The 121,896-nt window shown below is 40.2% G+C and overlaps 1 protein-coding gene across 1 annotated transcript; it reads left to right on the top strand.

The window, feature by feature from the left end:
• Positions 1–5,799: 5,799 nt before the first annotated feature.
• On the top strand, positions 5,800–77,802 carry LOC142160997 (gamma-aminobutyric acid receptor subunit pi-like). The gene is made up of 10 exons (XM_075216186.1): positions 5,800–5,987; positions 17,955–18,043; positions 19,339–19,451; positions 47,488–47,555; positions 57,453–57,670; positions 60,021–60,103; positions 61,673–61,810; positions 68,937–69,089; positions 71,089–71,282; positions 77,361–77,802. Exons 2-10 carry the CDS (start codon positions 17,994–17,996, stop codon positions 77,649–77,651), a joined length of 1,308 nt encoding a protein of 435 aa, XP_075072287.1. The 5' UTR covers positions 5,800–5,987; positions 17,955–17,993; the 3' UTR covers positions 77,652–77,802.
• Positions 77,803–121,896: the final 44,094 nt, after the last annotated feature.

The raw sequence follows: 121,896 nt of genomic DNA, 5'->3' as shown, positions 1-121,896 counted from the left end.
CACGCGAATATGGGGAGAACATACAAAGATAAGACCATGGTCAGGAATTGAACTCATGACCCCAGTGTTGTGAGGCAGAGGTGCTAACCACTTAGCCACCGTGCTGCCCCATTCATTCCTAGATGTCATTCATCTCAACGGGGTTTCCAGCATGTAGAAACTTCATTGAAATAAATGGACTATTGAAATGAATGGGATATAGATTATATATATATATTATATAATATATATATATATATATATATATATATATATATATATATATATATATATATATATATATATATATATATATATTTATTATAAATAAAGCATGTGTGCCCCCATCTAATGACCAGCAACCATGTTGTGTAGACTGGGTTTGTTTGCACTAAAACAGGAGAAGGACCAGGGCTGCCATCAGGGGGGTACAGAGAGTACAGCAGTGTGGGGCCCAACAGCAGAGTGGTGCCCCACCAGCCCTTTGCCCAAACAAATTTACTATAGGAGGGGGCCTTCACAATGAATTAAGGGAGATAGCAGGCGCCATTTCTAGGCAACAGCTGCTCCTGAGATGTGAGAGATGGGAAAAAACCTCTATGCATAATTAAATATGTGGCAGTGGGCCCCCTTGTAGGCAGCATGTCTGCCTCCACTCCCAAAATGTCGGGGACCCACAACTGCCGCCATTTGCTCCAGTCCCAGTCTCCAGGTGCTTGCTCCCGGAGAGAGAGCCGCAACAAGGCAGAGAGGCTCCCTGTAGCAAGAAGATACAGAGAGGTAAGTAAACTACTACAGGGGTTACATGGAACTGGGGATGGGGGTGATTGTAGGGAATGGGGGAAAGGCAAATGTTGTGTTGAGAATAATTTAAAATTGAGGGTGGGGTGAGAGAAGGAAGGAGGGGTGCCCTGTCTGTTCAATTTGTACTGGGCCCCGCAATTTCTGGTGGCAGCCCTGAGAAGGACGACAGGCGTTTGCTTCTCCTGTTTGCTTCTCCTGGCATTATGCTAGACAGGGGAGCAGGATTCCCCTGTCATAGTGTAAGCCAGCATCCATTTAAATAAAACATTCATTCAAAACATAATTACACAGCCATAATCCAATGGAAATTCTTGCATCCTTTAATCTAATGGCATACTTGCAGTTTTTAATCCATTGGGAAATGTCCTTAATTTGTAATTCAAAAGGGAAAGCAACACCAGATCTTCTCCAAAGGTTAATCCATAGGCAAATCTTCTTCTTTTAATCCATAGGAAATTTAGAAAAACAATATCAGATGAAGTGAACTGGAGGAGGACCGCTGCAGAATGAGACTGATCTGAACCTATTGACAATAGTACTATTGGCAATTATGCTGTTTCCTGTTCTAAAGAATCACTCACTAATGCTCACATGGACCATTACAATAGGGAACAGTATTACAGTTTATTAGTGGCTAACCAATTACATTTATATTACTAAATATCACCTCTACCTTGTCAGGTTTTATACCAGAGATCTAAGTAGCCCTGAAAACATGCAATTGAAACATATTAATATAACTCTAAACTCCAATAACATTTTCAGATATGAACCATGAAAATAAAATACACTGTTGAGTGATAATCTGGATGTCCACTGCAGCTCTGTAAAAAGTAACATATGACCATTATTTAAAGTTCCAGCTCCTCGTGGGTACAGTTACTGTGTCATCATTGGCCCAACCCCTGAGTATGAAACCACCAATCCACACAGTGCATTTGTGCAGTTAGTCTGCAAACCTCTTCAGTGAGTCTATGCCTGTTTAGTTAGAGAAGCTCCTCCCGCCTAACTAGCCCACCTGCTTCATTGGGGACTGTTTCCGGTGAAATATTTTCAGGTCCTTTCAGGTTGGAAGGAGTTAATAAAATATCAATCTTTTATTGCAAACAAGTAAAAATATAATAATAATATACTTAGCTTCCATAGTTCTCATAGTAATATGTTTAATCAGCAATTATCCAGGGCCCCTCTCTCTCTCTCTTTCGCTGAATAGACAAATGACTGGCACCATTACAGACGGTCCAGGGCGAGGCACCTTGTGTCGCAGCAAAACCAGCTTTTATAGCGAGGAAACTAAGGGTGCCGGATACAACTAACGTATAAGCTATAAGCATAATTAAGAACTTCTTATTGGTACAGCTATGAGTATTAAACAGTTTCACTTATTCTACGCGGTTGCAATAGCAGTGAAGTTACACGGGACCTTCCAGTACATGCGCAGTTAGCACTGGGACATTGCCTAGCTGATATATGTATATAGACATATCTCGGCTCTGCCTTGGTTACATAGCATTTCATAATACACACAATAAAAGTACAAGAACAATAAAATGGATTTCAGAGACCATTTTGTTTGGCCTGTCACAGGGACCTACTTACTTAAGTATGAAACCCTTCAGTCATTTCAGGTACAATACACAACTTTTCATATATATTAATGTCAAACACCACCCTTACTTGCTCTTTAAAATAGCCCAAAAAAATATCACTTTAATTACAATTATTGGTGAAGGGACGTCATGCAGTGTTCTGAATTGTAAAGTTTTCACACTCTATACAAAGATTTATGAAAACTGATCCTTCTTTAACTAACAACAAGATGATTTGCAAATCACTAAACTTTCCACACCCTTTTCCAGCAGGCATTGCTCATTTAGGTTGTTGAAAATTTGTCCAATGAATACAGAGACCTTTGACGGATATGACGTTTCTGCTACCTCCTGGTAGAAAACATAAGCACATATTGCAGTTGTGTCTTACCTGTCTAGTTGTGGACTGATATTTGCAGTTTGAATATATCAATTAAAATCTAGTAGTCTGAGCCAGGGGCGGATCTAGAAAAATGCTGTACCCGGGGCGATTAAGGGGGGGGGGGGGGATTTAGGCCCCGCCCCTTTCTAGCATCTTAGGCTGCCGAACACAGTCAGAGCAGCCGGGCAGCACACTGTCCCTGCCTGTCACGGCTGGACGGACCTGCACATACTGTGCAGCCGTCGGCAGCAAGTGTCTGCTAGGGGGGGCGATCGCCCCAATCGCCCCCCTGGATCCGCCACTGGTCTGAGCTCTTACATCCCTCCTCCCCTCTCTTTTGACTGCTATAGTACATGACAGGTAACCACTACTTTTAGTTTGTTCACAGTTAACAATTAATCTTTGTTGCAAAATTCCAAAATCCAAATACATAGTGCTGATCATTCTGCCCAGAATGACAATGAGCGATTTATTGAAGTGTTTTAAGATAATCAAGCATTCCCCAAATTGAGAGATAAAAGCAGCATAACAAAGGTAATCTATACTGAAACAATGATGTTTTACCCACAGCTTAGTTCAGTTGCTGCATTCTGATCCTCCTATAAATGTCAGTTGCAGCAGCTTCCAGTGCAATTAGTATAGAGATGAAGTAAGTAAGCAAGCAAATTAAGTTGAAAAAATTCCTTGTTCTCATTTAAAGTGTTGATGTCACACTTTTGATATCACCCACGGGTAGGCTGGGCTAGGGGACAGGGGGGCATCTGATCCCCGATCCGGTCCCATAGTGGGCTACCTTGGGCTGGGTCACCTGCATTTTTATTCCTTTAAAATGTTCCTAATAGGCTGCCGAGTCGAGTCTTGCCCCCTGGGTTAAAATTTGCCAGCCCATCTCTGCTCTCTTTAATTTTCCCCATTGAATTCTGGCAGTTCTATACAACACAGGAAACTGAACCATGTTAGCCTAATTTATTATTGGGTGGCAGTATTTATATTCAAGTCCTATACTAAATTCTAATTGGCTGCCAGATTTCAATGGCGGGGAGGAAATTGAGATGTTATCAGCCAATAAATCACAGAGGCTGACAGAGACTCGGTTGGAACATAGTAATTACATATTAGCCACCATAATATGGGCTCTGTAACATACACTTACCACCAGGCAATATGTTCTGTATTGTACTTTAGATACCAGGCAATGGGCTTTGTATTGTGTAGTACCTACCAGGTAATGGGCTCGGTATTGTACACTAGGCACCAGGGAAGGGTACAATGGGCATGTTAGACACCAGGCAATGGACTCTAATTTCTGTAATCGTTTTAGAAAATGTACTCTATATTGTATACTAGGCACCAGACTAAAGTCCCTGTAACATATAGAGAGAACAGGGTCATTGTGCTGGTATAATGTGTGGGATTATTGTTATGGTATCACAAATATTGTTACTTTTGGTAAATGTTCAAGGTCACTGACAACTTCAAATATCCTTAATTTCCAGTGGCAATATCAGGTTTTAAGCATATCAGTTACATTTGAAAATGTGCTAATTTTTAGTACTGACTTTCAACATAGAACATTTCCTCTTATTCTGCACGTTCCTACCAGATACTCTTATTCGCCACAAGTTTTAAATTCATATTATGCAAAGCGACATATTTAAAATGCTAATTTTTTTAATTAAAATCTGTAAATATGACAGAACGTGAATTGTATTGTTGTATCTGTATATATGGCACAATGTGAATTGTATTGTTGCAAAAACCCCTGAGACTATATAGCATGGCACATTCTTAGATGCGCCACCTCAGTAGCAAAGTACCCTTGGAAATAATGTTAAAATCTTGACAACTATGTAATTTGAAATGTTGGTGTGGTAGGTAATCAATCATCAAGTCCTGCATTTAATACATTATTGCACAAATACTACATACGTTTGAAAATAATGAAATGGGGCAAACGCAGGAATGGGTTATTAAAAAAATAGTCCCCGCAGCCTAGAGTAAGTGTGACGCTGCAGACCAATAGGTATATGTGGGGCTTCAGTGTACAGTTTCTGGGGCTCACCATGCACTAGCCCACCAGGGCTTTTCCTGTGCCCCAATAGAACAAGCTTCCCCTGGGCACATGTGACATAAAGCACAAACATTATTTTGTTATTTAAATATACTGTAGCTCTCAATAGGTAGTAAAAATTCTAAGAAATATTAAGGGGTATGAATCAAAGTGGGTAAAAGGAAGAAAGTACAAGACTATCTTGCATACTGTTCGCAATGACTAGTATTGCATCCTGCAGCACTAGGGCCTTGAGCTTGATTCTGACCAGGGTACAGTCTGTATGGCTGCTCTCCCCAGATTCCTTTCGTTTCCTCTCATGGCTCAAAAACAAACTAGTAGTTTAGCTAACTCATACTTTCCTACTCTCCCGGAATGTCCAAGAATCTCCCGAATTTCGTGGAGTAGGCAACCCCCCGATCATGATGGAGGCAGTGCTTAATGACATGATGGCATCATGGCATCACTATGCCCCCTTTTACCCCCTGTCACATGACTTCTCTTCCAGGATCTCCCGATCTCCCGGGAGCTAACTACTCTCCTTAGTCAGCTAACTACTGACTAAGTTGTGTGTGTAAGTAGAGAAAGTATATAAGTATATTGTAAATATCACTGGGGCTGGAACAGAATGAGTAAATATTTTCTGTCTGTAAGTCACGTGTAATAACTTACTGCAATATAACTCAAAGATAACAATAATAAATTTGTTTGTTTCTAAGGAGGTTCTGAACAGTATACGCTTATAAAATCAAATACATGTAATAATCTAACTTTCATTTGTTGTATCTCTGATTGCAGTCACTGATTTCCTATCTGTATTGTGAAAAGAAGAAAAATAAATATAAAGTATATACACAAAAGTGCATAACAACAGGCCAGCTAGAGAGGTCATCATCCCACCGTAATTATACAGTACCTCCCCTTCACTCAACTTATACTTTCTCAGCTCCTATTGTATTGCAGACTGTTCCCTCTAACATAAGCCTTCCCCCTTATCTACTACAGCTGTAAACCTCCAGAGCACAGAACACATCTAACACACTATCAACATGCTGTGATCCTGACTATCCCTTGCAGACTACAGGAGTGAAGCGCTCCGCAACTTGTTACCACATAAGCTTCTCAGAATTCTTCATTTCCTTGCATATCCCCAGAAAAAGATATGTGCAAAACCAACTTCTAGGTAAGTATACAACTCCAGCTTATTCACAGCAAGGTCTTAGTAGCTCTGCTTAAAGTACAATGTAATCCTTAAAGTACAAACCTGTGTGACAGATCTTTAAAACGTGTGTTTTATATACTGCAAAAAAGATTCTTTTAAAGGAGAACTAGGTCAGTTTAGGATACTAGGCAGAATCAGGGCAGAGTTAAGTAGACTGATTTTATACTACAATATTTTTTGCCACTGATAAGTCTATACATACTAATCTGTTTAAAGAGATGGCAGATGGTTTGCCAAAGTAATGAACTAAAGAACAGGGAGCACAAGGGGAGATAAATTTGTCTAATGCGATGTCTCGCACAAAGTCATGAAATGACAGTAGTTTGTCGTAAACAATTTAAATGAAAATAAAAATGTAGCAGGAACTGACAGCAACTCTCAGACACAATGGATATGTGTGTGTTCTCATCCAGAAAGTTAATCTGTTTGTAGATTTAAAAATTGTTTAAAAGAAATAAATAAATGCTCAATTGCATTAAATTACATTAAACCCAATATATGAATTTTGTATATTTTGTTTTTCACATTTTTTGTTACCTTGTTTAAATTAATACAATTACTGGTAATAAGAATGTATGATTACTTACGAAATGACATTTGTATTCATTGGTGACATTAATTATGATAAATTCCACATTTTCCCTAATTATGAATGTTTTTGGATTGTGAGTTTATTAATTTAGCTAATATCGACGTTGCGCCAAATTTTTATATATAAATCATGTGTATTATAAATGAAGGGCTCATTCACACCTATATGCTGTTAATGTGCTTTTCATCAGCTAACGAACTCCTGATATGAGCATTAAATTAGTACTATTGGTTTGTTATGGGCTCATTTCCACCTACTATTTCTCACGCGGTAATGGGCTCTACTAGTACATTAGATTGTATTGGTAAAAAGAGCACAGGGGACACATGCAAAAAGTGTATTACTAAACCGCACGTTAGTGTTAATGCATTTTTATTCTTTTTCTCAACACATATATGTGAACGAACCATCATAGTTGGATTTGTAAACAATGCAATAAAAACAGTTACATTCTGTCCCTCTGATAGTTTAAGCTTTCCTTGATATATATATATATATATATATATATATATATATATATATATTTATATTTATAATTCAGATGGTTAAGGTGTGTTTACTAATACTATATGCTGAGAAATTGAATCATGTTTTAAAAACAATATCGAGGTTGGAATTTGCCATCATTAGTTAATTATAAATATAGTGAACTCAACTTCTTTTTAAATGTTAAGCATCAAGGGCCTGATTCATTAAGAATCTTAAATGAAGAGGATTCTTATTCCAGTCTCCTGGACAAAACCATGTTACAATGCAAGGGGTGCAAATTAGTTTTCTGTTTTACACATAAGTTAAATACTGCCTGTTTTTTCATGTAGCACACAAATACTTGATAGCTTATTTGTACACTGAGATTTAAAGTTGATATTTGTGTGCTACATGACAAAACAGTCAGTATTTAACTTGTGTGCAAAACAGAACACTCATTTGCACTAGTTTCTAAGCATCTCATGGACAAGTTGACCAAAGAGCCCCGGAAAAAAGAATATTTTGGCCTATTATTAGACTTATCCGCTTCAGATAACTTAAATGTATCAACTCAACTTGACTCTACAATTTGCTTTAGGTTTCCTTGTGTGTTATCCAGGTGTTTATTTTGCGTCAGGCACTGTGGTGTATTGCCCTGGGATATAAAACTGCTGTGCTCTCTATAGTAGATTATATATAAATAAGAGGCAGGCTGAAGATGAAGTGTCTGGTCAGTGTATAGAGATCTCTATTAAAGCAAGATACAATATGTTAATTCTGATTTAGACAGTTTCCTTCTCTCAGTACAACAGTTTTTTCCTTCTCTCAGTAAATCTATTAATTTAATTTACTGCATGAAATAAAAATTGTGACATAAACTAACGTTTTATTAGAAAAGATTCAGTGCGGAGCCTTAGTGAGCAGCTGCTTGCTACGACTGGCTGACTGCCATCCAGATGTGCCCTGCACTGTCAGCATGTTAATTCTCCATTCTAAGTGCTCTTTCATAGACAGTAATGGGAGCAAATTGTACCAAGCAGTCACATATGCTGAATATAAGTAAAATGAATGCTAAATGGCACGGAACTCATGTCCTAGTGCCATTTAGCATATCACATATTTAGCATATTGCATATTAATGTACTACAGTGTTGTAACGCTATAGCATCATCTTGTCTATATGTTGTTTCAACTCCATCGACGGCAGAAAAATGCAGATAAAGTAGGGTTATTATTAAATATACCAATGGTTTTGAGGAGTAGAACAATGATTTGAGAACTGAATCACTGCTGTTGCCATTTTAGTTGTAACTTTTTAGGTACAGTGATAATTCTTATATTTATGTTGGTAAAATCAGGGTATATCATCATTATCATTTATTTATATAGCGCCACTAATTCCGCAGCGCTATACAGAGAACTCATTCACATCAGTCCCTGCCCCATTGGAGCTTACAGTCTAAATTCCTTAACATACACACACAGACACACACACACACACAGAGTCAATTTTTTGATAGTGGCCAATAAACCTACTATTATGTTTTTGGATTGTGGGAGGAAACCGGAGCACCCGGAGGAAACCCACACAAACACGGGGAAAACATACAAACTCCACACAGATAAGGTCATGGTCGGGAATCGAACTCATGACTCCAGTGCTGTGAGGAAGAAGTGCTAACCACTTAGCCATCGTGCTGCCCATGTATACACTATGTGCTGAATATAAGTAATACCTGTGATTTATTGTTCTAGTGTGATTAAAATGCCTTTCAATGAATGAATGAAATGGCTGTGATGTACCTTTGTGAATGAAAAGCCTTGTAGCTGAGGGAAACAGAATTCCAGGGCAGTAATTAGCATATCAATTCTGTACATGTAGGTTGGGAGATTATATGGAGAGGAACTGTAACTCATAGACATAGCAAAGACAGATATAGCAACCAATAGTGAGAGTCACGACAAGAAAATAGTCAGACAGGCCAGGTTGAGTCCAGAATTGGCAGTCATGTAGCATAATTTTAAAACTGAAGCAGTTAGTCAGCCAGGCAGGGGTCAAAAACAGGAGTTAATGGAAACATAAATAGGATTTATGCTCAGTAATTGATAGCACTCAAGACTGAGGAAAAAATGACACAAGGATGGGAAATAGAATAGAACAGACCTAATACCAAAACCACTACTGGAAAAATGAGCTCCCAGCCTCAGTGTGTTATTAGGCTTGTAGTAGCTGTCTGTTTCCTTGGGACCACCCTGGTGTACTCAGATGCTCAGATGACTTGGATAGCATGAGGAACTTATGAGTTACAGCAGGGAGACAGTAGCAACATTCACTGTGATCTATCAATGTGAATGAAATGCTTGTGATGTCCTGGTGTGATTGAAAATCTTTTGATGTACCTAGGAAAATAGTTCAGTACTTTGCAATATTTGACTGCGCTGCTACTGAAAATTATACGTACAAGATAATTAATATGTTAAACAACGGCATTGTATAAGGCACTCAACTGTTCTGAGTCTTCCTAGCAGTGCTTGTGGCTGATTACATTCTTCTTATAAGCCCCAACTCTCTTGTACCCTCTTGCACCTGTGCAGTCATCGGAATCTTAGCGGGCGTGTATATATAAATTAGGTCTGGCATCATTTGGTCATGGCCCTTGTCTCAGGCTCAGACATGGAGTATTTCCTGCCCGTTAGTTGCATGATGCTAGGCAGCAGGTTGATTAGTCAGTCCCATTCTCTGCCAGAGTTTTGTTAAATGAGCCTGAAACCTTGGTACCTGGTACTCCTCTAGTCCAGACTTTTCTCTTTGGGTAGTAGCACATACCATTGCCACTCTAGCTGGATGTAGGGAAGTGGTTTGACGTAATTTGTCCCACTCCTGTATAGTTTTAGCCCATCCAGTTGATCACTGGGTTGTGTGTGTATAACCAAGAGTAACCCAGGATGATTGGGCTCTTTGTAGTATGGAAGGTTCTGACTGAGATCACCTCCTGGTGACTGTAATCGTCACAAATCAGAATGTGTATAATCTTGTGACCTACTGATGTTATGGGTCAACTATCCACAGCTTCTACAGATATTGGTCTGATCTTCAGAACAAAGGGTAGTGCAAGGGGTAAATGTATTAATCTGCGACTTCTGCAACTCACTTGTATTCGGCGCCCTTGACAACTAAATTTAAAATGGCAGTGCTTTTAAGGGCAAAATTTTGCCCGTAAAGACATTGCCGTTTTAAATTTAGCTGTCAAAGTCGTAGAATATCGGCAAGTTGCAGGACTTGCAGATTAATACATTTACCTCCAAATCTATAAAATTCTCCAAGAAGAATTTGGTGTCTATGGAACAAGTCTTTCAGGAGAGGGTGATGGATTGCTTAAATTGCAGAAAGGAATGTGGGGGAAGAATGGCCCCAATGCTCACTAGACCTGCCTGCTGTTCCAGTCAGCATAACCATTTCCCGATGGTTCTGATCTTGCCATTTATTGGCACTCTTTCTTCCAGTGGCCTCAGCGAGTTCTCTCCAAGGGTGAAAAACCTCCCCAGCTGCATAGGCTCTTCGTAATATGAGCTAATAGGAGATGGTGAGTGGCTGTCTCTTTCCGCTGAAGCTGATGCTCCTCAATATGGGTTTCAAGCCAAATGCAAATGGAGATAAATCTCGCCAGGCAGTTGGGAAGATTCCAGCAAATGAGATCGTCTTTAATGGAGTCCACCATTCCTCTCTGAAGGAACCTGTTGTTCCTTCCAGTCTCTGCTGGAGCCCAGAATACAATAGCTTGATCTGGGCCAGTCATTGGCGGTGGGACCCGGAGATCCAAAAATCAGATTTTAGGTGGTCAAAAAAGTCTTGCTATTACCCATCAACAGATCATTCTTCTTTTGGAGTGGTGTGACCCAGGGCATAGTCTAGCTAGTCAGCAGGGAGATGACATGTTCCACTTTGATCCACTCTGTGGGGAACAATGCTGCTTGTAGCTTGAACTGCAGGCTAATTTGGGTCAGAAATTCCCTGAACCCTTCATGGTTGCCATCAAAATGCAACTCTACAGTCATTTTAGGCTCCCGGACAAAAATGGGCACAGCCATTTGTTGCTCCTGGACAAAAATCTGTGATTTTGTTGTCAGGTGAATGAGTTTCCTCACCAACATCTCATGGGGGCATCAGTCCAAAAAAGTGTTGTTCATTGGACTGAAACCGACCTGCTATAACTTCTACTCCTGAACCTAATTTTATCCTTTCTAACTGGATTGTTGGGGACAGTCAAACCTCAAAAAATTTCACAGACAGCTGCAAATTGTCTGTCACAAGCTGAGAGCACAATCTTTGGTGCCAGAGGAACAATGTGTATAAATAATGATTGCAATTATTCAAGGAGACTTAAGCTAGGTACACACTATAGAAATTTCTACCAACTTTTTATGCCGAGTGATTTTACATGCAAACGATGGTCCGATCGCTCGGTCCATGGACTGCATACACACTAGCCTTGTTTAGGATGATAAAGGGAAGAGCGGACGTCGCTTTAGCGACTTTTTACAGCCATGTTGTCGTGAGCAATGACTGTAATTTCGTACTCACTGTTGTGGATCGGTCGGAAGTTTATACACACTACACAGCGGAAACGAGATTGGAACAAAAATATTAAATGGTACGACCAACCAAATGAGGCGACAATCGTCCATTTGGTCAGACTTTCGACCATCGTGTCACTGCACACACTGACCCGACTTTTGAACGAGCGGTCGTATGTCGGCTGATTGAGCCAATTATTGGACGAAAACCATGTAGTGTGTACCCAGCTTTACAATTGAATTACTAGAGTGTGAAGTTGTGTCTTCCATTGATTCATTCTTTAAGGCTTTGGGACTTCTGTACCATTTGGCGACTGACACTTAGACAAATGATGCTGCCTTTCATAGTACATTTTGTGTGAAACTTTATGAAGTTATAATAAAAACAATAGTGCATTAACCTCTTCCAACTACTTTGGAAAATACAATGTAATTAGCCATTAAAATTGACTGCAGACTTAGACAGAAGAAGCTTGACATTTTTTTCAGGATTTTGCCAATTACAATTTTAGGCAAATATAAGGGTAATTTGTAGCAACTTATTTTGATGTTATTGATATTGATATTGTCTTCTTCTTTGGAGGAACTTAGTAACCATTTATGTTGAAACATGGCAAAGTTCTGAGAAATTCTTTGTATATTTTTGTATATTTTTTTAAACAACTAAAGTTCCGTTCTTTTGAAAAATTATTACAAGCTCAGTGTTATACCTGGATCCAGGAAAAGGTCAAGCAATATTAGCTTATATTATATTAGGGCTCAACCCAAGTGCCTAAAAGCCATTAAACATTTTGACAAACCTCCTAAATTACTATATATTTCACTCAATCCCCATCTACCAAGCCCAGGACACAAAACTGACTGCATTCTCAGGTTATCATAAGACAGTCAGGTTACTTTCTGTAACAGCTGGTGACCTACTTATAGAAGACATTTTAAAGTATATATTGAGGCTTGTAGAGTATTTGCTAGAAATAAATCTTCTTCATTTGGTCTGCTTCATCCTTTGCCCATCTCTATAGATTCATGAACTTGTATATGTATGGTTTTTATTGTCGATTGACCTTTATCCAAAAGTTTAACTGTTATTTAGATGGCTGTGTCGTTTCAGTAAACTGCCTTACTTTATAACTATGTCCTACTTTACCTTCTGTTAAACAGTTGACCAATATATTTATAGATCAAGTATTGAAGTATCTTGAAATTTCCATCAGAATAGTGCCTGATTCATTAAGTAAAAAAAACTAGTAAGTTTTTTCCTGGACAAAACCATGTTACAATGCAAGGAGTGCAAGTTACTTCATTATTGTGCACATAAGTTAAATACTGGCTTATTTTTCATGTAACACATAAATACTTGATAGCTTCATATTTTATACTGAAATTTATAGTTGATCTAGGACATACCCAACTTCAACGATCAATCTGTCCACAAATCTTAAGTTTAGCTCCCCCTCCAATACAACAGGGTTTTTCCAGGAGAAAAACGTACTCATTTTTTTGCTTTACTTTCCTTAATGAATCGGGCCCATAGTGTCTGACAGAGGATCCCAATTTATTTTGGAGAGCATTCTGTAAATTATTGGGAATTGATTTGTCATTTTCTTCCTTCTAACACCTTTGAAGCAGTGTCCAGAGATAAATGACTAATCAACCCTACAAATTTGATTATCAATTTGATTATGCCAACATTTTTTTTATGTATGGTAAGTATTCTAAAGCTTGTTAATTTTCCTTGCTCTCTCCTCAAGTTCCATATCCAGCTGTTCTCTTCTCACAAATCTGGAAAGAGGCCCAAACCAACTTAAACCATGTCTCTTCAAAACATGTGGATATTTATCAGAGAGAAGCACTCGAGCTTAAAATAGGGGGTTGTCCACTAAAAACATATGACTTGGCCGCCTCTCATATAAATTAGGTCCTAAATTAATTTTTCTACCCAGAATCCTTAAAGCAACAGGTGTTATAGGTTTTGCTTCCAACCTGGGTGCTGTTGTCTTCTGTATTTAAAGTTCGTGACTTCTCCAGCATAATCTATCCCTTACCTGTGTTAGACATGCAGCCTTGCACTTATTACTGCAAGAGTTGGCTCCTGAGAACATCTTACAAATATTTGTGTTACAAAATGGTTAAAGTATTGAATGATTTTCTGATCTTTTTAATAATTAATGCAGGTATGTTTTACCAGATAGCAAAGGATACACTAGTCAAAGCCATAAGCTTTATTTATATAAATATAATGTGGTTTAATCCAGGTTTCTACAGTAATTGTGAAATTTAGGATAGTCAGACCTAGTATTTTTCTCAGACGGATTTCCTCCTTATCTCGACTCCGGAGCTATTTTGAATCAGCATCCATGGTCAGTCAGGTGTGAAATTAAGTAAATTTGAATAGTTTTGCTTATTTACATCCATGTGATGCTGTATGTTGGGTTACTGCCAATTCATCGAGCCGTACTGAAAGGCCCAGGGCCCAGAATAAATGCTCTTATTTGGGAGTGTGATTTAACAATAATTACTTACAATGGAAGGCACACAGTCATTTTCTTAAACAATATATTCAGCAAAGATTATTTTACTGTGTTAACGTGACATGTTTAAAAAATTTGTATTTATATGGTTTAAAGGCATGCACTGAATAATTAAGGCTCTCAAAAAGTGCAAATTATATGTGCACAATTCAGTATTAAGAGAGTGACTTTTATTACAGGTGAAGTATGATTCTTTCAGACTAGCGGCAGTCTCTTCCATAGTTATACCATGTAGTGGGCAGGGATAGTTTGGCAGGCAGGTGTGGAGCTGCACTATGACATCATAGCCTAGCTCCAGCCTATCTTGGGAGTGTGGAGCTGGGCTATGACATCATAGCCTAGTCTAGTCTATCACAAATATGGACAAGCAGCAGCTGGCAGCTTTAGAGATAAGAAGCTGGCAGCTGTTGTACCTTCATGTTAGCATCCAACGTAAGTGTGGGGAGGCTGCATTGGCAAAAAAGACACTGAATATGTGACAGATGCAAATGCGGAGGGGCTTGGTGATTCACACCATTTGCGGTGATTCCCCTTGCAGAAGGGATCGTGCTATGGTTACTCAAATCACAATATCAAGCCCCGCCTCCGCCCCTTTCTATAGTGAAGTGTGTGGAATCCGGGAGGGGGTCCAGGAGATTCCACAAAATTCACTGTCTTTCAGAAATTCCGTGAGAGTAGGTGGTAAGTGTGTCTGCAGCTCACTATAGGGCTCAATAAAGAGGTAGGGAGATAGGAGACAGAACACCAGGTGAAGACTGGGGGGCGTCCTGCTCCTGAATAGAATCAAATTGACCACCATGTCTGGCTGAAGAGGGAACCTCAGAAATAAAAGGACTGTGTAATTTAGTTGTTCAACCACCATAGAAAAATACATATTCTCGTGAAGACTAGAGTTGAAAAAGAAGGCACTGCAGTCCAATAAATTCACATATATTTAAAATCACTTTTATTAATGACTAAAATAAAATATTTAAATTTCCAAATTCAGTAGCGAAAAACTGAGGTAAAAAATATAGAACAGTGAATAAGATAGAAATTTTCTGCTAATAAAATATTGTTGGGGCCGGCAAAAAGTTGGGGTCTAGGTGTATTCAACTTATACATGTCCACCAATATACTAATGTCCACATGTACAGATTGTAATGTATGCTTGCATCAATAAACATGATACATCATGGGTATACTTCTCACCACTTGGAGTGAGAAGACAGAACTAGAGGAATTGGTTAGCTCCCAAGCTGCCTGCTGGTTAGAGAAGGGCCAAGCAGCGAGGAAGTGCCCTGAATGGGGGCACGGCATATATTGTTTAATGTAAGACAGTGTTTTGCTGCAAAGCTGTTGATAATTACTGCTCATATTTGTACAAAAAGTCTGAGTTTGCCAGTTGGAGGCCATTGTGTGCACCAGACCACCAGACACTGGCCAAAAGCCTGCTCTCTTTCAGCTTGAGCTTCCTGTCACACTATGTGTAGAAATAAAATGCATTACTAGTAAAAACTTAAAAAAAGAGCATAGATATATATATATATATATATATAGTAAGTGCAATCAACACATGCAGTTGCTGCTCTTTTAGCAAGAACAGTTTTAATTCAAGCTATGAGTTTGTGTAGGCACCATCTTAACATCTGCTAAACATATGTACAGTGGTATCAGACAGCTGGTTTGGATGGTATCTGCTTGACAGTCTTTGCTGGCTGTTGCTAGTACCTGATTTTTATATTTTTATATGCTACTTTTTGAGGCTTTTGGTAACAAAAAAGCAATTATTTTTCCAAAGTAAAGGCATCTTTCCTTTAGTTCAAATGAAGGGGGAGGAGTGGAACATTACCATTCTTTATTACATATCTGTTTTATGGGGGGGGGGGGGTGTAGAGGAGGAGTTGGGGTGGAGTGAGGGTGCACACACATGCCAATTAGATTAAATATTATATACTACTAGATGCTTATGTCTTAACTAAGTTGTGAGACTAAGGAGCCAGTGTAGATTCATTATATTCCATATGTCACAATTTTAGGGCTTGTTCACCCATGAGAACTAGAAAATGGGTGACCATGCTTTCCATGTGCTTTTCATGCATTGTTCCTTTATCAATATAAACTATTGTACTGGTAGCGTACATTAAGGAATGAGAAACAGGGCATGCACGTAAATATGATTTTCTATATAAATTGCATCTAAGTGGTGCAACTGGCATGCCATTGAAAATAATGACGTCTGGTCACCCATGCCAAATACGACTCCATGAAAAGTAATAACAAGGATAGCAGATGCAGAAACTTTTTGCCAATTATCGCTGACTTAGAGCACCAAAGGTTCCAGGTAGACTTGCCAATGCTTGTAGAAGATCTGGCCTCTGCCATCCCTGTCATCTCCCTTCCTGGCGCCGGTAGCCTCCTCATCCCATGCCACAGAATGCTCAAGCAGCTAGCACTAAGCAGACATGGAGATTAGTGAAGGCCACAGTTTGGTTTAGTTGAATATCACATTAACAAACGTATTACACATATGTAGCCGGACAATCCCTACACATGGTAGCGTGGGTTGGGGACCTTTTAACGATGAAAGAAACCCCGACAGTAGTTTGCCCAACTTGAACACTCCAAAGATGACATGTCCGACTGAACTATAATTGCGCTTTAAAAAAAAAAGGACGTTTCACAACAGCGACTATGTGAGATCCCGGTACTAGTAAATGATGTCAGTGTAAAACGCGACACTACTATTATTGCTGTTAAGGGGGTATACAAGAAAGCGCCGGCTGTACAATATAGAAGGGTTTCTAAAAAATCATTGTACAGCCGGCACTTTCTTGCATACCCCATTAACAGCAGTAATAGTAGTGTCGCGTTTTACAGTGATGTCATTTACTACTTCCGGGATCTTGCATAGTCACTGTTATAAAACGTCCTTTTTTTTTCAGTCGCAATTATAGTTGGGTCAGTCATGCCGGCTTCGGAGTGTTCAAGTCGGGCATACTACTGACAGGGTTTCTTTCATCATGATAGTGAATACCACCGGGTAGGGTAACCCCTAGGTGGAGCAGGCAGGAACATGTAACAGTTCAAGTTCAACAAGATGAGTTGAAGAATTTGTAATCCAGGGTGACGCATTTTAAATCACACAGTAGGCAATGTAGTAATTAAGTATAGATTATAATGTTTTACTCTGGTCCTCCTTTGATGCTTGAATACATCAAGAGGGCCCTTGACACGTTTGAGGGAGCAGATCACTAATTTTTACAAAGTATTTGCCCTTTAACCATTGAAAACACCACATACAATTAATCAAAAAGGGTGGTGGCTGTTTTGGTGCAGTGCACCTTTATATAATTTGCCCCAAGATGCAGAAAGGCTAGTAGCAGTTGTGCTGGATGTGTAACATACTGGCTGCACATGATCCATTACCACATCTTTACCTATCATGTGTCCAAAGTTGTCATCATCCAACCAAGTGTCTGATTGTCTGAATACACTGTGGGATAAATTTATCAAGCCTTCTAAAAAGAAGTGGAGGCGTTGCCCATAACAACCAATCAGATTATATCTATAATTTTCTAGAATAAGATAGATAAATGAAGAATCTAGTTGAGGTTACATTCATTTTTCTTATGGGAATCTGCAGCTAAGATTAATATTACAGTATATGAATTGTTTCCTTTGTTTTTCCAAATACAATGCAATGTCTTATATCCTATATCACTTGTTAAGATTTAAGCAAGTAGATGCTGAGATGCTGAAGCCTTTCATTTGTCATTGCAGGAAATACTTTTGCCTCTACTTCTATTTCTAATCCTAAAAATGTATTATTTTCACCTGGGAATCAAAGCACTTCTATCAATCTTCTGCAGGTAAACGTACAGTACTTGTCCTTGTGGCATTCCAAAGCCAGAAACAATGTAAGATTGTTTTGCAATAGATATATGGTCACAATTTGCAGTTATTTATGCTATGCAATTGATTTTTTTTGCAGTTTGCTTTATAGATGTACAGTATATGGGGACATTAAAGAGAACGTTACAGGGGAAAAACTGTTCTGGCTAACAATGAATTTTCTAAGATTATCACTGAACATACTTTCCCTATTTTTTTTCCAACAATTGGGGGTAGAAGTACTAAAGCTTCTAAAAAAAAGGAAAAGTGGAGGTGTTGCCCATAGCAACCAGTCAGATTCTAGCTATCATTTTCTAGAATGTACTAGATAAATGATAGCTAGAATCTGATTGGTTGCTATGGGTAACACCTCCACTTTTCCTTTTTTAGAAGCTTAGTAAATCTACCCCTCGAACTTTAGCTCAACAATCTAATTAGACATTCTTTGAAGAAGTCCCTAATTGCCCTTCATTCTTAACTGTGTTGTGAATCATATTGCTGTGTGTTTATTGTATTATCTTGCAGTGCTATATACTGTATTGTTGTATGCTGTCAGGTGAGCACCCTATAAATAAAGGATAGTAATAATAATGATGAACTCAAGCTTTCTACCTAGAAAGATGTTACTAATTGCCCTTTAAGAATCATTGTTGTTGAGTTCAATGCCGTCATCAGGGGTATGGGTCCAACCAGCTCTGGGCCCAAACAGTTCTATTAGGGTAGGGGGTCTTCTGCAGTGAATTAAAAAACATGGAAAGCCCCCTACTAAGCAGCTGCAGCTGAGAGATGTGAGAAATTTCGAGGGTGACCTCCGACCTGAATTGTAATAAGCAGCCCGGATTGACGTCACAGTTTTGCATTTTTAAAGAATTAAGAAAGAAAGGATCTATCCAAAGCTGTTTCTTTAATAATATTAAAGCAAAGCGGGGGTCCAGAAATCATGGACAGGAATCAGGTCGTGGATATGCAACTTCCCTAGGACGGCGGTGTGTTCTGTGACATGCTCAGGCGATAAAAGCAGTTCTATACCTTTTGATAGAAAAAAAGGGATGCATTAGAGCCAAAGCCTCCCCATAGCAGACAGCTATTTCTTTATAAAAATATAAAGTATATTAGAATTTTCTGTATGAACAGATGCCGCCTGCATAATGTAGAAAAATATTTTTTAACGAAAAAGTTTGAATTACTGTAAATCGATTGTTAATATTTCCAAGCAAGCTAGTTGCTGGCAGATTATAAGTTTTATTAATTTTTTCCCCCTTATTTCCACCAGCACCATGTACAGTTCTACTGTTAATGCTGAAGGAAAGGAGGGAGAGATCCTTCCCCCAACAATACAAAAGCTAATGAGAGGATACAACAAATATCTACGCCCCTTCTTTGATAGTGAGTACTGTGATATAAAATACAGAAATGTAGACATAGCAAGTACTGTGACATAATATACAGAAATGTAGACAAAGCATCTAGCGAGTATTGTAATATAATATATAGAAATGTAGACAAAATACCTAGCAAGTACTGTGATATAATATATAGAAATGTAGACATAGCTAGTACGGTGATATAATATATAGAAATGTAGACATAGCGAGTACGGTGATATAATATACAGAAATGTAGACATAGCGAGTACGGTGATATAATATATAGAAATGTAGACATAGCGAGTACAGTTATATAATATACAGAAATGTAGACATAGCGAGTACGGTGATATAATATACAGAAATGTAGACATAGCGAGTACAGTTATATAATATACAGAAATGTAGACATAGCTAGTACGGTGATATAATATATAGAAATGTAGACATAGCGAGTACTGTGATATAATATATAGAAATGTAGACATAGCGAGTATGGTGATATAATATACAGAAAAATAGACATAGGGCCTGATTCATTTAGGAAAGTTAAGTAAAAAAATTGAGTAAGTAATCTCCTGGACAAAACCATGTTACAATGCAAGGAGTGCAAATTAGTTGTCTATTTTGCACATAAGTTAAATACTGACTGTTTTTTTCATGTAGCACACAAATATCCACTTTAATTTTCAGTGTACAAATAAGCTATCAAGTATTTGTGTGCTACATGAAAACAAACTGACAGTATTTATCTTATGTGCAAAATAGACAACTAATTTTCACCCCTTGCATTGTAACATGGTTTTGTCCAGGAGACTACTTACTCAATTTTTTTTTACTTAACTTTCCTTAAAGAATCAGGCCCATAGTGAGTACGGTGATATAATATACAGAAATGTAGACATAACGAGTACTGTGATAAAATATATAGAAATGTATTCATAGCGAATACGGTGATGTAATATACAGAAATATAGACATAGTGAGTATGGTGATGTAATATACAGAAATATAGACATAGTGACTAACGAGTACTGTGATAGAGTGTACAGAAATATAGACATAACGATTAGTGGGGACTGTGATAAAATATTCTGAAATGTAGACATAGCCAGTACCATGATATAATACACAGAAGTGTAGACATAGCGCTGTTGAACAACTGCTGTGAATAATATTATATATATCTATCTATCTAATAATATATATATATATATAAAATATTGATAATTATCAATTATGTAATTCGAAGAAAGACAGCCCATTTAATATTAATAGTGTGATAATTTATTGCAGATTGCATTATTACAATCAGTGAAAAATAATGTGAATAGTGAGTAATGACAACATTTCCCAAAGAAAAAAACATCATGAAACAGTACTTTAACCAAACACCTGAGGACTATAATGAAAAGGACTGAATTGGGAGTTGTTCTGCACTAAGCAATCATGAGTAAAAGTATTAGCATCATCAATAGTATATAGTAATAGTATTCCATATACTCCCTCTTTCTACACTTTGCTACACAGCATATGCCATGGTTTGGGGATTATAGAGAGGAAAACTTATGCTAGTGGCTCTCTAGCATACCTACCAAATTTTCAGTGAAAATGTTTTGTGCAGTCCCAAAAAAGAGGAACTGCGGCCTTAACAGCTATGTTGGTGTTAGACGTCCATCCGGTGCCCGCCATCTGTGCAGTGGAATTTAGACCAGTTGGAGGAGGTAGGAGCAGACACCTGTACAGTGGAATTCAGACCAGTTAGAGGAGGTATTGTGGCCCCGGTACCAAATTGGGTACCGGGGCCACTCCACTACGCAGTCCAGAAAGCTACCTTGGTGCAACGTTTTGGACTAAAAACAATATTGTGAGGTGTGAGGTGTTCAGAATAGACTGGAAATTAGTGGAAATGATTGTTATTGAATGTTATTGAGGTTAATAATAGCGTAGGAGTGTAAAAAAACCAAAAAACTGGATTTTAGTGCTTTTTTAAAAATAAATCAGAACCCAAAACCCTAAATCTGAACCAAAACCTTTCGTCAGGTGTTTTGGCAAAACAAATCAGAACCCAAAACCTCAAGCAAATCAGAACCCAAAACACTAAAAGTGGCCGGTGCACACCCCTATTATGTACTTGGTAAAATGCTAAGACAGTAGGAGACTGAGTCATTAAGGCAAAAAAAGGAGTAAATGTTCTCTGGGACAAACCATGTTTCAATGCAAAGGGTGCGAATTAGTTTATTATTTTGCACATAAGTTAAATACTGGCTGTTTTTTCATCTAGCACACAAATACTTGCTAGCTTTATTATTACACTGAAATTTAAAGTTGATCTAGGACATGTCCTACCCCAACTATAAATCTGTCCCCACATTTTAAATTTACTTCCCCCTCCAATGCAACATGGTTTTACCCAGGTGCAAATGTTTTTCATGCTTTGCTCTCCTTAATGACTCAGGCCCTAGGTGTATAATATGTATAATCTGTGTTTTCACAGTTATGGAAGGGTAATGTATTGGCTTGCGTGATTGTTCATGTAAACTCAGCTCAAAACCAAAAGCATAACTACCATAGTAGCTGGTCCAGAGCTGGGGGAGGGGTGCACCTCCCCCATCAAAGTCCCATGTGTATGTGTTTTTTTTTCACCATTGAGCAGTACATGGGGGCCTTACAAAATATTATTATAAGGCCCACAAATTTATTGCTACTTCCCTGCCCAAAATTTATTTTTTCCAATTAACTAAAGCCCCCTATCAAACTTTATCTGGCCATCTAATTGTCTACCCCAAAACAGCTGACAAACGTCTCTTGCTCAGTACATACTCCTTCGGACATGCATCAAATAATTAGCTCTTTATGCAGATGCATAGAGAGCAAGTGATACATAGTAAAAATGGGTCTAGATCAAAATGATGCTTAAAAAAGGTATAACATCAATCAATTTGCTTTTCCAAAAGAAAGTGTATCATGTTGTTCTGCTGATGAAATGAGACAAAAGATCTACTAAAAATATAGACTTTCCCGTTCAATTTACAGTTAACTAGCACAATTCTAGAGCATATAAAGTGAGTTATCGGTTGGCGGTGTTTATGCAATAGAATATAAAGCACCTGGATATTTTAGGCTGCAAGGGTTGTTTGTTTCTGCAACCATAAAAGCGGATCTGTCATTCCCTCATAAAATCACATAGCTATTACCTAAACAATTATTTAGTTAGTGTTAAGGACAGAAAGGACTTGGAAGTGGCTACCCTTGTGTACTAGACCAGACCAGGGCAGCTTTTAAGCAATCATGGGTTCAGGGTAAAGATTATTATAATGGACCTAATGCCACTTTTCCAAACACAAGGGGTAACCCCAAAGTAGAGTATATCTATACGTTTTCTCAAGAGTCGTACATTACACAAATGACACTGAGGGTTTATTTCATGTTCAAATTTGAGCTTTGGTTGTACTTGGGATCGTTTTAGAACTTGACCCTTTGTAGGTTTTTGGTTAGGACTTAGGTCATGTGCACACACCCATTTTTATGTCTGTCTCTGCTTCATTCCATGCATTTATAGAAGAATGGAAGAGAGGTTTAAACTCATATAGACCAGGAGGTCTTAGGGTAATCCAGATCAAGAATATTAGTATAAAGGGGAAACTCTCTACTGTGATTCAATCAGTTCCTTGTTTTGTAGGGAAGTTGTGAGGCTGATAGAGAATCTCAGATAAGATCTTTTCTATCCAGGTTCCATTGCTATGGAGTCTATTAGTTGAGGTTCCCATACAGTCTTTTCCACGCAAAATCTCTAATTCACAATACTAACAGGACAAGTGGGGATAGGCTCCTGTTTTTGCTTTACTTTATTTTGGACCAAAATGCTCATATGAGGTTTATTTTACATCCTGGGTGAATGTTGGGACACATTGGTGTGCAGATTTTAATTAAAATGATGGAGATTATGTTAAGGGCAAAATTTGAAACACAAGGTTTCTGGCAGTGCAGTAACTGGACATTTTAGTGCCAGAGGCGAGACAGGGAACTGCTGCCACTGTCCTTGGCTCCTCTCAGTCCACTGACAGCCTTGTGATGTGACCCCACTGTAGGGAGAAGAGGACAGAGATTGGACAGTCATGAGCTGGGGACTAGGAGCTATCTTAGGATCTCTGGCGCCGGTCATGTATTCTGTGGTGCTGCCATTTCACTTGTGGCATGCACCACAGTGCAGGCCAGGGAGGCAATTAGCGGGTGGTTCGCTGCGCCCGCTTGGGTTTGTGCCCTGGGTGACAGCACCAACCTGGTTTTGGCCCTGGTTTCTAGGGAGGGACACCCTCCTCAGCTCCTGAATCTCACTGGCTGCCCTGTACTTCCTGGTCAGAGAAGAAGGGAATATCAGCGCTCTTTCCTATGCGGAATTTAATTTTGGGGCCCTGGAATGCTGGAGTGGGGGTCATGGCATTCTTGTGCTTCAAAAACATTTTGGTTGTCCTGGTGAGCCCTTGGCAAATTCCCATACTACAGCTTTATAAAAACAGCTCTGTTGTAGAACATTACATTACAATTCATGTTAAATCTGTTTCCATCCTTTTCTTTCGAATTCTCTACCATCAGCGTTGGAAATTTAATGTCAGTAATGAGAAAACATAAAAAAGGAAATAATTAAAAAAGATTATAAAAGAACAAATTATAGGTAGGATATCTTACAATATCCAGTCTGAGGACATCAATTCATATTGTCATTTACACTGTAAACACATCTGATCCTTACACTGAAAATTTGCGTATACATAATACTGTAGACCTCTGCATCCCTTTTACAGCTAAATACTGACTTATAATAAATTATTATGAACTACTAATAATATTAATGTGATAGCAATTTTGTTTTAAATTTTATAAAAAGGATTAATGTAAATGTGTTATTCTATTTGGGATAAGATTGTGCATTGTGCTATCTATCCTGACCATGGTTTCAGTCGTAAGACGTATGTCACCATATATAACCATCTTTATATCATCTTGACTGATTGTGACTTTACTCACACACGTTTTATTTTGACACATGGAAGTACTGACATTCCAAATGTTTATCACCCTCTCTGAGCAAATTCTTGTTATATACTTTGTTCTCTTTTTCTATTACCACTTATTCCATTCACTTTAGCATTATGGCTGAGTGCACAGGAAGAAGCAAATTTAACCTCAAACAAATTTGATAATTTTAAATAATCAGCTACTGTTATAATAAAGCATTCCAAGATATTGTCCCCTAGAGAGGTCTGCAGAGATAGCGCTAAACTACATCAGACAGTTTGGTATTTATTTTCTATATTTGCTTATTTACACTTCCCTCTGGATATGTGTTCAGATCTCATCAGTCAAAGAAATATATATATTTCAATGAATTATTAACACGTATTTAAATGAAAACACAGCATGAAAACTAGGCATGATAAGTTTTCATATTGAACAATATGGGGGAATGTATCTTGTACAAATCCAGCTCAGCAGTGGTCCACGGTATGACTTCCAAAGTTATTTGCCTAAATGTAAGGCTAGGTGCACACTACAAAACATTTCTCCCAATGCAGAATTTTTAATGATTTTACCAACTGAAAGTCTCAATCAGCATGCTGATTCATGGGTACACACTTATATGATTTACCTTCAGATCTGTGCTCTTCATCTATCATAAACATCTGCTGAAAAGATCGTGACTCTGTAAATTCTATAGAAGTCTGCCTACTCTGCTGGTCGTGAGTGCATACACACTGCAGAAGTTGCCTGACATCATTCCATCGTGTACAGAGATTTTTAGTCTGTTTATCAAATCAAAGGATACAATGTGCTTTGGAACGATAACACATGATCGTGGAAGCGTACACACTAATGCGATATCGGCCAGATAATTGGGTGAAAAACCTGAGGTGTGTACCCAGCCTCACCAAAAGATGATCACACTGTTGTGCTATAGAAAATGCAATGCAAACAGCAAGAAGGCACATCTAGGTTCTTTCAGGATTCCCAATATGAAAACCACTGAGAGAAAGTGTATCAAAGTGGTTTATTATTACACAGGTTAGGGAGCCAATAATTCGTAACACATCCAATACAAGTCAACAGAATATGGCAGTTATAGCAAGAGTTACTCAGGAAGTCATAAATGAAGAGGATGGTCAATGGTAATATAGTTCAAAGAGGCAGTGCTGAGAAATCAGAGAAACCACTGGTTTCAGGACTGCAGGTTACTCGGGAGGCACGAGGCACCAGGTGAGTCACAGGTGTCAGGACTGTAGGTTACTTGGGGGTTTGAGGGTGCGTTACAGGTAATCAGACAGCCAGGAGACTGGATCAGACACAGAGGTGTAACAACTGCAGACACAGGATCTGGATATGCCACAGAGTGTAGGTGCAGGATTGCTAATGGTGCAATGGAATGCAGACACAGTAAACCAGGAGGGTCAAACAAGCCAGGGGTCAAAGCCACATGGTCCACCACGAAATCAGGGAGAAGGCAGAAGAGAAGTAACAACAAAGCCGAGTCTGGGTCATAAGATGAGGTGCAAAATGATGAGCCAAGCAGAAGTCAAAACCAGGAAATCAATTAGGATTCATACACAGGAAAACCAGCAGCACTAATAGCAAAATATGAACTGGCAAAGGCTACTGGGACAGGCAGGCTTTTATAGGACAGGGAATCTACAGGTGCTAAGTATCCTAGAGTAACAAGCTTAGCTCTGGCAGGTAGGAGAGCAGTCCAAGTGCCACAGTGGCCCCTTTGGTGGAATAGTGACACTGCAAGCTGGATGCATATAAATGCAAAAGTCCAACATAGTACTTGGCAGACAGAAGCTGCAGGAGGCAGATTTTGACAGGCTCACTATACCTAAAATACAAATTGCCTTATATAAAAGAGCTACTGATAACATCATACAAGTATTTACTTGTTATATTTGGCAGCTTTTGAGATGTTTGACGTTCTATTTATATTTAATATGTAAGCCAGTTTCTGCAAAAGGAGGCTACAGCTCTCTTGCTGCTGTGTCCTTCAGTGGGATTACGGAGAGATTGTATGCTGTTTGTAAGTAAATATCTTCCCCATCATCAAAACTTATCATAGTCTCCTGAAACTTTAACATATATATTTATAAATGTTACACCTACTTTTACATAAGCCAACATTTACTTTAGGTTTAGTGGAGAAACTTAGAGGAGAATGCCTCTGAAATGTCATATTCCCATCAAATGCCCGACCTTTCTAGTAGCAGAGCCATGATGAGAGGACAAGGAGGTGGGTTTCAGACACATTTAATAAAGATTAAAGCTTAAACATAATACAAAAAATCTTAGGCGCTAAGAATCATGAATTAATAATGTATGGTGATGAACCGCAGCTCCCTTAAAACAGATATCTGGATCTGTCAATTATTAGAAAAAAACAACCACAAACAAATAAAGGGGCGCTGTATCCACCAAATTTAATAAAATGCATTAAACATTAAAATATCGATAACAATATACAATATTTGTAAACATCAATAGACGTCTCATAAAATTAAAATAATCACAATACTCTACTCATAGCTCCCGGGGACCAGAATCCACTGGTAGACAAAGGATAACCGCTGTGGTGATATAAAGCAGTTAGAATCCTTCAGTGCAGTGGAGAAAAACCCCACAATAATCTGGCCAATAGAGAGTAACGTGCTCTCAATTATGCAGCGATAATCACCTGTCAAACAAATCCAATTAAGCACGCAGCAGTAGTGATATAATGAACACTAATCCAATAGTTCTCCTATTTGGATGATTTTATTAGTGCTTGTAGTGTATAGATAGCCGCTAAAGCCAATAAGAACAATGGAAGTCCTTTGATATGAATAATTAGCAAGCGGTTTATACATACGTGGGTTCTCCAGATTTGTATAGATAATCAACAGCCGGGCAAGTTAGACTTTAGCATGCAGATAAACTGCAGCAACAGAAGTGACAGCCTTAAACACAGTGATCCAGCACTTTAAAGGCTCATGCAGACACCACGGAAGCAGTTTTCGAAATCCACTTGTTCCACTTGCTTAATGTCCAGTAAAGTACCCCGGGGCATAAGGATTAAATATCCAAAAGTAGTGAGTAGAAGCAGAAGGTATCCTGACGCGTTTCTCCGTCTTAATCACGGTTTCATCAGATAATCTATAATGTCCTTAGGGAATCCACACACTATTTAATGCTAGTTTGTAAAGCACATGACCAAAACTGGCCAATAGAAACATGATTCCAATTGTTCCCTGTTTAGAGCAGTGTACAGGTGAAACTTCGTAGAGCTTATTATGAACAGACATCAACGGTGTGTCTAATAAACAAATATACATTTCTACAGACTGTGTCAAGTATACAAATGACAATAGCAATCTTGTAAGATTTAATATATAGATACCTAAATACACTTGCATAGAAAACTTTACATAGAATAGATATATGTATTCCATTCAAATCTTGAGCTGTATGACTCCAGTACAGTGATATTATAGCATGACTAAAGCCTAAAAACAATTGTAATTAGTTATTATTTATATATCATATATCGGGTACTAGATCCGATATTAGCAGGGGGAAGGTCTCCCATCCAAAAAATAACCCAGCCTCTTCATGCTTAGCTTCCACTGACTAGTTATCTAGGATCCACCTAAAGCACAGAAGCTGTTATTAAATGGCATGTAATAATGAAAATATATAGCTTAAGTATGCACTAACTATAAAAATAAATATAGATATATATATATAAAGAAAAATCAAACAATTTTGATTATCAATTAATGTAACTTGTAAAAAATGTGTATATGTCTACCTCAGGATGTACGTAAAGCTTAAACATGCCTGGAACCCTTTCTCATCGTGAACAATAAAATGTTTTCCCAAAATTATTATTATCATATTTTTATTGTTTACTTTATGCAAACCAATTGTGTACTCAATGCAACTGATACAGAAGAGAACTAAATCATCCAGCTTTTGACTCTCTGGGATTAATCCAAGGAAGGAATTACACACTCTGGTGATCGACCAGTGTCCCTTGAGTATAGTTCCCCATTGTACTACACCCTCTTCTCCAGACCAAGTGTATCCACTTTCAGGGTATTGGGGACAATTGTAAAACATCAACCCTTAACCAGCACCGCCACATAAGGGCGTCCAATAGCCTCAACCTAAGTTGGTTCCCCCCTGTGTACCCAAAAAGCTTCAGCATGGGAACTGTGGGTGTGACAGGATGGACTGCCTATGCCACCCTGTCTGTTGTGTTGCAGAGGACTGGCTGGGCTTGCCTTGCAACCGTCCCCTTTCTTTCTCCCAAATGCGCCTTCTAACCGCAGTAGGAAGGGCTTTTGCTGCTACCACCACTGGACTCCTTTGCGGCATCCAGAGATGCGTCCTTCTTGGTAAAACTCGCTGCTAGGGTACCTTCTTGCTAGTACATCTGGGCTGGTACCCCTGATCTCTTTCCTTCAGATTTGGGTTGCTGTGGATGGTTCCCGTGGCCTATGACACTAACCAGAGCTTCAGGTAGTGGACAAAGCATTGATACTGGAATGCTGGGTCCCAATCTCAGAACAGCCAGATAACAGATTAGGTTGGTGAAATCTGTGGTCACAGGAATTACAGCAGGTAAGTAGGCGGCAAAGCAGTTGATGTTTATTAGCTTAGGAAGTCCCGAAAAGGACAGTTACAAGCTTACTAGTTTGAGGTACTAGTGATATCCAGAAAGGTACATATGGAATAATACATTTCAGTGTAAAACAGGGCTCTTTAAATACAATTTTGGACACTAGAAGGTAATCCAGCCTCCTGCCCTCTTAACCAATCCAGACTGATTCAGGCAGCCTGCACATAAATCATCCTGGAGGGGTTTAACACCTTTTTTACATTGCTACTAGCAGCGCCACTACATCTTAGGTTTTCTATTGAATGTTTACCATCAGGGTATAACATTTCTATAATTTTGCTTTAAACACAATTTAACATGCAAAATTCACATTCATCTGTGATCACTTGCATAAGGAGTCTACCAGCAAGTATAATTACCTCCTGCTGTTCTCTCAGGCTCAACAGAAGTTCTGGTCACTCAGCGATGAAAAGGACTAATTAGCATGAGAGGATAAGTACATTTGCAATGATATACAGAGGTGCATTGCACTCCTAATTAAAATAAATATCTTCAATAAGTTATTTCTACATGATCCAGCCACAAATTAGCTATTTATAAGTGATCCAGCCAATGTGGGAGATATAAGGATCAGTGCCCAGATGAGCGAGATGTATTTGGAGATGGTATTGGCTGTTGGACTATGACTTTGGAGAAGGAATGGATAGCTGTTGTGGGCTGAATCACTGGAGAAGCCCATAGGTTTTTGCACAAAGTGTGTGCTAGAGAAAAAAGTGGTGGTATCATGGTTGAACGAGCTGCTAGTAATGCAAACAGATGGCTGACCTAACGGGTAACAATCCTGGTTATAGCGCTCAGGTCTACAGGGTTCTCTCTTCAGTGGTCTTGCACTCATTTCAATTGTGATGTTTTATTGTTCAAAGTGATTACAACTTTTTATGTTGCTAGTCTTAGATATTGGTTTATATCCTTTTACTATGGATATTTGTCTAGGTGATATATACCCACATAACAGCAAATAGGTTGTAGTGTAGGCTGATAAGTGTAGCATCGGTGAGGAGTAGTACCTAGCAGTCACCGGGGACACTCTTGGATTTTTGATGCGGGCTAAATAGCCCAGGGTTAATGCTATTACAACAGATGCTTCTATGGAAAAAGCTAATAGGGTTCAGGAGATACTCACCCCCACATACTTCTATAATCTCTTCCTGACAGCTCGGAGAAGCTAAAAAGTAAACTACTTTCATTGCAGTGCTGTCAGTGGAGCTAATTAAACAGCAAAGGTGGCCATTCATACAACCTCATTGACAACTCTACAGTGAGAGAAATTATCATTGCATTGTGAGAACCCCTATCACGTTAAATTACCTAAAGGTACTGTACTTTGGGCTTTCTAACTGTCTCAGTGAGGTTTTATTTTGCCTTCTTATGGATCACCACAGGTGGTACATATAACTTTAACTTAATCCGCTTTTGCCTTCATTTCAACTTTCCCGGCTGAAACTGTGTACACATTGTGATCAAATTACGGAAGTCCATGAACATAACTAGACTTAGACAAATGAATACTTTGTACCTGGATGTATGTGTTCGCACCTTTTTGTTCACTCCCCCAATTTTCAGTTTGATACTTGTTTGATGGGTTGGTGCATCCATGGTTGAGATTTTTGTGTGTGAGGTTGTGAAGGCAGAAAACTCACATGAACATTTTTTTCCTATTGTAGGGCCTGATTCATTAAGGATCTTAAATGAAGAAGATTTTTATTTCAGTCTCCTGGACAAAACCATGTTACAATGCAAGGGGTGCAAATTAGTATTCTGTTTTGCACATAAGTTAAATACTGACTGTTTTTTCATGTAGCACACAAATATCAACTTTAAATCTCAGTGTACAAATTAGCTATCAAGTATTTGTGTGCTACATGAAAAACAGTCAGTATTTAACTTATGTGCAAAACAGAACACTAGTTTGCACCCCTTGCATTGTAACATGGTTTTGTCCAGGAGACTGAAATAAGAATCCTCTTCATTTAAGATCATTAATGAATCAGGCCCGTAGTGCTCATTCAGTCCTTGTTAAGCTATATAATTGGTTAGAGTAAGAGTAACCTTGAAGCTGTTTTTATTCTAAGAGTCATTTCTGTTTTCAGAATTTTGGTAAAAATTTCCATATTTCCAGCTTGGTCTGTGGCTAGGTCGATCACTCAGTACTCCATTCAAAGTAGCTGATAACACCAACTACGAAGTGTCATTAAAATAAAGGTCTTGCATACTGAATAAAGCAATGCCCTGCAATGTCTTCAATTTAGTTCCATCTCTACCTCTAGGGACATAACTACTTTACTTAGTTCCATAACAAAATGATGAACCCCGCCCCTGATAATACACCCAGAAAGACAGAAATGATGAATACAGATAATGCACTTGCCTCATTACAGATGAAAATATTGCAAGGTGTTGTTGATGGATATCTTACCATTTCACCAATTCCAAGCCAGATGGGTGCAGTCAAAAGTTCTGCTGGGTGGGATCTCCTTCAAGATTATACTTCGTTATAGGCCAATTAGAGGCAGAGTTGGTATACTATTCATGTCATGATCTAGAGACTGGATAGGAGCCCAGTGGCAGGGAGGAAGGCTGGCTAACAGGAGATGAGATGGAAGAATGGTCAAACAAACCGGGTTCGGTACACAGAGAGGCGTAGCATTCCAAAGGTTGAGGCAGAAGCGTAGTGGAGGGCAAGCCGAGGTCGGTACATGTGTAGTAGATGCAGGTAGACAGGAACAGCAACAGGAGCAGGAGCTAGATCACAGGCACAGAGCACAATAATCAGGCACTGGAGACAGGAACTGGCCAGGCTTTTTTAGGAAGTCAAGGGGTGGAGCTAAGGCTTGCTGGAAGATCAGGAGATCACTGAAACTGATCTAGAACACTGAATAAAGGGAACAAACTGTCCAGCAGCCAGAATAGCTCAGTCAGCAGAGCAGCAGACCACAGAGGCAGAAGTCCCAGGTTCGAATCCTGACAATTCACTTCCTCTTTATCATTCCTCATCTGCTGTTCCTGTTCTCCTATTTAGTGCCAGTAAGAAAGTTCTCCCACATATATTACCACTTTAAGTAAGCGCTGAGACAATGCCAGCGTTTGCTGCATAGAAAAATGGCACCGCCTACAAGATTTGACTGTGCTCCCAAAAATGGCATTACGGTATCCTGTCAGTATTAAGAGCCATGCCTGGGCCCTGAAATCTCTATGATGCTGAGCTCCAAAGCAGTCACATGGGCCCCTATGCCCATAGTTAAGCCACTCGCCACCTCATTTTAATAGCTCTCACAAAGAACAAAATCACATTTTAGCTATTTAGATAAAACGGCAGACATATTACACAATGAAAAAGTTAAGCAAAAAAAAATGTCCCAGTCCACCCATCACCCAAGGGAAAAATGGCTTATTCACAAGAAATGCCCTTTTGCCATGCAGAGCCATATGCAGCATCACAGAACTAGAGAGGCTGAAAAGCAGTTGCTCAGCATTGCAACACTGAAAAAATGCAGAGCTATTTATTAGTTTAACCTTACTGCAAATTCAAATACCCTCTAGGTTGTAAAATTAACAATATGAGGAGTGCAAATGAGAAAGACAAACCACTGGTATCAACCGGATGCCACTGGGCATTTTGCGGTCCAATTATCTAGTGGTAGGGTAGGGTACAAAATTCCTGGGCACAAGCCTCCCCTGTGGGCCCAATGGTGGAGATTATGTGGGTGTGAATGGGACTTTGGTCCCATCCACAGCCCCATCAGTAACTGAGCAAATCAATAGTGTATTATTTATCCTCGATTTCACTGGACTCAGAAGGCAGATGGAGGGTCAAACGTAGCCGAGAACTGGTACACAAGCGGTCAATGAGGTGCAAAACCAGAAGGCAGGTGGACGATCAAATGGAGCTGGGAACTGGTACACAAGCGGTCAATGAGGTGCAAAACCAGAAGGAAGGTGGATGATCAAACTGAGCCGGGAACTGGTACACAAGCGGTCAATAATGTGCAAAACCAGAAGGCAGGTGAATGATCAAACGGAGCCGGGAACTGGTACACGAACGGTCAGTGAGGTGCAAAACCAGAAGGCAGGTGAATGATCAAACGGAGCCGGGAACTGGTACACAAGCGGTCAATGAGGTGCAAAACCAGAAGGCAGGTGGGTGATGAAATGGAGCCGGGAACTGGTACACAAACGGTCAATGAGGTGTAAAACCAGAAGGCAGGTGGAGGGTCAAATGAAGCCGGGAACTGGTACACAAGCGGTCAATGAGGTGCAAAACTAGAAGGCAGGTGGATGATCAAACGGAGCCGGGAACTAGTACACAAGCGGTCAATGAGGTGCAAAATAGGATGGCAGGTGCAGGGTCAAATGGAGTCGGGAATTGGTACACAAGTGGTCAATGAGTATAAGGGAAGCTCGGGAAGAGATAGCACTGGGAACAGACACCAAGTAGTACACAGGAACTGGGCGCCAGACAGACTGGGTAACTTGTTACTCTGACACTGCTACAATGTCAGAGAGCGTTTAAGTAGTAAGAGGATTTGAATTCCCAGCCTCCTGGCTTGCAGTCACGTGAGGCCAGCACCCAAAAGAGCCAGCTGGCGTGTTGTCATAGGATGTACAGCACTGGAATGCGGGAACAGGTAAGATCCTGCCACAGACCTCACTATCCAATCAGCCATCCCACCCCACACCCACTGTAATTTCTCCACCTAATATTGTTAGTAAGCCCTCATCCTTATTACAGACTAGTTACACATCTATTTACAGTCATTAATTTCCACCTTAACCACTGTAGCTAGTCAAATGAAAACATACACAAGTAACAAAGCTTTGACTTCTAGTTGACTAATATACCTGACATAACTCACTTACATTTTGTCCAGTGGTTGTTGCACTTGTCTGATTCCAAAGTTTTGTGTTATTGTATATTTTAATGCTTTGTGAGTTTTTGTGTCATTGTGTACTTTGATACAAACACTAGTAGAAGACTGCTTTGCATCTAGAAGTTAGTAAGTTTCAGAATGTCTTCTTTATCAGTTATATTCAGTAGGAGCCACCTCTTTTGTTACTCTATCAACAACTCCCTGTGATATAAGAATGCTTTGTAACTTAATCAGGGTATTAGGGATCTGTTAACTATATAGAAACCCAGTAATGTAACTGATTTTTATAACAGTCTAGTACACACACAGAATATGTACTACATCTACATCTTACTACACCAATAGAATCTTGTCAAAGTTCACTTTCAAAACTACACTATGTAATGATTGACAAACATAATGCAAAATATTTTCATGTTCTTAAACACTGAGGGCTAGATTTACTAAGCTGCGGGTTTGAAAAAGCGGAGAGGTTGCCTATGGCAACCATTCAGATTCTAGCTGTCATTTTGTAGAAGGTACAAAATAAATGAAAGCTAGAATCTGATTGGTCGCTATAGGCAACATCCCCACTTTTTCAAACCCGCAGCTTAGTAAGTCTAGCCCTGAGGCTCATTTAGAGCTGAACACAAGCCCCTTTTTTTAACTTAACATACGCATTTTCGTTCTGCCCATGCACACCAAAATGTGTATGCGTACATCCGCATTAAGATTATTAACTTGCTCCTCCTTCCGTTTTAAAATGATTAACTTGCTCGTTCTTATGCCTGGAGAGGCAGAACGGAAGAGGGATGGGTTATGCAAATGTAAGCCAAGTACAGTAAATGAGTGTTCCCATAATTGTGAGATAATTAGAGGTGAAAGTAACCACAAATACAACTGTCAGGAGGTTCTATCTGTTGTGGGTGCCCGACCTCTGGAGCAAAAATATGCAGATAATAATGATCACCAGCATGGACCTTTACAATGTTAACATAAATAAATAAACAAATTCATTAAAAAAATATAGTGTTGCTCCCCCCTTCCTCCCTCAATAGTGATTTGTTGATTTAAGCATTGTGCTCATAGCCTGGGCTGGTTGCTGCAAATACAAGGAAACATACAGAGTGAGGTCCCACCGCAAAAGCCAACATCAGGGTATGACAAGGCTGGCTTGGTCACACTGTGAGAGGGAAACCCGCATCTGAGCAGACTGGGGCTGAAATCCGTGGAGGAACCAATGAGTCCTGTACTGCTACATAGAAAAATACTGTAAAAAATGGAGAATTCAGCTCCGGCTGAGCAGGATGAATTGTATGGTATCAAAATATATTGCAACTTTAACTTACCTAAGATGGAATCTCTCCTGCTTACAAAGTTGGTGCTGTCTTACCTAGGGCAGTGTCTAGTCTTTGCCAGGCAACTCTTCAAGAAAGTAATGGACTTTGCTGTAGTGCACCCCATAAGTAATGACCCCCAGCTTACTCCACTAGCAACATCTGACAATGGAAGGACCGAGTGACCAAAAAATGAGACACAGTCATAAGTCACAAATCACAGTCAAAACTACTTGCCTGCTACTAGGCACAACAAATCTTTATAACACTCCTTGCCATAACCTTCTTGCCTTTTACCGAAATATATACTCAAGTTAATTGTTATTTTGCATTAAGTTAATCTCTGGAGCTACAATAACAAAGTAATTAAAGCTTTAAAATGGAATTTTGAAGTCACAGAAATTTACAGTCAAAGGACATGGCTTTGCGCAGTCATGTATAAGCCATGTTCCTCAAAAGCTATTCTTGTTCTAGTGGGTTCTAAATACACTGTCCATGGTGCTGAAAAAGTATTACGTCAGATATATTCCCTCTTATAAATTCTATTTGATGTATGAGGCTTTCCCGTGACTGTACAATGGCTCAACGTAGGGTGTGGTATGAATTAACAGCACCACCAATGCCGGCAGAGTTTAGAACTGCAAAATAACCCCGAAACAATAATAGCGGCAAGATTCCACTTATTTTGTCCGTTAGGTTTAATGATGTACAAATGGAAAATGCGACTGTCATCCATATCTACATAAAGAAATGACATCATTTCTAATAGGCACATTGGCGCTTTTAAAGCTGTCATGGCCGGACCTGAATGCCTGGATTACATTATACAGGCGGTGGGGCCGGCCATTGCCGCTTTAAAAGCGCCATTTGAGGGAGATTGTTCCATTGGAGGGGGGCAGCTCTGAAGAAAACTTGGATTCGGGAGTGAGATTTGATGATAGAAATGATAGATAGTTGTCCCATCCTAGTTTGAATGATTGTTTTGATTATTATCTTGTGTTGTGAACTGCACATCAAGGCATGTGCTGAGCCTATTTATATACAATATTCATCATAAATAACAGATGATATAACATGCTCTGACAGTCTATGGACGTAACATGGGATACTGGATAAACAAGCAATATCTGCAAAAAGTAACCAACTTTCCTATTGGACACAGATTGTCATTAGCACAATAAAAGGTTAGTGACTGACCCAGTATGTCTGCAGATTATTAATCCTGTACCATTGGTTACAGTAAGAGAAGATGTACAAGAACGCATATGTTGTACTTGTGGTATATTCAGTTCAAGGTGCTTTAGGAGCTTTAAAAATAAAGATCATTGCTCTCTATAGCAAAGTGATTACTGATGTCAGTACACACTATTTCCTGAATGCTTCCTGGACCATAAATGCAATGCATAATAGAATACATGGTTCATCAAATGTGTGTGACGAGAGTATGGCACCAGGTACTGTTAATCAAGTTTGAGCCCACCAGGGACCCCCTTTCATCAGGAAGAATGCCTGTGGCACTTTCCCTGTGTATCCTTAAATGTCACCATGTGGCACTATTGTAAATTCTGGTTGTAAAATATATTGCAAATGTATATGTTTTCATAATGGAATTATAGCCGCAATGGGAACTTTGTGATACTAAGGACTTTCTCAGCGCTTTCTTCAGCAGGAAACACCTACTGCTACTAATGCAAATATTGTTACGTTCAGAGATATTCCCTCAGTCTAGATTGGCACTGGCCTAGCAAGCCAAAGTCTAACAGCCCCCTGGTTTTCTCCAAGAACCGCAGCAAGGCGGGGTGGATTTGGCTACTGGGAGACTGCAGGTTGCAGCCCTTAGTTTGGCCCCTAGACTTGAGGGATAGATAGGACAAATGGCAGCGGTGCAATAAACAAAAAGCAGTACCTTAGAAGAAGCTGGAGTGGATCAGATGGACGGTACAGATGTCAATCTTGCAGGCGGAAGATCTAGAAGGAATAGTCGGTAAGCAAGCCGGGTCTGGAACACAATTCAGATGTCTGACCTTACACAGGGATGATCCAATAAGAATGGTCAGTAGGCAAGCCAGGTCTGGTTCACAATTCAGATGTCTGTCTTGCAGAAGGAAGATCCAAAGAGAATTAACAGCAGGCCATCAGGGTCTGGTACACAGTTCAGATGTCTGACCTTACACAGGGATGATCCAAGGAGAATGGTCAGTAGGCAAGCTGGGTCTGGTACACAGTTCAGATGTCTGTCTTGCAGAAGGAAGATCCAAGGAGAATTAACAGCAGGCAAGCCGGGTCTGGTACACAGGAGGATAATCAGCAGGCAAAAGGACCACAAGGACAGGCAGATCTCACGGGAGTCAGTAGGTAAGTAACCTGTTGCTCTGACTCAGGTTAGCATCAGAGCATTTCTTTTATACAGGAAGAAGGGATTCAAAATCCCCGCCTCTGGGTCATGTGACCAGCCCCGCCATGCACCTGGAACGCTGCGCGGCTGACAGGACAGGACACAGGAGCGAGGAGAGGTAAGTTTCCTTACAAGTATTGGGACATATTGGGTTACTTAATACTGTTGTTATTCAGAGCTCCAGTTGGTCCACCACATCAAATAACCCTGAAAAGATACTACAAATGTAATACAGGCATGAGGCCCCACTTATTTATAACTGCTGTGATTATGCCTATTTGTGGAACAAGATTAGTGCTTATTATACGAGTCCCTTATCTCCAGACTACAAGGAGCCATCACCAGCAGGGTCCAGGACACAGAGAAGCAGGAGCTTGGACTATCAAGCACTGCCAGGAGATAATGACCACCAATAGGGGCAGCCGAGTAGGTTGGCTTCCTTTTGATAACCTAAGCTCAACATCGTGATAACAAGAGGGTGCATAAAAATGGTGCCCGTGAGCAATTGAGAGACTACGATTGCCAGGAATTCCTGGGGATTTCAGTTCCCACAGGACTGTTCAGAAGCAATGTCTGCAAACATGAGTCCGAAGCTCAGAAGGATTTTTGTTGAGCTTTCTAAATCTTTGCTGATCTCTGCTCTTGTGTGTGCCTGGAAACATAGGCTGACATTTGGCTCGATTGTTGCCTTGTTAACATTGAAATATATAGTCATTAGATGATGGCCCTCAAAAAAGTAATTTGCTGAATTTCGCCTAGCACAAATGGATGTAATTGTTAGACATAGTTTTGGGTTCTATTTCTGTGCACACTATGAAAAAATTAAGGTGGTTGTATTCTTTTTAGTCCTTATCTTATCTCTACATAAACCTTATGCAATCCCAATGATGTCACACTTATCCCTAGGCTATGCCCCAAATATATAATATAAAGAAACTAAGTAAAGTCCTAAAACAAGCAAGATACAGGTTATCAGCACTGTCCCTAAAAATATGTATCCAATACCCTTATGTGGCCACTGGGGGTGGACAGTGATCCCCACCTCCTAAATATTTAGAAAGTATGTTTAAGATCCCGTGGCACAAAAAAGTTACTGATATAACTATGTATCTGGACTCAACCAACTGTGAAACACATTTATTAAACATAAATTAAACCAATAATGATGTGCATTTAAGGTTTCTCTTGCAGCCTTCTCAGTATCACACTAATTAATCAGAATGTCCAAATGACAATGTAACAAAATTGCATTGTAAAACATGTAGGGCCTGATTCGGCAAGGAACGCATTGTGAGCGCAATCCGCGTTCAGTATTATCTGTACTTATTTATGCTATGCGTCCTCTCCAATTCAGCAAGGCACGGACCTCAAGATGCATGTACTGTTGAAATCAGGGGCAGGTCTGCCGTGTTCTAGTACAACGGATACAGCAGGATGCATCCAATACTTATGTGGATTATAAATTTGCAAAAGAGCACACAGGAAAATGAAAAAAAAAATGTTGCTTTATTGTTACCTGATAATAAAGTCATTAATGTTAAAATAGAAAAATAAAAAAAATGTTTTTTTTTGTTTTGTTTTTTCCTATGAAATACATTTATTAGAATGTTGTTAATGTCTACTGAACATAAAATAAATTTTTACAGTTGCTTGTGATTGCAAAAACATGGTGTAGCATGCATACGAGACTGTCATCCCTACTCATTGGGACTTAGACTAGCCCCTACGAGATAGGGCAGAAAAACAAGTAACTTTGAGATGCCCAAAGCTTGAATCGGACATGACTGCGTACGCTTGTGTTGGGCATGCCTCTACTGTAAATTCACTACGGCAAAATGCCCCTTACCCGCCAAGTTTGCTCACCAAAATCGTAGGCTGTAGTAAGTATCCTTTGCGCTCACAAATGCATGGAACAGAACTGCGTTCACGGACGTTCTGGGCATGCGCCAAGTGATTTTGCATACAATATCCTCAAAATCGGCAGATTCGTACCTTGATGAATGAGTCCCGTAATGTCTCTGATCAAAAGAAGTTCTCGAGTTCAAGTTCTAGATATTGGTATTCTGCTTTTTTTTTTTGCATCCAATCGTTTGTTTTCAGCATGGAGTGAAAAAATGAGAGTAAAAAGAATATTTTACATTAGACCAATTTAATTTGATCTACGTTTGACAAGTACAAAGAAGATACAAATAAAAATTAACAATGAGTAGTTTTGTACACACAGTAAAAAATCTGAAACATCTGATTACATTGCACTGATCGATTCCAAGTGGTTTATGAGGTTGAACGAAATAACTGATAAGGCACAAATATATAAAACAATGCGTCCCTAATAGAGTGTAAATTCTCTTTTTATTCTTAAATAAACTTACAATAAGCACACAGACAATAAAATGTTTACTGCTCTTTATGTACACTAAAATGTAGACATTCATTTTATTTCAACCAAGTTGTTACTGTTTAACAATGCAATAATTTTGTTGTAGATTGATGCTTTTGTTTTGCTGTACTAGCTGTAAAATTCCTACTAGGCAGCAGCAACATGCAATGTAATTTCCTAATGGACAAAAAATTTGATTATTTCGTTATATAGTACCGTGCCTTTGCCAATAAGGCTTTTAAAGGGCATTTCCAGTTTCAAACTTTCTTTAAATATATTAGATCAAAACATACATATATGGCAATACAACATGTAATGTAACTGTGAGTTTTAGTTTATAAGATGCAGCACTGCCTGGAATCCTGTGGAGTAACTCAGCTTAATTTGGGTGCTCGGGGCAGCAGACTGTCTGACCCACTCGCTCCCACTTTATACATTAACTGATGTAACCAGGCTTCAGGCAGTTTGGTGATGATATCAAAGGCATCAATCTTGTTTAGTGCTGCATTAAGGGTACATATATGCAATGGATGATGGGAGTTTCAGTTTACCGCAATAATCATTGCACACAGTGGGGGTCATTTACGAAGTTCAAAAAACCACTCCAGGGCACTAATGCAGTTTGGGATTCACCATCTGCGTGTGCGGCTAGTTTTTGTTAGGCTGCCGGTCGGATAACGAACTTACAGGACTGATGGAAGAGGTTTTCGCCTGTAGCAGCCACCTTTCCCGTAGAGCTTTATGTGCTCACAGGTACCCGGATGTCCCCAGGACTTAACTCTTAGCGTAGTGTAAGTTTGTTAACAACACCGCAGCGGCAGGCCGGAGGAGGCTGAGTAGATGGTAGCGGATGGTCAGATGTAAGCCGAGGTCAGGGGTCACAAGCAAGTAAAATAGTCAAATAACACGCCAAAGGATCAGGGTCACCAGTACGACAGTAGAATCCAAGAACAGAGCAAAAGGGTCACAACAGGAGGTCCAATAGTAAACGGGCAGAATATCCACAGGAGAACTGGGACAAAGCAGGAACGAGTCCACGCTAAGCCCTCCCTGCCTTAAATACTGATGGTAGCCAATCAGGGCTTTGTCCTGAAATCACCCCAGGCCGTGATAATTAATTAATGGACAGATTAATTAGCCCGCAGGCTTAGAGGCGCGCTGCTCTGTTTTGCCGGGGCGCGATAGATGTCAATTCGGCATCCGGTTGTTGCCCTGGCCGAATACAGGAAGTGACGTCCCGGTCGTCATGGAGATGGCCAGGAGGAGACTGAAGTGAGTCGTGGCGGTGTCCGCGGCCGCCGCGGCTCATAACAGTTTTGAGCAGAGTTGGATAATTGTTTCAGGATCTTTGACCCAGGGTTAGCCAGAGCAATGTACAACATACTTACCTCTGTCTCTAGAAATGTGCTGAGCCGGGTGCACAAACATATTTTTCTGTACAATTCAGAATTATCAATTCCTATACAATCACATAATAATATTACAGAAGCACACATTACTATTGCATTCTTTGTTTTTATAAACTGTTTATTTCAGCATTTTTCATAATACTGCAAAATTAATTGAAAAACACTGAATCTATTTGTAATCTAACAGCAGTGACTCGATACATTAAATGCATTAACACCATCCAGTACCAGTCTGTAACTGAAAAAGGACTGGTGTTATGAAGAGAGCATTGCAGGATCCTCCAGCCTTCGTGCACGGCCCTGCGTAGATTACTGGTACTGTCCCTTGTACAAGACTCTGGGTTTCACCCCAAAGGTTTCTGATGCGCTGTACCATCATGAGTTTAATGGTAAATTGCTCCGTTAAGTCGTCTGCCATCGCTGCGGTAATGATGTTGCTTAATGGAGCAAAAATGTGAATAATGATAAATTGGTCCCTTTGTCTGACAGAAGACAGTTGCAGTGTCTGTACAATGTAGGATAGTTGTAGAATGTTTGGACTTTAAGTCCACGATTACAATATAAATACTTCAATTAGTTAGTGGGCTCAGTGAGTTTTGATTGTTATGTTGTTCTGTATCCATTAGTTTGATATGTGTAAGAATGGTTATTTCCTGTTTGTACAGTCTCACAAGTTGATGTGAATGATGTGTGTTTGGCTGGAAAATTCTGGTGCTAATGTGGAGGGAAAGGGCCATTTTAAACTCAACCCCTTCATGGGTCATATCTAGCCATTGTCCAATTTGCTTACTAAGTATTGTGTCCTTGGAAACAACAGTCTGGCTCAGTGGAGTCAAGTCGACAGAGCATCCAAGGGAGTAAAAAGGTGGTCACATATACCCAGACCAATCTCTCCTGATAAGGTCTTCCAATAAGACTCCTTTATTAGGGGACAGAGGTCACTGGTGAAGCCAATGTGTGCTTGTATGTCTTATGTATACCAGTAGGGTTACTTTCAGGCTAGTTTGTTTTGTTTGATGGTGGATAGCTTCCTGTCTGAATAAACACTTGTTCATTCACAGTGACTATATGTCTGAGCATGTGTTGCTACCCATGTAGAGGAAACCAGAGTTCCTTAGTTCCTCATTAGGAGTCTTTCGTGGTTAGGTGGTCACTTGGTGAAAGATGAGAGGACATTTGCATAGTGGAATCCCAGAACAGTCCTTTTCAAGTACATACACATGTCTGACAAACCAGAACGGCCCAGCCATGCATTGCCTGGGGCGGATGACTGGATCTAACACAATACCATTACCAGGGCCATATGAAGACCACATCAAAGCCCTGTGCAGCTTCAATAGGTCTGACCCGGTGTGCAATTTATAAAAGTTCACAAGATATCACTGTATAATGTTTATAGCGACAGAGGTAGGGATAGGTGTTAGTTACAGAGGATGTTAGGTATGTTATTTGTATGTTGTAACCAACTAAATCTCAATAAAAATACTTTATAATAGTTGTGTGACCAGATTTACCCCCTGTTCTGACCTGTTGCTGCCCATCAGATGTTGATATGAATTGGCATTTTCTTTGGGCCCATACACACTGCAGGCCTAAAACTGGGTTTTATTAGGCATTGAAAATTGCAGTGTGTATGGGCACTTAACAGGAGGCACTGCCATGATGTGAAAAAGGGATTGGAGAGAAGTGTCACAGACTGATAATTTGATAGTGGAAGGAGCATAGTCCTCCCAACAGCACAAAGTAGTGTGCTGATGCTCCTGTACAACTCATGCTGGGATTGTGGAGTCAAATGTATTTCTGTATAATGCAATTTTCATATATTTAACGTATATATTTCTCAATTTTAGTATACTATAACTAGTCATTCAAGGTTAACCTGTTCATTCAAGAATTGAAAGTTAGCCCTAAACATATTATGTTTTCATCATTACTGTTAAAAAAAAAAGTTAATGAGGATCCAGCTGACAGATCCAGCTGCTCTATTCTGTGCTAATGTTCTGTTCTGCTAGAAACAACCAGAGGACGTACTTAACACACGTGGCAAACACAGTCCACACAAGGACACGCAGGGAAGGTCACTCTACTCTATATTATATAGCAGTAGATGCCTTATCTTCAAGTGATACGTTGCCCTCCTGCTAAGGATGTCTTTGAGCAAACTGACATGGCCACATATAGGTGAATTTTTTTCGATTAAATACTTAATGGCATTGGAAGCTGTATTAATGTATTAGATTTATTGATATATTTCAACATATTGAAGTATTTTATATGTAAATAAAGAACCTAATAATTTTTCTAATGTTCTAACTCATAAACACGTAGCAACATTTTATTGGGGCACATATGGGTTTTTGTATGATTATTTTATGCAGAGAAACTTGGTTGTTTTTCATGTAACAATGCATTAGACGGGATGCAGAAAACATGTTTTGTGAATTGTAATTTTATTCTGTTGTTTCGGTGGCGTCAGCTAGTATATACTGCCCAGAGTACATTATACATTGTCATCTTGAGTGAACACACAGCATTTATGCATCCAGTTTCAGACTTTTATACTGGAAATTTTGGCACGTTTGCTGTCCGGCTGGTGCACCTGATAGTATCAGTGGGATGGTCCTAACTCCCAAACCTTTGTTAACATAAGCTGCTTAGTCTCAAACAGCCTACCACGCTCGGCCTTTCATAAAATAGGCTTACATCGCAGTCATTGTGCTCTTTGCATGTAGCCATCACTACTATACTTCGTTAATGAGGACACAATAAACACAGTCGTGGACTAATGAGTGAATCATGGAGACCTCTGTGACATCATTAAGCAGAGATTTTGGAAGCATAAACAAACCAGGGCTCTGCTTTGAATGCAGTAGCTGTGTTTTTTTCGTCCCAGTCCAGCACCGCATGCACCTTTCCCTTAAGCTGGGTAGACACCTATGCAATAATCATGAAAATCACACGATTCACAGCCGTTTGCAAGAGTGTGTACGCTCCCATGATCATATTTTAGTGTACCAAAACACATTGCACCTGTTGATTTAGTTTTCTAAACTTCCTAAAAATCACGATCACTGACCGATGTCGGGCAAATGTGGAAGTGTGTACACACTCACGACCAGCAGTATAAGCAGATATCTGTAGTGTGTACAGAGTCACGATCTTTTCAGCAGATGGTTATGAGAGATGAAGAGCACAGATCTGCAGGTAACTTGTGTAGGTGTGTACACATGAATCGGCATGCTCGTCAGGACTTCCAGTCATTGATAAAATCCTTACAGAACTTGCATCTGCAGTCATTTTCTGTAGTGTACCCAGCTTTACTTGGGGATTTCTACGGACACTCAGACTTATGCTACTGGGCCAATCTGAGCATCTGATTGCAATGGAGCAAGCAGAGGGGCAACTACCAGGAGTCCAGGGGATCCATTACCCCAAGGGGTCCAAGGACACGGGCAACTCTCTCACACCTTACAGCATTATGTAGTGATTTATCATTCACTGTCCTGTGATGTTTTGTAATCTGTTCTTTAAAATTACCTACACTGTATACCAGCATGTAGTTTTATTTACTGTTCTCTGCTACCATACAAACAAGCTGAGGGGGGAATCTTAAAACTGTAGCTATACCAGTGGGAGACGGACTGTGGACCGTACAGCTGCTACACTTGGATGGGCGAGATCTATCTTAATTATTGTTCTGTTTATAGCCGAGGGATGACCGAATGATTTTTCACCTGTGTCTCACTCCACTCGTTAAAGCAACTTTACCAATGCTGTATAACAAAACAAATTGCAGTGGAGTGTTAGATCCTCTATGAAAAACTGGAAGTGCAATGTGATTGGTATAAAACAATTTATTAAAACATTATTATCAGTAATGAGATTTAAAATATGGATAATTCTCAGATTGCATATAAAATCAACAGAACCCTATCTTAAGGAGTATCGATAATAGGTGCACCTATATTGAAGTATGGATATTATCTCCACATTAAGCGGTATCTGTTTCCATTTGAAATATGTTACTGGAAGCTTGCTATATATAACATGCTATGTATCGAATGTAGATCAATATCCAGAATACGGAGAGTCTCTGCACAATAAATGTGTATTTGTATACAATCAAGAAAATCCAAATGAATAGATGCCGTCGGTTAAATAGTCACAGTTGGATAATGACCCACTTTGACCGACTATGCGGAATAAAGTCCGTCTATGATGGTTAAAAATAGCATTCACAGTGGCCTCCTTCATATGAGAACATATATGTTCGTATGGGTGGTATATACCCCGTATAAGGGCAATTGCTTACCCAAACGTGAAGGTCTCAGCCGGCACACTCGGCACACTTGCTCCGGATTCCTTTATCTCCCGCGTGTATGGTCAGAGTGCCAATATTGGATTTCCTCCAAAACGGGTCATGGAAACTTGGTTCCCTTCAAGCTTAGAGGGTTGATGATTTCCGTATAATCAAATGGGCAGTATTGCGAATGAGTTAAATTCAGGATCTTCTTATTGGGAGGGTAAACCTCCAATCTCCAGAGATTAGTACTGTGGATGAGACACCTCCGTATGGTTCCGGTGTGTAGATAGAGCAGCTTCCAATGAACAATCAATTGTCTGAGAATAACTCCAAATAGCAAGAACACACGTCTTACGCGTTTCGTTGTATAGTACAACTTCCTCAGAGATCTGACTTCAATATAGGTGCACCTATTATCGATACTCCTTAAGATAGGGTTCTGTTGATTTTATATGCAATCTGAGAATTATCCATATTTTAAATCTCATTACTGATAATAATGTTTTAATAAATTGTTTTATACCAATCACATTGCACTTCCAGTTTTTCATAGAGGATCTAACACTCCACTGCAATTTGTTTTGTTATATATTGTTGATTCTACGGGGTTACAGACCCCGTGCAGTGGTGTCTTTCTTCCTCTCCATAATTTGTTCCAAATATATCTGGTTTTTATAGATTTTTTCTTTACCAATGCTGTGTCATCTACCTGTTCTCTTAACCCTCATTTTGTTATTGAACAATTCATGGGAGCCAGAGCACTTAGGTTAACTGTTTCATTACTATGTCGGGCATGTCATTGTTAGCTGTGTAATTACAGTACATAGAATTTTAGTGCATATAAATGTAAACAACTTGCATTGAATGTGCTTGGCTGAGTAAATAATGCATTGAAATTCCAGCTTTGCATCTCTTTCAGTCAGCCAAAAAAAAAATCCTCTGCAACGAAGGAAAATAACGCTGCTAGGTTTACCCATCTAACTTCCCTTTCAGTTTATTAATGTTTCTGAACCAAGCTGCTGTAAGCTCTTCAGGGGAAGGTTTTTAATTCTATTATTTTTCCTGTTGTACCCTTTTGTACCTTTCTTTGTTGCTTGTATTTTTAAGGGCTTATACGTATATGTATAACTCATACTTGCCTACTCCCCCAGAATTCCAAGGAGGCTCACGAATTTTGGGGAGTCCTCATGGCTGTGAATGGAGGGGCGGGGCTCAGTCACGTCATTAAGCTCCGCCCCCTCCATTCAATGCCGGCTTTTTATAGGGGGGATTGGGGCTATGGTGACACGACAATGTCACCACGCCCCACGCCCTCCTCCTACCCCATGTCACATGACTTCTTCTGGCATGTATGATGTAACTGCGGTTGCAAGACAAGACATGTTTCTTGGGTGCACTGTCCTAATGCTGCACTATTTATGAGGCAGCAGAGGAATGGTTGCTGGTTTAAAGCCATACATAACGGGGTATCGCACAACAGGGCATAAACGTACGGAACACTCAATACTTGCTGACTTACTGAAGGTCTGCTCACACACTCTGGCATAGAGGAGTACAATTTAATGTGGAACTGTATCTCTTTGTACTGCACCTCTTAATTGCTCACTTAATGAGGAGAAGCAGACAGCTGTTCACCTGCATTGTTCTATGTCTAATTCTCAATGTGATTAACTTCTTACAGATGGGCCTGTGACAGTTGGAATGAGTTTGGATATTGCCAGCATTGATACAATATCAGAAATTAACATGGTAAGAATCTGCACAGTTAAGGTACTTCTTGGAGTAAAGATCTGAAAGTTGTTGAGATTTGTTTGGACTTTTATCTTTTTAGATCAGGGAGCTGTTAAGCTGTCTGTCAAGCGTAAAAAAAAAACAAGAGGCCCATGGATTATTTTTACAAAATAAATTATCTAATATTTTGTACTGTTGCTACATTTTATGCCAACTGCTCTTTTAACCTTTCAGCCCCAGGGTTTGGAGACATTTTTGAAATCGCAAGACTAGACCAATACTTCAAATGCTGATATAGATCAGATTAAGCATTGTGAGGATACTTAGTAGTTCTACAAAGTAAAGGCTACTTACCTACAGCTTGTACACTGGGAAAGCAATATATAGACAAGGAACAGGCAAAGCAAATCAGGGCAGGTAAAACAGATTTAGAAGTTAAGAACAATCAGAGGTTGAGAAAATAAGCAAACAGATGTAATCAGTAACGTACCCAGGTCAAATACCAAGAAGACAGCATTGTTCAGAATCACAGGGCTCAGCAGCTTGACGCAAATGAAACCTTAAATCAGGTACAAAAATGTCAGGAAGGGCTAATTTTACAAACAGAGGCAATATAACTGATTGGCTGCCGGAGTGGCTCAGATGCAAACAATGATGTTTGTCATTACATAATCTGGATACAGAGTTTTCGGCAAATCGTTATTAAGGCTATGCTTTTGAACTGGGAGACTATGTTTTTTCAGGTATGCTCATACTCGTAAAAGTGACCTCAGGGCACTTTAAAAACGGCTTGCCAGGTAATTTGCGTATGAAAGATTTTATTTTAATAAGCAGTGGTGCATCATCCCAGCTTCCCTCTCTACATTGTATCCTTTCCAATGTACCAGATACTGTATTTGTTTCTCAAAGCTCTCTAGAGTCTAGAAGCTCCGATATTCAAATTCTTCTTGTACGACCAGAGATAGTGGTGCAAGACATCTGGATTTAGAGAAGAACCAGTTGAACGCGAATGGCTTGGTCAGAAAAACATGAAATACATTGGGATATACCACTGGATTGACTTGTTGAATAATTTCATAAGATCCAATGTATTTGGGACTGAATTTTACAGGAATCTGAGGGTGATATATTTTGTAGATAACCAATCATTTCCTGGATGGAAAGTTGGAAACTTCTGGTTACTGTTAGGAACCCCTCCAGCCGGCACAACACAACCCGGAGTCTACTCTGCCAGTCAGGTGTTCACTGGAGCCCCTGATGGTGGGGACAGACTGAGCTGCAGACTGACAGAGGGTCGTGAAGTGTGTACCGGCTGGGGAGAACCCAGGCAAGAAGAGTCAGGTCCACGCAGAGGTCAAAGGCCGGCAGCAGGTAACAGTAATGATGAACAAGCTGAGGTCAGAGGTCACAGGCAAAGTAGCAGAACGGGTAAACAAGCCAAGGATCAGGGTCACAGGAAACACAAGCGAAGTCCAATACGAAGCCAAGGGTCATACACGGGAAGTCAAACGTAGATACAGGATACAGGAACTGGAACAAGCAGGTCAGCAGACTGGAGCACAGAAGCTATAACCGGCAATGAGGCAGCAGACCTCATTGCCTTAAATACCCAGCTGAACCAATCACAGGTTGAACACACTCCTGCAGGTTAATAGAGCAGTCACTAATAGAGCCAATCAGGGCTTGCCCCTGGCCTGCACAGTTGCAGGCTAATGCCTGTAATTGCCTCCTATAATCTGCCCCTATTAATTAGCCCACAGGCTGTAGAATCGCTGCGCCCGGCTTCCTCCTATTGCCGGGACGCAGCTCTGAAGCGTCTGCTGGTTGCCCCGGCAACGGCCGGGTTATGGCCGGAAATGACGTCCCGGTCGCCATGGCGACGGCCGGGACGCGGGTAAGTGAGTCGCGGCGGCTGGGCACTGCCGCGGCTCGTAACAGTACCCCCCCCTTGAGGAGGGGTCGAGGGACCCCGACATCCTGGTTTCCTAGGGAATTTTTTGAAGAACTCCTTCAGTTTCTTTGGGGCATGGAGTTGTCTCTGCGGAACCCAAGATCGCTCTTCTAATCCGCGATTCCTCCATTGTATAAGGAAATGCACCTGTCCTTGAACATTTTTAGAATCAAGGACCTTTTGAATCACGAATTTTTGTGGCCCACTGGAACCTCTCCCAGGCACACTTGAAGACTGGGCTTGACCAGGATAAAGCACTGGCTTCAATAGAGAACAATGAAAGGTGTTTGGAATTCTTAACGAGCCTGGAATTTTTAACCTAAATGCAACGGAGTTCACCTGCTTGATGATAAGAAACGGCCCGATGAACTTAGGGCCCAATTTCTTGCAAGGTTGTCTGAGCCTGATATTTTTTGTAGACAGCCAGACTTTCTGGCCAACCTTAAGGGAGCAGGGGGTACGGTGTCGGTCCGAAATTTTTTTTGCAACAAGTGAGGCTTGTTTTAAAGATGAATGTACTTTCTTCCAGACAACTCTGAGATCCCTGGCAGTGGAACGGATCTCCTGGATACCAACGGACTGGAGTGAATACAAAGAGTTAGATCTGGGGTGGAAACCATAATTGCAAAAGAACGGAGAGGTTTTCGTGGATGAGTGACAGGAGTTGTTACAGGCAAATTCTGCCCAGGGCAACAAGGAGGACCAGTTGTCATGGAACTCCGATATGTAGCATCGCAAGAACTTCTCCAAGGACTGGTTAACCCTTTCAGTCTGCCCATTTGACTGAGGGTGGTATGCAGATGATAAACTGACCTTGATTCCCAGGAGGGTACAGAATGATCTCCAGAACTGCGCTATGAACTGGGAACCCCGATCGGAGACGATGTCTGTAGGGAGTCCATGGAGGCGGAAAATGTGTTGAATGAACAAAACTGCCAAATCTCGAGCAGTAGGCAGCCTAGTGAGTGGAATGAAGTGTGCCATCTTGCTGAACCGGTCTACCACGACCCAAATGGTATTGTGTCCCGCAGAGGGTGGCAGATCGACTATAAAGTCCATGGACAGATGTGTCCAAGGTTTACCAGGGGCGGCCAACGGAACTAACTGACCTACCGGGCGAGTCCTGGGAACTTTGTTCCTGGCACAAACTTCACAGGACCGGACGTGACTCTTGACGTCAGCAGACAGAGACGGCCACCATACAGTACGGGAAAGGATTTCCAGTGTTTTGTAGACTCCAGGATGCCCAGCAGTCCGACTGTTGTGTGCCTCAGCAAGGACTGTCTTCCTTAGATGAACTGGGACAAACAAACATCCTGCCGGAGTGTTATCAGGAGCCAACCTCTGGAACCTTTGTAAGGTACAGCTCAAATCTTGAGTTAATCCGGCATGAATCATAGACACAGGAACAATAGGCTCTGAGCAGGTGACCGGAGCATGATGTGCCAGGAAACTTCTAGACAGGGCGTCCGCTTGAATATTTTTGGAACCAGGACGATAGGTGATAATAAAGTTGAACCGAGTGAAGAACAGCGACCACCGAGCCTGTCGGGGGTTCAGACGTTTGGCTGACTGTATATACTGTAAGTTCTTATGATCCGTTATAACGGAGATCTGGTGTGCAGCGCCTTCCAACCAGTGTCGCCATTCCTCAAAGGCCCATTTAATTGCCAGCAATTCTCGGTTTCCCACGTCATAGTTGGTTTCCGCTGATGAGAACTGACGGGAAAAAAAGGCACATGGATGTAAGCGGTGGGTCTGGGGGTCTTTTTGTGACAAGACAGCCCCAGCACCGACGTCAGAAGCATCTACCTCAAGAACAAACGGTACCCTAGGATCCGGATGTCTGAGAACCTGAGCAGACACAAAAGCTTTCTTCAGGGTTTTGAATGCATTTATTGCCTGTTGTGACCAAACAGTTGGATCACCTCCTTTGCGGGTCAAGGTGACAATAGGAGCCACGATATCAGCAAAGCCGCCAATAAACCTCCTGTAGTAATTGGCGAATCCCAGGAATCTCTGGACCGCCTTGAGGTTATTCGGTTGAATCCAATCCAGAATTGCTTGGACCTTGGTTGGGTCCATGGAGAAACCTTCTGAGGAGATTAGATAACCGAGGAAGGATACCTTCTGGACCTCGAACTCGCATTTCTCGAGTTTCGCGTAGAGGTGATGTTCCCGTAATTTCTGTAGGATTTGTCTGACATGACCCTGGTGCGCAGACAACGATTTTGAATATATGAGGATGTCATCAAGGTAAACAACAACAAAGTGTCCCAGGAACTCACGTAACACCTCATTAATCAAATCCTGAAATACGGCAGGAGCATTACTCAGGCCAAACGGCATGACCAGGTATTCGTAATGGCCCGAGAGCGTGTTGAACGCCGTCTTCCACTCATCACCTGCTCTAATACGTATGAGATTATAGGCTCCACGAAGATCAATTTTTGTGAAGATAGTGGCTCCTCTTAATTGATCAAAAAGAACGGAGATGAGGGGAAGGGGGTAGGTGTTCTTAACCGTAATAAGGTTCAGCCCTCGATAGTCGATACAGGGTCTGAGTCCACCGTCCTTCTTGGGTACAAAGAAACACCCTGCTCCTACTGGGGACTTGGATGGCCTGATGAAGCCCTTCTCCAAGTTTTCGTCAATATACTCCTGCATGGATTTGGTCTCTGGACCGGAGAGAGGATACAAGCGTCCCTTGGGTAATTTAGAGCCCGGAATGAGCTCAATGGCACAGTCGAAATTGCGGTGCGGTGGTAGTGTGTCAGCAGCCTTTTTGGAGAAAACATCCCAGTAGCCATGATACTGAGAAGGGAGCTGCTCCGGAATAGACTGAATAATACGTAGAGGTAGTGTCAAGCAAGACTGTGTACAATGGGGGCTCCACTGGACAATTTCTCCTTTTGCCCAATCCATGACGGGGTTATGGCAGGATAGCCAAGGGTGGCCCAGAATTAAAGGAACCGATGGACATTCGATAAGGCGTAAGACTATGGATTCCGAATGGAGAGCGCCAACGTTCAACTGTAGTGGTGGGGTCTCCCAAGTAATCTTGCCTCCTGGCAACGGACTACCATCTAAGCCACATACCGTAATGGCAGATTGGAGTTTAATCCGCGGAATCCCAGCAGAGCGGGCAAACTCGATGTCAAGGAAGTTGCCAGCAGCTCCACTGTCAATGAAGGCTGATAGTTTCGTAGAACGAGCACTGAACGTGAGCTGTGCAGGGACCAATAGTGCATTTTTCTGGGAGACAATTTGTAGACCTAAGTGAACTCTCCCCTCGTTCCTTAGGCATGCTCGTTTCCCGACTTGTTTGGGCAAGAACGAGAGAAGTGGCCTCTTGCGCCACAATATAAACATAAGCCTTGTGACCGTCTCCTGTCTCTCTCCTCAGCGGAAAGACGGTATGCTCCCAATTGCATTGGTTCCTCACCATCCTGGGAGATAGGAACGAAGGCGGATGGAGGTGATGACGTTTCCTTTTCAGTTTTCCGCTCTTTATATCTCCTGTCAATTTTAATGGAGAGGTGCATCAGATCCTCCAGAGAGCTAGGAGACGGGTATTGCACTAGCGAATCTTTAATCTGTTCAGATAGGCCGACACGGAACTGACTACGTAAGGCAGGGTCGTTCCATCCACTGTCAGGTGACCATCTACGGAATTCCGCGCAGTATTCTTCTGCCGACCGTCTGCCTTGTTTCAAGGACCGTAGGTGAGCTTCCGCGGAGGCCACTCGATCCGGGTCATCATACAGTAAACCCAATGCCTCAAAGAAGGAGTCTACGGACTGCATGGCCGGACTGGTCTGTGGCAAAGAAAACGCCCAAGACTGGGGGTCACCCTGTAGAAGGGAAATAATAATCCCAACTCGTTGCTGCTCTGAACCGGAGGAGCGGGGTCTCATCCGAAAATAGAGCTTGCAGCTCTCCCTGAAGTTCCGAAACAAGGTTCTATTTCCGGAGAACCGATCCGGTAAATTCATTTTGGGCTCACAGATGGGATCTGGAGGAGATTGTGAAGCTTTTGTGGCTTCTTCTTGAACAGACATACGCTCAGCCAATCCCTGCATCATCTGATACAAAGACTCAACGTGGCCTGCTAGGGTTTGTGCCGGAGACGGTGTGGATCCACTTGCATCCATCCTAATCTTGTCTCCGTGAGTGGGCCGGTTATAATGTTAGGAACCCCTCCAGCCGGCACAACACAACCCGGAGTCTACTCTGCCAGTCAGGTGTTCACTGGAGCCCCTGATGGTGGGGACAGACTGGGCTGCAGACTGACAGAGGGTCGTGAAGTGTGTACCGGCTGGGGAGAACCCAGGCAAGAAGAGTCAGGTCCACGCAGAGGTCAAAGGCCGGCAGCAGGTAACAGTAATGATGAACAAGCTGAGGTCAGAGGTCACAGGCAAAGTAGCAGAACGGGTAAACAAGCCAAGGATCAGGGTCACAGGAAACACAAGCGAAGTCCAATACGAAGCCAAGGGTCATACACGGGAAGTCAAACGTAGATACAGGATACAGGAACTGGAACAAGCAGGTCAGCAGACTGGAGCACAGAAGCTATAACCGGCAATGAGGCAGCAGACCTCATTGCCTTAAATACCCAGCTGAACCAATCACAGGTTGAACACACTCCTGCAGGTTAATAGAGCAGTCACTAATAGAGCCAATCAGGGCTTGCCCCTGGCCTGCACAGTTGCAGGCTAATGCCTGTAATTGCCTCCTATAATCTGCCCCTATTAATTAGCCCACAGGCTGTAGAATCGCTGCGCCCGGCTTCCTCCTATTGCCGGGACGCAGCTCTGAAGCGTCTGCTGGTTGCCCCGGCAACGGCCGGGTTATGGCCGGAAATGACGTCCCGGTCGCCATGGCGACGGCCGGGACGCGGGTAAGTGAGTCGCGGCGGCTGGGCACTGCCGCGGCTCGTAACAGTTACATTTATCAGTTTGCTTCTTTTCTGCACAAGCTTGTACAGCCCGTGAACTGAGCACCAGAATTCATTGAGATGTTTACTGTGATCATCCACTGTGGGAACACCAAAGAATAAGTAGGTTGGTATAGGTAGAAGTAGAGCAAAACACAGAGAAAAAAATTGTGACTGAGAAGTGGATTGATTTACAAGGTTGTTTTGAGCAACTCGAAACAACCTTGTAACTCCTTAAGCTAGTGGGGTAAGGGACAGATGATGTGGTAAACTTGCCTGGCATTTATTTACTGTGTGTACATAATAATCTAGTATTGTTTTTATTACAATAAATGTACTGTTGTACTTTTCTAACTGCATTTGCCGGGGTGACTATACGAATCCTAGAAGTACTGGGTAGACTTCCCTGGCTTAGGAAGGCACCTGTGGGTGGTATTGGGCCAGAAAACCCGGTATCTTCACAAAAGGCTTAGTATTCTTTGAAACGGCAATGAACTATTGTACAATTAAACCTGGAGAATAAGGTTACCCATTGAGTCTGATGAGGATTTAACCTGTTGGCAGTCTCAATGTACTGTAGATCTTATGGTCAATATTTGTAAAGAAACATACCTGTCCACGCCCCAACGCTGGCTTCTCTGTGCCGCACGCAGCACTTTCGGGTAGCAGGGCTCAGACCGCGCTGATTGGGCACTCACCTGTCACTCGCTCCAGCACTGTTCTCTGAGTGCCGCGATTGGCTTTCCAGATGCAGATCACATGATCTGATCACTGGGCGGGAGTTTCTAATCTTCCCTTCTATAAACCCTCACTGACACTCTGTGTCAGTGCAACTAGTTTGCTGTGCCTCTGACTCCACTGTAGTTCTCTATTGCTGCATTATCTTTGGATCTCCTAGTGTACCAATTATCGCCTGTCTGACCAAGTCTGTGGAATCCCCTAGTGTACCATTTGCCAGAACCGTGTACCAGCTATCGCCTGTCTGACCAATTCTATGGAATCTCCTAGTGTACCATTTGCCAGAACCGTGTACCTGCTATCGCCTGTCTGATCAAGTCTGTGGAATCACCTAGTGCACCATTTGCCAGAACCCTGTACCAGTTATCACCTGTCTGACCAAGTCTGTGGAATCTCCACGTGTACCTATCTGCCTCATATCCCGTGAGCCAGTTCCCGGCTTGTCTGACTACTCTCTGCCTGATATTTCCTGTTCCAGTTCCCGGCCTTTCTGACTATTCTCTGCCTGATATCTGTGTACCAGTTCCCGGCTTGTCTGACTATTCTCTACCCACCTCTCGGGTACCTGCACCACGTTGGTTCTGCTGCCATTCCTGCAGCAACCTTCCTACTCCCAGTCCTGCAGCGGTTTCTTCATTCTACTCGAGATCTCCTCCCTTGGCTCGGACCTTGTGTTACATCCTGAGGCAATCCTGAGGGTCGCTACCTGCGGGTTCCCGGCAGCTAAGTCCATCCTGCCTTGCAGCTGTTCTTGGTGAACACAGGGGAATCTGTTAGACCCCGCATCTCTGGTCTGTCAGCGCTAATCAGGATTTATACAGGTACTCCTGAAGTTGTAATAATATTATGGCAAGAATTTCACAGTTGTCAGCATCATAGGGTCTCTTTACTGCTAAGAGTTTGGGAAAAGAACCCACACCAGTGATGTTTTCCATCAACTTTCTCTAGTTGTGGTAACTCTGCCTTGGCTACAATACAAGATCTATCTACTTCCAAGATTAAAAGGTCTCTTGGAATGCATCCTTGATTGAGGTAAATGAAGCTTGTGGGTTCAGTTGATTGAACTGCTCCCATTTTAGTCAAGCTTGTGATTGATGCCATGTTTGGGGAATCATTTTTTGCAAATTTGAGGTAATAGTTGGGAAATCCAAGGAAGTGGTGAGTTGCTATCAACCAAATTGATTGTGGACAATTGAAGATGAAGTATGGTTTTTCAGGACCCATTACTAGAGCCCTGTAGAAGATCACATACAATCTCAACCTACTTGCCTGCAATATGGACATGAAGATTTAGGAGTCAGCCATCTGCCAGTAACCTCATTTTGAAAGACATATCTCTTGGTGACCAAAGAATTGAAAACAATAGTTTAAGCCTCTATTGATTACCATTAAGCTAATATCATGTATTCTTTCAGGCACCAGGATTTATATATATGGTCAAGCTTGATACTCCATAGTCTACTGCACGTACCATTTATTACCATTTGGTTCATGTAATTTAAGCGCGGATAAGAATGAGACTCCAGTTTAGTAAATATAGTGGCTCTTTAAAGGCACTCAAACATTTAGAAAGTAGTGGGAAGTCATAGCAATTCTTAATGATTACCTTGTTAAGGCCATAGAAGTCAATATTTGAATGAAAGTCACCATCTTTTTTTCCCAACAAAAAAGAATCCTTCTCGTGTTGTCTATCTGGACTTTCTGATAAATCTGTAGGTGGAAGCAAGGATTCAACTTGAGATAAAACAAAATGATGCAACTGGAGACAAACAGATCATACCTCAATGTTTACCCCCAAGATATGATATCTCCTATTTCACGGTTAATAGAGTTGTGGTGTTGAAGCCAGGATAAACCCAAAGGTACTAGATAATGAGGGCAAGAAATGAAGAAAATGAAAAGAAAATAATTCAGAATATAGATCCCCAATATGGAACTTTGCAGTTGCCTAGTGAAGCTGGAAGAGATCTGACTGCTTGGCTCATGCTCTGAATGTTGGATTTCAGCCAATTTGGCCACATGTGTGGGGGAATTTGTGCAAAGCACATGTGCAGCTCAGACTATTACAGTAAGTTGTTAGCATGCATAGTAGGATAAATTGGATGAGATGCGCAAAATTACTACAAAAATGCAGTTGATCTAGGTAGTAGTCTAAATGCCCATAAATGGAATTTTTCCATTCCCATGACAAATGTGAAAAATTGGCCTACGCTGGAGTTTTCTATGTTTTTATTAATTTTATTTAAAGCCGTCTTTTTATTAGGCTTTCAACAATTGCTGTGTTTTCTAGGATTACACTGCGACCATATTCCTGAGACAGCGCTGGACAGATGAAAGACTCTGCTTTGAAGGCAACAAGAGTTTGAGTTTAGATGGACGTCTGGTGGAGTTACTGTGGGTGCCCGATACCTTTATAGTAGACTCCAAAAAGTCATTTCTTCATGACATCACTGTAGAAAACCGTCTTATACGGATTTACCCAAATGGAACAGTACTTTATGCTTTAAGGTGCGTGCGTGATTTTAATACTTATCGTGTATAGGTTTCCATTGTAGTAGTCATGATGTGATCAGTGACAATATATTGCTACTACTACACATATTTTAAATTATAATATTCTACAGAATCTCTGGCAATGGCAAAAACATATAGGTAAAATACATATTCTTGATAAATAATTATTTTAGGACCACAAAACACATTATTAAATATTTTTGCTGATAATCTTAATATAACTTGCTGGTATCAGTGTTGCAATTGTGAGCTATGCAAACCTTTAAAGTGCATCTGTCAGCTACGCTCATCGGAGGCAGCTATTTTGTGAACCCAACTAATATTAATGAGAACATAGCATATCAATCCACTAGCAACCGGTGCCTCACAAATATCACTCAATGCACCTCAATAATGTCACTGGCTCCTAGGAAATTGATAAAACCTATTCTCACGTACATTGGTTCAGGCCACTAAATGGCTTCTTTCACTGTGTGTAGGTAACAAAAACGTATTAGTGAAAATAGCAACTATCCAGGTAATATCAAAAGCCACCATTTTTTTTACCATAAAACAAATGGTAACAAAAACGTTTCTAAACACTACAGTTCTTTTTTCTTCCTTCTTCTTTCTTCTTTCTTCTTCTTCCTTCTTCCTTCTTCTTCTTCTTCTCATATGTTCTGCACAGAACCTTATTTTCACACAAACGTTAATATATTTACTAGCGGCCTCTATGGTTTCCAACTGTGTCAGGTGTTCACTGGCTGCTTTAGTAAAAATGGAGCTTGTTTCAAATGTTATTAATTGGATATAAATAAAACAGATATCTGGAGACCAGCATTTTCCCAGGACTGCCAGTGTATGGTCACATTTACATATTGTGGGATACTGACAAGCAGGTCTATAACTAGGTTGGTGTGCCAAGTTTGATGGCAGATGGGAGTCAGATGTGAGTGAGGAGTGGTTCAGGGTCAATCTTTCACAGTGACAATGACAGTCAGTATGATCCACTCCTCGGTCTGCGTATGTGGTTTCTATCACGATATTGCAGGGCAATTTGGGATAATAATGTCTGGTCAACAATAAATAATATATAGGTTCCCCAGATAGCTACCCACTTAGGTGGGTTATGAGTAGCAATTCACTTCTGATAATAGGGAATACAGTGTTACTTGAGACCTGCATGTCAGCGGGACTACTCGTGATATTCAGTTTTCCCTGCTCAATTGGGGGGTTTTGCTTCCCTATGGTTCTCTATCTTCACTCAGTAGTTGTCAGACTATGGACATATCAGTGGAATGATCAGTCTGTTGACCATATGGCGCAGGGACAGTTTTTTCTATAAGGATAATTACCTCTTTACATTACAATTTTAATTGGACAATATAATCTGTTACATGAGGGTAGAGCTTGGATAAGACAGATATATAGGGCTAGATTTACTAAGCTGTGGGTTTGAAAAAGTGGAGATGTTGCCTATAGCAACCAATCAGATTCTAGCTATCATTTTGTAGAAGGTACTAAAAAAATGAAAGCTAGAATCTGATTGGTTGCTATAGGCAACATCCCCACTTTTTCAAACCCGCAGCTTAGTAAATCTAGCCTATAATCTGAGTCCAATGAATGTCATTAGCTACCTATAACTGACTTCTACAGTATTAGGAGGGAGTCAATTAGCCACGAGGTGCCGCGATGTGTCTCCGGAAAAGTCAATGGAGACATATCACCTCAATGGAGAAAAGGAGCAGAGTTTTGTTTCCGTATTGCCCGGTAATGTGTGCAGCCGACATAGAGGTGATGTATGGCGGCATCTTGTGGCTAATTGAATTTCCAAATTTTGGAGATATATTAACATCTCGAGATGGATACGGGAACATTCTCAAACTAATACATCTATTATTAATATTTTCAGCTAATACATGATCTCTGATCTTTGTTTTAATATTTAGATTTTGCTCAAATTGCAAAAATATTTTAATGTGTTTGAAAAAAAGATAAATAATTTTAATTGATACTGTACTCCATTGTGCAAGGTACACAGGTAACTACCTACTTTCCTTTTCCTTACGTTTGCGACTTAGGGTTTTCCGAATAAGGATTTTTATTCCGTCACTTGGACCACCATGCATAAAATATACTAAAATATTTAAAAAGTAACCTTGTCTTTCCCCATATAGCCCCGGGCAGTCCTCTCCTCATTAGCAGTGCTTTTAACAGTGACTGTAGGAAAATATACTTGATGATCATCTCTGTGTATATGCAATTATTTGCTTTTTTTTCCCTTTCAGGTTTTTGGAGGTTTCTGGATGTATAATAATTTGAATAATCTCAGTGCAGCTAATTCAGTGTTATTCATTCCTTGCAGGATAACTACTACAGTCGCATGCAGCATGGATTTAACAAAGTATCCTATGGATAAACAAACATGCACTTTGCAACTCGAAAGCTGTAAGAAGTTATTATTGTACTTTAATTGTAAAAAACATAACATAATTGTAAAAAATATAATATAATTGTAAAAAAATATTATTATGGACTTGTGTGTAGCTTCTAAGGCTAAATAATGTGTAAATGGTTGATTTGCATTTTACACAATTTTATGCTTGAATAGCAATTATTTCCATTCGTTACTGATAAATGCAAGTGCACCTCTTCTCTATTTCAGTATACTGAATGCAACTATATATATATATATATATATATATATATATATATATACACTGTATATTTATTTAAGTTATATTCTCAAGTAAATGTCTTAGTTAAGAGATATGTTTTTCTAAAACACAATTGTAAATTAAGATTAAAGTATAAATTACGTTTTAATCTTAAATTGTTGGTAGAGTTGTTGATAGTGAGCTTTTTTGTGGCCCCTCCAATCACAAAGTCTTTTATTGGCTAGTTTCCCCGCCTTATGAGTTGCACCATGTACCTGTCTGTCCCAGTTGTGAGACTACCGCTACTGCAGGGGGTGTGGCCATGAAGGGTCAGCCTCCTGCCGCAGGGGCTGCCGGCTATAATTCAGTTTCCCTTTAATAATGTTTAAATTAAGTACAGATTATTTGTCTGGATAACTAGAGTGGAAGGATTTTAATAAATACATTATTTTTTTGGGATTGAATGTAGTGTACTTTATGTTATTACTCTATTATTTATGAGTTGTGTAATTGCCGTATACTGTGAGTACTGTACAGGGTGTAATTCAGTTTCCCTTAAATAATGTTTAAATAAAGTACAGATTATTGATCTGGACACCTATGGTGGAAGGACCACTAATGTGGACAGAGAAAGGCCAAGCAATTATTAAGGTAACATTACATAAAATTTTATCGTGGCTATGGAGTGATATTACTGTGCAATATTTGTGCAGTAGAAGGTAATATATACCTCTCTAACTACTATTACTCCACTTGAAACTGTTGCTGAATAACTGGCAAAGTGTTCTGGAACCTGTAGTACAACAGCAGGCTCGATGAGCTGCCAGTTAGCCGTTGCAGAGTCGCTAACGAATATATTATTTTTTTCTCTACAAATTTTATTTTTTCAGATTTGAATTACTCTGATCAAGAATATAGACAAACAGAACTGTAGTCACACAGTATTAGGAGGCAGTTTTTTTATAATGGCAGAAACCACCGTGTTGCACGGTGGCTTAGTGGTTAGCTCTTCTGCCTCACAGAACTGGGGTCATGAGTTCGATTCCTGACCTTGGCCTTATCTGTGTAGCGTTTGTTATGTTCTCCCCGTGTTTGCGTGGGTTTCCTCCGGGTGCTCCGGTTTCCTCCCACAATCCAAAAACATACTAATAGGTTAATTGACTGCTATCAAATTGACCCTAGTCTGTCTGTGTGTGTGTTAGGGAATTTAGACTGTAAGCTCTATTTGGCCAGGGACTGATGTGAGCAAGTTCTCTGTACAGCACTGCGGAATTAGTGGCGCTAAATAAAAAAATGATAATGATGTCATGTGGCTGTTGGGTTCCTTCACTGTACTTATGTAACTTGTTTGTCCCTGCAGGGGGCTATAACACTAATGATGTCATGTTCTACTGGACCCGAGGAAACGATTCAGTGCGAGGGCTTAATACACTCCGCCTAGCGCAGTATACAGTGGAAGACCACTACACATCTGTGTCTGAAGCAGTCTATGAAACTGGTAGGAGCCTCACTCTAATACACACAACATCAAACCATTGTAATAACAGCCTTGAAATGTTTTAATGTTATCTGCTTGGGGCATTTCTTACCAGCTGCACCTGTCCTAATGATACTGCAATACACAGGACGGAAGGGCACCAGAGCAAGACAAGCCTTGTCTATCTGCAAATAGTTATTTCATTTTCACATATCGTACTGTGGTTATTTAGTGTGACATGTTGCTGAAAATTGCTACAGTGTTTTACAGCCTTATATAAATTACGGTGTGAAAATGGGATGCTGTTGCTTTTAGTCAGACTGTGTCAGTTCAGCTAAAGGAAAATAAATGAAATGTAACACACTGACGTTAGTGCTAAGGTTTATCATGACTTATGTAACATACATCTGGCTCTCTTCTGTTGCCCCCAGCATGCTAGGCAGCATCAAAAGCACTGAGAGGGAATAATACTTTTTAATTGGTTTGTCTTGCAGCATAAGACAAGTTCACTAGCCAAGCATGGAACAGATCTCTATGGTACATCAGAAGTAAGACGTTACTGATCTCTCTTACCGCATCGACTGATCAACTAGTCAGCAGGGAGGAGAGTATTACTCATGTAATGGGTGATTAAAATCAGGAAATCAGTTCATTAAATAAACTGACATATCGGGCAGAAAGAGAATATTACTGCCGTCTCTGTGCTTTGATTATAGCTGGACGTTAACAGTCATCCTCTGCAGTCAGACAGCTATACCTGGGGATACGTCAAGGATGATCTACTTCTATACATTGATAGGTGGTGACGATAGTTTCCTTTCTTTTTTTCTGTATTTTTCTCATACCAGAATGTGCCTTCCAAAGGATTTAACAATACTACCGCTGTTGCCGCCCTGCTTGAAAAGGAACGGGTTGAGCAACGATAACTTGGACAGTTACACTTTGTAAAACACTGCAGCAAAACGTATTGCACTAATAGTTGTAAAAATTCCAAGCTTCTTTATATAGTGCAAAACAGCTGCAAATCTTTGTAAAAATGACCAGCAATCCAGATTTACGCGTGAATGGACCAAATCAGTTTGGGCAAAATAATAAAAACAGCTTTGGGTTTGGTCATGTGTCTGGGGATCCCCCAAGAAAAGAAATATTGTCCAAAATATGTTAGAAAAGTAAATAATAAATGCAAAGAAAGTAAATAAAAATCTACAGTAGTACCTACGCCAACCATGGAAAAGCACTTTCAATCAAACTGTACTGTGTTTACAGTATATTAGAGGTATGCTATAGTGAGTATAAAAGATCGATTAAAGACCCATGTGACCGCCTATGCCACCCTGTTTGTTGTTGCTGGGAACTGGATGGGCTTACTTTGCCACCGTTCCCTTTCGTTACCCCAAATGCTGCCACCACTGGACTCCTTCCTGACATCCAGTATCGCATTTCTTCTGGGTAACTAACGCTGCGAGTGTACCCCGTTGCTGGTGTACCTTGGCTGACCTCTTCCTATGGATCAGGGTTGCTGTGGATGCTGTTGATGGATCCCCCCTGGCCTATCGCACTGGCCAGAGCTGCTGGGTAGCGGGCAGAGCATTGGTACTGTCCAAAGCTTAGAAACAGACAGGAACGAATTGGATTTTGGGTCTAATCTGTAGGTCACAGGGATAGAGAAGTTTCCAAGCAGGTCTTTGAAGCATATGATGTTTATTTGCTCACCTGGTACCAGGGAGCAGGTCAAATGAAGCAAGAAGAACAATTTTCAATACAAGACAGTGCTTTTTATACAGATTTGGACACAGCCTCACAGGATGAGCCAGCCCCCTGAGGTCCAAGCTTTAGAATCAGCATGCAATTTGTTTACCCAAACATGAATTTACATGCAATGCAAAGCTAACAATATTTACACTTATCTGTGATATCCTAAAACTTGCTGTGATTTCCTGCATCTTATTTTAGACGCAAGAAATCTAGTAGCAAGTCTAATTAAACCTTGTGCCTTAAGGTGCTGGACCCTCACACATCAAAACGTCTACTTAACTTGCAATTAACATGGGTCCTTTCTTCAGACAGCTGCAGAATACACATTCCCAAAGAAAGTTACAAAACCCCAAACAAGTCAATTCCCTACTCCAAAAGACTTCCTCAACAATGGCTTATTGTATCAGATATATACCTCGGAAATAATGCATTTCCTCTAGCAAACTTAAAACAAATGAATTTCTTCCCCTGGTCTCAGAAATAAAGATATCTCCTTTACCAACATACACACAATATACACACAATATCAAAAATAAGTACATTCGCAATTATATAAATAGGCGCCCTGCACTATTTCCTTTAAATAAATTTATACCATAAGTTATTTATAAGTGATCCAGTCACAACCCATTTTTAAATGGGGAAAATAGCCACCATGAACTTTCCATTCATACTATTCAAAATTATATAATATTGCTAGTTTCACATCGTGAACTGGGTTAGGGTTAGGGTTAAAAAGCTATTTGAATTCTATTAAATTCCCATGACTCTCAGCAGAGGATAGGGAAAATTTGGAGCTGCCATTTACTTTGCAGGAGCTGGAGCAAGCCATCTCCGGGGGGTAAATGTATTAAGGTCCGATTTTGCCAGCGTGTTAAAATCGCTGCAAATCGCCGGTGTTAACCCGCGATTTTAGTCCCAAACTCATCAAATGTATCAAGCTGCGATTTTTACCCTGATCTTCAAAATCACTGGTCATCTCTGGTGCTTTGCTGCGATGTAAACACTCCCGTGTTAGCTAACTCTCCTGTGTTGTAGCAGCGAGTTCTATAAACACATCACTGTTACACTGCCTATTATCCAGCTGCCGGAGCTTCGGCAGCTGTAAAAACAGTAAAAAGTAGTCCATGCTTGAAATCTCTTCAGTTCTTCTGCCCAGAGGGGGGGGGGGCATTGCGTGGGAAAATCTCCTAATACTATAAATAGACCTAGCACAATGAGCTAAGCTCATTGCATATCGGAGCTTCTAGCTAGTAGAAGCTGTTTGCGGCGGTCCTTCACTTTTTTTATTTTCCTTCAATCAAGCAAGAAGATTCGGGGATGTTACAAATATGGGGCCTTCCTGTCTGAAGAACAGAAGACTGCAATCAACAATGGGCAATCAACAATGGGCAAAAGAACTGAAGAGATTTCAAGCATGGACTTTTGGAAATTACAAATATGTTTTGGACATTACAAGCAGGACTTTTGGAATTACAAATATATTTTGGACTTTGGTGACAGTCATTTTTGGATTGAAAGCTGCTGACAACAGAAGAAAACTTCATTGGTGAGTATATTGGGGATTTATTATTTTTAATAAAAATATGTGGTGTAAATGAGGGTATTTACTGTCATTATTGTGGGTTTATTATTTTTATTAAATGTTAGTGGTTTTCACGAGGCTGTTGTGGATTTGTAAACATTTTGTTTTGTGGAACTACAGGTCCCAGCCAGCCCTGGGTGTCAGGACATGTTGTGGTTCTCTAAGTGCCAACATGCCCTGGCTCCCATGGGTATGCTGGTGCTTGTAGTTATACAAGTAGCAGCATGCCCATACTATTTAGGGCAACCTGGCTCTCTGGGACTTGTAGTTCCACAAAACAAAATGGCGTCTGTTTGTTTTTTAACACTTTATCGCCGTTATTTCCCTACACCCACTGCCCAGGGGTGTAGGAAGAGCCCTAGTGCTATAAGCACTGGGCTGGGTGTCCCTAGGGGGGGACCTGCTTGTTTTTTTTGGCGGACCCCACTCCCTAGGGAATCCAGCCCAGCGCTGAACAGCCTGGGGTTGGCTAGGCATTATGGCAGGGGGACCCCTGCCGCGTGTCTCCCTGCTATAGTGCCTCCAACCCCTGGCTGGTTTGCCTAGTGCTGGTTCCTTGAACATAAGGGGGACCCCACGCAAAATATTTCTCCAATTTTCACGGAACCAGCAGTAGTCTGGCAGCACTAGGGTTAAGACTAAATAGAAGGGGGACCCCACGCTTTTTTTTTTTTTTTTACTTTTATCTATTCTTTACAGTTTTAACAGCTGCCGGAGCTCCGGTAGTATGACAGGGCAGTGTAACGGTGATGTGTTTATACAACACGCTGCTAGCAAGCAAACTATCCTGAGTTTGCTTAATCGCAGCTTTATACATTTGAGACTTGTAGAGCTACAGTGGCAAACAGTCTGGAGTTTGATCTCTAGCGATTTTGTAAATAGAGATTTTGTCAGAAGCACAACTCTGGCGATTTTACATGAAATCTCAGCTTCATACATCTGCGAGTTTCAACTCTACCGAGAAAATCGCTGGATTTGCAAAATTGGACCTTGATACATTTGCCCCCTTGTCTTCTTCGGGTAACATCCCTGGTCAGGATGGCTTTACAATTTCCTATTTTAAGACCGTCAAAATTAAGCTTGTTCCTTTGCTCCTCCAGGCATTTAATGCGGATTCGGTTGAGTCAAAATTCTCCAAACAATACCTAGAAGCCCATATCACAGTTCTCCAGAAAGATGGGAAGGATCCATCCCTGTGTCCTAGCTACAGGCCTATTTTGCTTTTAAATGTATATGTTAAGCTTTATGCAAAGCTGTTCTTCAACCATTTTAAATTCCTCCTTTCTAAGTTTATACATGATGACCAGGTTGGTTTTGTCATTGGTCGCGCAGCCCGAGACAACACCACCAAGGTAATCAACCTGTACATATCTCTACACAACAAGATATCCCTACCATCCTGTTATCTACCGATGCCGAGACGGCATTCGACAGAGTGGACTGAGATTTCATGTCAAGCCTTCTGAGACACATGGTTGTAGGTCTTCTGAGCCTTAATAGAATTTTGGTGCTTTATAGTTCTCCCTCAGCCAAAATTAAGGTTAACAGTTCCTTGTCTGACTCATTCAGTTCTCCACCACCTTAACTCTGCTTAACTCACCTTAACTCTGCTCTCCAGCTCCTTGTCTCTTCCGTGAGGTCCTCCTGCCCCTCTACCCCTCTCTCTACCCCGCTGGGGGCTCTCACCTCTCATCTTGCTGTACTTCGAGCAACTGTGCTTTTTGTTAACTGTACCGTGCTGTCTCACCCTGTATCGTGTTTCTGTCTGTCCCTGTACGGCGCTACGGATACCTAGTGGCGCCCTATAAATAAAAATTATTAATAATAATAATAATAATAATAATAATTCAATATCCTGAATGGCACTAGATAGGGATGTCCATTATCACCAATGACGTTTGACCTATGCCTGGAGACTCTTGCAAGGGTGATTAGAGCCAATACCAACAGCTCTGGAATTAAAATAGGTGAACAGGAATGTAAGTTGACATTATTCGCCGATGACCTACTGGCATTGATCTCCTACCCCGTAACTTTGCTCCCTAGCTTGATGAGTTCTGCAGTTTTGGGGCACTTTTGAACTTTAAAATCAATTTCACAAAATCCATAGTTATGAACCTGACTACTCCATCCCCAGTGGTTGAAGGCTTGAAGACAAGTTTCCCCTTTGTTTGGCAACTGTCCCACCTTAAATATTTGGTGTTCTGGTGATATGACCCTGACAGAGTACCAGATACAGTGCCAGAGCTGAGTGAGTGATGTTACCCCTGTAGAGGAGGGGTGAGATGAGGCTGACAGTGCACCAGAGACAGTGCCAGAGCCGAGTGAGTGATGTTACCCCTGTATAGGAGGGGTGAGATGGGGCTGAGAGAGCACCAGAGACAGTGCCAGAGCCGAGTGAGTGATGTTACCCCTGTAGAGGAGGGGTGAGATGAGGCTGACAGTGCACCAGAGACAGTGCCAGAGCCGAGTGAGTGATGTTACCCCTGTATAGGAGGGGTGAGATGGGGCTGAGAGAGCACCAGAGACAGTGCCAGAGCTGAGTGAGTGATGTTACCCCTGTAGAGGAGGGGTGAGATGAGGCTGACAGTGCACCAGAGACAGTGCCAGGGCCGAGTGAGTGATGTTACCCCTGTATAGGAGGGGTGAGATGGGGCTGAGAGAGCACCAGAGACAGTGCCAGAGCCGAGTGAGTGATGTTACCCCTGTAGAGGAGGGGTGAGATGGGGCTGAGAGAGCACCAGAGACAGTACCAAAGCAGAGTGAGTGATGTTACCCCTGCAGAGGAGGGGTGAGATGGGGCTGAGAGAGCACCAGAGACAGTGCCAGAGCTGAGTGAGTGATGTTACAAGCGGTGATTGAAATGCTGCTCAGAGAGAATGATGTGCGCTAAGGTACCACTTTATATGTGACTGTCCTAGTATCATAACCATGTCACCGCTTTAAGTACTGTGCAGGAGGAGTAAGGAGAAGTATATTCTGTAAGTGAAATCTATCAACCACCTAGGAGCTGTGCAGGAGGAGACAGGAGATGTATATAGTTTCTTTATTATCTGCAGACCAAGTATGGTGCTGGATGAGAAGGAATGTAAAAAAATAACTTTGCAATATAGAGATGGTCTTATGCCCAACTTACTGCGGCAACTATTGCACTGCATCACCATTCAGCAATACCTGTATCAATGATTAACAGACATTGCTGTAAAACCTGCAGTTGACTTATGCCCACAAGCAAGAGCCAACTAGGGCAGAGGTAAGCACAACAAGGATGTGCATTAACTTCCCATGTACCCGTAGGCCCATATGGTGACAGGCGTTTACATTGTATTACAAGCTGCCAGCACCTATAGATGGATGGTGTTAGCTGCTAACAGGTATGACAAGTCACAAAATGAGGAATAGAAGGAACACATTTCATGAAAAGTGGGAAAAAAAAGTCTGTATGTTCTTCTACAAAGAATCCTACTCCTCTCCCTCACCAACCACCTTATAGACCCATGGAATCTATGCCACACTACTTTGGGCATCCAGATACTTCACTGCTATGAATGTTGTTTCTGTCTGTATTTTATTTTATACATTATTGCACACCTGACAAATTTCTAAGTAAAATAAAGTAAGGGAGCTCATCACAACACAAGCTCCCTCACCATGAAGAAATAGTGATTTTATCTCATAGCCATAATAACTCCAGGGCTGTACAGATTTATAAACATGCATATATTTAACGGATGACACGAAACAGTCAATGATATTGCTTAGAAATTGGAAATATTCTAATGCCATTGTTCTAACTCTTCTTCCCAGGGCGATATCCAAAGCTGGTGTTTCACTTTGATCTCAAAAGAAACATTTTGTATTTCATTCTGGAAACATATGTACCATCGATCCTTCTGGTTGTACTCTCCTGGGTGTCCTTTTGGATCAGTCAGTCTTCCGTACCTGCAAGGATCTGTATAGGTAACAATGCTTTCAGCTTCTCTACATTACTGACGTCAGCCAACTGTAAATGTCACCTTATGCATGTCCACAATTTTCATCAGTCTTCCACTATCCTGTTTTTATTTGCATTCCCAGCCACTGTGTCCCTCTCAGCCCTTTTGAGTCCACAGGGTTGTTGAAAGAAGAGGTGCCCTTGATTGGATGGCCATAGCTTATGTTCATCTGAAGCCTAGTCCCATATTAACCATTATGTCAGGCCTGGGGGGTTTTCGAAAAGATGAAATGCAGTACTTCCTTTTTTCTAACTTTCATGAACCTGGAACCAAATTTGTGGGAATAGGTGTATATCACTTTTTTCTAAATTAGTCATATGTATGTGATCATGAAGCAGATTTTTTCAGTGAATTTCATGTCATAAGAATGTCCCATTTGTCTGTTTTCCTGAAATTAGGTCCTGCGCTTATTCTTTGTACACTTAAAAGCTCCTAATCTTTTGTTTTACTTACAAGTATACCTCCAAACTTTGCAGCACTTCAAATGGGAACATACATGAAAGGAGGAGTGGCCACATCATGGACCTGAGTCATTAGTACATGCCTACTGATTGCATCGTGAAACTGTGCGCAATTTGGCTTTGCGTACTCACAAAGTCAGCAAGGACAGATCTAAAGATACATGTGGTGATGACTACGGGTGTAGCTCTACTAGACCAGACACTGCCAGGATATGTACAATACCTATGTGGAATATAAAATCTCAAAAGAATGCATAGAACAAGAAAATATTTTTCATTAATGTTACATGTTAATATTAATCATTTATATGGACATGGAATTTTTTTTTTTTTTAAAAAATAAATTTTTATTTATTTTTTAGCAAAACTTTTATTAGGGTGTTCTTAATGTTTACTGTGCACAACAGACATTTTTACAGTTGCTCCTGATTGCAAACACATGTTTTAGCATGCATAGTCAGCCGTCATGACTAGTACTCGAGACATCGACTAGACCCCTAGCTGGAGCAAGAGATATAGCAGAAAACCAGCGTACTTCCGCATGTGCTGGGCTTTTAACTTGGATGTGACTGCACAGGAACTCTTACTTTATATAGCCTATGTAAATCCGCCCATTCCACACCCCGTTCACTCCCCCAAATTGTAGGCTGTATTAAGTGTAGTTTGCGCTCAGAAGTGACTTGGACATGGTGTCCTGTTGTGTATCGTCTGGTTCTGAGCATGTGCAGAGTCATTTTTGCAATCAATACACACAAAACAGCCAGATGCGTGCTTTAATGACTCAGGCCCCATGTGTCTAGGTGGCCTCTTATCCCCCTCCACTACCCTTAAAAGAACCATACGTTGCTGCACACACCAGTGGCAGGTGCTTGCCCACTCTATCGGGGTTGTCCACTTAATGCCACTACCTTCTGCTCCAGGATGTAGCTCACACCTCCAGACATGTCATAGCAGCATGGCACTGACTCTTGTGACTACCTATTTTGCTGCTTAGAAGATCAGTGGGAGCTTAGGCTTCAGGAAACCACACTAAAGGAAGGAGGCTGTAGGGTATTCTGGGACATGTAGTCCAGCAGCCTTATTTTACCTACACAGAATGGTGACATTGGCTGCTGGATTTACTCCTTTCACTAGGCGTCAAATTTGAACAAACCCGAGTCTTAATGATCTTGGGCTGAAAAAAGTAAGTCAAATTTTTCATTGTTGATGTCATATTGGGAATTATTTTGGGCAAAATAATGCTCATTACTTGGTATATATGGATAGCTCATTTATATGAATTATAGATGCTTCACAGTTTTTTTTAAAATCAATGACATAGGTAATGTTTTGAAAACAATTAAAAAGACAATAGGTTTCTAGATGTTTGAGATTTACAAAACCTATGAACATGCACTAAAGAATTATACATTCGAGTGTTGTGTGTTTGTGGTCATACCTTAATCTATTGTAACATGATGACTTATAAAGCTGTATCTGTATTATATGTGATGACTTTCGCAGGAGTTACAACTGTACTTACGATGACCACGCTCATGATGGGCGCCAGGACCTCCCTTCCAAATGCAAACTGCTTTATAAAGGCTATAGATGTCTACCTTGGCATTTGCTTCAGCTTTATATTCGGGGCTCTTCTGGAATATGCAATAGCACACTTTTGTACTCTTCATCGCCCAGCTCAAAAGAACTCTGCAAAGGTACAATAAGATCATTATCATTTATTGATTTATATAGCACCACTAATTCCGCAGTGCTGTACAAAGAACTCACTCACATCAGTCCCTGTCCCATTGGGGCTTACAGCCTAAATTCCCTAACATACACACACACACACAAATTAGGGTCAATCTTGATAGGAGCCAATTAATCTACTAGTATGTTTTTGGAGTGTGGGAATAAACCAGAGCGCCCAGTGTAAACCCACGCAAACACGGGGAGAGCATACAAACTTTACACAGATAAGGTCATGGTCTGTAATTGAACTCATAACCCAAATGCTGTGAGGCAGAAGTGCTAATCACTAAGTCACCGTGCTGACCTGTAACATCTAGTTTTGGTATACTATAATAGATAAAATTAATATATTCCATGTCCGATACTGGGATTAAATGTTCTACTGATGCACAGAACAACCTGTAACAATATCATTCTGCAATGAGAAAGTATATAAAAAAAAGTGTGTATACGTTTGTATCCAGATTTCTGTGCATCTTAAATTTACGAGTCCTTAAGCCTGGAGGGGAGAACGGGGAAGAGAAGGCGTAGGTAAGCATAGGCCAAGTACAGTAATGGCGTGTTCACGTAATTTCCACCAAAGTAGACATGGATGCTGAAGTAGATACTCCTGTCCGGAGGCATGTCTATTGTGAGTACTCTAGGAATGATGAATATGATGATTAGCAGTACTATCTAGCTGCTTCTCATTGGCTGATTGCATATCAACCCCTCCAGCTGATAGTACTTAAATCATTAGCGGTGCAGCTATATTAAATTAAGTCCTGTCCATCCATTCACATTACTTAAATGACATTTCCATTTGGACAACTGAAGGAAAGAAGATTAGAAGATTCCCATTTTAAAGGGGACAACAACAGATGTTATTTCTTTTAACTTATTTTTCATTTAATGTCATTTAATTTATATTTAATTGCATTTTATATTGAAATTGCAACGTTTGCATTTAATAATAACTGTCGAGACATTATTTTCTCTTGCGTATATGACATGTCATTACACTATTATATTGCGTATCAATAGAGTAATGCAGCTTTCTCTATGCTGTTACAGACTTATACACACTTGTATAGAAAATGGGACAAAGATCCTTTATGGCACTCAAAATAATAAAGAGTAACAAAAAGCAGCTTGGTTAAGGGGAGAACGCCAACTCCCAATTAATAAGAAATAATAAAAAAAAAGAAGAAGAATAGCACTAAAATTACTATATTAATTGAAATAATTAAATCGGCAGAATTTATGGTAAAAATATAAATAATTGTGTTGTTTTTAAAAATACTATTTATTATTAAAATCTAAAACAGTACCTAAGAGCTAAAAATTGAGAGTTAGTATATCTATACAGATCCTGATAAAAGCATTACCTCTAATTAGGAACTCCAAATGTCCTAAATATTAACCTAGTTGGTCTCCTCCGCTTTATGGTGCCACCAATGCCAGTAAATGTTGTGATGTAAATGTGATATGGTCATGTATATTTTTATGAGAACTATTATACACACTTGTGTGCCTGACATACTTGTGGACCAAATGCTACTGTTTTATAGCTAGACACATCTTGAGATGCATCTGACTGAACACATGAATTTAAAAGCGCTTTTTCTTGAGTGCTTCTTTTCCTTCAAACGTTCGCAGTGCAAATGTGTCCAACGCTACATGAGCCTCATTATCTTCACCTCTTCAGTGAGCCATTGTTTCTGACTTTACTAGAGAGTGCTGAATATCTAGGATAACCTATGTCCCACATTTCTCTGACAGACCCAGTATTTCTGTCTGAAAATATATGACATTATATTTTAATTGTCCTAGTAGTGATAGCTCCCTCTACATCTGCTAAAGTATAAAGCACCCAGAGGGAAACTTGGGAAAAATGTTATTGACTGAAGAAATATCCAGTTACACGGGTGTCTTGCTTTTCTGTTTTACTCTCAGATCTTAATGCTGAGAATTATTGCCCCCCTCCCCCAACCCAGGGTCAGCAAAAGGCAGTGTTAGAAGGGTGTGCCGAGCAAACCAATAGGAAGCAATTGGTCCACACTGCCTCCGTTTTCCCCTATATCTGCTGTGGATGGTGCCCTAGTCTATTGCCCCCTCTAATGAATTATAATCCACCACTGCCAGGCCACTAAGACACATCTGGGGGTAAATTTATCAAGCTGCGGGTTTGAAAAAGTGGAGATGTTGCCTATAGCAACCAATCAGATTCTAGTTATTATTTATTTGGTACATTCTACAAAATGACAGCTAGAATCTGATTGGTTGCTATAGGCAACATCTCCACTTTTTCAATTCCGCAGCTTGATACATTTACCCCCTGGTCCCAGGTACTTTGTTCTGCCCTTTGCAACCCTGTCCTTATTAATAGAACAGTCTACCCAACATCGTTTGGTGCGTGATTAGTTTCTCCTGCTTCTCCCACACATTGGAATTTGCTACCCTGCTTAATTCTGGTTATAGCAACTTCTGAATCTATTCATTAAGGTGTGAAGTGCAATTAGGCGCATTTTTATAACCCCTGTATAGATCTTCTACCACAATTAGCTAATATAGTGTTCATTATTTCAGTCAGTATGCAGACTGAGCTTCAAGTCCTAAGGGAAAAAAGTGCTTTAAAAGTTATATTAATATAGTAATCCTATTAAATGTATACGACTCCTATATATAGTACATTATCGTCTGAAACATTTTTCCGCTGTCAGTTGTCTGAATTTGGTCTAATGTGCCGTTAAGCTCTGTTCTCTCTCAGACCTAGGTTTCCTCATCACTGCACATTAGGTCACTTATAAGCTTCATTCCTCTTCTGCATATTTTATAAGTCTAATAAGTACAGCCAGGAACAAGTGTATAGATCAATACCTAGTGGGATTCTTTTAAATATAATTGCAAAGTTATTATTTCTCAATAAAGTAACCGCACAGTGCAAATCACAATGGGCTTTGTACTCGGCTTACTGTGTCAGTTTGTCACAGAACTGTATCGTCTTATCCCTTAGAGGCAATAACTAACTTCGTTCAACACATTTAATTGTTTCAAATTAGAATATTTACCAAAAATGACTATTAGCAAATTATCTGAACACTTTTTGTTAAGTAGATTGTTCAAAAACCACAATCATTGACTTAATTCAGTAGATAATTACACTGCAGCTTGTTTTTTTTCAATGCCGTATCGCTGCAGGTCAAGTTAAAAACCACAATCCGTCCAGTGCTCTTCAACAGAGCACTTATCTGGAGGACAGGATTGGCTGAGCTCTCAAGCACTGTCAGCAGCGGCACAAGCCAACTCCTTGCTTCAGGTAGCAGGGTCCAATGAGTGGACCCTCCTATTTGGTGGCTATAAAGGGTTTGCCCAAAAGTGGAAAACTCCTCTGAAGGGAAATACAACTTTTTAAAAAGTGGTTTTAAATGTCCATTTATCAGGTTTCCTTACCTGTATTGTGGGATAATTTCTGGAGATCCCATTTCTCTGTACCTGGGAACTCTCGGGACTCCTCAAAGGATGACTTGATTTTCAGAGCTTTCCATAGTGGAGCAATTTATCAGACCTGTCTCCGCAATATTATTCTTCCTCTTCAGTCCGCCAACATAAATTACTTTTAAAAGCCCCAACACAGTAACTATAGATGTAGAAAAGTTGTGGATAGTAGTTCTTGATGCTGGTGCTTTCACAGGCAATTATATCAAGGCAACATTGACGAGATCAGTCTTCCAGAATGATGGACATTTCATCAAGGGTCTACTCAGAAGGATTGCCCACTATTCATGTAAGGGAAATCCAAGATGATTATAGAACTCATTTTTTTAGAAAGTAGAATTATCCTTTGAGGCTTATATAGCAAATGTTTTAACTAATGCATCGTGGATCCAATATACAGTATTATTTTTCTGTCACATTACTATATATCTTGCCATTAAGCCTGCCAGCCAATGCATTCTATACCATTAACTAATATATTTTTGTGATGTGCAATAGTATAGTTATAAAGTCTCTATGAGTGCCATATTGTTGTCTATAGATTATGTACAAGAGTTCATGACCTTCATAGACAACAATAGTTTATAGTACTGAAACCATGAAAGACAAGAGGATCTTAACCTACTCCGATTCAGGAGAAGAAATGTCTAAAAACATACATTTGCATGGCAACCCTTTAAGCCTGCACCCCCTGGGTTTTGAGGACATGACATGGACTGGTGCTGGGGCTGAATTGTGACACTCTGTCTCACCCTTGCTAGAGCTCATCAGTGCAGGATTGAGTTTTAGAAGGAGCTTCAAGCCACTTCGTCTTAAGAGAATAAAGTTCTAAGAAATGATTAATGACACCACATTGATTCAATATCTCGGGGCCTCTGAGACCTGAGATTACTGTTCAATGCTCAATCATCATAACATGCACTTTAAATATAACAAAATGTGGCACAGATGCAAGAGGCTTTTTCTGTTACATTGTATGGACAAAATATCAAGTTCATTCTGCCAGAAACCTGAACTCAATGTTTCCTGCTATCTTTCTGTTGTTAAAAAATGTGTAATTCACCTTTTTAAATATTACCTTTAATTTAAGCCTAGTATAAATCCTTGTCTTAGGTCCACTTGTCTATTTATATTATAAGAAACACCTGAATCATTTGCATTTGAATATTCCTAGCTATTGACAAAAAAACCAGTCCAGAATCCTAGTCTGGATAAGGTGATGGGAGATCTACAGATAATCCAAAAAAAAAAAAATAACAGCATAACTCAACAGTACTGAAGTGTAGTAACACCGACATTCTTTATGGAGGCTCATTTCAAAACCACCAGTCGGACTGTGTTGCTCCCCTTATGCAGACCAAGCACATGAGAAGGAGAATAAACACTATGGGGTATATTTACTAAACTGCTGGTTTGAAAAAGTGAAGATGTTGCCTATAGCAACCAATCAGATTCTGGCTGTCATTTATTTAGTGCATTCTAAAAAATGACAGCTAGAATCTGATTGGTTGCTATAGGCAACATCTCCACTTTTTCAAACCAGCAGTTTAGTAAATATACCCCTATAGGACTTTTCTATCAAAGCAAGAATAATCAAAGTGGAAAACCTGCTTAGTCGGTCCAGTAGGGTATTGGTGTTATTCCACTACCTTCTGTATCATGTGTTCCTAACATCCATTAGATTGTAAGCTCATTTGGGCAAAATGATCTTAACCTTCTTTTCATATCATTGTATGTAATTTGTTTGTCATGTCATGATGCCTTCAATGTACAACGCTGCATAATATGCCAGCACTTTATAAATAAAAAGATAATAATAATAGGGTGTTTCAGAAATAGTGCTTGTTCTCTGTTATAGGCAAAATTATAATAACAATTGTGACACTCTTATGTAAACAGCAGTCCTAAGTCCAACTATAAGGTGCTTCACCAAAATAATATTACATAGTGTTCTATGGATAGGTAAATAACCATATGCAATAATATTTAAAATAAAGCATCTCCACATTGTATAACTAATAATACTCTAATTGTTATCGGAATACTCACTACACTGTCAGCACATTCAAGAAGTAATTCATAAATGGGTCGACATTACACATTTAACTGTTTACAGCTGCAAATATAGTTATATGTAGAATACAACCCAAGTTGGCCACTCCTGCCAACAGCACTGGAATCTCTGGTCAATGTTTTATTGAGCCATAATGTACATTCTGTCAGGTCTAAACCACAAGAGTCAAAGGTGCAAATCTGCACTAAAGCCACAGTAACCAATCAGGCATTTGCTTTTATTGTGTAACTTGCACTAGACAGATGCAAGCTCATTACCGATTGGTTGCTATGGTTTTGATGCAGATTTGAACGTTTGAGCAATGTTAATAAATAACCCTCACTAATGGGGTCAAATTTTGTCAGTCAATGACTCAGACATTTTGTCTGGCCTTATTGACAGTATCCCAAAAATACGACTTAAGCTGTGAATTTCATTATGGCGATAATTTGTAATTGACGTAATTTGTTCTCGAAACACATAGCAATAAAGTTTATTGTGCTTATTTTAGCAGCAGAATTTTGAACAAGAAGAAGAAGAAGAAGAGGAAGAGATTGATATGAATGGCACCATTGCAGCTGTTTCTAGTGGAGAAAACAGCCAAAGAGAAGTTGATGTCATTAAAAAAAAGAAGGATCAGAAATGTCGTCCAGCCTCATCGACCATGAAAAGACTCCTTTGCATTTTGCATTGCTTCCAGGTTGAGAATCCGCATCACATAGACAATTATTCTAGGCTATCGTTTCCATTGTGCTTTATGATAGTAAACGTTCTTTACTGGGGGTATTATTTGTATTTTTGACCTAACCCGGCTATATGATGCCAAGAAAACAAGCAGAAAATAATATATACCTGGGAAATGAAGGATATTAAGAGGTATAATTGCTAAGCTGCGGGTTTGAAAAAGTGGAGATGTTGCCTATAGCAACCAATCAGATTCTAGTTATCATTTATTTAGTACATTCTACAAAATGACAGCTAGAATCTGATTGGTTGCTTTAGGCAACATCTCCACTTTTTCAAACCCGCGGTTTAGTAAATCTAGCCCTAGGTATTAATTTTTCTGACATTTTTTGCGTAGCTCAATTCTAGATTTAAACGTAGTTAGTAAGGCCATGTTATAGTGCATCTGTCGCCTACACAGAGGATGCAGACATTCAATAGGTGCCAGTGACATCAATCATTCTCACTGCAATTCTAATAGTTATTGGTTCAGCCCACAAAATGGCTGCTTTCACTGTGTAAATGACAGGATCACTTTAAACTATTTATTCATACATATTTTATTTATTTAAATGTATTTTGATTACTTCATTAACATGCTCAACTTAACATGTATTCTCTATGATAGACTCATTTACTTATATTGCATTAAGGTGCAACATTTTCACTGTACAACAGCAACCAATCAAACACTTGCTTTCATTGTCTAATTTGCACTAGACAGATAAAAGCAAATTGCTGATTGGTTGCCCTTAAATGCAATGTTAGTAATTAAGCCTTAATGAGTGCAAAATTATATTTTCAGTAATTATTCTGCAGTTCCTGTGAACAATTCAAGTCTCTTTTTTAGTGATAGAACCACTAGGCATTACATAGCTAGAGATGGATTGAAACTAATGCAGATTGACATGTGGTTAAAAAATATACGTTTCATACCTCATTTAATAAAAGATTTTTTTTATTAATGGATTAAACTCAAATGTCATTAACATACTTACCTTCTCTCCCAGCATGAGCTGGAGAATCCCAAACTTCAGGAAGCTCTCCCAGAGTCCCAGAAGAGTAAACCACCCACCTGGATGGTGGTGATCTGCTTTACTGTATAGGTAGAACTTGGTGCAGTATAATTCATACTTACCAACTTTTCACTCTTCGACTCTGAGAGATCCCAGAGGGTATGTGAAATTTGATCACAGAAGAGGGCGAGGTGTGGAAAATCGTGTCATTTTGGACCCATCCCTGCAATGCAATGATGTTGGGGGGCGGGGCTAAAATGACGCAAATCGCGTCCACTTCACAAAGAAGTGGGTAGAATGTAGAAGAATAGCCTGGTCTCCCTTGAGTCCAGGAGACCTAACCGGAATTCGGGTGTCTCCCGGACAAACCGGGAGAGTGGGCAAGTATGGTACAATCCCTATCATGACCTATACTGAACTTGGTTAAAAAGCAAGTAGAACATAGGTTTGAATCCCAGTGCCAGCTCCTTTTTGTGTCCTTAGATGATTTAATTTTGTCTAATTTTTCAGGCTCCAGAAAACTAAACTGTAAGCTCGACGAGGTAGGTAAATGATGCCGAATTCATGCCGAATTCGGTGCTTACAATGCTACATAAAACTCTGTGTACAGTAATAAAATCGGGTTGGGTACCTTAATCCTATTCAAAGAAATCCGACACTGCATACCCAGACAGGAACACACCGATGGTGTGTTCCCCAACAGCCTCTTGACAGCGACTGCCTGTAATACACACTTCAAAGGATTCCGATTAATGAACATGACGGCCGCCTACAATGACGTCAATTTCAAGAGCGACTGTATTAATGTTGGTGTTAACGTGTTAATTTAAGGTGGCGTTGGCTTGACAATGTACAAGCCTTTGTAAACACATTGTCGAGCCGGCGCCTCCTTAAATTAACACGTTAACACCAACATTAATACAGTCGCTCTTGAAATAGACGTCATTGTAGGCGGTCGTCATGTTCATTAATCAGAATCCTATCAAGTGTGTATTACAGGCAGTCGCTGTCAAGAGGCTGTCGGGGAACACACCATCGGTGTGTGCCTGTCTGGGTATGCAGTGTCGGATTTCTTTGAATCGTTATTAAGACTACCACCGATAAAATCAGTATATAAAATATATTTCACCAACTACCTTCAGAATAATATTATCCATAGGAAGAGTAGAGGGTGAGAATGGCATCCAGCATACCGAGGACAAGGAATTACACTGTGCAGTTGATGATTATTGAAATACAGATTTTCTTAGGGACATATTTTTAAAGCCTTGGACATCTTTGCCCATGTGCCAATGAGGACATAGCAGCCATGGCAGATGGGATGCCAACTTCTTTACGGGACAGAGATCAGGTGCTGTCTTTGTTATAATGATGAAGGCTGATCTGCCCGTGTGTCATTGCATACTGCTCTAAGATGATCTGCCCGTGTGTCACTGCATACTGCTCTAAGATGATCTGCCCGTGTGTCACTGCATACTGCTCTAAGATGATCTGCCCGTGTGTCACTGCATACTGCTCTAAGACGTCCTAGATAACTATATAGCACTTTATGAATATACACTGAACTTGTGGGGATGGAACAACGTTTGCAATTTTTGCATTTGTATTTATATAAAATTCATGTAATGTATATACACAGAAAACTGTCAGATAATGTTATCCTTACTTAATGTTGTTTTCATATCTATTCATTCTAATAACTTTATATTCTAAAAACGAATAACAGGGCATTATATATATAAAGATGGACTTACCGTGTTTAGTCTATGGACATTTGCATCCAAACTGCTGTACATTTTATGCCAACTCTGCCTGTATGTAAAGCATCCAGTCATTATTACTAGGGAAAGCAGCAATAACAATATCAATATTAAATAAACCTACTTTGTGTATTATAGATTTAATTTTTGTTATTGGTGTGCCATTGTATGGAACTGAGTTTTGGGTTACTGCATAGCAATGGAGTATAGATAACATTGTATTTTTTTATATTTCTCCAATATTACACTGCTGTTTTTTCATTGTTATTTTTTTATTTTGTAATTATATAGTTGCCAACTGTCCCAAATTTACAGGGACAGATAAACTAGTTCAGTAGCTCAGCGGCCCCAGAAAAATATTTTAAAATGTTGGCCCCCTATTCGGTGCGTAACACTCTCAATATATATTGCACATACTGGTGGCACTTTATCCCCATCCTAGTATAAATAAAGAATAGTACCTCATCCTATCAGGAGCGGTCTCTTACACAGATCAGCCAATCACAGAGAACACAAAAACCAAGTGATACCTTCACTTAATGTAGATAGGAATTCTCACACGTCCTTAATCACAACCTTTCAAAATATACTGTATGTGTGTACTAACCAATGTGTCAGTATCTAATTCCAATACAAATAAGATTTAGAATATTCCAGGTTGGTTTAATGTAAATCCTCTTCTCCAAAATTGTTTATATTATAAGAAAATAAAAAAAAACCACAATACTGGGATATAGTGAAAATGGGGCACATACAGGGGGGGAATACAATGACCCCCCAGAATAGCGCCACAAGAAATGTACTACCGTTTTTATGGTGGAAGTTAACCTGGATTTCTGCTCGCGGCTCCCTGAGCTGACATTGAACTTACTGTAATAATGGTAATTAAGCGCACTATTGCCGTAATAATGGTAATAGTGCGCAGGCCACATTACTTTTTACAGTAACGTGGTCAATTGAATCTGCCCCACATTGTCAGTATACAATATGTGATTTCCCAAATAGCCAAAAGGATCCACCACAGTACTCCTTTGTGATCGCACTCACATGATAATATATTTATCAGGCAATTTAAATTAATTCCACCAAAGTAGCTGATGTCGGAAACCTACCAGATTTCACAGAGTGGGGCTTCTTTTGCTATTACTCACATTATAATAGCATCTATATTTTATTGGATATTAAGACATATCTCATGCTACTCATATTAAAATCCGTTATCTCCTCCTCTCCTGGCTATCAGTAGCCTCTGACACTGGAACCGCCGTGCCTTTATATTAAGGATGACGCTGATAAATTGCATTTTTCCATGTTAATTTTGTGAGGGGCGGTATGACATTTAAGGGGCTATTTCTTAAAAAAATATTAGAGATATTAAGCTGACATTTGGCAATTCAATGGAGTAACCCCAGCATGATGCATTTTCACTGGTGCTTAAATATGCATCGCTGTGGTTTTGCAGCACCCCATAGTGCTTGCGATTGGTCACCTTGACACTGGTGTGCACACATCTCCTATTAGGTATATTTAAATATGTTTGGTGCATATATTTACATTTGCCCGCTAAATCTCTAGTGAGGGAGATGCATGCACATCTGCTGTGTGGGATCCGGGCCTGCTTACTGCGCATGCCCCACTGGGGGGGTCATGTGACTCCTTTTTGTTTGTGTCACAGCAGAGATGTCGGGCAGTGTGGACAGGAGGTATGCGTTATTACTACTACTTAAACATCTATGGTAAGTGCCAGAGAGTGAGGTATAATGATGGGACTTTTGGACTCATGTGGGAAGAGCGTGAGGAGAGTAGAGTGTAGCTGGCAGGTGAGCATAAGATACTAGAGATGAGAGAGGAAGACAATGACAGTCTTGTTCTCATGTATAGTTAGCTTAGCTCGGGGCTAGTATAACTTTGGGCGAAAGCATCATCATCATCATCACCATTTATTTATATAGCGCTACTAATTCCACAGCGCTGTACAGAGAAATCATTCACATCAGTCCCTGCCCCATTGGAGCTTACAGTCTAAATTCCCTAACATACACACACACAGAGACTAGGATCAATTTGATAGCAGCCAATTAACCTACCAGTATGTTTTTGGAGTGTTGGAGGAAACCCTAGTACCTGGAGGAAACCCACGCAAACACAGGGAGAACATACAAACTCCACACAGTTAAGGCCATGGTTGGGAATTGAACTCATGACCCCAGTGCTGTGAGGCAGAAGTGTTAACCACTTAGCCACCGTGCTGCCCCAAAAGCATGTTCTGGAATGGAATCGCTCCGGTGGATTTCGGAACGGAAAATACATGAGCGAGACACTTATTTAAGAATCTCCCTTACAGTGTCAGAGTTTATCATGACAATTATAACCCCACTCAATATGAATTGTCTGCTGTCGGTGTGACTACACCTAACACAGAGAGGTGAGTATCTGGTAAATGGCAAAGATCCCAAAGAAGAAACCAGATGAGGGGTGGGCGTCTACGGATAGAATCTTGCCATAATAGTGATAATAATGATCATGGTTGTGGACACTTAAAATTCTATAAAGTTTTAATGACAATTGTCAAATAAAAATAAATAGCTTTTTTTTCAGGTGCACTTGATTAAGGTGAAATAATCTTTTTGTTATCATTCTTTGTCTTCTGCACGTTCATGTCTCCCTGGTTTTGAAGTTGGCTGGGATAGATGATGCTGATGATGAGGATCAAAGCATAGGACTGTTCACTATAGCACAAGCTATAACAGGAGATGATAGTGTGGGAGACAGTAATCTGTCCACTCATATAAGTAAGTGAGAACCAGGTTACATGAGACAGGCGAAGAGGGTTTGAAAAGGCAATAGAGGGAAACTGGAAGTCCTATACTAAGAGTTATATATTGGAATGAGTAATGATGTGAGAATCCTATAATATTTATTCCAGGACATTGTTGGGTGAAAGGTACCTCCATATGAAATTTTGTTTTATTAAGGAATATTTGTGTATCATGGAAACATCTCTTTCTTTAAGAATTTAGACCTAAATATTCCAAAATTATTTTGTAAACCCAATAAATTCTGATTTCATTTTTTTTTACTTCGCTCTGATCAATTTAAATCAAAATATAATTATGACTAGCACACTACAAGAATTAGAAAATTGGGAAATTGATGGGATAAAACAGTTAAAAAACTTGTATACTAATATTGTCTTCCATTTGTATTAATGACATAACTGTGGTCCATTTTCATTAGGGTTCCAACTGAGAAAAATGCTTTTCTTTTCTTATTTAAAAGAAACTGCTGTGTCTGTAAGCTCTGAAATAGTACTTCAAATCTCCATGTAGTCTATCATAAACATCCTCTTTACTGACTGAGCCAAGGTCAGACATGGGTGATATATTCCACAAGGTTGCCAATCTCTAATACATTTACAAACTGACAATACGCCTGCAAACTCAATTAAATGGTTTCAATGGGCAGCTTTCTTCCACATAAAAGTTACAATGCAACTACCAGTAATGTAATTGTACATGTGCTTCTATGTAACTTTGTGAAATTTATGTTTTTCTTGTTACGTTTGAAAAAGAGATATTTTCCTATACACATCAAACTTCCTGTCAGTAATCTAAGTGAAGGGATCTACAGCCAGCTACTCCTAGACTTGAAACAGATGATAACAGGGAATATTAACTTTGCGTATCTGGAATGCATATGAAAATTAGGCATGGTAATTTTACGGTGACTAATGTTTTGGTGTAAACTTAGGATATCCACCCAGAAAACAAAAAACACCTAGCCCACATTCAGGGCACTACCTCACTTCTTAGCCTCTCTCTAATAAGTGGGCAGCAGGGGCGGACCTAGACTTTATATTTAGGGGGGGATGCGATGTAGCATAGACACACCCCTCTTCATGCTGATTGGCTGGTCCCGTTTGGACCGCTTCTTTGCCCTGACCATCATTATATAAATTTTGGCATGTGCCACCTCTGAAGAGGGGTCTGCTATTTTGAGAGCAAAACTGAGAGATCAGGGGCAGCTCACCGTCGGGCAGCTGCACCCCCTGCAGTTCTGCCGTTCTATATATTGCCATGCAGCACCGGCAATTGTTGTCAGCGCTTGTCCTTACCAGTACAAATCTAAATATATCTTGCACAATGTAAACGTGAGGTATTGATTCATATTTTAATCAAAACATTTGGGGGTACATTTACTAAATAGCGGGTTTGAAAAAGTGTAGATTTTGCCTATAGCAACCAATCAGATTCTAGCTGTCATATTGTAGAATGTACTAAATAAATGAAACTCAGAATTTTTGATTGGTTGCCATAGGCAACATCTCCATTTTGTTAAAACCCGCAGTTTAGTAAATATACCCCTTGATCTCGCATATCAGGGCCAACAGTCCTCATTTTTACTTCATTTTTCAATCACGTCTGTACTTTAAATGTCCCTGAAATGCTGATATAATCATGCACGCACACCTAACTACATAAGAGGCTAAAATGAGACAAGAAGGTTGCTTTTTAATCCACGTCTAGATGAACCTTTATAGGCTGGACATGTGGCATTATCAGTTAATAAAAAAGAAATGAATATGATTGCACTTGGCTTCAGCTGGATGCTTATATACATGTATATCTGTGAATTATGTTTATTGTATTTTAGATTTAGTGGTCCTTTAACTAAAAATATTAATATAACAACAATGTGATTATAAGAAATGATTCATTCCTAAAGGCCAGAGATCATATATAACCCATGATTATACTATCTGCATTTTCTTACTTTATTCTTGGCACTTTGAAACACTTTGACTCACTGCTAGACTCTGTTAAGTTATTATAGAAATAAAACTCACTTTTGCTATATAATACTCTCTCTAGTGGTTTGATACATGACAGCAGATATTCCTCTAGATATCTCAGAGAAACATGTTATTAAAAGCTTAAGTACAGAAAAACAAGGGGAAGAAAAATACAGAATAAACACCAGAAATGAATCTTCGAGCACTAAGAACTGTTCTATATGACATTTGCATTTGTTAAGGAACCTTGAATAGATTATCTATTTTCCTTCTGACTTTGAGTAGGCAGAAAAGGGACCGAAAGGGTAATTTCTCCTTGGCCCGTTCTTACTTCGGCTGCTTCTGTAAATAGATATACAGTATTGTGCAAAAGTTTTAGGCAGATGTGGCAAAAATGCTGCAAAGTAAGAGTGCTTTCAAAATAGAAGTGTTAATAGTTTATTTTTATAAAGTAGCAAAATGCAAAGTGAATGAACAGAAGAGAAATCTAAACCAAATCAATATTTGGTGTCACCACCCTTTGCCTTCAACACAGCATCAATGCATCAATTCTTCTAGGTACACTTGCACACAGTGCTTGAAGGAGCTCGGCAGGGAGGTTGTTCCAAACATCTTGGAGAACTTACCACAGATCTTCTGTGGATGTAGGCTTGCTCAAATCCTTTTGTTTCTTCATATAACCTCAGACAGACCCGACGATATTGAGATCAGGGCTCTGTGAGGCCATATCATCACTTCCAGGACTCCTTGTTCTTCTTTACGCTGAAGATAGTTCTTAATGACATTGGCTGTATGTTTGGGGTCCTTGTCCTGCTGCACAATACATTTTGAGCCAATCAGACACCTCCTTGATGGTATTGCATGATGGATCCACAAGACCTGCAGGGAACAAGACAGTCTCCATACCTGAGAGTTGATTTTAATTGCATTCCAGTGTTGTTTAAAGCATAGATGTTAGTGTAGCACTTGCAAACATGAGGACCCTTGACATTAGGTTGTAAGCTTAAATATTTTGATAAAAATATGAGCTAATACCGCATACTTTCATTTTGCTAGGCACAGATTTGCAATAGTAAGGAAAGACATTGACGACAACTGTGCTTTTTGTTTGTATTCATATAGGGCATTTATATTGGCATGCAGCTGGTACTTGGATAGTATTATTGGATTAACCAAGCAAGACTGAGGGCTAGATTTACTAAACTGCGGGTTTGAAAAAGTGGGGATGTTGCGATAGCAACCAATCAGATTCTAGCTTTCATTTATTTAGTGCCTTCTACAAAATGACAGCTAGAATCTGATTGGTTGCTATAGGCAACATCCCCACTTTTTCAAACCCACAGCTTAGTAAATCTAGCCCTTAATTTCTTTTCTATTTTGAAATCTAGGTACACCTGTGCAAATCAAAGAGTTGGTCACCAAAATCGAGTCAGTTTTAAATGGGCAAGTTTATTTTGTTTGCATTATCTGTGTGTATCATGAGGATTATAAGTGGTGAGTTTGGTGTAGTGTTATCAGTAGCAGCCAGGGGATGGCTGGGCTTGGGGGCATCTGACCCCCGGCTGGTTGCATAGTTTGTTGCCTTGGGCTTGGTCACTGCAGCACCTGCATTTTTTGCCTTTAAAATGTTCCTAATAGGCTTCTGAGTCGAGTCTTGTCCCACGGACTAAAATTTGGCAGCCCTCCACTGGTTGCAGCTAAGTGAAGGGGCCCCACTTCAGACCTGCACCAGGACCCAAGCACATTTAGTTACCCCACTGCCAATAGTGTTTAACATATAGAAAGAGCCACAATGACGACGACAAAAAGGTGTCACACACCAGGCACTCAGGTCCTGTTACTTACCGCTCCGATGTCTTTCTAAGCTGGCCCTGCAGTCCACAGGCTCTGCTATTCTCAGGTCTCTCTGCAGGATGCTGCCCAGTCTGTCTCCACTCCAGAGATCCCTTCAAAACTAGTGTATGGGCAATGCCATCTTTGATTCGGTCACATGATCTCTCTCAGCCAGTCAGAGTGCTGCTCAGCTTAGCTGACCGCAGCCTCCAATCAGGGCTAGCAGTCTCTTCTCCAGGTTTCCCTCCATAACCATTTCCTGGGAGCTGCCATCTTGGATCTAGTCATCTGATCCATCTCAGCAACTCAGAGTGCTGCTTCAGCCCAGCTGACTCCAATCTCCAATCAGGTAACAACAACTAGTATAAAAAGTCTTCCTGGAGTCCTTACCTGTTGTCAGTGCAACGTTGAATCTTCAAATGCAAACCTAGTTCCCAGCAGTCTGCAGTCTTTTCTATTGTTCCAGCTCAGACAGTGCAGCCTGCACTCCGGTCCCAGCACTCCGGTTCCAGTCTGGTCCAGCAATCCGGTTCCTGCCTGGTCTCTCATAATCTGTACCAGTCCTTTCATTTACATGCAAAGGAACATAATCAGGCCACCAAGCTTTGTGTACTTAGACACCAGCCTAACTCCAGAGACACAACCCAGTCTGGGTACAGACAGATCCTCAGTCGTGACATAAGGGGCTTAAGTGCACATTAAAAATACAATAGTATAGTTGGAGGTACCATCTGCTTCACCTTAAAGTCATGACCACGTGTTACGTCTTCTCTTGCCCTTCTTCATCTTGATTTCCTGCCTTCATTCTCTTATATTTTTTCTGTTCACTTACAAGTTGTATCTTTTATATCTTATAATTTGTAAGCAGTAATGTTTCATTAAAAAATACAATACTATATATATATTAAAGTCTTCAGGTTTAAAGGAAAATGAGATGCAGTGAACAGATTAGCATATCCAGACTGATACACGGTGATACCAGTAATTTGCAATAGAGGATTTCTGACTACACCATAGTTATCTTTCAGTATCTTTTTATGTTACCAGAGCCATGAGACAGACACTAACAGGCATTTTGATTCTAAAAACTTTGGGCTACAAGAGAGTGAAAATCAGAAACACAAATTCTTTAGGAGAACTTTAATCAATAGTCTCAGCAACTGTTGCTCAGGGAATAACCACCTAGGACATATATTTAATACTAGAGATGAATGAAATCTTCACACCTCCCTCCTACACTGTGGTTCTCACTTACAATTTTGACCTAATATATCTGTACCTTTGCCCTAGTCGAGGATCCCCAACACATGACCCCTCTCTGGAACAACCCAGAATTTTCTCCTCGGTTAGACCACAGTGATTTTCAGTCCTGGACAAATCAAATAAACAATTTTCCATGACATTTCACCTCTAAATTTCTTCCCTGAGTTATCTGAGCTCTGGAATCGCCTCGGTTTACCGACGTCTGCTTTTTTATCAACACATGCAGAGTCATCAGTTCTACAATACCAGAATTAAGTATTGTACCCCTCCGCACTCGGAAGGTCCACCTCCAGCCCGCTGGTTTAGACTTTTTATTCTCACTTTATCAAACATGGACAACTGACCAAGGAACTGCACGAACTTTGGTTGGTAGAATGAATCCCTTAGCCCAGGGGACTGGTACCGAATACATAAAGGAGTGGCTATGAGCTCAATCTGTGCGCTACTAAAATAGAACTCCTACAAATTGCATTCTGCTGGTACCTGGTACTGCCAAGATTTAGTGCCATATACCCCTCAGCTTCTAATTCCTGTTGGCGCAGCTGTGGAGCGGAGGGCACCATCTCCCATATATGGTGGAGCTGTCCCAAAATACAAACTTCTGGAACGAAGTCCGTAACTTAATCACATTCATTATACAGGTCTACCTTCCACACAACCTCTTTTATCTCCTCCCACATAACGAACACACCGGAACATACACAAAAACTAATAGAACACATAATCATGGCTGCTAGGTGACCTTACTAACATATCCCTGGTCCTCCCCTCCATCGTCCCCGATCCTCCGCCTCTGCATTTTTCCCTGTTGTCTTATTTATTGACCAATTATGTACTGTACAACTAATTGATGTTATGTACAGGTCTCCTAATGCGTGTATATTGTTTTTTTCAAAGAAACATGTACTCTCTCACCTCACTACCTTCTTCCCTTCTGTACCGCCAACCCTACAGGATCTTGCAAAAAAACTGAGTAAAATACTATATTTTTTTTAAATAAAAAATTGTATTTCATCCCAAAATTTAAAGTTGATGAAAAATGGGAAAAACTAATCTGAGCTCATTTTTATTTCCACGTTACAATTTATGTCAGTCATTTATACTCATTTACAGTCTGTTTTATAATGACCACCTACCAATTATCATTTTTGTCACTATGAACAACATATTCCAACAAGCCAGTATCTTTTAAATAATACATACTTTATTTATACAATGACATTTGTCATGTACATTAAAAAACAGTCAAAAAGATATAGCTGCCCCAGCAACATAACAAAAAGGATACATGTGTAATAAGCCCAGCATTTCCTTGTACTAGGAGATGGCCTGAATACACTGGCCGATTATAATAGGAACAAATGGGGCGACAGTGCAGGGGCTAAAACAGTAAGGGACTTATGACTCTAGCTTCATCCATTCTTTATAGAGCCAGAGCTATCAGATTTGGATGGATCCATGAGCAGACCAATAGCAGAGCTCGAGGCTCCCTCGAGGCTCCCTCTCAGCAGCCCTGATCCTACCCAGCTCCCAAGTTTGCAGAGATTGCAATTTTTGGTATTGTGTTTGAATATAAATATCTTTCTCTGTTCTTATGCTGTATCTAAGATCAATTGTACAGTGCCGCATCTCTTGTTCTATGTGCTAGGTATAATTCCACTTTATTCTGTGGCCCCATCAATCATAAAGTTGATTTATTTATCATTTTTTATCTATGTTTAGGTTTTATATGAGAAGTATTAGGGCCCCAGGTGGTGCTTACAGCCTAGGGCCCATTGTTTTGGCTTGTCTTTGGTTGCACATGAGACAGATGAAAGGAGCAGACTCCTACAGATAGTAGCATAATAATTTAATAAATGATACATGTGGGCAAAACACAGCATTGTAAAATGAAAATGGCATTACCCTTGGGATTCTCCACACCCACCCTTATGATGCAGATTTAACAGGACATGTGCATAGTTTAACAAGCCAGACACTTCAGAGACAGGGAATGCGCTTGGTTGGTTTGGGTCTCCACAAAATAAGAGATAATTGATTTTGAATAGAGGGTTACTGTTCAGACAAAGAGTGGGCATCTTCCTCAATTTGCTTATCATCCTCATCAGTGTCTACACTGATGCAAACAAGATCATTAGGCAATATAACAGTGAAAGTCTAAATTATAAGATGTACAATTTAAATACTCTCTACAGAATTATGTGAAGGTCCCATATATTCTTCTTTAGCCACTGTGTTCTGGTTCTTGTATGTATCTGTTTTGGAGGTGACAGTGCTAGTTAGAGCTAGAATTTGATGCATGTTGCTGGGTACTTGCTTTTGCACTGGGCACTCTAGAATGTGAAGCATATTTTGGGCATGCCTGTTTGAGACATTTTCATACACCACCTTTGATCTACCCTACAACTTTCCAGTCTATATCTGATCCCCCATAAATGAATTATTTTCTAATTAATTATATTTAAGATTGTTAATATTTAATATTATTTATTTTATTACTCTTGTTTGTATGCACTGCAGAGCGCTCTAAGGTTTGGACTTTCTACTTCTTGACTCGCAACACATAATGACTGTTACAAGGAGATAGTGGTAAATACACATATTACACAGTTCAAAGCTCAGAGGATTCCAATTCATTGGAAACCATGCGTGGCATCCGAGGTGAGTGGGGTATTCTTATTCAATCCGAGTTCTGACTCTGATCAGGAAACTCAGAAGTGTTGGATTCAACAGATTTAGAACAGCTTATCTCTAATCTAAGCCAGTATGTATTGTCTAAAATGGGTTAGCAGACCTGTTATACTGTAGATCACCAGAGCATAGTAGGTAATAGGAAAGAATAATGTAGCTACTAAAGAAAGCAGGCACTTCAGCTATTCAAGAGGGAAATACGTGATTCAACAAGAGCAGAAGGTTTCATGAAAAAAACAACATTACTCTGAAATATTAGCAGACTGAAAGCGGGCTACAGAAGTCACCTGACCACAGCTGTGGGCCTTAACATATTGCATACATGCACCCAAGTCAGCAATAAGCATCACATATTGTCATTTAGTGCTCAGCCATAATTAAGCAGGAAGATTCCAACAAACTGCACAGTGTATTGTTTGATTTTCTTCCATTCTCTACTTTCTAGTGGTTTGAATCAGTACATCAGGGACACCAGACCAGTTTTCTACACCAATTTTGCAAAAGATAAAGTGGATGAGGGAGGAATCCTTTAGATCAATGCTATTAGAATTTTCCATCACAGAAGTCCATATGTTTTTGGACCTGCATAGTGGAGGGCTGCATATTTTTTTTTAATCTTTTTCTCTAAGAGCACACGTGCATGGGGGATTTATTCTGCATCTGGAAAAAAAACAAAAAACAAGCATTTTAACCTAACAGCATTATGATATTTTGGAAACATGCCTTTGTTCTTTGTGTGTAAATCTGGCCCACATTTGTCTAGCTCTGCAGGGTTCAGAGGTACTACATTAATAGAAATTCTCTGAAACATTCATCTTAGCCTGAACACTGTACTAGTCAGAGGATTGCATTTTGTAGGCACATACATATATATTGTGGGGGATAGCTTTGCAACAAACACATATTAGGTCCATGAAGTCAGATACTTGTAGAATAGTAATCTTTGCCTCGGCCTAAGTTATAGAGTTATAACCAATTAATGCAGGGAAAATGGTTGCTAGGTAATGGGAGTTCAATGTGTTATCTGTGGCCCTCAGACCCTCCAACACTACCTCTTCCATCTGGTACAAAATGCTCTCCACCCGAACTTTGTAATTAATCTACTATCACAGTAACTGCAAATCAAAATGATTTTGTTTATTTTTATGTGTGTTTGTTTGTGTCACTATTTTTGCTGTTTGCGCCACTAAATACACAATTTTCTTTAAAAAAATGGTTTCCTTGCCTATTTGTCCATTTATTGTAAGCATATCATTTTAAGTAAACCCAAAAGGTACTTACATTTAAAGTAAGATGAATCACATATGCCATGAAGGCAGAATAATCTTGCAAATCTGGATAGAATCGATGACATCTTCCTCCTTGCAAGTAAGCTCGGCCTCTTTCACCCATGAAACCCCCCCCCACTCCTGATGGCAATATTATGAAAAATCAGACATTGAGCTATGATGTCATACTTATTTGTGCGCCAGATGAATACATAAGTGCTCCACCAGACAAGTCAATGCAACAGAATCTGCCTTTTAAAAAGGCCAAAATTCCACTCAATAAATGTATCTAGCGGAGGCATTCGTAGAATTGTATGAGACCTCTTGCACTGTGTGTGGATTTAAAATGGAAGTGAGGAGCCAAGGGTGGAAAGGGTAAGCATTGTCTCCTTTAAAGAGGAAAAAAAATTACATGTGAGTAATGTTAACTAAATCATACAAAAACTGAAGGAGATATTTATACATTTTATGGCTCTATTATAATGCTACAATATTTCACAATTGATTATATAAGTAGACCATAATGCAAAAAGTGTTATCATTTTGCAAAGGTGCCCTAGCATTTATTAGTATAATGTATACCAATCTATTTATGTTTACAAAGGTCTAATTGAAAATAATGATGTGATTGAAAAAAGTACCTAATAGCCACACGTCTCCATGTGGCCTAGCACCTCATTCCCTCTGTTTTAATATGTGCCACATGCTTGATTGCCTGAAGGCAAAAGACTTGTGGGTGCTCCCCAGCCATTTAGCAACCAGACATTGAGAGATGGAGAGATGCATCACGTATAGCCTGGACACTGATTGAGTAGAAATGCTTTTTATTTGAATAAATAGAAGTATTCCCACCCGATGGTACCAGGACTATATGTTTACCATCTACTGCCCCTATAATATGTGGAAAGGTGGCTATAGTGAATAACTGATGATTTATGGGCACAAGGAACTCCTCATCGAGTGGTAGATGGATAAATTGATGGATGCGAGACAGGAAAGCCCGAAGCATAACCTTCAGCACACGACTGAAGGTGGCCTGGGACAATAGTGCCGCAACACTGACTGTGGTTTGGAATGACCTAGAAGCACAGAAGTGCTATACCGCCAAGAGTTTGGTCAGCCACATTTATTGCTGTCAGGATGTTGAGCAAAGTCTCAAGGTCATTCTGCACAATGCGCAGGGTGTCCATGATAACAAGAGGAGGAAGCCATTAGTGACGTATCACATCAGCATTTGACATCCCAAAGAGACTGACATGGGGCCAGAAGTTACTGGTTTTGGAGGGGATGATGCCTATCGTCCTCCAGATTCACTACTTCTGCAATGATATGTGAGATAGAGGGAAAAACCCCAAAACATTATCTTATGTATTGTAATTTTTGGGCTCCCTTTGACATTATACATCATAGTCACACAAGATAAATGGAAAGAAAACTACTTTTGTAGAAGGCAGTCCCAGGACTTTATTAAAATTCTCATATGGAATGATTTATTAGGTTAATCCACTGGAGACTAAATCACTATCATTAATAAAATATAACTTTTTAATGCGGGGGTTTTGCTTCTTTTTTATTATACATTATAGACCAAACATAATTAAAGCTAACAAAGCTCGGTTCATATTTACAGTTTTTCTTATGTTTCTGTTTATAAAAAAATAAATCAGGATAATAAAGTATGTCATGTACTTTAAAACATGAAAATAAAATAAACAAAACAAAAACGTAGGCAACACCCTCATAAACTTTTAAAGTAGACAACCACATTGCTAATTTATGAAATAACATTTCAACCTGTACTATATTTCATGTAAATGATTTGAAAGGCTCAGTGAGACAATTTACCTCTTTAACACACTTTGATTATGCATTGTAAATGAAATGGCACTACAGTAATCTCCCTCCATTGGTCTTAAATAGTGTTGCTTAATGAGATGTGTGGTGTCAGGAGTGCAGGTGAATTGTCAATCATTTCATTAGATTGTGAGAATGAGTGCTGTGTTTGGTCATCACTGTCATCTGTCAGCTACACCTGTCCTGGACCAGGTGCAAACCTTTACTTCTGAAAGGAGTGTACTTCTGCGTATGGCTGAACTTGATACATCTGCATCTGCTTGGGAATGCCTCTACTGTACTTTGGCTGCATTCAACCGCCCCTTCCCACCCTGGTTCTGGCCGTTCACTGGCGCATAGTTCGTTTGTGTGCATGCACAGAGCAATTTCCGCATAATACAACACATATCAAGATTTGTGACCTTAATGAATCAGGCCCATGATTGCTACTATCATAAGCTTATACAAAGAAGTAACTATCATAGGTGCAGGAGGTGCTGCTATGGGGCCCACAGATAAGTACCTTATGTGACCTTCCCTGTCAAAGGCCCATATGTATTTTGTCAGGTGCCATCCCTGCACTGTCCATAGGTGCCAGGGACGGACGCCTGTAATTATGTAGGGGCCGCAACGGGATGCACTTCCGGATTCGGCCTGACGTTGCATGCGCATGCGTGGTGTGGTCACATCCCATTGCTAGGCAATGGGACCCTCTCCTCTTCTCTTTATCGGCGGCCAGGTGCATCTGACCACCAATATCACCAGTGTCCTATCAAAAACTGGCCACCACTATATTAGGCACCTGCTTACCTCAGTCTGGTGCCAGAGTATAGTTTCACCAGCTCTAGCACTCCTGCCTCCAGATCCCTGTTACTGTGGTCGTTATTTGATTTTGACTCCTGGCTTGTTCCTGACTATCCTGTTGTTCTGTGCTACAGTACTGCACCTTGTCTGGATTCTAAACTCTGGCTCGTCTCTGACTATCCTTCTGGATCCTCCCTATGTACCGCACCATTGTTTGGTATCTGACCCGAACTGCACGACCATCCCTGTACTCCTTTCATTGCATTGGTAACTAACTGGGAGAACCGCGTCCTGCACACCTCACACAGCCAAGTCCATATCTTCTTGCGGGGGTCCCTGGTGCATACTGGGGGTGTGCTAGACTCCGTGCCTCCCTGTTTAGTTGCGCCAATATCAGTCAGTGGCATCTATAGGGTCATTAACGTGACATATTTGAGTTTTTCATTATTGCATGGGGGCCCTACAAAATTTTTGCTATGAGGCCACAAATGTCTAGCTACAATCCTTAGCCTATAGTAAGAATTACAGCAAGCCATCAGAAAAATAGAATGGTTTTGTGCAATAGGCTATAAAAGAATAAAATGCAATTAATAGCACCATACAGCATACCTCTGAACTATCCTGATTTAGTCAGGACTGCTGCACTAGTCAATACCTTTGTCCCGATTGCCGTGCAGTTGGAAGGTACCATTTGCCATGAGAACCTACGACTAGGGCCTGATTTAAGGTTCTGGATGCCCTAGACTTATATACCTGTAGAGCCGCCAGACTCCCCAATGTATAAGTGTATAGGAATACTCCTGAAAATGTATATTCAGGAGTATTCTACAGCATTCAAATTTAGACAGTCTGTGCTTACCTGTTCTGGCAGCTTTGAATACCTGCTGTTCTCTCTTGCTTGTTCTTGCAGCTTTGTTGTCATTAGGCTGACTTCTAGAAAGTTGGGGTTCTGTTGAAAATGTGCAAAAATTGTATTATAATGCAAAATGTTAACACCCCCAGAATGATTAGGCTTTTTAGTTCAAATACAACACTCCATTATGCCTAGATAAAAATACCACAGGCATATATAGACAATACAATATATGCAAATGTGTTGACTATTATTTAGTATTCTAGTGACCACTGAGCCCGCACATAGCATCTTGGTGACCACTACACAATGCAATTTCATCACCCAACCCCCACCATTTCATCACCCACACTCTCCAGCCATTTCATCACCCATCCAACCAATCATTTCATCATCCACCGCCCCCAGCCATTTCATCACCCATCCAACCAATCATTTCATAACCCACTTCCAATTAATCAACTCCCTCAGCAACTTCCTCAACCCCCAGTGGACAATTCATGACCCTTCCCAAGTCATAAGCCCCCAGACAATTTATCATCTCCCCCTCCTCTTATTCCAGGGCTGGCTCCCGATGATTGCAGTAAGACCCTACCACCTACATACAAAAACAAATGGGTTATTACAATAATATAATTTCCAGCTCCAATGCAACCTCCAAGGACCTAGACTGCAGTCTTATCAGCCTATTGGTTGATCACACCCTGCCTGTCACTAGTGCATGTAACAATTCAAAGATCTTTTAAAGGAGTGGAGGAATTCTGGCATGCCATCATGTAGCGTGAGCACATACACAATGTGATATTCCCATGTCCTTTTATATGAGCACCAGTTTGGACCAGGAGCAATGTAGAAATGGTACTGTTTTAATAAGAATTACATTCTACATACAAGGTCCCATTCCCCACGCAACTAATACTAGGCTGCAGACAGCAAATACATCTTTTTATATGTAGAATGTCAGGCATCACTAAATACATTTACAGTTTCATACTGACACTAATGTAAAGCCATGTATCGTGGCTAGTTTGTTTCATCATTGGTGCCTTAAGAAAATACTGTATTTCAGCAGCTGAGCTGCAAAAAATCATTTGACCTAAAGGTGTCATCTTATACTCACTGTTCAATCATGTTGTTGAACTGTTACTTAAAAATTAAAGGTCTGATCACCAAATTGAACTTGATATTAAAAAGTAAAACTTGTTCCTCAACATTGTATTTTCACTGAAAATGTTTTCATTAGACATGTATAAAGGAAACTATACACAATAAGTCAATTAAAATATATTTGTTCATGCTTTCTGTCAGTCAGTGTGGATTTCACTTAAAACACAGTTTAACAACATAGACTAAAGGTATGTTATTAGACCTTGTATTGCTTGATTAACATTCGTTTAAAAAAACAAAGTATTTTTCATAACTGAATTTGAGATACCGTGACTACCGACACTACTGATTGGTGTCATGAAAGTAATTAAGAGCACCAAGAGTGTAGGTGGTTCTTATTGGGACAGTTACTGAATCATTCATTACTGTTTCACAATAATCTCCACCCTCTACCAGCTGTGAATTAGTTTGTTGGTTCCTGCTTTGCCAGCGTAAAGCGCTCCAGAAATCTCAGAGGAAGAAGATCCCACCTATGCCAGTATAGTAGAGTGAACATTCCATGCCCTTTTATGTGTCTTTGTTAATATGGCACTATTACTATTACCCTTTATTTATATAAACATATACCGCAGAGCTTTGCAAACAGTGAATGTTTACAATCTAATTTCTCTCCCAGTGGAACATACAATCGAATTACCCTACCGCAGGGGCCTGTTAATCTACCTCTATGTTTTTGGACTGTCAGAGGAAAGAGTAGCTCCGGGTGGAAACCCCACGCAAACACAGGGAGAACATACAACCTCCATACAGAAAGCTGAAGCATCACCTAAAGAAAACTTTCCCTACCAAGAGTGTAACTATAACCAGAGCAGTTGATATGGCTACTATGTGACTAATAATATTGCAGTTAAACTATAACCTTAATATGGCTTTGTAATGGGGCAGATGGTTGGCACCCCAAAAGTAGTGTAAGGAAGGATTCTACAGGCTTGGTGGTATGGTAGAGAGGCAAAGGTCCCCCAGGAGTGTTGGAATAAAACAACAAACTGGGCTAAAACTGTATAAACACGTTTATTCTGTTTGCTTGTGGCATAAGGCTTTACCACAGCAGTAGATAAGTAGTAGTAGTGTTGGGAAGTAATAACACAATACCATCAATAAGCAATTTTATTTTACATGTCACAACATAAATAACACTTTAAGAATCTTGGTTCAACAATATGCTGTTAGGAACTCCCAAGCCAGTACAATGAAACTCGGGGTCTACTCCGAAGGCCCGGTGTTCGCTGGAGCCCCTAGTGGTGGGGACAGACTTGGCTGCGGGCCGACAGAGGGTCGAGTAACGTATACTGGCTTAAGGAGAACCCAGGAGCGGAGTGATTGGCGGACAGAAGCAGGCAGAAAAACCAAGGTCAGAGGTCACAAGCACAGGTTTGAAATCCAGGGGCAAGCGAAAGGTCAGGAGCACTAGCAGAGGAGCAGAATCCGGTTTATTCAGGCAAATAGTCAGGGTCAGAAGCGTAGGTTCAGTGGTCCAAGAACAAGCAAAGGTCATACACGGGAAGTCAATCAAAGGTAATAATCACCAAACACAGGGAGAACAAGCAGGCAGCAGAACTGAGGACAGGACGCTATAACCGGCAGTGAGGCTGCAGACCTCACTGCCCTAAATACCAAAGGCCACCAATCAGAGCCTAGCTCTGAGTCTCACACAGCCCCTAGTACTAATTAAATTAATCAGCCCACAGGCTGTGTTATTTTGCGCGCATGCGCCCGGCTACCAGTACCGCTGGGACGCAGCGCCAGAGGAGAAGCGTCCGGCCGTTGCCTTGGCAACGGCCGGGCAGGAACTGGAAATGATGTCCCGGTCGTCAAGGTGACGGCCGGGACACCAGAAGGCACAGGAAGCGAGCCGCGGCGGCTGTGAGTACCGCCGCGGCTCGTGACATATGCAAACATAAATTAACACAACACATAGGTCACTGAATAAATATATCCCACTTTAAATTTAGGCACTGTGCTTCAGTGAAATTGATTTCACTGGATACATACTTTAGGAGACAACCGGTTACTACACGTTAATTAGACCATTACATTAAATGCTGCGGCAGTAGATAATATAGACCTCAGTCACAATACTTTAGTGCAATGCTTCAGATCATACTTGTCATACAAAAATCAATAGAGATGTAAAAAGAAGTAACCCGGCTGGTTCAGTTTAGAGGCTTTAGAAGAAATGACTGTAGACTAGGGTCACTTTACAATATACAAAACCCAAGGCTATAAATTATAATCCACAGGTTTAAGTGAAGTTTCAGCTGACACATAAAGCATAAATACTTGTACAAAGTGAAATCAGTAATCAACTTGACACATGCATGACTCCTGAGTTCCATAAACATCAGCAATTCTGCACAAGAAACAATTTCAAGTGTAAAGGACAGTGTCCACTTTGCAATCCGTCTAATGGAATAAGCAGCTCTCTCCTAGCAACTGTAGGGTTAAACAACTTGCAATTCTCTCATCAGCAACCATTTTAGGCAGTTTCACAATAGAATCAAAGTTCAGATGCAATATAGACAAACTATTGTGGTAAATGATTGCTTTCTATGTCCCAGTCAGCTTGCAGATAACTTTAAATAAATACAGCAGACTTGGTTGGAACAAACCCTTTCCTTAGACAGTGCTATAACACTTCTCAATAGCAATATAACAGTCCCAGTCAGAGGTTTTAATAACACAGTTTGATGTCACACTTAAATAACTTGAACATAGCAAAGCAAAATAAACTTAACTGTCTTCATATGACTCCTGCTGACATTTTAGGAGCAGTGGCAAGTTAGGTCTTTTCCTATACTGCAAAGGTGCTTTTTTCTGGGCTGGCTGCAAACATCCGTCAGGATAACAATACAATCATAGCATTCAATGGCTCTTTTTGGGAAGATCCCACATTAGCTCAGCCAGCAGTCACACACATCACTCCTCACACTAGCCAGTCTGGTTTTGGCTCCTCCCCTTTTCCCCAAGAACCTCCTGGAACCTTTAAGTTCATTCATTGCAGTTTGCCCATCCTAAAATGGCCGACGCATTGTGCATTTCATTTCCCAGAGGCACTCTGGGGAACTAGTTTTCTGAATGAGTGAATACAGTAATATACCTGTGATTTGCAGAGTATTATAGCTTCATAAAAAAAAATTCTAGGAAGTTATATGATTCTCTGCTTCAGAAACTAGCAACAAGATACAACAAATCTTGGGGTAAACCAGCTGCAGTCTGCAAGAGATCAGGAGAAGATTTTTATTCCAGTAGGACAATAACCCAAAGCATACAGAAAAATGCACATTTTAGTGGCTTAAATAAAAAAGACAATGCCCAGTAGCGGCCTAGTCAGTGCCCAACCCTCTATCCCACCAAAAATCAGTGGAATGGTTTGAAAATTGCTGATAGGGCTCAATGTAACTTGTACTTGGAATTAATTAGGAAAACAATTTAGAGTGTATTTTGTTTCTTAATTTGACAGTACAGAGTATTATGTGTGGATAAGTTGTAAGAATTCCCAAATAAATTTGTTTTGATTCCAGAAAATTCAATGTGAAAAATGCCAAAGGGGTAAATACTTTTTATTGCCTTTCATCAAATTCCATTTTTCAGTTTAAAACCACTTTAATGTATTCCCAGATATCAGAACAGTCATCAGGTTAGATGTGCAACATCATTAAGGGTTACAAGCAGATTTAAAAGAGCAACAATGTAATATACTTCTCAGGCGCTGCTCTGGTTTTTTTTAAAATTAGAACTCCGGAAATAAAACATTTATATTCAGAAATAAAATATATATTCGATTGTTTCCTAATTGTTAAACAATACATTTGATGTGTTTCTTGAAATGGCATTGCTTTCTTTTGTAATGTACTTGTACAATTTTCTTTAGATGACATTTTAGTCTGTTTTAATGTTCAGAAGTATATTACTGAAAAGTGCTTTTTTTTACGCATGGATAGTTAAACAGTGAAAACATCAAATACATTCGTAAACCAATTCTCTTTCAGATAATAGAAGCACAAATACATTTTATGGCCACATTTTTTTCCTTAACTCCTGTTTTTGCGGTTTGCTCAATATGAGTACCAATCCTCCAAAACCATCCAGCTGTAAGTTTCTTATTCACGCTCCGATTAAATAAAGCCTCCATATTTGCCTACGGGAATAAAGCTTGGATTGAAGTCAATATGGCAAAAGGTTACTATGTCCAGAAAAAGCAGGCATACGGACGTCAGAATACCTTTCTGAAGCTAGGAGGCGCTCAAGAGTTGTACAATAAGCCATATGTCAATCCAAAGTCTATAAAGGGTAATGGTAAAATTTGCAAGTATTGAGGACTTTAAATCAGCTCTGTCATACTGGAAATGGAATGAGCAACCTATTGATTGCAGTATCCAAGGAGGCTCAGTAGAGGGAACTCATGCACGGTCAATGGGTAGCAATTTACTTGAAAATAAGAAACTATGAATCAAATCAGCACAGGGGCATTCGGAAGTTCTTCATATAACCTTATATTGAAAAGAAAAATCATATTTTTTTATTCTTCATATAAACTTGTATTGAAAGGAGGAAATCATATTTTTAATTCTTCATATAACCTAATATAATATTGGAAGGTAAAAAATCATGTTATTTTTTCAACTAATGATAAGTAATTTTTTAAAACCTTTTGATGCTATAATAAAAATGTTGCAATGACATTACTGGGAAGAAGAAATGTAAGGTTAATTATGATTTTTATAATGTGTTAAATAATAAAAAATATACATAAATACTTAATACATTTAAAATATTGTACAATACTTACGAGCTAGAGAAGCGGGTCCCCTCAGCTCCCCAGCCGCTCGCTGTCAGCAGTGACAACCGCGAAAGGAGAGAGATGTCAGCCATGGCTGTCAACCGTCAATGAATTTATTAACAGTCAGGAAAAAAATAAAGATCAATAAAAAATGACATTCAGTGACAATACTAGATTTCACTTAGTATTTAGTGGTTTTGGGTCTCAATAGGGTTATGAGTGCCACATTTCCAGTCCCTGGACCACATTTTCCGTTACATCCTGCTATTGTAACTGTTTGATACATTTCAGAATGACATAAATGTGTCAGTACAAAAATCATCATCATCATCACCATTTATTTATATAGCGCCACTGATTCCGCAGCGCTGTACAGAGAACTCATTCACATCAGTCCCTGCCCCATTGGAACTTACACTCTAAATTCCCTAACACACACACACACACACACACACACACACACACACAGACAGACAGAGAGAATAGGGTCAATTTTGATAGCAGTCAATTAATCAACCAGTATGTTTTTGCAGTGTGGGAGGAAACCGGAGCACCTGGAGGAAACTCACGCAAACACGGGGAGAACATACAAACTCCTCACAGATAAGGCCATGGTCGGTAATTGAACTCATGACCCCAGCGCTGTGAGGCAGAAGTGCTAACCACTTAGCCAACGTGCTGCCATAACCCATACTGAATTTCAACAACAGTGATGAGGGTACCCCACACAATGGGGATATGGTAGAAGTGTACCTGAAAGAAGATGAAAGTGACATTATATTACATCATTATTCAAATGGACTTCACCATCCCACCCGTGCTGTACATGGCCTACGTTCTTCCTCCCTTTTCCTCCCCCGTTTCGCCTCCCAGGCAGTCTTGTCAGTTGCATTCAGACATGAATAGTGTGCAGTTGCATTCTTTGGCGTAAGGTACGGTTCTGAGTATGCACAGAGCTATTTCATGGAAGATATGACACGCAAACGTGTTAACATAAATGGTGCATATGCACAAATAGAAATGTTTGTAAAATAATGTATTTTGCAGTTAGCAAGAAAGCTTTTTAGTCTTGTCAGCACATGATATATCCAATGTATATTATAGTTACATGGACTGTCTCAATCTTTTTCATACACTTAATGAAATTTAGGCCTTTGTAGCAATCTCTTTTTTTGTCTTACTGAAACCATTTCCAGTTTTTACAGCCACAACCTACTGTTTTGTGTATATATTTTATGTATTTTGTATTGCATTGTAGAACAGTACATTATTTATTACTTGTTATTCACCCTTCCTCACTCATGTATCATAAGACGCCATTACAAATCAAGCTTATTATTAATAAAGAGGCAGAAAATAGCAGAGAATTCTGTATAAAAATCAGATTTTTCTTGCTGCAAGTGTCTAAATAAGTGGTTTCTAATTAGTGGGATCTAATAATGACTAAAGTAGCAATATTTGTCTTTTCCTGCACAGTACACTAGTTATAATTGGTTTGCCATTTAAGTTACCAGCTCAAACAGCATTTGACCCTTTTAATACAAAGGTACGTAATTATATATATAATAAGAACCCAAACTTATAACGCAAACAAGATTATTGTGGATCTATTATTAAAATAAAATGAAGAGAAACCCACTTGCTGTTGCATAGTCATTTGACGTCCATCAAGGTTAAACGTTTCTAAATTGTAACGATATTGATTAATTGAAGGGCATAACAAAACCCCCTAGGGAGGCATCTGTCAATTTAAATTTACAGGAGGAAAATAAAAATATCTTTCCTGACCTTATATGTTGGTCAGTCCAGTTTTTATTGTTTGTGTACTGTACTGCACTTCTTTTGTTCTGTATGCAAGGGATGTATACAAACACTGCATTCCCAATTCCTGTTATTTAAACTAATAGCATGTTCTACATGTTCATTGTCATGCAAGGCTCACCCACAGTTAAACCACTCCTACTAACTAGCATGGCCACACCCACTATTTGGCATGACCAAATGCAGTGGTTTTTTTTAACATGCATTGAGAGCCACTATGTAAACACTTTTGTGACCGGTATAGTCATTGCATTTTTATTAGGATTACTCCATTAAACCATGATGAAAATTCTGAAATTCTGGCAATAATTTTGCAAATATTTTCAGTAGCGCTCTACCTGTAGCTGCATCCTTGACACTACAGGGGAATAGCTTTAAAAACATATATTCAATATATTTCTGATAAACCATATTATAGAAAGTTCCATCTATGTTTAAATTAGGCAAGGGGTAAGCCACAGTTGGAATCACTGATGGTGCAATGGGTGAAATTAATGATATAATCCTGAAAATCTGTGGGCACAGCTAAAGACTGTGAAGGTATTGGGACATGAGTACTATAAATTTAGAAATAGATAGGAAGATTAAAGAGAACCGAGACCTGTAGGATTAACATTGACTAGACCTCCAGGTGCCTATTGACATAAAGGGCCTGAGTCATTAAGGAGAGCAAGGCAAATAAACTGAGTAAATTTGACCCTGGACAAACCATTTTACAATGCACGGGGTGCAAATTAGTTGGCTACTGTTTCATGTTGCACACAAATTTGTTATAGCTTTATTTTTACATTGAAATTTAAAGTTGATCTAGAACATGCCCTACCCCAAGTATAAAATCTGTTCCCACATTTTAAATTTACCTCCCCCTCCAATGCAACATGGTTTTGCTAAGGTGCAAAGTTACTCCTATTTTACTTTGATCTCCTTCATGATTCAAGCCCAACATCTCTTCATGGCTGTAACATGCTTTTGCAGTATCAGTTTTTTCATCTTTGCGTTCTGGATGCATAAAAAGAGAATAAAGACTGAAGAACCATGAAGCACATTATCGCTAATGCTGCCACATTCAGTGAGCTTTGTTTCTCATGTAAAGCTACAGGTCACATTTTTAATGTGGATAGGTGGATGTTTCATATACATTATTGTATTATCTGGAGACAGCAGTTTTGTTGTGTTTATAAAAAGAATGAAAAAAGAAAATCAGTGGCCGAACTAATATATATATATTTATATTTAAATATGTATGTATATATATATATATATATATATATATATATATGTATATAATATATATATACACACATATATATATATGCACATTTATTATTTATATATATATACACACACATACACACACACACACACATATATATATATATATATATATATATATATATATATATATATAGCTAGTTGTCCATTGACTAGGCAGGAGGTCTATGTTTAGCCAGAGTTAGGGTCGGGTTGGGTACGTTGTACAGACTACCAAAAACCTGATAAGACTTACCCCGAAACGGATTACCGGACCATCTGTTTTCCTACACAGTTGTAAAGCCAAACGTTTATTAAACTGATTTGCAAGAGTTCCGGTGAGATAACATGCCGTCAGTTGTAAATGACATCACTTTTAAGGGTGACAGTATTATTTGTGAAGTTAAAGGGATAATTTAAGGAGGCGCCGCCTCTATAATGTAAAACCCTTATTAAAACACATTGTTTACCTGGCGCCTCCTTAAATGATCCCTTTAAGACCAGAAATAATACTGCCACCTTTAAAAGTGATGTCATTTACAACTGACAGCATGTTATCTCCCCGGAATTCTTGCAAATCAGTTTAATAAACACTCGGCTTTACAACTGTTTTGGAAAACAGACAGTCGGATAATCCGTTTCGGGGTAAGTGGTATCGGGTTTGTGGTAGTCGGTGTAATGACTACCACCACTAGGGTCACCTGGTGTCATACTGACTAAAGTGTACTGTGTATTATTGGTGATGTATACAATAAAAGCACTTTTATTCAAGAAAGAAAGCACTGTGTCTGTTATCTGCCTGGTGTCAGTGTCACAAGTGGTGTTAGAATCGGGATTTATAAGCCAAAGCTCCACTGACTGCCCAACCAAGCAGATGCAATGGTGGTGAGTGAAATGTGTTGAATACCAGTATTAAGTAACAAACTGTTATAAAGCTGTCAGTTACAGTTGTATTAAAATTTGTTCTGTTGCAGAGAAAGCAAATGTTATTGTCTGTGTAGAGGCAGAGAAAGAAGATATATACCTGTGAACAGTTCAGCAGCTTTTTGTGTTGCAAAGAAAGCAAAAGTATCAAAAACGGCTGGTTATTGTAGTGCCACACCTGCTGATTCACCTGTGGAAAGTGTTGAATGTATGTAAAAATCAAGTTTGTTGATTAAAGGCTTCAATAAAGCAAAGTGTAGTTGTTGCCAGCGCAAGTTGTCTTTACTTCAGTTAATATGGGTAAGAAAAAGAACAAAGTGTGTCAAAAATAAAGTTTACAGATGGGTGTGTCTGAAGCTCAGTCTCAGAAGGAAGATTTGGAAAACCTGCACTGGAGTTTGTAGGTGGGAAATAACGCTGAACAACCTCTTGCTTTCTGCAAAAGCCTTTTGTTATTACCTGGAGCAGAGTATGTGGCCAGAGAAGTGTTTGATTACATTTAAAATAGTTTTGTAAGCTAGAAAAGAAAAACACTGTCTTTAAAAAAGAAATGTGGAACTTAAAGCAACTGTGCAATAAAAATATAAAAGTCCATGAAGCTGTTGTTCAATCCTTGAAGGGTGAACTATATGAATTGAAAAAGACATACGAGGAAAGAAGAAAAGAAATGAAAGCTCTTAAAGAGACTGCAAAAGAGATTGCAGTAGAGAAAGAGCAAGAAATTAATGTTTTGAAGCAAAAAAAAATTGTGGATTGTAAGTTACAGAGGCTTCAACTAGCTGTAAAGCAGGAATGATTGATTGTTCCATGAGGAAAATACTCTTTCTTCTAGATATACTAAGCAACATGACCGAGCTAAACTAGGAGCTTTCAAAAAGAGATCAAAGCTGTGGTGTTGGCATCCTCTCTGAAAGACACATTGGAAACTAATACAGAGTTAGAAAAACTCCACAAGCAGCTGCATGATGAGATAAGGGACTTAATAAGCATTAAGGATGAGAGTGTCCAAATGGATGAACCCTAAGTCCATGTCCTCAAAGAGAACTAATGCTAATCCTGGTCCAGGTGCTAATCCTGGTCTAGTTTTAAGGGTGTCAGACCAGTGGTGTTTCAGGTCCAGGGAACTTGGCTACCTTAAAACCGACTTCAAAAGCCTAGACTTCAAAAGCCTATGGGCTGCTCACTTGCCCAGGCTGGGCCTGTCTTTGCAAGTTGCTGTTCCTGAAGTTCCCCAAACAGTGGTCCCTCTTTATTTAAAGTAATTTACATGTGAACAACAAGATTGTCTTGGCAGTCATGGACTTTGGGAGTGAGCTTACACTTGTGGTGTTCTGCATAGGGCAACTAATAGTTTTCAAAAGACTCTTTTGGCCATGACACTTAAAGACCATTCTTTGCCAGAGAAATGTGCTTTGTCAATGAAAGAAGCCAAATACTTGGGCTATTTCATTGGGCAGGGTTTAGTCAAACTACAGTTAGATGAAGTGGAAGCAGCCGGGAATTAAAAAGAAATCACAGATGTGAGCCATCTTAGGCTTATTTGGCTATTATAGAAAGTTCATCAGCCATTTTGCCACTAGAGTGGCTGTGCTCAATGATTTATTGAAAAAGCATTGTCCAGACAAATTAGTGTGGTCTGAACCTGCAGAAGCTGCTTGGTAAAACCGGTGTCTGGCTCTTTGTTCATCTACGGTGCTGCAGACACCTGACTTTAAAAGGAGGTTCTTTTTGCAACCTGATGCCTCTGGGGCAGTTTTGGCACTGTGTTGTCATAAGAGAAAGGTGGAGTAGAGAACCCGTTGAAAAGGAGTGCCTCTGTTGGAAAGAGAATTTTCACTGTTAACAGACTGTGGACTATTATGAGAAATGCAGAACAACTAGGAGGTAAATGCCAAGGAAACTTGTTGGTCTTTGGCACTACAACCTTTCCGATTTACAGTAGAACATAGACCAGGAATTTGCAGGAAAATGCAGTATGCATTGTCACGAAAATTTATGCTAATCGAGAAGTCCACTCTACCCTATTTGGCAATGCTAGGCGGATATGTGACAAAGAGAGTGACAAAGGGAGTGGTTAGCACCTAGCTTAAATATATACAGGTGGAGGACATATGTGTGACAAAGTAAAAGTATAGCATGTGATTTAGTTTACATATTTTGATGGTGTTTGGATGCTTTTTTCTTTCACACCTAGCAGCAGCTGACAGGTTGTGGCTGCAGTGAGACTCATCAAACAGAGTACTTGAAGAGACCTGCTACATTAAGTTAATGGGGAGGGAGGGCGGTGAGTGAAAAGTATTTAAACATATATTTTTTAATTTGTGGTGTGACCGATGCCAAGCTAGTTTTCCCTTGACTAGGTAGGAGGTCTATGTCATCCTCGCAAATGGAGTGACAGGCGTGCCATCCCATATGTGACAAAAGTGTGACACAATCGCGATGTGTATTATTGGTGACATATACAATAAAGGCACGTTATTCAAGGGAGAAGGCGTTGTGTCTGTCATCTGCCAGTTGTCAGTGTCACAATCTATATATCTATGTGTTGGATATCGCGCTGCTTCTCTGGGGCCACAATTTTAGAGCTGACTGAGTAATCATTCATTACATATATATCCCTTGTAGAACAATCTGTCCCAGAAATGAAGTAGATAGTAACCTTTAAATTCTTCCCAATTGCTTCCTGCTAGTAGACCATGTGAATGCATGAGAGATCACCAATGACAGCGTGGCTCTGTAGAGTCCAGCTACTAAACAGATGAGAGGAGGTCCGTGCTTGAGTGGAGAAAGTGGGGATGGACACAAAAACACCTTTTTGTCTTAGGCTGAGACGCCTTAGCCACCTTTTGCCTCTTCTCTCATGACCAGTAATTTATATTTCCCACACTCAGTACTCCACAATGACCCATGCTGAGTAAGCCACACTGTACTTAGTCATCTACATTTGCTCAGCCTAATACTCACTGCCCTGTAATTATTCCCAGTAATCCACACTTCCCCTAGTAACTAACTTGTTTCCATTACGTAGTCACAACAGCCGCACTCACTCTGCTGGTTGCTGCTAGCAGGAGGGACCAGAAGCTGTCAATAACAACTAATAGACAGTACCCAGGTGCTCTAGTTAGTTAGCAGCACTGCCTGGGCTGCTTTCACAGTGGACTCTGGTAGGCTACCTCTGTCCTCAGTACAAGCAGGTGTTTAAAGTAGCACTGAGCACATAAACTGGGGCAGCATGGGCAATAAGCAGCAGTGAGTGTAGAGGCAGCAGGGCTGCCATCAGAAACTGTGGGGTCAAGTACTAATTAATCTGGCAGGGCCCCCCCTCCCTTCCTCTTTGCCATACATGCCCCCCTCCCTCATTGCCGTACATGCCCCCTCCCTCTTTGCTGTACATTCCCCCCTCCCTCTGCACAGTAAATGCCCACCTTCCTCAATCACAATAAATGCACCACTCCCCAATCCCCTATCACAATAAATGCATTAGTCCTCCCCGCCCTATCACAATAAATGTTTTGTATCCCACTTCCCCTGTCACAATAAATGCTCCATTCCTCCCACCCCCTATTCCCCTACAAAATAAATATTCCACTCACCCACCTGCCCTACACAATAAATGCTCAACTCACTTCCCTCCCTTATCACAATAAATGCTTTGCTCACCCTCATCCCCTATCTCAATAAATGCACTGATCCTCCACACCACTATCATAATAAATGCTCCACTCATCCCCATATAGCAATGAATGCCCAATTAACTTACCTGTTGCTGACCCGATGCTCCCGGTCACTGATATACAGGGAGTACATGGTGCGCAGTGATGACATAACCGCACAACGCACTCCGAGCCTATCAGTGACTGGGAGCCGCCACATTGTGGAGGGGGACAGGTGGTCAGACGGGGGACCCGGACAGACCAGGGGGCATGGACAGGTCAGTCTGGGCCTCCTAGTCTGTCCGAGTCCCTCCCAGTTGTATCGGCTGTAACTCCCTGGGTGGCAGGAAAACATAATTGCAGCAAGGCAATATCTGTTACTAAGGTATGTATGAAAGGTATTGGGATTATAGTAGTACAGGACATTGTGGACGTATGGGCATTCGAGTAATGTAGGGTACTAGATGCAGCATGGCTTATACTGTGGAATACAGAGGATGGGCAATATAAATTACTAGTCACAGGAGAAGGGGCAAAATGAAATTTGCAATGCTGCTCCATGTCCACTGTTTTGAATTTACAAATTTGGTAACCTTATGTGGTAGCTAAATTTGGTTATGTATGCACCGTAAGGCTGAAAAAATGAGTGCAAGCTAGTACTTGGTGGTCATGAGTAGATCATGAAGTACTTTCTTAGAATTCTGAAAGCAGTCAATGTGTAAGACTGTGGGATATTGCAGGTCTCGGTGATTGTATGGGGACGGCTGCCCGAGGCTAAGAACTACTGTATACTGCATTTGCTGTCTTGCCTGTTCCTGACACACCAGACGGAGCCGAGATTTCCTTTCGGAGACCCTGATACAGATAAGCTGGTTTTATATTACTTTCTGGTACGCTCCCACCTATTTGATTTGTTATCTGGTGAACTGTACTACTACACACATCTCCCACTTATCCCTGTCCTTCTGTTGACATATGATTGGAGAATTGTAAGCTGTGTTACTTCTGTCTAGTAAGCTCCACATGGGTAGCAATTACATCTCAGATTGCGGCATCAGAAATTGACTCTCTGCACATCAGTGGTTGTTACGTTTGAACACTCTGTCTAGCATTTGGATTTGTGAACTGGTTTAATTGCACTATTGTTGGACACCAACCCAGAGACTTGTATCACATCCTTATACCAATTTATTCTGCACCCACCTTGTTCAGTATAATCTGTCAATATCACCATTGCGCCCTCCTTCTGTTGTACCTATTATATATATATATATATATATATATATATATATATATATATATAGGTAGGGGGCCTCGATGCACTGCTTTGCCCGGGGCCCATAATGTTGTTAAGATGGCCCTGAAGGGGCAGCACTCTGTTGTTGCAAGTGGAAGCCTACATACACAACATCCTGCTGATGTAGCCTCTACTAAATTATTAGCAGAACTTGGAGTTACTCTCTGACATGGGCAGAGGACTGGGATTCAGAGTCTCAATCCATTGTGTCCATATGTAATTTCTTCCGCATAAGCCCATAAAAAATAGTTAGGAAATTATTAGACAGTTAAAGGTTACGAGCAAATAGCTGCACAATTCTCAATTTTTCTTTTGCAGCTGAGACTTCTGAAATAATTGCTTTTTTATACGAGTCAAATTTTCGGAAAAATATAATGAAGGTCAAATTTTCTTTCCTGTATTTTCAATATGCATAAATGTTAGCCAAGCTGAACAGAAATGTAATATTATGCTGCATCAAGCATTTACAAATACTGTAGTATATACTGAGAAAGATGGTAAATGCACAAGTAGGAGTCATATACTTTTGACAGGATTCAGCTAGGAAGGAACAGTGACAAGTATCTGCAGAATGCTAATGTAAACCAGTAGCTGATGTTCACTTCAATGTGCAGTAAATAGAGATCATGCCGTAATAACGCTACTCGCACTAAATAATAAGTAGATAACCCAGATGATCTTGGCTGCATGGAATTTTATTGCAATAATATGCAAATTTCTGTTTTCCTGTATTCAATCCCTTTGGATCTTTGATTGTGTTGTGAGTATTTGCATGCTGCAGTGTGGCTAGGTGAATTTATACGGTGCAGCATTCCAACAGGAGACTGTGTATGTGAGCATCCACTGTAACGCACTAAGATTATAAACGGTCTCTGTGATTAATTTACCTCTTAAATAAAATAAACAAATTAATTTCTATTACCAGAGCTTTATATTACCATAATGCTTAGGGATAGATTAGTCAATCCTTCTAAAAAGGAAAATGAAAATCAGATTCTAGCTATGACTTATCTAGTACATTCTAGATAAATGATAGCTAGAATATGATTGGTTGCTATGGGCAACACCTCCACTTTTACTTTTTAGAAGGTTTGGTAAGTCTACCCCTCAGAATGAAAGGGGAGAGAGGGGACACATAGCAGGGGAGAGAGGGGCGGAGACACATGGCAGGTGAGAGAGGGGACACATGGCAGGGGAGAAAGGGGACACATAGCAGGGGAGAGAGGGGCGGAGACACACGACAGGGGAGAAATGGCTGTGAACAGTGTAGTAAGAAACCATCTGCACACAAGCTGCAAAGTGGCTGGTTCCGGGGGCAGCATCCAGCCACCTCAAGCATACAGTGCCCCAAGCTGGGAGGAGGGCTTCCAGGCACTAGAAAACCCCTCTCCCTCGGTTTGCCTATGGACCCCTCAGAAGCTTAAGCCAGCTCCTTCACAGAAACAAGAAGAATAAGTGAGGAACTGGTCACATGATACCTTTGAAGGTTGGAGTTATGTAATGGTGACCGTTTTTTATTGGTTCCATTACTGCAATGGTCTTATTCTACAAGGGGCACCCTTTATTTGCAGGGTCTCATCTGAATTTGACCTGATTTGCGGATTCAGTTTTCTGAACTTACGGAATTGGTGTAATGATGTGTATACACTCCTGACAGAGACTGCTTGGAAGATACTAATTTCCAAATATATAACATAAGTTGAAATTGACAACAGTATTTGGTCTGCACAATTCTTTCTCTGTCAATACACATAACCTTTTTATTTGTTATTCTGAATGTAATACTGTATATCCTTATAAATCAGGAAATGAAAAGAAAATATCATTGACAACATTTTTGACACCTTAAACTTAATATCTGGAAGCACAGCTTCCTATAGCCATGGGTGAGCCTTCTGCCCTTTCTACTGACAGTTTTGCCTTCTCCCAAATGCTGTTTTCAGATCTCTCCACAGGTGTGCTCTGTGAGTTTTGTGTTTTATAATACTGCAAAGTACATATGAGTAAAACAAAATATATAAAAATATTATTTTTATTTCGACTACTTTCTAAAAAACGTCAAGGGTGGCAATATTTTTGGCTACAACTGTAATTGTTTCATTCATTGGTGCAACTGTTTTTAGCACAATTCATCCTCAATGTGATAATGTCAGCTTTCCCCAAACCCAGTACACATATATAAAAGTGATTATATACAGACATCATGCAATCAACTATGCCTTGTTTACAGATGTATCCAGTGTTATCCCAAAGTGATATGGTTATAAAAAACTATAAGGTTTGGAAAAAAAATTGGATTCCCTTTGGGATAACCAGCACTGCATTTCTATACAAAGTCATGCCAATGCTTGGCAGAAAGTGTATGTAGATGTCCTGTTACATACAGTATATAATTATTGGACTGTCAGCATGTAGCATGCTCTAAGAACACACATTGTGAGTAAGGCGGATCAGGGGTATTGCTTTCTAAGTGCTCATTAGGATCATTGGTGAACTAAAGGGACAGGATCATTTAAAAAAGATAAAGAATTTGGGGTTGGGTACTAACTACCCTTTGCGGGGGTGGCGTACAGCCATTTTCTCCCCAAAAAATAACTTGATTTTTCCACCATCTCTAGGGTTCCAGAGATTGGGTCTCATCCTGTATTTTGGTGCATTTTGCACCTTGCAGTTGCACTTCTGAGCAAAAGCACATTTCTACTTCTACTTCTACTTCAAAATAATAGAAAGCTTCAAACACACAAAAGAGAGACAGGTAATGAAAACAGTTCTAATATTTCTTCCCTCTTATGAATAATTTAAGTCATAAATGACTTAATGAAGGAAGTGGTTTTCAAATTGTAGTAGGTCGGACTTTGATGAAATGTTTTACTGTTTCCACCATGTGCATTTTTGGCAGAGCATCTGCCAACCCACCAAGCTAGGTGCAGACTAATTTTCTGGGGCCTAGATCTAAAGACTGGTAGATTGAGGTGCATCTTGAAATGCGCTTGGTGGACAAGTAAAGGCACGTTAATGTGGTTCAATACTTTGTGCGGTTTGTAAATGTGCTTTTCTCGGTGGCTGAACAGACAAAACAAACACTCATGAGAAGAGCACACCCGCATTTTCCACAAGTAACCAAATTGCACAGTCCTACATCATATCTCCAAGCCACTTTGGCAGACCTGAACATGTGTGGAATCTGCCTGACCTTCCACATTGGGACCAGAGCTGCTGGAGAAAACACAGCAACAACACATGGACATCTGCTGTTTACGGCAGTGATTGCAGTACATAGTCCTAGAGTTTTATATAGCAATCTACAACACCAGTGTTATTAGCTCAGCTAAATACAGATATGCTAATTATAGGTAAGCATTGATTGTAGATTGTCTGTAATCACAGAGGGAAAGAACTTAACAATTTTCGGGGTCTGTGACTATATTGGATATTAACTCTGAATACATACATATTAACTGTTGTTAAACAGTAACATTGTCTTACATTTGTGATAGAGTAATATACTGCAATTATATGAAATTCAACTCAATCTTTTAAATATGTTTTACTTATGTGAGCCTTTAATCAGCAGTATGGGTAATGAATAAAGATTTCTACAGTATTTATTTATTTATTTTAATCTGGATACTTTAAATGGGTCTAACTTTAAAATTGAAATTAATCGAGGGTAGGGCAGTTTATAATCTGAATTACAGTAATGGTAATAAAGTGGAGGGGGTTGGGAAGGGGTAGGTTATATGAAGAAATAAAACAATTGGGTAGGGTTCTCCTTTAATAAACAAAGTTAACTATAAATACACTAATGTATTAGGTAAAGCAATATTACTCATCCCTGTAAATATTGTCTCAATCACAAATGTCTCCAATGCTAAACCCACCACATAGATACTTTTGCAGCTAACAGAGAACAGTTGTAAAATGTGGGAGAACTTTGAAGATAATTTAGGTATGTTAATAATTGAGTGCACAGTAACAGAATGTTCTTGCTATTGTAGGTAAAGTGGTTATGTATGTCCCAGAAAAATAGGTGATTTTGCTGAAACACTTTGGCTTCCTCCGGGAGCTTCGAGAACTAGGTTAAGGACCTCAGGTGTGTATATGGACTGGGTACCAAATGCGTAGGGCAGACACACAGCTCTGCAAATTGGCATAGAGTCTCCTTTAATGGTGGGCATTAAAGATATATAACTGGCATCATCATATGCAAATAGGGAAGCAACATTTTGTACCAATTCAGAATGAGTAATTAGTGGGTTTGTAGCCAAAAGGTGGATAAAAATATCAGGTTTATAAAATTGTTATAACACATGTTGTGAAGCATATTGGATGGATAATAATGTAGGGTCTGGCCCACTGGGCACCTTCACATACCTAGAGCGTATTAGATGGCCCACTGGGCACCTCCACATACCTAGAGCATATTGGATGGCCCACTGGGCACCTCCACATACCTAGAGCATATTGGATGGCCCACTGGGTACCTCCACAATCCTAGAGCATATTGGATGGCCAACTGGGTACCTCCACAAACCTAGAGCATATTGGTTGGCCCACTGGGTACCTCCACATACCTAGAGCATATTGGATGGCCCCCTGGGTACCTCCACATACCTAGAGCATATTGGATGGCCCACTGGGTACCTCCACAATCCTAGAGCATATTGGATGTCCCACTGGGTACCTCCACATACCTAGAGCATATTGGATGGCCCACTGGGTACCTCCACAAACCTAGAGCATATTGGATGGCCCACTGGGTACCTCCGCAAACCTAAAGCATATTGGATGGCCCACTGGATTCCTCCACATTCTTAGAGCATATTGGATGGCCCACTGGGTACTTTCGCAAACCTAAAGCATATTGGATGGCCCACTGGATTCCTCCACATTCTTAGAGCATATTGGATGGCCCACTGGGTACCTTCAAAAACCTAGAGCATATTGGATGGCCCACTGGGTACCTTCGCAAACCTAGAGCATATTGGTTGGCCCACTGGGTACCTCCACATACCTAGGGATAAATGTATCAAGCTGACGAGTTTCCAGCGGGTTTGAAAAGTGGAGATATTGTCTATAGCAACCAATCAGATTCTAGTTATCATTTTGTAGAATTTACTGAATAAATTAGATCTAGACACTGATTGGTTGCTAAACGCAACATCTCTACTTTTCCAACCCGCTGACAACACGCAGCTTGATACATTTACCCCCTAGAGTGGGAGGCTTTAAATAATTTCACAGTTGTATAAATGTCACCACTTCTCTAAAGCAGTGCGTCCACCTGAAGTCTTGTTCTGTATTTTGGTATTGCAGCTCTTGGCAAGGTCTACAGGGGTTGAATCGGAAAGTCCCTGATCGACTCACAGTAAATAACTGTTGATGACTCACATACATCAGATAAAAGAGGACAAATGAAAGGCCAGTAAAACAGTGGATAGCAAAATTAATTGAATAAAATTAAGTTAGCAAATAAAGGAAAAAGAGCTTCTCTCCTCAATTAAGATAAAATGGCTTAAGTGACTGTAACCATGAAGTACATGATTCAAAAAAGACAACAGTACAAATTTTGTGCAGAAGATTAGTTTAAACATTTACACAATTGCATGACATTCAGTAATGACATAGGGCAAGGATCAGCATAAACATAGATGACAATGACAGCACGGTGGCTAAGTGGTTAGCACTTTTGCCTCACAGCACCGGAGCCATGTGTTCAATTCCCGACCATGGCCTTATCTGTGCAGAGTTTGTATGTTCTCCCCGTGTTTCTCTGGGTTTCCTCAGGGTGCTCTGGTTTCCTTCCACACTCAAAAACATATTGGTAGGTTAATTGGCTGCTATTAAATTGCCCTTAGTCTCTCTCGGTCTGTGTGTGTTATGGAATTTATACTGTAATCTCCAATGGGGCAGGGACTGATGTGAGTGAGTTTTCTGTACAGCACTGCGGAATTAGTGGCGCTACATAAATAGCTGACGATGATGATGACAATGATCTTGTTCACGATAACAATAATAACAAGGGTTGAGCCTGTCACCAGGTGACTGGTAGCAGCACAGTACCATATTAAAGAACTCACTCTTAACATGTAACCACCCAAACTTTATACTTTTAATCCTACAGGCACACACCTAAAGAAGGTGATTTTCCCAGCAATAACAATGCTTCTTTACACACTGACCACACTCTGTCTCGGGTACCAAACTTCTTACTATTGGTGGTCTCTGCCTTCAGTTCCTGTCTTTCTCCTCCTTGGCATAGTGGGAAGTGTCATTTTTAGTGCCAGTGGAAGCATTATACTGTCCACAGCACCTCCTCCCCTGTCTGGGACACACCCGCTCTATACAGGTGAACAGGTGAGCTCGCTCTGGGGTTTACACTATGACGGAAAATATGATTACCGGTGGAATGTTTTACAAACATAGACTATTGCTGACACAAAAAGTAGCATGTCAACTTAGTCTGGTCACTGAATGACAATATCTACTCCACATCACAGATCTATCACAACATAGACAGAATATGGTCCATTTAGATAACTCTCTCTCTTTACCAAGTAACGTTACTAGTTTGCACCTGGTGCCCCACAGGTGGTAAAGCATAATACTTCCAGTACTGGAGGCTGTAAAGGCTGACATATAATTTGTTGTGTGCTGCTCACAACCATATGCTGTCTTATATAAAACAACCCCTCCACTTATTTTAAACCTGCCAATATCTGCCAAAAGCAGTAAAGGTAATAGAAGATGTAAAAACCCTCTAACTTATATTTTCCATAGTTTCAGGGTTTTTAGTCTATTAAACTCCTGGGAGAGCCTAAAGACTCCATTTTTTACTGTGCTCGGCTCATAGCCTATGTTCAGTGCTCTCAGGCCCTGCAACATTATTTGTTCAGAAATTACTTTTCACTTGATTAATTTAGGTCCCTGAGGTCTGTTCTGTACCAGCACAATTTGATATTTTGACATTGATGCTTGGAGAGTGTTTTCATAGTTCCCACAAATGTTTTGTGATAGGTACAGTATATATTTTTAGAGCCCTGTCTATTAATAGTTGTGACAACTTGAAATGTGTTAAATTCACAGTTTTTTTGTCAGCACCCCACAACAATAGATGACTAATTACCAAGACTATTTTTCTGCCTTGATGATAAGACACAATTTTTTTTCCCACAGAGCAGACCAGAAGTATGGTCAATTAAGGCAATCAGGATAATTGACACCCATATGCCCACACTTCAATCCATCCTAAATGCTGCTGCAAGGGTAGGGTAAGGTGAGAGGTGCCGTATATGACTGAGCCCAGATCCGGCGTTGGAACCTCCCGTGCCCCCCTCCGCAGTGACTACCCTTTGTCCCGCTCCCCCATAGTGGTGCACTTATTCCAATCTCTGCTCTTAACACGGGGGCACATCGCCAGCACTGAAAAAGGATATTTTCCAGCATAGGCAGGCTGAAGGGCACCCTGGTCACCCTTGCCGGGCTTATCATGTTCTGCCGCCCATGACTGAGCCCAACTAGTAGAAGAAGACGAAGGAAGGTCTGAACAGAAATCCAAAAGTTGAAATTAACGAAGGGAGTGGTCATAGTGTTATACCCCATTTACACTGCCAAATAAACCTGTGTTTTTGCCGGGGCGAGCTCCGATGACCCGGATCGAGGCTCGGTGTGAAAGGGGGTCAGTGCAAAATCACAAGTCTGATGACCTGGAAATTAGACCTGGGACTTTGCAGGGTTATTCCCCATGTCAGTCCCGGGTCGTACATAAAAAAAACTGATTGGGGGTTTAGGGACACTGGAGGATGACGTAATTTCAATGCTGCAGAAAAGACAGAAAGGAGAAAGCATGACACACTGGCTAGAGGACGAGGTGCGAGAGCTGCTGGCCATTAGACGAGAGGAGGAGATCAAAAAACAGATCACAGGCACTGTAAAGGATGCAACAGTGTACTATAATATAGTAAAAATACTAACACAGCGTGGGATAAAGCGCAGCTAGCAACAGGTGGTAAATAAATTAAAGTCACCTCGAAAACAATACTCCAAAGTATGACCAATGTGACATGGTGTTCAGCCGTGATGCTCAAAGTCCAACAGCTGAAAGCAGTCAGTCAAGCGTTCCATCACTGATGATTAGCGATGATTTGCTGGAAGAACATGGTGATTTGGAGTGTTCAAATGTGAACGTAGAAACCATGAATATGTCAGCAGAGGAATTGGCAGACTCACAACATTTGGCAACGTCCTTTCAATCGTCCAAAGGCATTTGCAACCACCATCCGAGCTGAGCTGAGGGTATGGGTGAAGCAAATTTGTTCCGCAGACAGTTGATGTTGCTGTGTGAAGCCCTTCATCAACCATCGCCGCAAAGGGTAAGGTTCATTCCCGATGATGTGTACTGGGATCTCCACACCATTCACGGTTTTGGATTTCTGACTCACCATTGTTCAGCCAATCAAAGCTCCTCTTGTGATGACTCACACTTATTGCCGGGGCAGACCCAGGTTCAGGATGAATGGGGTCGACCTGGGAAATTCCCGGTTCCAAGGTGCAGTGAGAACAGGGTCTCTGAGCTGGGATGCTCTGTGACTCGGCAAAAATACGGCTTGAAAAACATGGGGTATTGCAGGGGCGGTAATGTGAAAGTGGTATTAGTAGGTAATTAGGTGTATCCCTCTTATGTGGACAGTTCCAAGGACCAAGATGTGTCTATCTACCTTGAAATGTGCTTGGATGGCAAATAGGCGCATTATGGGTCTGCATTTTTGTTGTTCAGAAATAAACCTTCCTGGCGAAATCTCAGTTAAGCAGCCTGTTAACACAGTTCTGCCAGCTGGGAGAAGCATTGTGATGAATTACCTTGCAAGTCAATCAGCACATGCTTCACCCTCCAGCTTGTCAATCACTCAAACTTCTATGTGTAATGTGAATTCTACAATATGTTTCAAAAGAGCAAATATGCCGAACTTGGAAGATGCAAAAATGGAATATTGATGAACTATTTGATATACACACTCCAGAAAAGAAGGTAATGAATTGAGGAAACTAATGGAGATTTAACTAAACAGACAGATTACATGTTTACTCGAGTGTAGTAACAAAATGAACTCTAAAAATGAAAAACCGCACTGTCTCAAGTGACTTCTTATAAATAATTTATGTTTTATTGATTTCACAGCAATTTTGTACTACTTGACAAAAATCTGTATTCAGTGGAATCAGTGACTGAGTCATGAGTCGTTTCCTATTCAGAGACAAACAAATTCTCAGTAATACCTGCTAATTAGTAAAAACACTTCCTGTAGCTTTCAGCACTGGAACTAACATTTTCTGAAATTGACCTCTATTGGGAGGGAAGGCTGTATTTAGAAACGTAGCCCTTGACGGCTGGGGCTGCAAATATCAGAACTGTAACATAAACTGCATAGTAAAAACAAAGGCTTTTTTTTGTGAATGAAAACTCAATGTTGCATACATAAAAAGTTGTGTTAACCAAACACATTTTCATGACATATAACTTCTAATTAGAACAATGCAGTAAAATCTTCCAGCATCCACACTCACCATAAACAGGATGCAGTGACGGGCTTGGACCAGAACGACAGGGAATAACTAGATTCCTTAGAATTTTTCATCACGCAAACTACCAAGCACGACTACAAGCTGAAAACTTTTACTAGGATACTGTCTGAGGTATTTAATACACTCCTTGACCTGTCTAATGACACATCAATCGAAACTGATAGGGCACACATTTGGCTACAGTATGTCATCTTTAAATTACTTTTGCTTTGACTTCCACAAATAAGTCCATTATTGATGACTAGTTGGAAACTTATTTAACATTTAGGGACTCAATTAGACAAGGCTGTCTTAACAGCATTATAGGCCCTTGGGCAAAGCAGTGCACTGGGGCTCTACTTACACAACCACACACAGGAGTAAAAATGTATATTATCGATAAAATGAATTTTATATTTATCGGTACCTCCAACAAAGTCAGTGTTTAAACATTAAAAACATGCTGTACAGTAGAGATTAATCCGCACAAACGTTTGGACAATATAAAATGAGCCATGACATTGAAAAACTAGAAATTCAACATAAAAATGAACCTCAGTTGGTAAATCATACAGATGGAGATTGCACAGTACGAAGCTACTATTGATTATTTATTATTAATCAAGTGTTCAACACAAACATTTGCAAAATTGTATTTGCGAAGAATTGCTTTATAATTGACTTGAAGTCATTGGCCTTAAGGATTTCATTTGCCATACACATGAGTGAAAGCCATTTCAAACACTGCTGCCCTATTGTGCTGAGAAGCCAATTTTTTTCTTTTTTCGGTTTCAGTCTTGAAAAGGAACATTCTCCCGTACAGTTGGTCACCGTAATCCACATGAACACTCTCTAAGTGCAATTTCCGGAATAATACACTCAAAAGTTGGCAAGTGTATGGGGATCCCTATGCTCGTGGGGCCCCCGGGCAACTGCCCAGCATGCTCATGCATTAAGACAGCCTTGCATTTAGAGTTAGGAGGAAATCCAACGAAAATTAACAATTTTGAACCTTGGCAAAACCAGGTTACTCCGCAGCAGAGAAAATTTAGAGGCGGAAGGGAGGCCCATCCTAGCTCAACTCTAAAATACTATTTTAAGATAAAGCTGGCAAATAATTTGTGTGCTACATGCAAAAAAACTGGTTTGTCCAGATACTAATTTGCACCACCCTGAATTTGCTTCTCAATGCGACTGTTAATGTTCATAGAAAAGTATCCTGTTCCTCAAAATGCACAAGTGAAACTCTGCCTCTCCGGTGAAATCCCCTTCTAGCCTTCACTTACCCTGAATGGTTGAAAATGTATGGAAAAAGGTTTAAATTAATAATATATTAAAAAATACAGAACCTTTCCCTGTATCTAATAAATCAGCAGGATACAGTGCATTCAAAGGAGATAGAATGAACGTAGAAAACTGTAAAAAACATTAAATCCGAAATGAAGTTTAGATCAATAAAAATGTAAAATTCTATCACTTTTATATTTAGCAACATCCGAACACACAACACTCCCATATATTGTACTTTTTAATAAAATATTTTCCTCTTTATTCAATGATTCACTGTTTAATCTACATTAAGTGAAAGATGTGGAGAGATGGTCCAGGTATAACTTATGCATCAGTACAAAGCCACACAAAGGAATATAAGCTGACCACCCCCCCCCCACCCCCCACCACACACACACACACACACACACACACATATTGTTACTTATTTTTACTGCTGTTCCTATGAGGCCAGTCGAAGATTCTGC

The sequence above is a fragment of the Mixophyes fleayi genome, chromosome 6 (assembly GCF_038048845.1).
Source record: "Mixophyes fleayi isolate aMixFle1 chromosome 6, aMixFle1.hap1, whole genome shotgun sequence".
Lineage (NCBI taxonomy): Eukaryota > Metazoa > Chordata > Amphibia > Anura > Limnodynastidae > Mixophyes > Mixophyes fleayi.
Note: the sequence above shows the minus strand (reverse complement) of the source record. Positions and strands in the feature narration are given on the sequence as shown.

What these genes read in the sequence shown, in the direction of transcription:
- LOC142160997 (XM_075216186.1), top strand. Translation starts at nt 17,994, where the DNA reads ATGTATTATTTTCACCTGGGAATCAAAGCACTTCTATCAATCTTCTGC. An exon ending in ACAGTACTTTATGCTTTAAG is followed by an intron (nt 57,671 to 60,020) that starts GTGCGTGCGTGA and finishes CATTCCTTGCAG; the next exon opens with GATAACTACTACAGTCGCAT. An exon ending in CTCAAAAGAACTCTGCAAAG is followed by an intron (nt 71,283 to 77,360) that starts GTACAATAAGAT and finishes TGCTTATTTTAG; the next exon opens with CAGCAGAATTTTGAACAAGA.